This window comes from Gadus chalcogrammus, chromosome 13 (assembly GCF_026213295.1).
Source record: "Gadus chalcogrammus isolate NIFS_2021 chromosome 13, NIFS_Gcha_1.0, whole genome shotgun sequence".
In the NCBI taxonomy this organism is placed as follows: Eukaryota; Metazoa; Chordata; class Actinopteri; order Gadiformes; family Gadidae; genus Gadus; species Gadus chalcogrammus.
The window spans coordinates 23,781,902-23,906,877 of NC_079424.1; the positions used below are offsets into that span (position 1 = coordinate 23,781,902).

The 124,976-nt window shown below is 43.6% G+C and overlaps 3 protein-coding genes, 1 long non-coding RNA gene and 1 pseudogene across 4 annotated transcripts in view; 4 read left to right on the top strand and 1 right to left on the bottom strand.

Annotated features, from left to right (window-relative positions):
- Positions 1–29,094, bottom strand: part of cadpsa (Ca2+-dependent activator protein for secretion a) — a 176,601-nt gene extending 147,507 nt beyond the window's left edge. Inside the window, exons 1-3 of the mRNA XM_056605376.1 lie at positions 28,969–29,094; positions 28,492–28,843; positions 57–170 (exon numbers count right to left, since the gene is read on the bottom strand). Coding sequence (XP_056461351.1) covers positions 57–170; positions 28,492–28,836 — 459 coding nt within the window. The 5' untranslated portion in view covers positions 28,837–28,843; positions 28,969–29,094. The remainder of the gene's footprint in view (positions 1–56; positions 171–28,491; positions 28,844–28,968) is intronic.
- A 15,979-nt stretch (positions 29,095–45,073) lies between these two features.
- LOC130402249 (THAP domain-containing protein 6-like) lies at positions 45,074–48,329 on the top strand. The gene is made up of 6 exons (XM_056606391.1): positions 45,074–45,324; positions 45,954–46,146; positions 46,345–46,452; positions 46,544–46,754; positions 47,708–47,861; positions 47,972–48,329. The coding sequence occupies exons 1-6, from the start codon at positions 45,245–45,247 to the stop codon at positions 48,114–48,116; spliced, it is 891 nt and encodes a 296-aa protein (XP_056462366.1). The 5' UTR covers positions 45,074–45,244; the 3' UTR covers positions 48,117–48,329.
- A 578-nt stretch (positions 48,330–48,907) lies between these two features.
- LOC130402524 (uncharacterized) lies at positions 48,908–49,977 on the top strand. Its single transcript, XR_008903934.1, has 3 exons — positions 48,908–49,060; positions 49,242–49,387; positions 49,498–49,977. It is a non-coding gene; the product is annotated as an uncharacterized LOC130402524 (long non-coding RNA).
- A 6,064-nt stretch (positions 49,978–56,041) lies between these two features.
- nampt2 (nicotinamide phosphoribosyltransferase 2) lies at positions 56,042–78,471 on the top strand. Its single transcript, XM_056605497.1, has 11 exons — positions 56,042–56,322; positions 58,625–58,760; positions 59,526–59,629; positions 59,947–60,075; positions 65,029–65,187; positions 65,681–65,811; positions 66,339–66,564; positions 69,997–70,116; positions 73,970–74,110; positions 75,905–76,030; positions 77,343–78,471. The coding sequence occupies exons 1-11, from the start codon at positions 56,275–56,277 to the stop codon at positions 77,511–77,513; spliced, it is 1,491 nt and encodes a 496-aa protein (XP_056461472.1). The 5' UTR covers positions 56,042–56,274; the 3' UTR covers positions 77,514–78,471.
- A 1,834-nt stretch (positions 78,472–80,305) lies between these two features.
- LOC130401903 (calcium/calmodulin-dependent protein kinase type 1D-like) lies at positions 80,306–121,632 on the top strand (annotated as a pseudogene).
- The last annotated feature ends 3,344 nt before the right edge of the window (positions 121,633–124,976 follow it).

The following is a 124,976-nucleotide window of genomic DNA, read 5'->3' on the forward strand; positions in this document are numbered from 1 at the left end:
ATTAAAACAGCCATCTCTGTATAATATAACTCTGTGTTGTTCTGTGTACCACTCACATCGTAGTAGCTCTGGACCGCGTTGATGAAGGCCTCGTCTGCAACGATCTGCGTGTCTCCGCTGAGGAAGGCCTGGAATCGCTCCTTCACCGTCTGCAGATGCTGCTTGCTGATCTGAGGAAGGGGAAGGTTTGGATGTAAACTTGATTTACCAAGATAAAGGATAAAACAACAATAGATGATCAAATTACTTTAATTTTTCTGATCAAACGTCCATTGAAAGCATTTTAAATATTGGTGCCACTTCATGGAGCCTATCTTTCTACTCCTATATGTGCTTTAACAGCCTGTTTTCTCCAGGCTGACTACTATTCTGTGTAATGCACGTTGGCTTTCCTTAATGATGTGTGGCCTGTGTTACCATGTTTATTGACCCAATACATTGAAATACACACAATGCCATGGTAGTTGGGAAACGCGCACACACACGCGCGCGCACACACACACACACACACACACACACACACACACACACACACACACACACACACACACACACACACACACACACACACACACACACACACACACACACCTTCACCTCCATTTTCGCCAGAGCATTTTATTTATTGTTGGGATTTCAAGAGAATTCAAACAAATATGACAAAAGTGCATCTAAGATAAATTTCCTACCCTAGCTTTAAATAAACAAAGTTCACTTTGAATCTAATAAGTGACTTACGAAACATGGCAACATTATACAGTGCTGTGTACTTAAAAACTCTTTTAGTAAAAGATTATGCAAAGTACTGTGCAATTAAACACAAATTTATGTTAGGTACCATAATAATTTAAGTCAGTGCAAATAAGCAGCAGCATAACCCTGATATTACTAATTGCTCAGCAACCGCTCCTGTCCGCCTTAAAGGCACCCAGTGCAACTTTATGTAAACATTCAATGAAAAATAAACATTCAATTTCTAGTCTTTTTTACACGTAGTAAGTTTAAATAACTCCATACCATTACATATCGACATTCAAGGAGCAAAGATGAGACGTCGTTGTGTGGTGAGAACTGATAGAAAATCGTAAACAACAACAATCGCCGGTGGGGAGAAGCCATTTTTCCATTGACTGGAAGCCTGCTTTATTTATTGTAGGTTACAAAAAATAAAGAAAATGGCGGCATTGTTGTTGTTATCGATTTTGTATCAGTTCTCACCACACAACCGACGTCTCATCTTTGCTGCTTAAATGTCGGTATGTAATGGTATGGAGTTATTGAAACTTACTACGTGTAAAAAAGACTAGAAATGTAATGTTTATTTTTAAGCCTCGAAAGTTGCACTGGGTGCCTTTAAGGTTCAGAGCCCATGTTCAATTAAATCAATTTGTCTAACAGCCTAGTGATCCTTGTTCAGGGTTAACTGTACCGTAAAGTGTTTCCACCACTATCTGGCAGAGAAACCTAGCATGGCTTTGGCCACTCTGCTAAAATGTATTTTCCTGAATTTCTTCCAATTTTCTTTGACTAAAATGATTGCATGGGTTCTCAGCAAATAGGAAAGAGAAAAAGTAACTTCTTGAGGTTTGTCTTTTAACCTGACATTTGCAAACATTTACGGACAAAATCAATTGATTTGTCCATAAATCATTTTTGAGTGGTAATGTGTTGCCCTGTTTGTAAATGCCAGATAGTGAGCAGCTATCTGTCATTGGCTGGGGGCCGCAGGTGCTCATCTCGGACCCCGGCGGAGAGTATAAGTTTCACATCGTGTGTGTTTAGTTTTCACTCTCAGCTTTGTTGTGGTTGTCCTTGCAAAATAATCTATCCACAAATCAAGAACCGAAACTCCCCCTCGCCTCAGCTAGCAACTCAAATAACACATCTATCTTTGCCAATAAACCGATAAAATACTATATTCTGTAGTTCTCTCAAAGAAGAGCATGGAGGCCAGTTCAGGTCCATCCCTGTAGATAACCACTGTTTGGGGGGCTTGGGGGTTGAGTGGCAGACACAGCTAGGAGAGAGGAGCCCAACATCACCCAGGATATGAAGGGTTATGGTTGTGCTCCCTCTTACAGTAAGACAAGCCCAGAGTCAAGGAGTCTGGCCTGGCTCCTGGGAGGAGAACTACTGACGACCTGACTGCAGGCATTAGACTAGTTTGTGTTTACTGTTTAGAGCCCGGGTTGGATTTCAGTCAAGGATAGTCACTGAAGACTGTTTGCTCTTTATGTATGTTCCTTCCCCAGCCTGGATCCTAGCAGACACCTGCTACAGGGAGAGTATGACTTGAGAAGGCCTGCATCTCGTCCATCATGCACGTCATTCGAGTGATTTAACATGGGCCAAGTTGTGAGCCCACATTATCCACGCCTGACAACAGAGTCAACAGATTAGTCACGTGACCTTCTCACTATTTAATGTACAATGAATTATTCATCAAATTCGAATAAAAACTTAATTCACATTTGGCTAATTTTCTATGGATTTAAGGATTCTTTCTTTATTTGATAGGACAATCATGGCTGTGCATAAAAATAACATGTGGGTATGAATAAATGGTGGTCATAATATGTAACATGTCCTCATTTCAACACGCATGTGTTTCCCATGGTAATTATTTTTCCTACATCTCTATCTTTCTACCTGGCCCTCAGATAAATATAAGCTAATGGGATCACAGCTGGTCCTATTGAGACACACGTTACCACTTCATCTCAAACAATGTGGGGACATACTGGAAAGAAGCTACCAATACAACCCCGCCACCAATATAATCCAATCATTGTAACTGTCTGATTATGGATTCAGTTCTGATCAAATAACATGTATTCCAAATCAGGTACACCGTAATTACATACAGACGTGTATGCGCCGCTAAGGAGTCTGTCATGTACAAGATGAAGTGTCTTACACATTCATGTACAGGTTAAATGACCATATGTGAAGGAGGAGTTCTTCCTCATTGGCCAATGGCCTTCCTCCTCTGTCCTTGGTTACTGTTACCGTGGCCACCGCATGCAGGCTAGAAAACCCTATTAGATTATAGCTTCCTTGATTGGGATCAAAGTTCACAGATCAGCTCAACTCCGACCCAGTTATGGACTGTTTATTAATCCAAAATCTACACAGCCCACGCCGTGCCTACAAAAGGAAATGAACAGTAGATAAAGGCGGGAGGATAAAACACATAATTTCAGTAGTGTGTTGATAGTGCTTCTAGCCCAATTGTGTTGGGCTTGAAGCAAGCCACGTAGAACAAAGAAAAAGTCATGTCATTGTAACCTTAATGAGAAAAAGGAATGTCAATACTCTTGTTTTACCCTGCCTACTAATTGGTCTGAGTGTGCACAATCGTCTTTAAAGTATGATATTAGCAAATACATCCAAAATATATCATATGTTATTATAATACGTCAGCCATCATACCGCATGAAGGCCGGCTCTTCATGTATTCTCCAGACCTCTGTTACAAAGAGGGGGAGTGTGCTTGATTTGATATGTCATACGTGTATTTGATACATTTGCACAGTCAAACCAGCAACTAACAAAGCAGAAGAATATATTTTCCATATTTCTAACCCAATGCTACCTCACCTATAAAAAGCAATATTGATCGGATAAAACCCATAGGCCTACAGACGAGTTGCCTCTCTCTCAGCCAGCAACGGAAAACTGTTGATCATGCATCTGAATGGATCCATATTGTACGGATGTCAAAGACCTTGTATTGATGAGCATCAGTAGCAAGCTTGTTGTTACCTTGCATGTTGGCCATTAGTTTGTGTCTGTGCGTGTCTGATTCTTGTGTGTGTTGAATCAGCATTAAATTGATTTATAGTTATCCTAAATCTATTCCATATATACTTCCATAAATCCAGTCCCAGAGCAGCATAGACAGCAGCACAGCTCTTCCATTAATCTTAATGTGTGTTAAAGGACAAATCCGGTGTAAAGTAGATTTAGAATACGTTTGGCATGATATCGAGTTGGAACGTTAGTTTTGGAGCAAAAAAGCGTACATAGACGCATTCTTCAGTTGGCTGTTTTTAGCCGATTCTATCTTGTTTTTAAGACTCTTTTGACGAACACAGAGTTTGTGACATCCGTCAACAACACGCAAGCTCTGTGTTCGCCAATCTACTTATCGAGTCTTAAAAACAAGATGGCGTAGACGGGTGAACTACTGATGGTATTGTGTGTATAAAATGTCCTTTTTAATAAACAATCTGTACACTTACAAAGTTATCAATGCCTCGTTTTATATGTTAAGACCCTTATATACTACCAAAGAAGTGTCGGGCTACTTCTAGCCTTTTAAGTGTTTAAAATAGCGATTTAGTTTTTACCATAACAAATGCCCCCATCGTTCATCGTGTAACGTTTTGGTAGAATCTGCTAAAAACAGCCAACTTAAGAATGCGTCAATACGCGCTTTTCATGCTCCCAAACGAACATTCCAACTCGTTATCATACTCAACATATCCCAGATATATTTTACACCGGATTTAACACAGGGTCCATCCTCCATGGACAACAGGCATCAGAGTTGAACGCCTTCACTTCAAAACCAAACAGGCAGGTATAAGAAGACTCAACCGTCTGCATTACACTTGCCACCCACAGTCCAATGCATCGAACAGAGATGGAACAATTGACAGAAAAGGCGTATGAATTAATAAGCATAATTATCACACACCGAAGGATGTACTCGATGAGCGAACCAAATGGAAAAAATTGGTACCAGCAATACATCCTAGTACAGAAATAGCCGACAAAAGACAGGTGTCTGAAAGCAGTGAGTCACTCGTCATGTAGCAGGGCTGTAATGACCCACTGCATCGCCTCTGGAGCTCTGTTCTGCGTGTGTGTCACCCTCCACAAGTGATGCCTCACTCCCGACTAAAAGCAGCTCCATGCTTGGTCCTGCCAGGACATCTCTGACTGTCTTAAACCACGCTTGTTCCTACCAGGACCTCTCTGACTGCCTTAAACCATGCTCGCTCCTACCAGGACCTCTCTGACTGTCTTAAACCATGCTCGGTCCTACCAGGACCTCTCTGGCTGTCTTAAACCATGCTCGGTCCTACCAGGACCTCTCTGGCTGTCTTAAACCATGCTCGGTCCTACCAGGACCTCTCTGGCTGTCTTAAACCATGCTCGGTCCTACCAGGACCTCTCTGGCTGTCTTAAACCATGCTCGGTCCTACCAGGACCTCTCTGGCTGGCTTAAACCATGCTTGGACCAGGTTGGTAGGCTGGCTGGTCTGGGCACATGGTGGACAGCATTTACTACTGAACAGAAATAAATTGAGGGCAGGCTTTGTGTGTGACCCGCAGCCCAGCAGAGAGTGTCCATCTGTCTGAATCTCTTCAGGTGTCACATTTACCATCTCTGGAACAGTAGCATCTGTATCTGCCATACACACTAAAACCTAGGATCTCAGTTGATATATATCTGCACTCATATGTTGTTACGACAAATTGCCGATGCCTACCGGTTCGTTAATACAGGCTCTCTCTCTCTCTCTCTCTCTCTCTCTCTCTCTCTCTCTCTCTCTCTCTCTCTCTCTCTCTCTCTCTCTCTCTCTCTCTCTCTCTCTCTCTCTCTCTCTCTCAGTCAAGACCTCTTAAAATGCAGATCTGTGTCTGTCAGTTTGATGCAGTGGTGTGTAGCTACACAACACAATGTAACACTGATGGTTAAGGGCCTTCAGCAAAAGATTACATCAGACATACGAGTGCTATCCTCTGCCAGGCCTTAGCAATAACCTAATCCAAGTAATCTCTTAGCCCAGCCATATCTATCCGTATCCCATTGGCCAAGTGTAGATGGCCGATGCATGTACGCACGTTAAAAAGGCTGATGCATGTACGCACGTTAAAAAGGCAGGTCCATGTGTAATATTGAGTCATCTGTTATTGAAACCGCAGAACAAGTTTGGTGTTTTTAGTTGGTTAAGGTTAACATGACTAATGTGGGATCCTGTGTACCAGAAAGGTGTTGATGGTGATGTGAGAAAATACACACAACCACCTCTGACATCGCTGAAGGAGCTTGTTAAACACACTACGGGCCCCTTCCCTTGATCGGAATGATCCAATGAAGTAGAGAAACGATGTGAGATATTACTCAGCTCTTATGTTTCAGCGCAACCAACAAAGTAATGATATAATTATATAATAATGCAGGTGTTCTCCCTTTTCATCCATCACCAGGAACATGGGAGACTGGATGAATGTTTGGTTTGCTGATTAGGTTAGGCCTGTTTCTGACACGTTTGAATAGTACATGTTCCAAGTAATAAATAATGTAACTAAGGGCACTCGTTCACACTTAAAGTGGCCCATATGTCTTTGCTCTTACTGTGAACAGTGTGAACAACTTAAATTACATGGAATCTGAAAATATACATAAATAAATATTTATGTTCATAAGTAATAGAAATATGCATAGATTTTGGCAAAATAAGATGTGGAGTGTATGTGGTAAATCATGGCTGAAGCAGCCTTACCTGGCCCGAGTCAGACTGATTGGACTCTTGGGCTGGGTGAGGCTGCACACCTGTTGTGCATTGACTAATCAATGCAGGTCAAACCAGCCTCCATCAGAGATCTCCTGCATGGCAGCATTGATTACCATCTTCAAGTAGTCTGCAAACTACAATAAACCAGCTTTTAACATCACCAACCTGCTTCTGTCTGGAGGACCGATGATGCTTACTGCTGTACCTGATCGGTACCGAAGTTCTTCTGGTGGGTGAGAGACTATGCTTCAGTATACGTTAGAGCGAGGGAGCGAGTTCAAGTGGTTGGTGCCAACTTTGGTCCTACCCATTTCCGAACTGGCCGCAGACATCGAAGAAGACAACGCTCGCTGCCACAGTTGGAAGTTCAAGGTTCAGATTCTACGCATGCGTAGAATCTTCCTTCTTCTCTTATCCGTGCCGCAAAAACCAAAAAGATCCCTCTCTGTTCAGTAATTCTATCTGTACATATCCTGTACATTTCGTGGAAAGACTCCTGCACGCTTGTTAGAGCTGCCAGAGCAGCTTGAAGGTCCGACGCATGGCAATAATCAATAATAATGTTTGTTTATTTCCTTGTACTGGCACATGTATGTGATGTAAACGCGTACGTGACGTGAGCAGATCTGAGCAGTGTTTTGCGTCTTGGCAGTGTAGACGGAAACGCTAGGGCGGAGCGTATTCAACTTTTCCACTCGGGAGGGTGGTTTCAGATTTATGCGTTTTCATGCCCCAAAAACGCTGTCACCGTCTAAACGAAAGGCACCTCCAATCAAATATTTTGTCGTTTTTACCCGCAAGCGTCCTCGTGTAAAGGGGACCTAGGATACTTCAGACCAACCCTTTTTAGATATGCGCCGGGCGCAAGAGTAATTTTTCGCGCCGGGAAACTAGCGACATCGCCGTAGAACCGCCCACAAAAGCTACTTGCGCTTGGCGCTTCTCACTTGCTTTTCAGACCGTTAAAGGAGCATTTCACCGGTGGAGGCATGAATATGTATTGAAATTTGGTCCTATATGTAGTCGAATAATAAAATAAAATTCTAATTTGGTGCCGTCTTGACCGAGAAAAGGCAGAAAGTGACTTTTTGGCGCTTGTGGATTGAAGACAATAACTCCCACCAAGCACCACGATGCAAAGCTTCGCTGGCCACTCCCGCTGATCTAGATCTCCGCCTATCGGACACCTCGCTGTTCCATCTACCAAGCTGATACCGCAAGACTGCTTGAAAATCATTTCACACAACATTTCTAGTGAAGAGTATTAGTTGGTGAAAACAATCCGATTTCGTTTTATGCGGTTCAAGGATATCTCCGTAAAGACAGAGTTTTCGAAACTGCATCGAGCTGTAGAAACGCCGTACTAAATATTCAAGGCGCTGGATCTCCACAGAAAAAAGTGGAGCGCATCAAGCCTGCGCGCTGTATACAAACATTCAGTCACGAGGAGATTCAACATTTTAAATTGAGCAGAAATTATTTTTAATGTACAGTTAGTAATTACATTTATCAAGGGGCTTTATTTAAAGCTACAAAAAGAATACAAATAGAATAATAAATAAAAAATTCAACGCAACTCTGACGTCCCCCAGCTGGTGGGGGGCTAATGACGCCATCGTTTCAGACGTTCACACGAATCCTAACAGGAAACTGCATAGGTCCGGATAGATTTGAAACCACCTCCGAGGGTGTTTTCAGAAATGTGCGGTTTCGGGCACCGGATTCGCCGGCTCCGTCTGAACGGTCGGCTGAACGGACAAGACTTATGCGGTTTCACCAAAAAATCTGCTTCGTGTGGACGGGGCCTAAAGGTACGGCCACACCAACCGCGTTGCTCGCGTTAGGGGCGTTGAAAATCGGCATTTTTGCATAGGGAACCATTGGTCTAGGCGCGGTACACGCGTTGAAGCGTTGAAGCGTTGCGTTGGGGGCGTTAGGCGCGGCAGTTGCACGTAATTACGCACGTAAACGCAGTAACGCGCCCAACGCACCAACGCCCGGAGTTCAGAAAATTGAACTTTCAACGCTCCAACGCGTGACGCTTAGCCGCGGTAGCCAATCAGCGTGGAGCTTGACCCGACGTCACTGGCAGAGAGTAGTGAGCTTGCACAGAAGCATACGGCCGACATCTTTCTTTTTTCTTCTGGGTGGAAATAGTAACATAGTTACGCCATTAAATGCGTTTATGGAAACATTTCTAGCGAGAAATGTGCATTTTACTTTCATAATGTTCGCTCGGTGAATGTGAAGGATGTTTGGTTTGATAGTTATGACGAAGAGGGAACGCTCCGTTCACTTGCATGGACATGGACTAATCTAGCTGCGTTGGCGCGTTGACGCGTTGGAAGCGTTGAACCACCACACACTGGTCAAGCGTCAGGTTAGGCGCGGTACTCGCGTTGTCCAACGCGAGTAATGGTGCGGCCACACCAACCGCGTTACTCGCGTTGGATAACGCGAGTAACGCGCCTAACCTGACGCTTGTCTGATCATTCCTTTTACTTAACATGAATGACGTTGATGGTTTTTAGTCACTGTGGTGACTTTTTATCACTAAAAGTGTTTTATTGATAAAGGGATTTTTTAGACTGGTTCAGCTGCTCCTCAATGACTAACGTTCCTCTGCTTGCGATCATTGCGATTCACCATGTATTGATCCATTTATTCAAAAGATCCAAAGACAAAGAACGGGTGCATTACGGTATAATTTTCATAATATTGTTAATAGCCCAATAAACATTTCAGTTGCGTTAGTATTTAATTTTTCCTTTGCTTGTTTAGCTGTGTGACAGTTAACAATGTTGGTGTATTACAAATATGTATGTGGGTAGGCTACTCCAACCTCGTTGCTGATCGATATGTAACCATTTATTTGTATGTAAATTATTGATTGCATTTTTTATAAATAGTTGGAAGGAATCTTTTTCTTAAGCAAAAACATTGAACTGTATTTTTTTCTAGGCCTACATACATTAACTATGTTGTTGGTGTTATATGGAGCAATCTTTCGTATTCATGAAGTAAACTTATAGGCCTACTTCCATGGTCGGTAAACAATGCGACTGCGATCGCTCAGACCTCTCGCTCATGATGCTACAATGCTAACAATGCTAGAAAACAATTAATATTTCTGCATTCGGTACGTCATGAACTCGGACGTGCCTAGGCCCCCATGATGCGGAAGCAAATCTGTCCTTGATGTTGCCCTGCGACATTGAGCAGTTTTCATAGGAATGAATGGGCGCCATTTTGGAATCCGCTGTCCATACTATAATATGTCCATGGTCTTGAGCCTGCACATTGTGAAGGTTTCTGGAGAAGCACTGGGGACAGAGTGGCTATCCTGTCCACTTAGTGACATCACAAGGAAATGTATTAAGCACACCCTCCGGGTATCCCGATGTTGCGATTTGCAACTTCAAAGCAACATCAACCAATCGCAATTTTAACCAACCACCGCAACTTTCCCACAAATTTGACAGTGGCGTCGTCTTGAACTGACGTCGACAAACTACCTTCCACCTTACTTTCGTGTTTACTACTTCAAGCGATTCAAGCATTCATGCAGCATGTGCACGTCTAACGTTTCACACTTGCCGAGCAAAATAACTGTGAATCATCGCAGAAAGGGGTCGGCTTAGCTCAGGAGGTACAGCAGTTGTCTTGTAACCGAAAGGTTGCTAGTTCACAAGACATCTAACCCTAACTGCTCCTGACGAGCTGGCTGTCACCTTGCATGGTTGATTCTGCCGTCGGTGTGTCATGTGTGTATTCAACTATTTGGATAAAAGCGTCTGCTAAATGGCCTAATTGTAAAAGCAATATCCTGGTATTCTACATGAAAGCGGGGGAAAATTATTTTGCACTGCATGCAATATTGTGGTGGAACATAAGCGGAAATCTTCCATTGATAAGCATTTTGCCACTGCGAAACATAACTACAGAATTGCAGGCAGGACGTCAGACAACGAGGCAGATCACTATGACACAGGCTGTTGCATCCAAGTCAATTGCCAGCGTGGAAATAATCAAGGATCAATTATTCATAGGACCATTTCTCAGTGTTTTTGTTCTTTTAATTAATGTTTTATTCGGTAATAACTTAATATTTAACAAATTACTCAGGGAAAATTGCAGTAATAACTAATAACTTAATATTTAACATCAGGAAAATCACAACTTTTATCGCAACTTTCACTTCCTCTTGCACTGTAATCGCAACAAAAACATTAAAATCAACGCAACTTTCAGCGCAACTTTTTGGAAAAGCTCACGCAACATCAGGCATTCTAGGCTGCAACAATCTCAAAAAAGGCCCGCGAAATCCTGGAGGGACTGATTAAGGGAAACTTTCCTTCCCGAAGGCATTTCGGGCCTTGACGCCTACCTTATTATTGTCATTGATATCAGAGATTTTGGCTAGACAATATGTGCTCATCACCAAATCACTCTTAGTGATGGACAGAGGCCAATGAATGGTTTGAAAGGGTACACTCAGTCTGATGTAAAAAAGCGTAAGAAAAGGTTCACTCACTCGCTCGCGCGTCTGCCTGGACTCACAAGCGTTCCAATCACACAGATTAATTTAGGCTTTAACTCCTTCAACGTCTCTCTCTATGGGGGAGGGGCTAGCACAGGCTTTATGGTGATTACATAATATAAAATGGATGTGTAATCCCAGATTACACACATTCAACGCACAAAAGATTGAGAAAGCACTTATCAGTCCAAGAGAATGTGTTCACACATGCGCGCACAAGCAGACACACTCATGTAATACTGTACACACAAAGTGTGTATAAAGATATAGTATCTTTGATCATACATTTACACACGCATGCATTCACGAAAAACATGGTCACAACAGAGGTATACCTGAAATGTATTATTAAATATCAAATATTAAAGGATAGGAAATTGTCTTTCCTTGACATGTACTCACAGTTTCTTGTGTGACGCCATCTAAATGGATTTCCTTACACTGTCACGTGAAATTATTCATCCAAATCCTTTAACCCCTAACTCCTAGTTGCGCAGTGTGGTGGCAGCGCTGATCCCATCTGCTGATGGTTCAATGTATATCCATTGGGGAACTCTTCAAATGCGAGTCTCGCTTTATTCCACTTGGAAGCCCCGTTTCCTCTCTGCAGGTATCCAATCTGAAACAATGGGGCCCCACGGCAACCGGCTCTTTAGTCCCCCGCATCGGAGCGCTGTAGTTCTATCCTTAAAAATCGGACTATGCAAAACATTTCACAATACTTCTTCAAATTAAGATGTTTGCAATGAATCATTTTTTGAAATGTTTTAAATTGTATTTAAATTCACATGCCCACAGCTGCCCTAAATGACATTCTCAGTTTTGATATCTTGGCATTTCTGTGGGCATTCATGATTGTAAAACGTGCCCAACAGGTTACCTCCAGCTACACAGGCCAGCAGGTTAACTTTGTGCTAAACCAAACTATTTCAGTTTCAACAAGAATGAAACCTGGGAGACTTTAACAACAGTGAAACCACATGCTTAGCATTACAGAAAATGTGTCAACCGGACTATCGGGCACCTTAGTCGGCTAAAAACCTGTGTTGGCAACACATTGTTCTCCATCACCTACAGTACAGGTGCCGAAGAAGGTACAACTCCTGAGAATCTGCCCAAATACTGTCTGCTCGGTTTATAGCACATTAGCACATTTTGTTTCATCAGTATTATGTTGGAGGGTTACTTTGATGCTCTAGTTCACTAATCTACTCCCATCAAATCATGGATTAGGCCAAGGAGTGATCAGTAAATGGAGGGCTGGACTGCAGGGAATCTGTTTATTTATCGTCACTATTGTAGTTTGTCCCCAGAACCTGAAGAAGAATTATCGTTATCATTATCGAGTACAAAGGTCAGTGGTTTAGTGACAAGCACAAACATTAATAAAATATTAAACATATATTAAACAAGGATAAATATTAAATATTAAATAAAGGGTGGTCGATGCTTTTAGATGACCCCAACACAGAGGTGGGTAGTAACGCATTACATTTACTCTGTTACAAATACTTGAGTAACTTTTATGGATAAATTGTAATTTTAGGAGTAGGTTTATTGCAACATACTTTTACTTTTGCTTGAGTATATATTTGAAGAAAGAATGGTACTTTTACGCCGTTCCATTTGGCTAGGTGACGGTCGTTACTTTCTTCTGATCTCTCTGTAACTGATCCTTTCTTGTCTGACCACTTTTGTGTTTTCTTTAACATATCTTTTATTTCCGACCTACAGACAAAATCAATTACTGTCAAAAAACGGTATATCAATAAAGATTCTAATGTACTTTTTAAAAAGGCCATCTCCTTGCTACCACCTCTCAACCCATGTTCTGCTGATGATCTTGTAGAAAACTTTGACAATTTGACAATTTTGAAAGTCATAGATGTCATTGCACCTTATAAGGTTAAAACGATTTCTGGAAAGCAAAAGGCACCCTGGAGAAAAGCTGCTTCTGTAACAACACAGAAAAAAGAAGCCAGAATTCTAGGGGTTATCATGGATTCAGATTTATATTTCGACAGTCATATCAAATCAGTTACAAAATCGGCATATTATCACCTTAAAAATGTAGCAAGACTTAGAGGGCTCATGTCCACCGAAGACTTACAAAAACTTGTACATGCCTTTATCACTAGTAAGCTTGATTACTGCAATGGTCTCCTTACAGGTCTCCCAAAACAAACTCTGAGGAAGCTTCAGCTTGTTCAGAATGCTGCTGCTAGAGTTCTAACAAAGACCAAAAAATGTGAACATATTACACCAATTCTGAAATCGTTGCATTGGCTTCCTGTAGGTCAGAGAATTGATTTGAAATCATGTTGCTAACCTATAAATCCCTACATGGTTTAGGCACAAAATATTTAACTGATATGCTTCCACTACATAAGCCTTCTAGACCACTAAGATCCTCTGTTAATTATCCCCAGAGTAAACACGAAACATGGGAAAACAGGATTTAGTTACTATGCAACAAATAGCTGGAATAAACACCCAGAGGATTTAAGACTTGCCCCAACTCTGAGCACCTTTAAAACAAGACTGAAGACTTTTATGTTTGCTTTAGCTTTCTGCTAAATCTTAAATGCATTGCACTTTCTAAAAAGCTTTTTTAATTTTGCCTTTATTTTGTATTGCAATACTATAATGCCTTTTTAACTTTCTATTTTACCCATTTCTTTGCATATGTTTTCTTTTACTTATCTATTTTATTTTATTGTATGACAATGTTTATATGTGAGCACTTTGAGTCTGCCTTGTGTATGAAAAGTGCTATATAAATAAAGTTGCCTTGCTTTGCCTTGCCTTGCCTTTTTTTTTCGTTTTTTTTATTAGATGCAAGATCTATTTCCCTCAGCTCCCTACAGTAAGGTTAAAGTCTAGTTTCATCCAAACTTTACTTTTTACATTGTTCTATCTGTTGTTGTTAATACGTCTTTATCCATCATTACTCTCAATGCCAGGGGGATAAGGGATATTTTTTAAGCGCAAAGCGTTATTTTCGTTTGTCAAGCAGCACAAATCTGATTTCTGTTTCATTCGAGAGTCACACTCAGTTCCGGATGATGGTAGATTATGGAGATCCCAGTGGGGAAATGATCTGTGGCAGGCTCATGGGTCTGAACATACTGCTGGTGTTGAACTCTAAAATATAATTTTCCAGGGACTATTCTCTTATCTGTCAGTGATACATCAGGTTATTTTATCTTTCAAGTGTTAACCATTGAAAACTTTACTTTGATAATTATTAACATATATGGCTATAATTCTAACCATGAGAACGACATAGTGCTTGAAACATTAGAGAAGCATACACAAAATACCCTTAATAGCTTTCCAAATTCAGGTATAGTATTAGGGGGAGATTTCAAAATGATATTAGATCACAGTTGGCCTCCACATGTTTCCTCTGCAGCAAATGTAAACTTACAATTATTTATGCAAAAATGAAACTTGATTGATGTATGGAGGTTTAACAATCCCAACATAACATACGATACTGTAAGTGATAAGCCGAAAGAGCATAGCTGTTTTCTGTTCATACTTTCTTGAACCCTCTTATCGTCACACCAATCTCTCAAGATGATAGGAAATTTTGCGATGACCCTATAATCTTGCGGGAAATCACATTTACAATTGAACATTGTAAAACTAACAAATCTCCTGGAGTTCATACATGGGCGCTCTGCAGTTTTTTCAGGCTTTTACACAAGATTTAGCTCCCTTTCTACTTGAAGTAATATTAGTGTTGAAAAAGGTTCTTCACCTCCTTCACTGACCCAAGGCTTAATTACTTTAATCCCCAAACCCAAAAAGGATCCACTGTGTATTGATAATTGGCTACCTATTTCATTACTAAACACTGACTAACAAATTTTTTCCTCAATAATTGCAATACAATTAAAAAATGTTTTAGGCCCTATTATTGATGTCCAATCAGGATTCATGAGAAAAATACCTATCTCAAACAATATTCAGCTTGTCTTAGATATAATTGATTATTCATTTTTATGTCCTGATGATAGCTTTATCTTTTTCTTGGACTTCTATAAAGCTTTTGACACAGTAGAACATAATTGTATATTTCAAACTATTGAGAAATTTGATTTTGGCGATTTCTTTCTGTAAAGCTGTTGGAACAATGTACTCCAAAGGCAATAGCTCTATCAGCTTAAAAAATAGGACTTTGCCAAGATTTGAGCTGCAAAGAGGCATCCGGCAGGGCTGCCCTGCCTCTCCCTACCTATTCATTTTATACACAACTTCTTTCCAACCATATTAAAAATAGTCCTTTAAATTGCAAAAAGAGAAGTGATCCTCACCCAACTAGCAGATGATACTACATTATTTCTAAAAAATACCAGCCAAGTGCCAATTGCTATTAAAACAATAGAATTGTTTTCCGCAGCTTCTCGACTGCTTAAATCTGAAGAAGTGTGAACTTCTTTTCCTTGAAGAAAGCGACAGCTCCCAGGTTTGTAACATACCAATCAAAGATAAGATTACTTATCTAGGGATTCATATAATGAAAAATGAGGAGAGATGCTGCGTAAACTTTAATTTGATTGGTGATAAGACAAAGAAAAAGCTTAATCAATGGCTGCAGAGAGATTTATCCTTGAAAGGACGAGTTTTGTTGACAAAGGCAGAAAGTTTATCTCATCTTACATATGCAGCTATCCCCTTGTTTGTCAACAAAAAACTCTGTAACTCAATTGAACTCTGTAACTCAACCTGCAGCACAGCTACGTCCGATCTAAATATTTACCCCACCTCCGCCGCAAACAAGAGGAATTTGAATGCGAGTCCGCAGCCAAGACTGGTGGGAGAGAGTGGTCTCTATAAGTTAAGAAGTATTTTAACGTTCAGCCTGCAAAAGTACTAGTAGTAGCCTACTCATTTACAGTTATCTCGGACGCGCGCGGACACTACGATACGCGAACACGTCATTAATAAACACCCATGTCCCGTCACTTAGCAACCAGACACGCTTACCGGACTACTTACGAACAAAGACGTGAATCAGGCAATAAATCCACTTTCCTTGACAGCGGTCAAGTTCGGTGTGCATAAAAGTACAGACGGAGCTCAGTGGACCAATTGCGAACTACTGCAGCTGCTCTAAGTTAAACCCCAATCTATTCGGAATAAGTGTATACATGTCGATTAAAACGGACTACACCACCTCTTCTATTCGGCATATAATTCTATGCCGAACAGATAATTGTATTCCGAATGAGGCGTAGGCCTATATATGATCATTTTCCGCATAGAAATCTATGCGGATCAGATGTGTCCATGTAAACGCGGCTAGTAAGTGGACTGCTTCTTTGTGTAGCATTGACTACATACGGTCCAACAAGGACAATCAAATAACGAACACCCTCTGATGAGAATCTGTATCTCTCATAAAGAATATCGTCAGACAATGCCAAGGGATCGGTTCTGTCCCGAAAAATCCTCTGTCTCATGAGAGACGCCTGTACGATAAGTGCGCCGAGGTCCACGGGAACACCCACAAATGGTGACTCCATTGTCGGAGGAGGGGCTAGGAAGCTGCGCACGCCGATATAAGTAGCTGATCTCCGGGTAGACTTATGCTGCGTTTTAATATCCATCCGTCTCGGAGGTCCGAGGACGTTGCCTAGCGACACTCACAAACACGCCCCTTTTCCTCAGACGGCGAACTCGCCATCTCGGTTGAACTCAGTGGTGACCGAGCAAAATTCCGAGACAGAATTCAAGATGGCTGCGCCCATTGTGACTTGACGTATGAACTGTTTTCATTGTGCTTGGACCACTTTGGTGGTTTAAATGGCAATTTCAATCACTCGTATTACTGCAATACCTTACTGCGTCCGTATCTCTGCCTATGCTACCGCGACAACAGCTTTCCGGGTGGCGTCCATGTTTTTTCTCCAACGACCGAGCGAAATAATAAAACGCTTGAAGTGTGGGCGTGGCATCAGATCTGAGATCCGAGTCGGTTCGCAGGGAATACTCGAACGCAGCATTAGGCGCCGTCCACACGAAGCCGATTTCATGGCGAAACCGCAAAGGTCTTGTACGGTTCGGCCTTCCGTCCACACGAAGCCGGCGAATCCGCTGACCTAAACCGTAAACTTCTGAAACCACCCTTGGAGGTGGTTTCAAATCTACCCGGTTTCGTTTTGGATTCGTGTGGACGCCTGAAACCGACTGATACCGTAAACCATGACGTCATCGCCCCACCCCTCGACCCTCTAGCCAATGACTGTTAAGTCCGCGGAGTCTCAGAAATCACAACAACAAAGATGATGGCGGACTACAGGCTTGTAATCTTTCTGCAGCAGATCATGTCCCTTGTTGGGTTGCTAAGCCATTATTTATTGAGACTGTTGACTGACTCTTTGTTTGTGTTGTTAGTGGTTCGGGGGGCAGCCTTTATGCGCATGCTCGCCTCTTCTTCTTATTAAATTTTCTTCTGGATTTCTGTAGCAGAAGCAGTGCCCCTTATGGGCCTGGCATGTGTACTACAGCGTTTCTACAGATCTACCCGGTTTCGCCTGACTCCGTCTTTACGGAGATACTCCGAAACCGGATAGATCGAAACCGGAACGGTTTCACCCGTTTCGGCTTCGTTTGGACGGGGCCTAAGCTGAAAAGCTGCTCCCGATCAGGTTTGGTTGCGAGCATAAGTCACCATGGTGATACAGCAATGCTTAAAGAGATCGACATTCGTGGTACAGCTAACCCAGGCTTTCAGCTCAACATACCTCGCTAACCCTCTGATCGAGCTTCGTAGTAAAGGCCCCTGGTATTTTAACTCTCTTGAGAGGGACTGGAAAACCAGACTGTTTACCAGCTTTGGACCCTAAGTTGATCTCAGTTGGTAATGTAGGCCTATGTTTCACTACCACAATGAGGAATAATAATCGTAACATTCGCTCTTTATTCCAGAGAGATCTCACCAGTACCCCTAATGTTGTTCCCTATTGGTCTAATTTTGTTGACAACTTGAATTGGGGAATACCTCCTTACGAATAAAGTAAGAGAAGTCTCTTTCAAAATCATGCATAGGTATTATCCTGCTACGCAATATCTCCTTAGGTTTAAGCGTGACATATGTGTTAACTGTTCTTTATGTGTAATATGTGCACCTGTTCTGCCAATGTCCCTACACCACCACTTTCTGGAAAGATCTATCCCGATACATTACTGATAAACTTGTTTCTGATTTGTCTTTGTTGTGGGAAGATGTACTGTTTGGTTTCCATGACAACAAAAGTAAAAAACAAAGAAATATACCTGATTAATTTGTTGATCATTTTAGGGAAATATCATATTCACAAAGCCAAATTAAGTAACTCTAAACCTTCTTTTATTGATTTTGGTAGGGAAACAGAGCAGTAGATCAAAACCATCTATGGTTCAAAAAATAAGAAAGCTGCTAAATCCATTCGGTTATGCTCTATTTTTAAAGTATTTATTTGAAACTCCCCCTGGCTTTGCTCTTGATCAATGTATTTTCTGCATTACTGACTGTTTGCTTGTTCTTGTTTGTATCGTAAAGATTTAATAAAGATTTATAAAAAATAAATAATAATAATAAATAAATTCTCTCTCTGAGGGACGTCTTCTGCCAACATTTCTATCACGTGACTATTTTAACCAATAAAAACCTGACAAAATTATCTTGCCAATCAAATGCAGCCACTTGAGTCACATGACAAGTGTTGCATGTGGCTCAACAGTGTCACACACTTTTTTAATGGCCCCTGTTCTGAGCTAATGTTGTGGCCGTGGCCATACCGTGCTATATTCACAGGAGCAGAACACGCAGATTTTAGCTACTATCCGAGCCACCACAGCCTCAGCGCTGCCCGCTGCCCTCTTCCGAGAGCTTCTGGAGGTGCACACAGCCTTTGGCCGTGATAATATATATTATATCATAAAAATATCTATGTATAATATGATATTATTTAGATATAGAGCTCCAGGACTCTTCTAGAATATTTACATAACACGGCCAAAAGCTGTGTGCGCCTCGCCATTGCGATACATCCACTGTAAACACTGTAAAGGTGCGAACACACCAAGCGCGTACCTCGCGTATAGACGCGTATAAAATCGGCAATTTTTCCATAGGGAACCATTGGTTTACGCGCGTATGAGGTGCGTACACGCTAGGGATGCAAATTATCGAGTAATTCATTAATCAATAGTTGTTTCATCTTATCGATCGATGATCGATTAATTGATAAGCGGCAATTCTTCTGAGAAGCTGAATTTCCTTCTGAATGTGACACATTTAGGTGGTAATTCAACAAAGTCGTTTAGTTGTTGTACTTTAAAATACTTCCACATATTGTGCATTTGGCGTCTTTGTCGTCATTAACCAACTTAAAGTGGCTCCATACTGCACTCCGTTTTGCCCTCTTCATCGTGTCAGTGTCCCGCTTTTCGTTTGTCTTGTCCTGCCGTGTTCCAATACCCGTACTTACTAGCCAAAATTTGAGTACGCAGTACTCCAATTCAGATCCGGCGAAAAGAAGTATACTTCAAGGACCCGGATGCCGTACTCAAAACGGGCTAATTGTGAAGTGTGGATCGAAGGACACTCCCCGTACTCAACGGCAGCCTTCTTAGCTACGTAGCAGAAGAGGCGGAGCCAGGCTGAGCCAAAGTCGGCGCATTTTCCACATAGCCTGCATTAATAGTCATTTTGTAGTTTTTATAGTTTTTATAGCTTTTTATAGCTGCTAGGCGTAAAGAGTTCACCGTTCAAAGCGGGATGTTTATTGCGGGGGAGGAGCCACGGCGGCAGTCGTGATCGTAATTTCCGGTTAGTGCACCACGGAGTAGCCTACTCGATTTGGAACAGCACTCACATCTGAAAAATTAACGTAGTAGCCAGTGCGGATAGTATACTTCCTTTAAGTATACTCATGGAAGTACGGGTATTGGAACACGGCCCTGCTTTGCTTGTGTTCCCGCTTGTGTTCCCGCGTGTGCGTCAAGTACGTCTGGCGTCAAGTGCGCCCTCACGTGGACGGTTGGGGAATTACGGGTTAAAATGCGATTAATTGCAAGTAATTTATTTTAATCGAGTAATCTCTTATCGACAATTAATCGATAATCGATTAATTGTTTGCATCCCTAGTACACGCGTATCATGCGTACCAAGCAACATTTTACTCGCGTATGAGGCGCGTACATATACGCGCGTACATATACGCGCGTACATATACGCGCGTACGCGAGGAGTTAAAAAAATTGAACTTTTTACGCTCATACGCGTGATACTTACCCGCAATAGCCAATCAGCGTGGAGCTTGACCCGACGTCACTGGCAGAGAGTAGTGACCCTTGCACAGAAGCATACGGCCGACATCTTTCTTTATTCTGGGTGGAAATAGTAACATAGTTACGCCATTAAATGCGTTCATGGAAACATTTTTAGCGAGAAATGTGCATTTTACTTTCATAATGTTCACTCGGTGAATGTGAAGGATGTTTGGTTTGATAGTTATGACGAAGAGTGAACGCTCCGTTCACTTGCATGGACAGAGTCTCTGGTTGCTAAGCAACCTCAACGTCTTGGCGGACTATTTCTCTGCCGATCAACACCACGAATGCTGGAAACACACCAGACACACCATGTGAAGTTATTTAACCCGATTATTGTTATTTATATCCGAGATTTATTTAATCTAACCCGATCCAAGCTCTATCATGCACCCAAACACGGGGGCGTTTGGGTTTCCTTCCTCGGACTCCTAAATCCAGCGCAGCCACAGGCGCGTAGCTGCGTACGTAGGACCATTTTTGACACAAAATGGTCAAGCAACATTTTAGCTGCGTATCGCGCGTACATGGTACGCGAAGTACGTGCTTGGTGTGTTCGCACCTTAATTCTGTAATTCTGCACCACGGCTGAATTTCTTGAACGTCTTAAAATGTATTAAGGGCCCACTAGCACCTATATATAAGCATCCATAGAGTAGCAAACCATGGGACCTTTAAGATGCATATCTTTTGTCTTGTGCTTTTTCTAGTGTGTAAATTCAGCTTCAATTCAGTTTCAATTCAGTTAAATCCACTCAAACTCATAGCTTTAACCAATTGATGCACCCTGTTGCATTAAATAAAAAAGGGATTGGGTGAGTTACCAAACCAAGTGAACCACATTTGGTGTGGCTGGCCCATTATAACTAAACATTTCATGTAGGAATAATTCATAATACATTTCCTGACCCATCACTCATCCTACCACCCTCTTTGATAAAAAAAAATGTAATAGCAATCATGGGGGAAATACGGCCTATTAGCATAATGGCACTGCTTACGTTCGCACAATGTCTGTGTTAGTTACGTGCAGACTGCCTAGCCACCCAACAGTTCTAGCGAATTGTCTTGAAAGCATTCAGCCTTCCACGCTAATTACTGGAGTCCTGCTGAGAAACAATGATGGGGATTTTATTCGAATTTGATCAGTGACGAGTCTATACCAGGACTGAAAAGCTCCACCTAATTAGTTTCAAAGTTCATGTTGTACCTATAGCCTGACATTGCTAGGTCTATACAACATTGACTGATTCTCAAATGCGTATTAGTCCGGTACCGCTAACTGATTTTCAAGGGCAACTATCAACGGGCAAATGAAACAACAGGACTTCCAAAACAAAATCTTGTTTTAGGGTAAATGATAGTGAACGTTGGTTAAAGCATTTGGGAAAGAAGAGCTGTTAAATTATTTGTGAAAGAAGAGCTGATACACCTTCAGTGTTTGCAGATACATTAAATCAATGCATCTGCAAACAGCGTACCTCAAACACATATTTTCTTGATACCGACCTCGTGTACAAGCCCATAACTTTTAGGATTGATGAGTATTAGATCGTGAGAAAACATAGTTTTACCGTGAGTGAATTAATTGAATGAATGACTGCGGGTGAAGCTTGGCGCCGATTTGTCCAGTCATCTGTTTAAACACACGCAAACTAAACAAGTCACGCATAATACAGTCAATGGCAATGTATATTACCAGGATACACATGCATATAATGAACACAAGTCGATAACGAAAGGGAATACTATACTGGTAACAAACAATGTTTGTTAATGGAACGCCGCATATCATTTAATAGACCCAACGTTCTCTTTGCCGAGATTGACATGACGACTCAGTGTTTCTGAAGTTGTAGAACAAACGCTAATCCATGTGTGAATTAGGCCATATTATTTGGCCATAACCTGAGCCATTTGAAGTTTGAAATTCATGTGGTCATGCATCTGTCTCATCGGAAACGCCGCGCCGTCAAAATATCAACTCGTCATGTTCAAATGCGCCCATGGCTCTCAAAGGGGATGGGAGATGGCACTCTCATTGGTTTATTGCATGTTACGCCCAAAACACACCTAAGGGAATTCAGACCAACCCGTGATTTTGAGACCTCTCTTTCTGACTGATTTCCTCCCATTGGGATAGTCTGCCATGAGGCTGCTGTCTCCTCCTCAGTACATGCTTTAACTTAATGACTGCCACAGTAGCTAAGCAAGCAGATGTAACAGGGTGTGTTATATCCTTTAAATTATAATTACACAATTGCCTTTGTTTTTCTGTATTACCTGAAGTTTAGCTTTCCATGCCGCCTTAAGCTCTATTTTATTTATTTATTTGATTTGGCTCCACCTCCTTCTATACTCCCGCCCACATTCCAGAGAACCCCATAAGTTTCCCGCGCCCCCTGCCCTCTTCCCTTTGTTGCGATACCCTTGGGAAGAGGTGTGTACATTTATATTGTAATCAAATCTTTGACCATCTTATAATTTATCATTATTTATATTAGTTATTTTGATTATATATTGTTTAATTGGAAGTCCGGGGTTTATAATCTATCCATAGTTATTAGATAGATTTCTGTGTTATGGGGAACTTTGTGTTTTGTTGCGATGTACTAGCATATAACTGACCCTCGTGTAGTCATGCTAGTTCCCCTTCCCCCCCTGTGTGTTTCGTAGAGTTGGAGCAAGGGCACAAGGGCTAAGGAAGCTATTTGTATATGTGTGTATTCAGGTATGTCTTTTATTCCTTTTATTTCAATCATTTCTGTTGTAATATTGTATGTAGTGCCCTTTGTTGCGATACCCTTGGGAAGAGAGTTGGAGTAAGGGCACAAGGGCTAAGGAAGCTATTTGTATATGTGTGTATTCAGATTCAGATCGAATAAATGGACGTCGGAGTGCCCGAGTCCAGACACATCGTGGGTCACGTCATTCATTGCTAGAAAGAAACACAACGCAGAACGAACCGGTCACACAGACACAGGATCAGATTTGCAGATGGATTTGTAATCGTTAGCCTTCTAGAAGGGGATGAGTAGAACTAGAGATGTTCCGATATCATTTTTTGCTTCCCAAACCCATTTCCGAGATTGGGTTAGGCTTTTCAACAAAGTACCACAAAGTTGCATTTGGTCGTAACCATGGGATAATGCCTTCCTTCTTAGAACTATGAGCCCAAAACACATTTTCATAAATCATTTTCCTAGGGTTTAAATTACAGCTGAAACAGGGGGTTCACATACACTTTAAATGTGGTTCAAGCCAAAGACGGTAAACAATTTTAGAAAGAGGTCTCCTCCTAATCCTGTCATCACCGCTGTCAAAGGTGCTGACATTGAGCTGTTGGAATGCTACAAATATCTGGGTATAATTTTTGATAAAAAATGATTGGGAATTTATTATATCCATAAAGGTCCAACGTCTTTTTTTTCTTGAGGAAAATGTGCTCTTTTTACATTAAATTTAATCAGTTTGAACTTTTTGCATTGTGGCTTTGTTTGGTAACACGCCAACAAGAACAGATTTGGAAGGCTAGGAAGGTGGCAAGCAAAATATAGGGTGGGCGTCAGTAGTAGCCTTGATAAAAGCTACTACTATTCTTAATGATACTATACTAAATGAGTTGGAGCTGTTCCCGCAGGTCGTAGTTTGAAGGCACCTGCTTGAGCAAGCGTTAGGTGCTTCCCTTTGTCTCCACTGCCATCGGCTTATTGGACTGTAAACAACGCTAATCTGCTTCTGCCACATTGTTATCCAGTCTGTTTCATCTACCTTTGTCTTTCATTGTCGTTTTATTTTTGTTGTTGTGTTCTATATTTTGACCCTGCCGATAAAACTGTGACAATAAAGAACTTCATTACCAGAACAGATGAACCTATAGCTCACATATGTGTATATGTATGGTCTTTCACTGGTTCCTTCTGGTTTTCATTAGAATGGGAGCTCTGTCTGTAGGGAGACAGGATGGGACCTAATAGGAGACCAACACTGAGCACCAACAGGGTATGAGGAGTGGGGGCAGTTTGGCTCCTTTCATCTGAGCCCTCAAAAAGCTGCGATAAAGAGCAGACAGACGGCCTGTGACTGTGTCCATGGTCTCACCTGGGCCCACTCACCCCCTCAGGCCCGATTAGAAGAATACTACAAGGTAAATAAATGTCCAAACAGAGAGACAAACATGAACACAGTTTGTCCCTGCATCTTAAGTCGTATTGTAAGCTGGACTTCACTCTAGGTCACATATCTCTTTTTGACCCGAGGGTAACACTGGACACTGTAACATTTATATCTGGGCACCAAACTGAAAATGACTTCTCACAAAAAAGATTGACCATGTTTGGCATGAGGAGATTAGGACCAATATCAACAACTTCTTGAATCTCCCCCACAGAGAATAAAATGGACAGTTCTGTTGTGAGATCACCTAGAAAGCTCTGCTTACCTTTGTAAGAATCTGACAAACAAGATGAAACATTCTTATAAATCAATTACTGAAGTAACTTAAGCCTCATTCCCACAAAGTTCCCAGTCAATTACTGTGATAACCTTTCCGGACCACTGGTGATTTCAAATATTGTGTCTTGCACCCTTTCAGACAGGGCAGACAAAGTTACTGCTTTCATTCGCAACACAGCCATAGGCAGAGATCCGGAAACGTTAATAGGTCTTGAGCAGGCCAATTGGTGATGCAGATTCCCAAGGATTTCAATCCCTGTTTCCCGTCTACACTTTTATAGTGTACATATGAAACGGCTTTTGAAACGGCTTGTAATGGCTAATCACACTCACAACTGGTGCTAAAATAGGGGTACACTAAATAATAATTACATTTCTCAACCTAAGAAAATAATACAGGTGTTGGTTGCCGATCATCCAGTAGCAAGCAGTCCACCAAGAGCCTGCAGTAAAGAGTAAAGAGTCTACTCATAAACATTTCACAAAATATAAACTGTTGACCCACAAGTTAAAAAAAAAAAAAAGCATTATAAAGAGCATAAATCAGAATATGTACCGTATTCAACGCCGATTAGACCGTTTTATTTATCCTGTTTGGAATGTGCCAGGAATAAAACGGGATAAATCAAGTAGCAAGTAGCAAGTCAAGAAAGCTGCAGTAAGTGGTTAAGTATAAGACCATAATAATATTTAATTAGAAAGACAGTGCAACATTGGTGAAGCCTTTGTTATCTTGATGAAGTCACACCAGAACCTTGCTCATCCTTTCGCAGCAGATAAAAGGAAAGGCAAGTTGCAGGATAAAACACATCCAGTAAGACACGTGTTGGTGCAGGTGACTGTTAAAGAGGAGCGATGTAGTGTGTGCAGTGTGTAATGTTTATTTACTGTTCTGCGACATCCTTGACTTCAAATTATCTTTTAATTATAAAAACATCATCTACGTAATTCATGGCAAAATTCAAACTAGAAATTAAAATTATTGACTACGGTAGGTATTTATCTGAAGTTAGCTTACAAGGGTACAGCAGAAGGGCAAGGACGCAGGCTCTCTTATGAAGTCTGAATGTTCACGTATGCATCACCAGATGAGACATGTTGCCGATTTGACCACTTAGCTGATAATACGCATTGTACATTGAAACATCATTAAAGTTATGGGACAGGCCGGAAGTAGGACACAAGTAGAATAGAAAGGGGACCGGAATCACTTTCAAATACCGATTTGTTATTGGTGCAGCGTGAAAGTGGATGTATATAAAATAATAAAATTGGAATATGTTAATATTGTTTGATAACTTAATGTCTGTCCGGCATGAAGACATAGGATTTTGGAAAGGTTTCCAAAGGAGACCAAGATAGAAATAGATCTGACTCTCTTATGTTCAACAGGTGAAAGATTGTCTGGATTATTTGCACCACTCATCCGTTATCTGAACACATAAGAAAATATGTGCAAAGGATGGGTTTGAACGTTGGCAGGCCACATGCTCCGTCTTACAGGGCAGCACACCCACTGCCAAGTGGCAGATGTTTGACGACACATATTAACCTGATTCCAACTAATGTGTTACACTTGCATTAGATGCCTTCTTCTATGTATCTTCATTCCTTTACTTTCTCTCAACTACACAAACTGCCCTCTGGCTCTTTCTAAGCCTTAATATGGGTCTCACTAGCGTGTTTGCACCTCAGTCTCAGTTGCATCACATGTGGAAACTGCACCTCAATGACTCTAGGTCTGACTGGTAGGGGTTGGAACTAAACAAAGAAATGTAATCTTTCAAACATTATGCTTTCAACAGCTCACTCACTTACTACAAATGGGATTAACCTGTACTTTTTAACATATACAATCTGAATTCACATATAAATTAATTGATTTCAAATGTAGATTCTGGTGTGACTTTATTCGATGCATTAGTTTTAAGCATTTAAAATCGAAATGTAGACACTCCCATCCTCAGGGACACCAGTTTACTGTATGGTGGTTTTCATCACCGAGCCTCTCCAGGGCAATCATAAAGCCCCTTGGAGCTCAGAGGTACACATAACAATAAAAAACATTTTTTGTATTGTATTATTTCCATATAGTCCACAATCAGGCATCAACATTAAAAATAAAAATAATAATTGCAACATGGGCTTACAAATTATAATTACATATGTCCAATCTTAAAACACCACTCATTCAAAAACATATTTGCACTGTGAGAAATGTATAAAACAAAAATGAGAATGTTGCAACCATCCACATCAATATCTTTGAGACATGTGAAGGCGATGCATACAGGCCACTTGCAACAATATTTTCAAGTTGTCAATGGATTATATCTAAACCCCTATTTTAGCACCAGTTGTGAGTGTGATTTGCATTGGGAGCAAATGCCAAAAACAGAATAAAGTGCAAAAAAAATCGGTAGTAATGATTATGCTGCCGCATTGTGCGTCAAAATATATATATATATATATTGGCTGGGTTGCCCACCCCTGAGATAGAGTAAGGTCTGAAGATCATTCAATATCTTTGAGTTTGATATCCAAAAGAGAGCAACGGTCTCTCTTTCCGATCAGTCCACTGCCTGCGTTTTTGAAATATTTTTTCCTGGAATATCAGTCATATCATATAGGTTAGCTTTAAAAAACTTGCCTTCACATACAATGCATATCAACTACCAATATAAGTAAGCTGTAAATAGAAACAAGGGAGCAATGTTATCAAACTTGGAGCAAAGCCTCTCCAACTTTTCTTCTCGCAGACAAAATGGCCACCAAATATGATGATGGATATATAAATAAAGTAACCCATCTGGGCTGGCCAATTTATTAAGCCAGAGGTAGATTGAAATCTCCAATGTTTGTTCACCTTCATCTGTCAACAGTAGCATCTAGATCAAGATGACGTCTCAGACTGAGACTTGAACAAGGACAACCATGTCATTAACATTTGGCATACAGATGTATTGTCAGTTATAACATATATATTTTTTATTATATCATTGATATAATGATGTAATCAATAAACCAATGGGCCATTTATTGCCGTTTAAGGTGTTTCTGTGTGTGTGTGTGTGTGTGTGTGTGTGTGTGTGTGTGTGTGTGTGTGTGTGTGTGTGTGTGTGTGTGTGTGTGTGTGTGTGTGTGTGTGTGTGTGTGTGTGTGTTAGATGTTGTGTAGGCACGTTTCAAACAGGTTGGATAGAAATGCATAGAAATGGGACAGATGCTTTATGCCCAAATCACCCCTCTCTCTCCCTCTCTCTCTCTCTCTCTCTCTCTCTCTCTCTCTCTCTCTCTCTCTCTCTCTCTCTCTCTCTCTCTCTCTCTCTCTCTCTCTCTCTCTCTCTCTCTCTCTTTTATTTGGTCAAATGACGAGCGCGTGTATTCCACAATGACGCATCCTTATACCAATTGTGATTCAAACAAGCCTATGACTTGTTTGTGTTACTACAGTGTATACTTCTAAGATACTTCCGGGTTCGTTAAGGAATAATAACGACTTTGCAACTTCCCCATGTTGTATTTTACTACAGTTTTGTCAGTTCTGAAACAGATAAATTGATTTAATAGTATTATTCAGAGCTTCCTGAGCCCTGCAGCCTCCCCGTGCAGCCGGCTGTGGTCTGCTTCACATTATTACCTTCTGCTGCCTCCTGGCCATGTCGGTCGGCTGCTTGGCGTTGAATGGATAAGCGATGCAGCGCATAACGAATACGTAGAGCTGGAGTCTCTTCTTCCTTTCCTCCTCCTCCCTCTGCATCTTCTCCTGCAGGTCCTCCTTCTCTTTGTCGCCGCTGGAAGGGCTGGGGCTGGAGGGGCGGCCGCCGCTGCCCCCTCGACCCGGAGGCTGCAGCCCGGCGCAGGGCTCGGGGGCTCGGCTGGGAGATGGCCGGGGCGCCGCTCCGTTCTTCGGGGCTGTCACTTCTTTGTGATCCACTTCCACCACCTCGTCCCCTTCCTCTTCGCTAGAAGACGGGTCCAACATGTTGCTGCTGGAGGATACAATACGTTATAAAGGAAGAGAACACAACGAACTCGCTGTGTTGCTTGTTGCTCTGGCAACGACTGCAAAGAATAAAAGTAAAACAAAAAATATCGAACAATACACGGCGCCAACCTGTCGATGCGACGGGACCCGTCAGAATATGAAATATGAAATCTAAACTCGTGCGCGCGGAGGATGGACGCGCTGCGGGGGGATGCTGAGGCTACAGTTGGTTCCACGAACCCTCGAGCCCGACGCGCTCACTCCCCGGTGGTGGGGATCTGCTGCCCAGAGGTCTGAGGGGGAGGGGTGTATCCAGCACGGACCCAATGGCTGTTCGTTCTCCTGGAAATCCTCCTCCTCAGCGGATGTTGTCAATGGATGTTGAAAAAGAAAAACTCAGTGAAAAATAGCCGATGGCAGAGGGGTGGTCTCCGAGCCGCTCCGGGAGCTGGCCGTGGTTCTGATGGAGGAGGTTCTGAGAGAAAGAGGACTCTGAGGGAGGAAGATTCTGAGAGGAGGAGGACTCTGAGAGGAGGACTCTGAGGGAGCAAGACTCTGAGAGGTGGAGGACTCTGAGAAGAGGACTCTGAGAGGAGGAGGACTCTAAGGGGAGGAGGACTCTGAGAGGAGGAGGACTCTGAGAGGAGGAGAACTCTGAGAGGAGGACTCCGAGAGGAGGAGGCCTCTGAGAGGAGGAGGACTCTGAGAGGAGGAGGACTCTGAGAGGAGGAGGACTCTGAGAGGAGGAGGACTCTGAGAGGAGGAGGACTCTGAGAGGAGGACTGAGAGGAGGACTGAGAGAGGAGGAGGACTCTGAGAAGAGGAGGACTCTGAGAGGAGGACTGAGAGGAGGACTCTGAGAGGAGGAGGACTCTGAGAGGAGGACTGAGAGAGGAGGAGGACTCTGAGAGGAGGAAGACTCTCAGAGGAGGAGGACTCTGAGAGGAGGAGGACGGAGGGGCGCAGCAACAATGGACGCGGCGGCGGCGACCGGAGATGCGCGCCCACTTGATGATCCCAGACCCTGGGATCCTTTATCCCGCCACTCTGTACTATCTGTCACATGATTGGATGTTTTTCATGTCTAACCTTTTCACAAGTAAAGTCGTATTTGATGGTGGTATTTTATTAATGTATAATTATGGGCTCCAAGTGCAGCCTATATAACACATTTAGATAACCTACAGGTAAATTAATAGTGTGATAATAAAGCTGTGCAACCATTCTGTAGTAAACAGCTAATGGTGTCTAGTTATATACAGACCTTAAAGAGACTTGCTGTTTGGAAGATTATAAGAATAACAATATGTCATCATAGGATATGTCTGGTCAAAGAAAATTGTATTTCTCCTGTGCTTTCGTGCCACAACGGTAGTAAGTAGTCTTATTGACTCGAAAGGTCTTTTAGAGCCCATAAGAAGAGGGAGACCAAATAATCTGTTTACATTACTTCTGTAGAACACAGATGGTAAGTAGTTCTATACATGTTTAAAAAGATTAGGGGTTTTGAGGATAAGAAGCACACATTTTGACACTATAGAATAAGTCAGGTCAAAGATCATTGCCCTTCTCCTGAGTCTTCAGTGCAGCTTTAGTAGCGTTAAAGTATTTTTCAAATAATGTAATGTACATTAGTATTACTGCGTTGCGTTGTAACCCAGCAATAGAGGGAGAGCCCAATCATCTGGACCCATTCTGAACCTTCCTAAGGGGATCTTAGATATCTGGGCCTGGGTTAATATAACACTACTTTGTTCCTAATAAAATATCTCTATCTATCTAGTGTTGTTACGCCTCCTTCTGATTGGAAGAATCAGTGAGCCTTTTTTCTGATGTTCTATTTTCAATTCATTTAAGATATCAGGCCTGTATGATTGTCTCATTTGAGCTTCTAGATCTTTCCTACAACCGTAATCTCTGAGAAATGATTGATGAATAAATTGATAGCATGACTAAATGTAATGTGATACTGAGTTTTGGCAATTTTCCAATTAGGCTATCAGAGCAGGCAGAATAATGTGTCCATGAACAACTGCAGGCCAGGCATTAGTTGAAGATTGGCCCACTGGACCTCCTGACCCAATGTTATCAGGATTTCAATCAAACTAAAGAAGTGTGGACCAATAGTAGAGTAAGTGATGATCATTTGGGCTGAGGATACAACGTGAGTTTCATGTTACACATACAAACCATAGCAGGGATACCAGAGGGATTCTGCACTTCATTGAGAACAATGAGGAGGAGGAAGGAAGGCCGACAAACATCTCCTATGGAAATGTTCCAGGACATCATGGATAGAATAAGATGCTATAGCTCATTCTATCCTTTGAATTTGTGGTTCTTCTAAAGAGAACCCTCTCTTTTATGAGTTACAATTAGGTTTCATCAACATTAAAATATTCATGCTTGTTTTTCATTAATTGTTCTTTTAAGATAAACATAGCGCTTATATTTCACACTCAAGGACACCTTTCAAAGACAGATTAATATCAGACCAAAATAAATGGACGTACACGCACAATATACAAACAGGCTGCACACAGACAGCTGAGCAGAGTGAGGTCTAGAAGTCATGTTTACTAAAGGCTGTTAGATGTGTGGGCCTACTAATGTGACAGATGGCAGATCACACACTGGTGAACCTGCTTTGATTAGAAGACCTACAATAATCCATGTCCCTTAAGTATGGCCTAAACATAACTACTGATTTGAATGTGTCACATTAAAATAAGGTGCTGTCAGTCTTTCACTTCATATCTGTTTCAGCCAATCATGTTGCTGGAGGAGGCATTTGAAGGACGTATTTACAGCCAGCAGACCAGGCAAGAGCTGGTACTTTTTTCTTGGTGGGAAATCCGGCTAAACATCCTGTCTCAGACACCATGTTGTTACAAAAAACCTTTACAGACAAAGCGTCTGTAAAGGTTTCAGATCTACATGGTGGGGACTGTCCACTTTAAAAATACATTAATTAAAATCTCCTTCTGAAAGCTTCCTTCTTCCCAAGCTGTTTCCAGATATGCCCTGTGACCTGGTGACATTCCAAGTGGGAATGTCACGGTCTCCCCAGCCTACCGGTCTCCTCAGCCTACCAGGGCTCGGCCTACCGGGCTCCTCAGCCTACCAGGGCTCGGCAGCGTTCTTAAAAAATATTGCATAAAACATTGCTTGAAATCCTTCTAGTAGGCCTAAACATTTATGTTTGTTGACTTTGCGCACCGCCCAGGTATTATAAGGCGGGTGTTTGTTTGTCAGGTGAAAACTAAATGTCAAGGGAAAGAGGTGGTGGTTGAAAAAAGTATTTTGACCGCTCGTTGCGGTCAGTTCACTCGTTGCTTATAATGGTTTATTTGTTTCCCAGTATCATTTCCTTCATTTAGAAGGCAATTCTTTCATATTTGAATTGTAAAATAAATACAATAATTTTTGAAATTATTGGAGGCGAGCCGAGCTGACCACGCCTGCTGTACCCACGGTCAAAAATAAAGAACAGCAGAGACAACATCCTTAATTCGAAACATACCGTTTCATTTGGCCTAAATTGGCTACGGATGCAAACTTGGAATTAACTATTTAAAGGTCCCATGACATGAAAATCTCACTTTGTGAGGTTTTCTAACATAAATATGAGTTCCCCTAGCCTGCCTATGGTCACCCAGTGGCTAAAACTTGCGTTTGGTGTAAAACTAGCACTAGCTGTTCTGCTCGCCTTTGAAAAAACGGAGGCTCAAGCGCGCTGATTTGGAATGTCTGTATTCATGACGTCATCAGGAATCTCAGCTCCTCCCCTTACTCTGCCTGGCCCGCCCAGAGACGTTGGCCCGCCAATGAGACTCGACCGTGCGAGCGCCACATGTGTGTGTGTGAATACACACACTGTAACGCAAGTGTTTCTTGTCGGTTCTTTGACGTGTCTTGTATTTCCACAACAAGACTGTCGTGGGGGTTATCTGAGCCATGTTTGAGAAGGAATTGGGGGAAAGGAACTTTGGTTTGACTCGCTGAAGCACATGAACTGCGACATGCCGCCGGTTGCCGCGAGGCACCATCGCCCGGCAGCGGGCAGCCGGCAGCAGGCAGCGCGCGGTTCAGTCGACCTCAGGTTGATGTGAAAGTGGAAGAACCAGAGACGTCGCAGAACCCGACAAAGTCGTTTGTGATTCATAATATCGTCTGGAGGCGCACACAATATGTTATATGATATAGATATCTATGTATTATATGATATTATTTAGATATAGAGCTCCAGGACTGTAACGCAAGTGTTGTAAACTTCCTTGTTATTTGGATAACCGTTCTGCTGTTGGTGTGATGGCGCATAACACGTCGGACTCTCGTCTCTGATATTTCTACAACGAGACTCGTATTGGGGGTTATCTCAGCCAAGGTTGAGAATGAATTGGGGGGAAGGAACTTTGGCTTTGACTCCCTCAAGAACATGAACCACGACAAGGTGGAGAAAGGGATCTTTGCCGGGCAGCGCTTATGCACCTCCGCCTCCGGCGGTGGTCCCTCAGCGGGGCTCAAGCGGGAGACATTCGCCGCCAACAATCCCTTTCTCCTCCATGTCGTGGTTCATGTTCTTGAGGGAGTCAAAGCCAAAGTTCCTTCCCCCCAATTCATTCTCAACCTTGGCTGAGATAACCCCCAATACGAATCTCGTTGTAGAAATACCAGAGACGAGAGTCCGACGTGTTATGCGCCATCACACCAACAGCAGAACGGTTATCCAAATAACAAGGAAGTGTACAACACTTGCGTTACAGTCCTGGAGCTCTATATCTAAATAATATCAAATAATACATAGATATCTATATCATATAACATATTGTGTGCGCCTCCAGACGATATTATGAATCACAAACGACTTTGTCGGGTTCTGCGACAAGTCGACTGAACCGCGCGATGCCTGCTGCCGGCTGCCCGCTGCCGGGCGATGGTGCCTTGCGGCAACCGGCGGCATGTCGCAGTTCATGTACTTCAGCGAGTCAAACCAAAGTTCCTTTCCCCCAATTCCTTCTCAACCATGGCTCAGATAACCCCCACGACAGTCTCGTTGTGGAAATACAAGACACGTCAAAGAACCGACAAGAAACACTTGCGTTACAGTGTGTGTATTCACATTGATGTGGACGTTGAAGAACCAGGAACGTCGGAGAACCCAACGCGGTCGTTTGAGATTCATAATATCGGCTCACACAGCTTTTGGCTGTGATAATATATATTATATGATATAGATATCTGTGTAGGCTATATGATAATATTTAGATATAGAGCTCCAGGACTCCTGTGTGTTCTAGAATATTTACAGAACACGGCTAAAGGCTGTGTGCGCCTCGCCATTGCGATAGATCCACTGTAAACAGAGCGCATGGTACCGTGGCTGCAAGCTGCTCAGGGCCACACCCCCACCCTCCTCCTTGACACGCCCACCGAAACAGCGCATTTGGGGGAAGCTCAATGTGCGAATGGCTCGGAGTGGCTGTAACTCTGCACCACGGCTGAACTTCGGGAACGTCTTTGAATACTGTGTTAGTTGCCCACTAATACCTATATTAAAGAATACATAAAATAGCATGTCATGGGACCTTTAACAACTTGGCCTATCCTGCTATCCTAGCCTACCAGGAGGCTCAGCCTACCGGTCTCCTCAGCCTACTTGTCTCCTCAGCCTACCGGCCTCCTCAGCCTACCGGGCTCCTCATTCTACGGGGCTCGGCCTACTGGGCTCCTCAGTCTACAGTGCTTGATCTACCGGGCTTCTCATTCTACCGGGCTCGGTCTACCGGGCTCCTCAGTCTACTGGACTCCTCAATCTACAGGGCGTGACCTACCGGGCTCTATATGTGTGTGTGTGTGTGTGTGTGTGTGTGTGTGTGTGTGTGTGTGTGTGTGTGTGTGTGTGTGTGTGTGTGTGTGTGTGTGTGTGTGTGTTTTAATGTTTGTGTTCATCACCACACACATCCATCATTTCCATGTACCACCTGTGCACTCTGACGGTGATGTGACAGCAGGGAAGACAGGTGTGGAGGTGGGGCGGCGTCTGGCCTGCAGGGGGAGTATGGAGCATCGGGTCTGCTGGGGTGATGGGGTCTGATTGCGGACAGGTGTCTGCAATCTGACCCAATCAGGAAGTGTGTATTTATGTGCCTGCTTGTCTTTCAGTCAGGGGTTGAGAGAGAAAGGAGGAAGACGCTCTCTGCGAGCCAGAGAGAGCGTCGTAAGACCAGGAGACGGACGGATTGAACATTGAAACGTTGTCCTTTTGTTCGTGTGTCTTTGAGTTTGTGTAATCGAAGTCTAAATAAACGGGAGTTCGCTCCATTTCCACAAAGAACTGTGTCCTGACTCCTTGAACCCGTTACAACAGGACATTATTTTTTATTTAAAAAATATATATATATTTATCCTTTATTGAACCAGGCAAAGTCCCATTGAGATGTTAAAATCTCTTTTACAAGGGAGCCCTGGAGCAACAAGTATACAAGTTACACAGAAACATTGATGACATGACAGACTAATAAGGACAAAATAACATGGAAGACATGATGACAAGACAGGCCAACAGAAAAAAAGTGACACAAGCGAGCAACACAACAGAACAAAACAGATTTACATATAATACATGTTAAAACTATTAAAAAATGAAGGGGGTCATTGGAAACATTCTCTTCAGATTTGGATTGTTTAAGCAATTGTTTAAAATGTCAAAGAGGGATAAAAACAGAAAACTTAAACTCTTTGGAGCCGATTCCAACACCAAGGAGCAGCATAACTAAAAGCAGTCTTACCAAATTCAGTTGTTGTACGTGGAATATTTAGAGCCAGAGTGTGAGATTGTATATGGAGTGATTCCAGGTCAATAGATTAGCGAGGTAGCTAGGTAGATTACCGTTAATAGCTTTATGAATAAAAATATGCCAGTGAAGCCATCTACGCAGACCTAAAGAGCTAGATACAGTCGTCTCATAAAGACGACAGTGATGAGTGCATGACTTGGCGTTAGTAATGAACCATAGTGCACCATGGTATACTGTATCCAGTGTGTGCAGCGTGGTAGAGGCAGCATGCATATAAATAACATCACCATAGTCCAGGACTGGCAGAAAAGTGTCACTGATCAGTTTCCTCCTAGCCTGGAGAGTAAAACAGGATTTATTTCTAAAATAAAGGCCAAGCTTTACTCTCAGCTTTCACACCAATTTATCTATCTGAAATTTCATCAATCCACAGACCAAGATATTTATAGGATGAAACATTGTCAATACAAACAAGAAATAGCTAGGGCGGTTGATGCAGGTACTGTGCGAGACTTGTGAACTGCACCACCTTAGTTTTCCCAGCATTTAATACCAGTCTGAGTTTAATAAAGGTGGCCTGTAATAAGTTAAAAGACTGTTGTAAAGATTGATATGCTTGAGCTAGGGTGAGGGCGGAGCAATATAAAACTGTGTCATCTGCATATAGATGTATTTTCCCATTTTCTACAACAGAGGCAATGGTGTTTATGTAAATTGTAAATAGAACAGGACCAAGGATAGACCCTTGTGGGACACCTCTCTTGACCCCCAATGGGGCAGAACTATGGCCATCGACGACAACAGCTTGAGTTCTGTTGGCAAGATAGTTTCTAAACCAATCAACTGCCTTAGCGCCCAAGCCAATGTCCCGGAGCCTCTTAAGCAGAATACAGTGATCAACTGTGTCAAAGGCCTTTGACAAGTCGATGAACAGGGCAGCACAGCTCATCTTCCTGTCAAGGTCACAGATTATGTCATTGAGCACCTTAGTAGCTGCAGTTATGATGCTTAGCCCTAAAGCCTGACTGTGCCGGGCAAAGTATGTTATGATTTTGCAGAAAGCACTTAAGTTGGGTATTTACTAAAGACTCTAAGATCTACAGACAATTTAGAGATTGGACGGTAATTCTCGAGAGTGAAGGGGTCCCCCCCTTTCAACAGGGGCAGCACATGGGCTGATTTCCAAACATCTGGTATGTCATTTGAAGACGAGGACAAGTAAAAAATGTATGCAATAGGTTCCACTATGAGGTGTGCTGATAGTTTCAGGAATGCAGGGTCTAGGCCTTTAAGGCCAGCTGATTTCCTAGTGTCAATTTCCTTAAGAGCCTTAAGCACTGCAGATGGGGGAATGGATTCAAAGTCGAATCCCTCACTGACCAGAGAGGCAGATGAATTGTGTTGGAGGGGTGAGGAGACATGACGTGAGGCCTCTTCAGGATATGATTGTTCGAATAAGTTCCCTGTCTTAATGAAATGATCATTGAATGCATTAACAATATCATTCTTGTTTGAGATCTGTTGGGTACCTTTAACTATATGCTTGGGGAGAGCAGAGTCAGTAAGAGGGTGTTCAAGGGATTTCATTGTCTTCCAAAATGTAAATGTATAAGGTAAGTGCACTTGTTCCTAAGACACCTACAATTGGTCCAGTCAGATTGGAGGTTTGTGGTCCTTGCTAAGGCCCAGGCAGCATTTCTCTCATGGATCAGAGAAGCCAGTTCATTGGAAAACCAGAGGTTGTCACGCCGTTTAATTCTAGAGCATGTTAGGGGGGCATGTTTATTAGTAATAGAGAGAAAAAGGGAGTGAAAGTAGTTTCATGCCACATACATATCAGGTATAAAACTAATTCTAGAGAAATTACAGATGTTTAAATCATGCAAAAATGCATTTTCTAAAAACCTTTTAAAATGTATTTTAATGAGGATGCGAGGCTTGCATTTAGGGAGCTTGGTGTCCCTAACACATGCTACAGTGCAATGGTCACTGATGTCGTTAGAGAATACCCCTATATCGTTATACCGCGAGAAGGGACACCATGTTGGTGATAAACCATCTCTCCTTCCTGGGTTTTGCCATCAACTGGGAGAAGAGCTCCCCGCTCCCCAGCCGGCAGACAGTCTACTTGGGGCTTTGCCTAGACTCAGCCACCATGAATGCAATGCTTTCGCCTCCTCGGCGAGACGCCATCCTGTCGGCGCTCTCCCGTTTTCGCGTTCGCAGAAATGTGACCGCACTGTCCACCACGCGCCTGTTAGGGCTGATGGCAGCTGCCCACCCCGTGGTCCCCCTGGGTCTGCTTTTTATGCGCAGACTCCAGCGGTGGATTGCTCGCCAACAGTTGGACCCCAGGTGACACAAGCTCAGGGTGCTCCTCGTTCCCCGTTCGGTGTCGCCAGACCTGGAATATTGGAAAAGACCCTCCGCCCTTCTCAGGGGTGTTCCCCTGGGCAGGGTGGCGTCTTACGTAGTGGTCTTCACGGACGCCTCGTTGACGGGTAGGGGAGGAACTTGCCTCTCTCACTCGGTCGGAGACGAGTGGCGCAAGCCCCCTGCAGCACGCATAAATGTGTTGGAGCTTGACGCTTTGAGTAAAGTGCTGTTGCATTTCTTTCACCTGGTGCTCGGCCGCCACGTTCTGATCAGGACAGACAGCGTGTCGGCGGCGGCGTAAATCAACAGACAGGGGGGAGTCCGCTCCCCTGCTCTCCACCGAAAGGTGGTCGAGCTCTGGCTTTAGGCTCATCAGTATCTCCTCAGTCTGAAGGCCCTGCATATTGCGGGCGCCCAGAACGTTGGGGCGGACCTCATGTCTCAAGGCGGTCCCCGCCGAGACGAGTGGCGGTTACATCCCGACATTGTCAGACTGATCTGGCAGAGGTTCGGGACGGCGCAGGTGGACCTCTATCTCCCTCCGTTGGGGGTAGATGTGTTGGCACACACACCTTGGCCGCGGGCTCTCTTGTATGGGTTTCCCCCGCTCCAGCTGATCCTTCCTCTTCTGGAACGGGTCAGACAGGAGAAACTGTCCCTGATATTAGTGGCCCCGGAGAACCGTTCAGCTCTGTGGTTTCCAGAGCTGACCGCGCTCTCGCGGTCGGCGCCGTGGCCGGTACCGTTCAGGCCGGATGCGCTTTCACAGGCCCACGGGACGGTGCACCACCCGCCCGATGTCTCGGGACGGCTGTTGGTTTGGCTCCTGAGAGGTTGATCCTGCAGGGCAAAGGTTTGCCTGAGACGGTTATCAACACTATTCAGAGTGCTCGTGCGCCTTCTACTTCTTCCCTCTATGCGGCGAAGTGGTGCGCCTTCTCTAATTGGTGTGAGAGGAACCACGCTGTCCCATCTCAATGCGAGGTGGGAAGCGTGCTTTCGTTTCTGCAAAACTTATTGGAGAAAGGTTTGGCCATCTCCACTATCAAGGTCTATGCGGCAGCCGTTTCGGCTGGCCATGCAGGCTGTGATGGTGGACCGATCTTCAGCCATCCACTGGTCAAGAGATTCTTGCATGGGGCTAGACGGGTAAGGCCTGTTTCATGTGTGCTTACACCACGCTGGGATTTCCACACCGTGTTGCGCGGATTGTCCAGGGATCCTTTCGAGCCTTTTTCTCAGGCCCCTTTGGATGCCCTGTCCTTTAAGACGGCGCTCTTGTTGGCCTTGGTTTCTGCCAAGCGGGCCGTTGAGCTAACCGCTCTGTCTGTCAGCCCGAGTTGCTTGTTGCTAAACGAGGACAGCTCCTTCGCGTTGCTCAGACCTAATCCTGCGTTCCTCCCGAAGAACATTAATAGTTGTTTTCGGTCGAGGGATATTGTGCTTAAGGCTTTTCACCCCCCGCCTCATTCTAGTGAGGCGGAGTTGCATCTCCTGTGCCCGGTACGGGCATTGGCTATGTACGTGAATCGCTCTGCCGTGTTCCGCTCCACACAACAGTTGTTTGTGTGTTATAGCGACGCTAGCAGGGGCCGCGCTCTCTCTAAGCAGCGGTTTTCTCTCGATGTAAACACAAGTAATTAAGGGCTTGTTACATTCATCATAGATAAAGAGAGACAGAGAAACCCAATGTCGGAGGAACAGAAGAAGAGAAAAGGGAGACTGACCGACAGAGAGGCCAGACACGAGTAAACGTTGGGCAAGCTTTTCAGGAATAGCGTGAACTGAAAGAAAAAGAAGACTGCAAATCAGACGCCGACTTGGCCGTGTTGCTTTTGAAATTGAAAGTACCCTTTGGTGAACTTTGTCTTCGTGGTATTCTTGATGTTAATAGTCTCTGTACAAATGTGTTTGCTCAACCATTTTGTTGTGAGCCCTGTAAAAATGGATTTTCTCGACCGTTTTGTTGTGAGCCCTGTATGTTTCCTTTCCTTTGTTTCCATGGGTGTTTTGCTGTTCGTCTGTCTCGTCCCCCAGATACAGGCTGAATCCCCGAATCCAGGTTCTTGTTTAATTAGATTATTATGTTGGCCAACACTCTTACACTGATTGTTCTGTTCAACCTAAAATAAAACAATTATAATCTAGGATATAAACCCTAACCCTAACCCTTACCCTTCGCGTGTTTTTTAGAGCCATGTAAGGATTAGAGGGGCTGGTCGATAGCAACCACCATAGCAACCATGACGGTCAAGTGACTGGATGCAACCCCGTTGAAAAAAATAGAATACCACCCTACACACTGAGGAGAATAATGATATTTAAATTATTATGACCATGAAGTCTTTATTTGCATGGGTTTACATTTCGTTCTGTGTAGCATGGAAAAATCGGAGAAACACTCCCATTCAGAATGCATTGGTTTACATTTCGTTCTTTGGAGCACAGTTATTTTTATTTATTTTCAGTTTTTGTGGAGGTGCTTCAAAGATACTAATTTTTCTGCAAAAATCCAAAATTCAATGGAAAAACCTGTTGGCTTTTTGTCAAGGGAAACCCAGGTCGACGCTCACTTCCGGGTTGGCCAACATACGTCAACCCTCCACCACTCTATACTGTAAAAACACATGTTCAAGTTGAATGATAATGCATGAATCTATTCATGCTATTCATGACAATTATTTTGGCCATGGTGGATCCAGATCTGCTCGGGAGCATTTCTGCACCTCGGGCAACAGCGCAGGGTTGCCAGGTCCTGCCTGCAAAAAACGTCCTGCCCACATACCGTTCAAAATCCACCCAAAATGTCCTAGAAGCAGCCCAAGTTGTTTTAGCAGCGAAATGCATTGTGTGTGCGTGCGTGCGTGCGCGCATGCGTGTGTTAGCGTGCGTGCGTGTGTGTGTGTATGTGTGCTTAGCATTAAACGTGTTTCTAATGACATTTCTCGCTAGAAATGTCATTAGAAACACGTTTAATGGTGTATCTGTCCTAAAATATTGCATTTCCCGTTCAGATAATAACGATTAATATGGCTACGTAACAATTTCACCAAATGCTAGGAGTATCGCTGTTGGTGCTATTCCCCCATTCATTTCGAATGGAGAAGGACGCGTGTTCAGGGTGACGCTTTGGTCAGGCAAAGCGTCACCCTGAACACGCCTTGCGATGTGGACAGACGTATCTATTTTACGCCTTGGCGTGATACCGGGTATGTAATGTAAGTATAATAAAGTGTATGGGCGTTGTCCTTATACCGGGTTGTATCCTTATATCCTTATAGCCTACTCATCAAATTAATAGATTTAGCAAAAAATGTCAGTTATTTTTTCCAACCGTTGATTTGAGTTTTGATCTTAAATCATTTACACCTGAATAAAATGGCTAAAACCCTAAATGCACAGAGCAAAAACATATATGTGGCATACATACCTCCCGCGACCTGTAGAGGCGCTCGTTTTTGATACGCTCCAGTGGGTCGTAATCCGTGGCAGTACAAACGACCTATACGGTCGTAAAATTTTGCGGACTTGTTGAGTTTTTATATATTCGTCCACATCCAAGGCAGGTGTCAATGGTGTACATGGTGCAGAAAGCTTTTTTTGTACATTGCAGAAAACCTACTCCATGTAGCAACACCTGTGTAACAAAATTGTGAGTCAAAAGAGCACATTTCCATAGAGATATTCAATACACCACGGTACTTAAGTATTGTATACCACTGCTATTAAAGGTTGCGTAGGTGATTCGCTTTTTTGGCCATTTTTGCAAAATTACTTGAAATCCTTATCATAACCCGCTTACAGCCACTGAGTTAGAAGTACTGACATGAAAATTAAACTTGTCAATCATCTGTGGAACGGGCAGGGCTCGAAAAACTCCAGCCAATCATTTCCATTGCCACCGAGTTTCATTGGACAGTAAGTACGTCAATCAAACGGTCGTACTGCACTCCCCCTCCCCCCCTCCCCCGCGCCCCGCGCGCGACCCCTTCGTGCAGTACTCGTGACCCAGAGCTCGTGACCCAGAGCAAGCTCCTGTTTGTTGTTATCCTGCGGTATCTACTGGAACTAGTTAATCCACATTTGGACCTAGCAGTCGAAGACAATTTCCATGGCAGACAAGACGCCACCATCCCCACCACCACCACCACCACCACCAGCAAAGAGAAGGAAAACTCTTTTTCAGAGAGTAATTGATAATAAAAACGCTGAAAGAGAAAAACTGAAATCAAGAATAATCCTAGGCGCTGCTTTTGAACGTTTGCGGCAACTGAAGGACGAGAAGGGTCTAAAAACCGATGCTTGTGTGGCGGTTGACCTAGTTTCAAAGTTTATACCGTTTATACTCGGTAATACCGGTGTTGAGACGAGTGTATTACTCGGTGTGAAAATGTCCACACCGCGGCAACCCTAGTGAAAACCAGGACTTCCAATACAATTATATGAAACAAACATACATTTTCTAAAAATAGTAATGATTTATGTGACCGTTTAATGTTTATAACATCTGGTGCAACCGTAGCCGCGAGAACGTATTCTCAGCAGGGGGTGCTGGGAAAAAAAACCCGGCCTGCACTAGACTCGCAACTCGTCACATTGATAAAAAAAAGATATATAGCAGCGCAGCTCAATTACACCAGTGCATGCGCGCACAGTTGAAAATCGATCGTTGTGTTCACTTCCTTCACACCATGGTTCACATCCAGCTGCTCACAGAACAAGTTTAGCGCACCACCGCTCCCCTCACACTTTTTCATATAACCTTTTTTCAGCACTAGGACATATGAGCATTAAATAAATGCTGCGTCTCAACATGCCTTGGACAGCAGCGAGGATGACTCGCTTTGCCACGGGCCGAAACAGTTCGGAGCGACCACAGCCAGAGCGAACACAGCGGGGCAGAGGAGTGTCAGGAATAGTCTTTGGTGTACACATCAGTACGGCCTATTTGCACTACTGTTTAGTGGCAATGCAGTGTTTTATTCTATGCCTTTTTATTTTCGTATATTATTTCAATGAATACAATTTATTTATTCATGAAATCAAGATCTGGTCTTCAAATCTTTTTTCCAAATATAGGTCGTATTACAATGGGGTTTGTGTTTATATTCGGACCAATACGGTACAGCGGACGCTCACATGACGTTAAGCATTTCCTGGTGCATAATGTGACGCTTCAGAACCTAAAATCCCGTTTCTCCCCATTGATACGACAACACATAACCGGCGTTTTCAGAAATCTCCACTTTGGCCGGAGTTTTTAGAAATGATCGTTTTCTGTGATAAGACAGGGCCTCGGACAGGGGGTGTTGCAGCACCCCCAAAACCCCTACTTCCCGCGGTACTGGGTGCAATTTACAGCTGAATGTAGTGCCATGTTGTTAAACGAAAACCTACGCTAGCCTGGCTCGCTCTCGCGCATCTCTGTTCGCGCTCGTGCATGATTGCGCGTCCAGGTACTTGGAATGGGTGGAGTCAGAGTCAGCGTTGAAGGAGAGGGGGTAGGACCATTTGAGTTGTGTATTTTCAAAATCTGCTGGCGTTTCGCAAATCGCGTACCCAACCTTTAAATAACTTACTGTCAAGCCACTGAAAATGTGCCCGTCTTCTCAAATAATTGGTGGACACAATGTCTCTGAATGTGGTACACACCAGAGCCAATGTCAGGTAGACATTATCTCCTTCCTGGAGCACCACCTCTGAGGATTTCATCAAGCATAGATGTTGGCATCTGTAAAATATAGGTCATATAGGTCATAGCTTATTAACACATTCCCCTGATGTTTAGGTGTACAGGTTCTAGTTTAAAAAAAAAAGAAAGATTACCTCCAATATGAAGCACCTGTCGGCCTTTTCAAACTGAACCTTTGAGGGAAAATTATTTATGTATCAATATAGACATGTAAGAATAAGAAACCTGAATTGCATTAATGAGTCTATAACAAAAAGGAGCATGACACTGGGTGTCCTCGGCCATCAACATCATGCTCACCTCATGATCCCTTTTTCTGGTCTTCGGGATCCTGTAGATCGGCTGCAGTGATCCTTGGAGCAATGCTGTGGCCTCATTTGTCCAGTATGCAAACCTCTGTCCGTGGCTTTCGAGTGACAGTGACAAAAAAAAAAAGGTTAACTAATGTATAACTAATGTTGTGTAGGAAGTTACATTTAAAGTTGTCTTACCCATCAATCTGGAACCGTTCCATCAAATTAATTAACATTTCCTTCAGTACTAATAACACTCACCCATTTTTTTACATCCTCCCTCAGTGTTTTCCAATGGTAGGACGCCAATACTTTTTCTGTTGTTCGGCGTCTCCCTGGATGACCCCCACTGCCAAGATTGTCATGGCACTCCTTTAAGGCATTACAGACTTGCTCCTGGTTACAGACCACCAAGTGAGGTTTTCCCTGGAAGCTGTAATACAACTGCTCGTCGGATGCAGCAGGAAAATACAACATTCATTTAGTGTTTTTTGGGGGTGTAAATCTCTGGTTTCATCACGATACGATATTATATCGATTCATTGGACAACGATACGATATTTGCAGATATCAAAAGTCTGCCGCGATACGATTTTGATTCAGGGGTATGCGATCGATATGAATAAACCTATGTTGTGAGTAGTAGAGAAGAAAATATTTAAAATACTGTTGCAAGTGGCCTGTATACATCCCTTTCACATGGTTTTGCAAAGCTGTACATTAAACATATTGATGTGGATGGTTCCAACATTCTCATATATTCTCGTTTCTTACCATTCTCACAGTGCAAACATGTTTTTGAATGAGTTTCTGAAAATGGTGTTTTAAGATGGGACTTATGCAATTATAATTTGTAAGCCCATGTTGCAAATATAACAACCAAAAAAACATTTAAAATGTTGATGCATGATTGTGGAATATATGGAAATAGTACAATTCCAGGTCTTCTGGAAAAAAAATTGAATTCATAATTCAGCTTAATTTTTAATATATTGTTGCTTAAGGCACATTCATTAACGCGAAAAATGTCAAACTGGCGCTGCATGTTGAAAAGGTTGCTGACCCCTGGTTTATATACTATCTACGGGCAAACTCAAATCGCCGGCAGAATGGGCGGGGCTACCCAGTCCTTACAGGCCCCCAGGACCATAGACATCATATAGGTAGACGCCCCCTTCGGCCTTGGACGGCATAAATCGTCTGCGCCATCTTGGTACGGGAGTTATTTCATCTTCGGAGTGAAGATGCCTACTTCATGCGCCGCTTGGGGCTGCACCACCGTCAGGACGATTCAAACTAGATCGCAAGGAATTACCTTTCACAAGTAAGACTAAACAATTGTTTCTATTTGTAATTTTAAAATTCAGTCATGTCACGTAGATCATGTGTTATGTTGAGAGCTAAGAGCTGTTGAGACAGCTAAGTTGCCGCCAGAATCAGACTATAGCTAGTCTAACGTGAAATGGCCATGGTTAGCAAAGCCTTATTCTATCGTTCGTTAACAGGAGATAATATTGTCAAGAAATATAGGATATACAGTATATATATATATATATAATCTACCACTACTTGCTTGTGAGTAATTACAATGTATGTATAATGTAATTATATAGCATTTATGGTCGCGACGGAAAGCTGCGTTTCGGCTGAGCAACTGGCCTTAATTTCTCTCTGTGATGTATTTAAAAAAGAGACTAGATTAAAACAAAAAAAGGCTCAAAACATGCCACTGTATATGTAATGGTTCTACAATATATGAAGGTGTCACGTAATGAATGAAACTACGGAAAAAATGTCACGATACTCTACATGCACCTGTGAGATGCACCTGCAGTCGCCGGCCGAAATTGACGTTTTAAACGTTATTTCTATTTAAATGTTTTTCTTTTTTAAAGATACATCTGTATTATGAATCCGACTGACTGGCCAGCTAACCTTTCTCGCAATTTTAAGGTTTCCCAAAGAGAAGCAGTTGAGGAGACAGTGGGAAGTGGCTGTGAAAAGGGAAGACTTTTCTGCCAATGAGAGGTCAATGCTCTGTAGCCAGCACTTTCAGCCGGAGGATTTTGACCGGACAGGCCAAATTGTCAGGCTCAGGGATGGAACTAAACCATCTGTGTTCAGTTTCCCAACACATCTCAAAAGAGTAAGTGCATCACTACGCTTGTTGAAAATGGTTTTATTGTGTGTGTGTGTGTGTGTGTGTGTGTGTGTGTGTGTGTGTGTGTGTGTGTGTGTGTGTGTGTGTGTGTGTGTGTGTGTGTGTGTGTGTGTGTGTGTGTGTTCATTTGGAATGATTGAGAATGAGATACACCTGTTCAAGTATTTTGTTCTTCGGTTTTAGAAAGTGCCAGCCAGGTCTACACAAGCCTCAAGGAAGGCTGAAGCGAGCCTTGTAATTGACTGTTCTTTACAATCATTACAAGTCACTGAACCTTCACCTACCTACCTTGTGAGTATTTACACTAGCTATGCCCCAAAACAGCAGTGAGCATCATGGCATCATAAACATTACTCACTACTGTTTTGTCCTTTTTTACTAGGAACACCCTTATGCATTGCCTCCATCTCCCACTCTTCTCAAGACTAGACTCAGTGAAGCCCTGGCTAGGGTGGAGAGTCTTGAGAAAGAGATGAGGAACTCAAAGGCCCGAGAGTGGAGGGCGAAGAAAACAGTGCGTTGTCTTCTGGAGGACCTCAGGGGGAAGAACCTCATAAATGAAGAGCTGCACAAGAGGCTTGACTTATACTCAGGTAACATTGAAATTAAACTTTGAATGTCAATTATATCTTAGGGCTGTAACCAAAGAAATACAACTGCAATAATGTGTTCAAATTAGAGCTGTCAAGCGATTAAAATATTTAATCGTGATTAATCGCATTAATGTCATAGTTAACTATGATTAATCGCGATTAATCACAAATTATTTTCTATGCTATATATCCCTTGATTTTTTTGTCCCATAATTCTTCTCATTTTAATTCTCTTAGCAACATGGTGAAGTGCATCGGCTTGCCTTGGGCAAATGATTTTTTATTGATAACAACATTGGCATATACTGATCAAAACAGGACGATACAAAAAAAAGAGCCATTAAACGACTGCTTTGAACAAATGTCATTTGAACATAGCAGTCAGGCTACTGCTTCTTTGTTTTGAGCCAAAGAAAAAAAAATATATATTTTTATTTTTTTAAAATAATTGCGTTAATCGCGCGATAAAAAAATTAACGCTGTTAAATTTGGTTTGCGTTAACGGCGTTAATAACGCGTTTAACTGACAGCTCTAGTTCAAATGCTTGGCTTGTCTGAATTTCATATATCAGACTTAAACTCCAAATACCTGACAGTGACGTCTGTAATATGCCCCCATTCATAGTTTGAATAGCATCTGGCACAGACAAAAGCCAACAATCATAGTCTGATAGCTCTAGCTTCAAGACACACAATAGCCAGGTACCTTTGTTGGCAGGTGTTTATGGGCACCTGTTTAGAGCAATCAGTCATGGTTCCTGGCTTTTGTGCATCTTTAAGCTAGAGCTATTAAGTCAATGATTGTTGGCTTTGGTCTACAGCCACGACAAGATTACATTTTTCATTCATATGGCCTTGCCTGGAAATAAACACATTAGCCTATTGGTGTTTTCATAATGACATTCATACTCTTTCAGTCACTTACTAATTACTCTGTGCTATCGGCATTTCAGATCTTCCATTAGGCCTCCTGTCCAAACAGGGCCACGAGTACACTAAAGAGCAGAGGGAGTTTGCCCTCTCTCTCCACCTGCACGGGCCCAAAGCCTACTCTTACCTGAGAGAGTCTCTCCACCTCCACCTACCACATCCACATACATTGCAAAGGTATTTGCCATTACATTTAATTGCACTTTATTGATAGGAAATTACTGGTTCAAATACATTTGTATTATATTATTGCTACTTAATAATAACTACTTTTTCAATTGATAAAGGTGGATGAGCTCTGTGGATTCCAAGCCTGGACTCAACACCATGATGCTGGACATGTTGAGAAGAAAAAGAGAGGAAGATCCAGTGAAGTATGGACGTGTGGCGCTCATGCTGGATGGCATGGCCATCAGGAAACATGTCCAGTAAAGTCCACATTCCCAGAAAATGACCGGATTTGTGGACATGGGGGATGGCCTAAACGAGACAGATATTGCCACTGAGGCTCTGGTTTTTATGGTGGTTGGCCTACAAGGCCATTGGAAGGCTCCAATTGCCTACTACCTGACCAAGTCTCTGACGCCCGACACACAGAAGGTCCTGCTGGTACATGCGCTGGAGGCCCTGCATGAGCGTGGCATCCGGGTCATGTCCCTCACAAGGGATGGGCATGCATCAAACATAAGCATGTGCAACCAGCTGGGGTGCCAGCTAAAGGCCAACCCTTGTGAGCCTTTGAAAACATTTTTCCCCCATCCTAGGACTGGCGAGAGGGTGTTTGTCATGATGGACGCTTGCCACATGTTGAAGCTGGCAAGAAACATGCTGCAAGCGTACAGCCCAATCTGTAGCAGAACTGGCCTCATCAACTGGGACTACGTTGTTTGTTTGAACGATATTCAAACAAAGAATGGACTGCATGCTGCCAACAGGGTCACTGAAAAGCACATTCAGTTTGACTCACAGAAGATGAAGGTGTCCCTGGCTGCACAGACGCTGAGTCGCTCTGTGGCAGTAGCGCTCCGAACGCTGAGGGACCTGGGGTATCCACGCTTCACCCTCTCTCTAGCGACAGCCAAATTCATTGAGGTAAGACTACATTCAAACATTGTTTTCTTATCAAAGGGTCCTGGCCATCTTCTTCATCTTCATCTTCATCTCCATCTTCTTCCTTTCCATTTCCTAATCAATTTATTTTGGATGATTGACAGGCTGTTTGACATTATGAACAGCCGCAATCCCCGTGCCAAAGGATTCAAAGCCCCCCTGGGATCTTTGAATTGGACAAGGAGTGTGGAACTCTTGTCCAGAGGCCGGGAGTACTTAATCAGTTTGGTGATGAAGGATGGAACTCCCCTTCATCGTTCAAAGAGGTATTTTAAATAGTGACTCTTCCATATGTGCATGCTCTGCTTATGCATGCATATGATGCTCTGTTCTCTTGTTCCGATCTTTTTGCTGTCTGCGGTTTTTCAGTTCATACAGGTGAATGTGGAAATGTCCATGAAATGTCCATCTACAACTTTCAAACTGACAAAACATTTTCTTTTTAAGGTACCTGTCTGTCATGGGGTTTGTCATCAACATTGACACCCTAATGCTGATGTGTCCTGAGCTGCTTCAGAGTCAGCAATATATCTGAACCTACCGGTTCAGCCAGGATCATTTGGAGCTCCTTTTCAACTCCATCAGGGCATCAGGTAAGGATCTCAGAAGTTTCTAAATTAATTAAATTGTCTTTCCAAAAAAGTCTTTGACGTCTGAAAAGAGTAAATATCGGTATTAAGTGTTGTGTGTTTTTGGTTTTTAGGGGGCTGGAACAACAATCCCTCCGCAGGCCAGTTCCAGGGCATCTTCCGCCGGCTCATGGTCCGATGTGGTGTCACACCGAGCACTTCAGGGAATGTGGCACCACAGGATGAGACCGTGTCCCTGTCGGCTGTAGAGATGTCCTCTCCCTCTGAAACGGAAGAGCTTGAGGTGCCCTTCGTGAATGTGTCTGCGTTGATTGGGGACCACAGCTACTTGCCAACCCGCTTTGGTGGCCTAGTGGAAAACGCACTGGTCTACATTGCAGGGTTTGTGGTGCGGCAGGTTTTGAGAAAGCTGTCCTGTGGTGAGTGCCGTGCTAGCCTGGTGACAGATGCTGCACGCGCATCTTTCGACGAGAGCTACCACCTGCTGACTCTGAAGAACAAAGGAGGGCTGATGATTCCTTCAGAGGGGACAGTGAAGGTGGTCAGGTCAGCAGAGCGGTTCATTCGCCAGCGTGCATCAGGGCAAGCTGTCAGTGTGTCTGTGATCAAGCAGTTTGTCCGGGCTGACATCTGGACAGATGATGCGTTTCTTCTCAAGGAGCACATTCAGGACACACAATTTGGCATTGAAAACCACCACTTTGCACTGTTGTCCTTGGTTGTGTCTGTATTTCACAAGATCAGGCTGCACCACATTGCAAAACTGAGCACGCTGCAATTACAGACTGGCAACAGTTGAAAAAAGCTCAGCAAGACAATACTTTTTAAAGGGTTCTAGCCTAGATTCAATTATTATATTATATCATATTGTGGCGACTCCTACCCCTGGGGAGTCTGGGTAATGGGGTATTCATAACGTTGTTTGGGGAAAAGGGGGTTTATTGTCTTTATATAAGTTGTTTATGTTATTAGGTTAAGTGGGGTTAACGGGTTTGGGGTCTCTATTGTTTGTGTGTTTATTGTGTGTAGTGTTGTCGGCAACCGTTACCCGGAGTCGTATGTCCGTCGGTCAGGTGTGCCGTGTTTTCTGTTATGTGTGTGTGTTTGAATAAAGGCAGCTCTCGGGGTCGTGCGGTGTATTGAGGCACGAGAGTTGCGCCGCCATTTAAACCTGGGCTCCCGTCTCGTCCTTCCCGCGCTGCTCGCCACAATATATTGTGTGAAATTATATATTGTGTCAATTGCACTGCATAGATGTGAAAATGTTATGAGCATGATTGTATATTATGTCAAATTGTACAAATGTACAAATATATATATATATATATAATATGAACATATACCTATACTTAAAATATATTATATTGTTTCACATATTATATATATCATATATATGTTATTCCATTGCACATTATACTGAGTCATTATATTATATTGTATTATATATATGCTGTTATTTATATTACAGTTCAACTATTGAGATGTGTATGTATATATTGAGATGTGTATATTTTTACTGCTATAGAATATATATATTCTCTTATAATATATATAATATATTTCTCTTAATGATGGTCAATACGTAGTAACTAAAGAAGCACTATTTCGATAGTTTATAGATCTTCTCAATATTTTCAAAGTGCACGGGCTGTGCAAGAAAAGTGAGCGTTTATCATAGACCCATGCACATGTATGATATGACTTAAAGTGCGTATTGGAACTTAATGTTTTTTTTAAAAATATTTATACATAACATTCTCTGAAAATTGCTCTTTGAAATTAAAATGCAGGATTTTATCAGTTTAAAAAAGTATATCGGCAAAAAATCCAGTTTTAAAGTGACTATTTTGAGCAAGGCTTCAAAAACCGTTGTTTTTTTATGTGATACGTCAAACGCGTCATATTACGTAGGAATTGGTAGACGCGGTCGCTGTTGCTGCCTCAGCTCTATGCGTAGTTGTGAGTAGTTACCGCGGTGAGGGGTCTTGTATTCCCCCCCCTGTGGTTTTTGGGTTTTTCTAATCGACGAGATGAGGTTTTGTATCTGTGGGGGTTGTTCCAACTCCGACCTCCTGTCCGACCATCTCCGATTTCACAGTTTCCCCGATCGGAGAAAGGATGGAGCAGGCTTTCGAGCCTGCAAACCCTCACGTTAGTTGTACTCACTCGTTCTCCAGTAGGGGCATACACACGACCTCTTTGACGCCAGGGTTGTTGGCCTTTTCACTGGAGCAGCGCTGAAGGTCCCAGGTGGCCAGGCGCACCGCGGCCCCCGCCGTTGGTATTGGTGGACGGAGTTCTTGAGCGCTCCACAAACACCTGGAAACGGATCTTGTCCAGTAGGGAGCAGTTTATGTGATCGACCCGAACCAGGTCCTCGATGCTCTTGAACGGACCGTGTTGGGTCCGATAGGCGACAATGTCCGGGCGATTTTCTCCGTGATGCCGCGGATGCTCATGAGCTGCGGCGGGGTGGCGGTGTTGATGTTCATGCCGCTGCAGGAGGACATATGCTCCGGGTCTCTCCACAGGGAGGACGGGGAGTGCTGCGACGAACTGGTCCTACTCGACACGCAGATCTCCACTTTAATAATCTCCAGTTTGGTGGCGCCTATCCCACTCACCAGCGCTAGGTCCTCCACCTTCTTGAAGCCCCCGATGCAGTCCCGGTACTCCACGATGCTCCGCGCCACGGGGCGGTTGACACCGGGCAGGGTCATGAGCTCTTCCTCCGTGGCCGTGTTGATGTTCAGCCGCTCCTGGTTCACCATAATTCTCCTGACACCACAACTCTATCTTCCTCCTATTGCCATGGTGTCTCCCCCTTTTAGGTGGTTGCTGTTCTCCCTCACGGCTAGCTGGCTCAAAATTGTACGGAAGTGGTCCGAAACTGTTATCCATTGTTGTTATGTTGCCTATGTAGTCTATGATGATTAGAACGTCCGTCTACCAATTCCTACGTCACGCTCGAAAACAAGCGTTTGAGATGCGGAAGTAAAATTGTATCACAAAAACGGCTCAAGATGCCACTTGTAGTGTAGATTTATTAATAAAAACTAAATAATCGTGTATTCGAATTTTTTTCCTATATGATTCTTCACTGCAGTATCTAACTTCCAATACGCACTTTAACTAGCGAGATTCAAAGTAACATAGAGGCTAATCTTTTTCACACACTTCACGTAGAGCATAAACCCTTGAATACTCCATGAAATTGGTTGCGAAATGTAAAAGGTTATCGTGATTTTTATCCAGATAAACCGCAGCTCCTGGCAACTTGCGCTTGTTTGACACGTCTGACAGACCTCTGGCTTCAGAGAGCTCCCGTACCAATATGGCGGCGCCGCGTTTCGCCGAGGCAACGGGCTGAAGCAGTGGAGGCGGCGTCTATATGATGTCTATGCCCAGGACCGGCGCATACTTCCGCAATCCACCAGTGCTCAGAGACCAAGCCTGGTATTGCAGCTGTTTAAGCTGGCTGTCGACGGGGGTCCGTCATTTCATGTTGCCCAGAAGTAGATATCGCCGTCCACTCCAATACAAGTGGGGAACAGGATTGTGTCTCCGCCAAAAATGTCTGGATATCAATCAAAGGCTCATAATTACCTTCATGCCATGTCCTAAAAAAATGTAAGTTTTTTCTTTCCAAAACGCCACCTCAAGCGTTTTATTAGCCGTTATCTCGGTGGGGAAGAGGGGTGTGCAGCTGAAAGGAATCGTAGTGAAACAAATGGCATCCGAGAGGGCCTAGTTCAGTGCTCCGTTAACGTGTCCGATTTTTGGACTGGTTCATCTGCTGCTCGATAACTCTCACGGTCCTCTGCTTGCGATCATTGTGATTCATCATGTATTGATCCATTTATTCAAAAGATCCAAAGACAAAGAAGCGGTGCATTACGGTATCAGTTCTATATTTCTGCATCCGGTACGTCACGGACTAGGCCACGTGTCTTGGCTCCATAACGCGGAAGCAAATTGCTCCTGTATGTTACCCTGCGCCACTGAGCAGTTTGTATAGGAATGAATGGGCGGCCATTTTCCAGTCTGTTGTCCATCCTTTATCATGTCCATAGCTGTGTTCGAAATCGTTCCCTATCATGGATGTAGTGCACTAAATAGGGTGCACGCCATTTTCTAGGGTGTTCGAATTCTCAGTGGTCCACTATATAGGGCACTATATAGTGGACTTAAAATAGGGTGCATACGATGTTCCCTACATGTTACTCCCGTATACCAGAATGCAATGCGGTTGTATTTTTCCAGGGGAGAAGAAGAAGCCGAATAACCGCGATAACGAATACATTTAATGATGGAGTCTCTGGCTTTCGTTTAGAAATGTCAACAATTTATTTGGGATTTAACATAGAATATTTAACATTCAAAATTAATTAAACAAGGAAATGTAACATTCAACATCAATACAACCTCCAGCTTTCGTCGTGAGTGCCCGGTTTGTTTACTTGATGTGGGCGCATCTGTCTGCGTCACACAAATACCCGGCGCATTTACTGACGCAAATGACGTTTAGAAATGTTCAGCGTAGTGTCCGAATTCTCGTTCCCTATTCCCTATATAGTGCACTATATCATGTACACTATATAGGGAATAGGGAACGAGTGTATAGGGAACGATTTCGAACACAGCTGGCTCTGCCACTATGCAACTTCTGGCATTTATTCGCTGTTTTCTTGGTTTTGGCACGCACATTTCTACACAGCGCCCCCTACAGCTTCGTACTAGATATTTTACAACACTGTCGTAACAACTCGTTGACGACCCTTCCCCACGCACTTCTACGCGAGCCATGTGCATTTGTTTTCAAAGAAGCCGGCGAATGCGTGGAACCATGTCCGAAGTAGATGTTCATAAAGTGTAGGCAAGGTTATACATTTTTAAAATGGTGTATTTGTATTGCAATAAACATAAATCCATCCTTTTTTATAGTTGACGGGGAGAATTTATATCCTAGATTATAATTGTTTTATCTTAGGTTGAACAGAACAATCAGTATAAGAGTGTTGGCCAACATAATAATCTAAATAAAGAAGAACCTGGATTCGGGGATTCAGTCTGTATCTGGGGGACGAGACAGATGAACAGCAAAACACCCATGGAAACAAAGGTGTATATGGTTGCAAGCTAGAAACATACAGGGCTCACAACAAAACGGTCGTCGAGAAAACCATTTTTACAGGGCTCACAAAAAATGGTTGAGCAAACACATTTGTACAGAGACTATCAACATCAAGAATACCACGAAGACAAAGTTCACCCAAGGGTACTTTCAATTTCAAAAGCAACACGGCCAAGTCGGCGTCTGATGTGCAGTCTTCTTTTTCTTTCAGTTCACGGCGCGCTATTCATGAAAAGCTTGCCCAACGTTTACTCGTGTCTGGCCTCTCTGTCGGTCAGTCTCCCTTTTCTCTTCTTCTGTTCCCCCGACATTGGGTTTCTCTGTCTCTTTTTAGTCGGCTGATCTATGATGAATGTAACAATCCCTTAGTTACTTGTGTTTATATCGAGCCGGTTCCGTGTTTGGCGGTCTGTACCGTAAAGCAATTCGTTACTTCGCGAGACCCGAGATTCCCGCGAGAGTAGGCGGCGGGTCGCTGGCAGAAACATTCATTTTCTCCGCCAAGATGCGCAAGGGGGAGTCGAAACAACGAACAAAAATGTATATTAGAACCATCGCAATGACTCTTGGCCTGTTATATTAAGGTAAATCAAGCCAAAAAAAGTTGCATAGGTCCCCTTTCACTCGTGTCTGATCTCTTTTCTGGTCCATTCTTCTTTTGTTCCACCGACAGTCGCCTCTTGGGTCCCTTATCAGTCGATTGATCCATGATGAATGCAACAATTGCCTCGCAACTGGCTGTTTATATCTAGCCGGTGCCATGTTTGGGTGTGTGTCTGTGCCGTAAAGCATTTTCGAAACTACAATCTGACTACATTTTCGAGGAGCGATTGGATACTTCCGCTGCGTCACATCCGGATTGTGTCGGTCCGAACAGAGCAAGTTGCATATTCGCTTTTTCCTTGGAGAGGTGACATGGGGCAATGACACACCCACCAAACGACCCATAAATGGTTGCAGAACCATCAGAATAACTCTCAAACAGCATAATTAATGTAATTGTGGCTAAAAAAGTTGCATAGTGGGCCTTTAATTAAGGGCTTTTACAATAATCACTACCTTGGATGTGCTGATTGTTGGACCGAGCAAAATCCTTGTTGTATGTGTGATTAATAAAACATGTACAAGTACATATGTCCACTTGTCGGGAGTACAACGCAGGTCGGATGACTTCTGATTTATTTTGACATTAATGCCATTGCGCCGCCGTACGCAGGGTTTTATTAAAGCAAAGTGGCGTGTTTTCACGGGACTGGGAGGGAGTGAGAATATAAACAGTTTCTAAGACCATTCATGCGTAGGGGGGGCATAGGTGATTGCGGGTACTACGTGTAGGCCTGTTTCAATTATCAGACAAAGCATTGCGCGTTGGGCCAGATGCTCCTAAATAGGCCTATATATTTAAAAATACATGGAATTTACACTAATCAGCCGCTAAACACGAGTAGGCTATATCAGAATAAAGCCTCTGCTGCTGTGTTTTCTGCCCTTCTTTCTCTGGCTCTGGGGCCCCGTGACGCACGGGGGGCGGTGCCTAATGACGCGCTGCTTTACGAACGGCGCACCGCCCCTTTACAACCCTGCTCTTCTGGAAACAATGTCCACACACGACTTTCGTTTGTAGACTAAAAAAACCCATCAAGTTAGGCTACTTGACGTTTGCCAGTGGTGGAACTAGTCGAATATAATCCGGGGTCCGATTTGGTGATATCGAGTAAAAGGGGCCAATAGGAAATCAAACTCATTCATAATAACAATGGCAGCACATGATTTTAATCTCTTACTAGCGACAGATTCATACAAGGTGAGTGACCCTTCTCTTACCGATGACTGACAGGGCTGTTCCTCTGGGTGTAGTAGGGTCTTGGTTGTGAGGAGGTTTCTTGTGGATGATGTGACGAAGCTTAAAGACAATATGATAAACATGACTGGTTTGGATGATAAGCCACGGTGTTCTGAACTTGGTTTAATGGGACCAAACCACAGGCACTTGATCTCAATGAAAAAGGTCGAAATGCATCTGTATGTGGCGGGTCTTAATAATATCTGTTTCTAAACATATAGAGTTATGGAGTTTGTAGGAGAAAGGGTGAACCTTTGGGAGTATTGTTCTCTGAGGAGAATGACCTTAGCGATTCACGGAAAACGAAACACACAGGCATGTTATGTTTCGTTTTCACTTTGGTTCGTCACAAAATGAAGGCTTCGCCGACCTCCATTAACTCGCTTCATATCTTCTGATGGCTGGTCCCGTGCCCCATGTGGGACCGTCCCACCGCCGGCATCGGTCACCTAAATGTCGGATGTCACGGCAACGTAAGCTCCTTCTCCGGTTTCCTGAAACCAAGTGGGCCCGATGCCTACTGGCTGACCTTTCAGCTCCACTGAACCCAGGGGTCCAGTCCTGAGAGGGGGACTGGTCCTTTGTGGGGTACTCTTCCTCAGAAGGGAACTGGTCCTGAGAGGGGACCTGTCCTGGGCGGGGAACTGGTCCTGAGAGGGGACCTGCTCCTGAGAGGGAACTGGTTCTGAGAGCGGGACCGGTCCTGGGTGGGGAATTGGTCATGAGAAAGGGGGGCCATGACCTGAGAGGGCGAGACCAGGACCTGAGCAGGGACCAGGATCTTAGAGGGGTAGAGGACCGTTTGAATATCAGGACAGAGTGATAATGATGGAGCTGCTGATTGGACATTGTGGAGAGCTCAGCTTCAGACCCGCCGGGCTGCCAGGGTTATGATCATTTCATTAACATATCACAATCTGATGCCATTCTCATTAGTTTAAACCTAAATGGTATTTGAAAGCTTGTTTGTTGGGCTAGATGTATAGAAGGTAGCCATATAGTTTATATTAGCCATCTTTGATGAACTAAGGTCTTAGTGTCCCAGTGTACTGCTGTTACCTGTGTAATGACGCTTGTATAATTGTAGCGTCATTCTGAGGTGTGGTCAAGGCCATTTAAATTTAATGACCTTTATCTAATCACAAAACCAGTTGGCAAATTACCCTCCAAATCGATGTACATAATGAAGCCTCTAAATGTACAACAACATGTCAGATTGAAGCTATGAGCATTACATGATGTGAAGGTGATTGATCCATTTGTAGAAATGTAATTGATTGATGAGTGTTGGTGTAGTTTGGTCTTCAGGGTTGATTTACCCAAGGTAGTTTACCTCAACTGAAATGGAAACTTGTTTTCTAGGGACATTTTGTGAACCCAGCCACCCGTTCAGAACTAGATGGAACGATGTAAACGGATGAACTCCTGCTAACAGAGCTATGTTAAAGAGTTAGGACCACAGTAGATCACTTGTTGGTTTCCCCTCACGTTTGCATCATGGGACCTAGCAGGTTAATTTCATTAGGCCTTGTGCTGATTATCCTGCCACTCTGCATCCCATGATCTCAGGGCCTCTAACAGAAGCACCATGACAGCAGCAAAAGCTTTGGGGCCAAAGTGTTCAGGGTTTAGATGAGACTGAATTTGGACTCCGGTTCACATTCCCACATGTTCCTGGAAGGGAACAAATGGAAACCTAATTCATACGAGTTTGGATACCGTACGGATGTTTGTGTGTTGAAGGTCCCGTTTTGTGTGGATTCCATTCCAGTTTTGTATTGGTCAACAACACTGTTGTTATCGACCCAACCATGTTGTCTCAGATCACTAGGTTAGGAACCACGGTTCTGTTTACCGTATTAAAGAGCAAACAGTGGCTCTCTGAGCTACCAACAGCAAGAGTCAGGCCAGCACTCTAATCATTAAAGTAATTAATTATAATACATGGTCTTATTCTGCACAGAGAAAATAAAAAAGAGCCCTCAAACCCTATATGTTTAGCATGCAATAACATGGTTCATTACTTCTCGGATTTTGTGGAACGTTGTTTCAGAAATTTTGGGGCAAATAAAAGTTTCCTAAAGAGATGTGTGATCATTAGTTTTCTTATCCAGAGAAATGTCTGGGAATGACAATATTACACACTGCAACATCTCAATCAATCCATTACCATTTGTAAAGCAAATTTCATACCAAACAAAATGCGATCTCAATGTCTTCCCTGGAAACCCTTGCCATCTTCTCTCTTCCCGTTCTCTCCTAGATCACGCACTACAAGCAATACCCTCCCAACGTCAGCAAGATCTATTCCTACTTTGAATGCCGGTGCAAGAAGGGTTCCCCGTTCAACGAGGTGGTATTCTTTGGGCTCCAGTACCTGCTGAAGAAGTACCTCACAGGTACCTTTTCATAGCAATTATTCAGACATTTTCAATGGCATGTATTGCAACATTTTTCAATAGTAAAAAAGACGGCACAGAGCACACTAATATACAATATAAACTAATATACAACATAATAGTTGGAGATAATGTCTGGTACTCTTGCTGCCCCTTCTCACCCTTCAGTAAGTAGAATCCAGATCTTTATTTCACCAGATGACGCTGTTGATTTTAGTCCTAAGGTAATATTTAACAGAAATAAAGCAAAGAAAACAAGCACACCTGACTGATAGCAACCCAAGTACTGTTTGGGGTCACTTCTGTTTTCACGTACCAGTGGTTAGCCCACTATGGGGGGGGGGGGGGGTTGAGGAAAGGCATAAGAAACTATCGTTACAATAGACCTTTATTTTACACACACACACACACACTAATTATCGCTGTCTTGTGCGCTCTGAAGATAAATATTGGCAATATTTATTGAAGCAACCATATTTTGTGGCTGCAGGACAGGTTGAGAGAGAGAAGGTTCAGCAGTGAGCCTGCCATGGAGTTTGGCAATATATTACTCGTATTCAAAGAAATTACTAACCCTAACCCAAATAGAGTTGGGCAATAACCCTAACCCTAACTTACAGGATGCTTTCACATTTGACGGTAGACTAATAAAATGAACAATGATCCCTTGGTCATCCTCTATATTATTAGTCAAATATTCTGGTTCTGCACTGGTTGTTCTTGGCTCTGTGTTCCTCACAGCACCGTCTGTATGTGTTCCCTCAGGTGCTGTGGTCACGGAGGAGAAGATCCAGCAGGCCAAGGTCTTCTACCAGATGCACTTCCGCCAGACGGTGTTCGATGAAGACGGCTGGAGGAAGATACTGGAGGTATGAAAGGCGAGCCTTTCTCTCTACGCTCTAAGACAGATCTTAGCCTCCATTTAGTCTTGTAACAGTTACAGTATGTGTAGTTCAGCTGTATTTCTCAATCTTCGATGATGTCAGTCCTAATAAATAATTATTACATTAATTTTAAGAACCATAGGGATACCTTTATGATCATCTTCAACAAAGACAGCATATGCTGTGGTAGCTAGCCTAAGAGTTGGTTGATGCTGAGAGGTTAGGGAGGGGCTGTGAGTGAGCCTGAGGACAGACGGTATCACTGCTCGTTCACTAAGTGTGCGAGCATCCTCTTTCCTCAGAAATACGACGGCCGGCTCCCCATACGGATCAAAGCCGTTCCTGAGGGCCGCGTCGTACCGCGGGGAAACGTGCTCTTCACCGTGGAGAACACGGACCCAGAGTTCTTCTGGCTCACCAACTACGTAGAGGTACGGTCACCATGAGGGCTGTGTCAGAGGTGGGACACTGTGGAGTAGTTAAATACACATATTGTGGTGAGCTATGGGTACGCAGCCTTTCATGAAGACATCAAAAGTTGGTCCTTTAACAACATGCTCTGTGCAGCATCATCATCATCATCATCATCCTCAGGGGAGTCGGGCAGTCTTTGAGTTTGTAGCGGGTATGTCTGGACTGAGTTCAGGTTTGAACACTAGTACTGGCACCACTGAATAACCTAAGACCAGCAGAAGCATTTGTGTTGAGGGACACCAGTGGGCCACTAGATGGTGTAGTATAGTGTGGGGCACTACACTAGATGGTGTTGTGTGGTGCACTACACTAGATGGCGTAGTGTGATGCAGCACACTATGTGGTGTACAATACAACTTTATCAATCCCACTATGGGCAATTTGTTTGAGTGTAATGAGTGTAGTGTGGTTTACACTAGATGGTATTGTGTGGTGCACTGCACTAGATGGTGTTGTGTGGTGTACTACACTAGATGGTGTATGGTGGTTCACTACTGCAGGACCGCTGACAGCCTAGATGGGCTCCCTACACTGGTCATATGCTGGTCATTTACCAGTATAATTCAACTCCAATTGCACATTATTTACAACTTCAAGTAAAGACAAGTTATCCTATTTTTGTTCTTCTGTCTTGTAATGTTGTGGTCATTGTAACACTGTACTGCATTATAATTACATTTGAACCATTCGGTCTAGTCTTTTTTCCAAAGCGAATTACAATAAGTGGCCTTCATTTGTCGACTGAACAGAGAATGCCCGCTTAAATAGCAGCCTAAATGTATTGCGTGTTATGCATATGTTGGCTTTAAGTAAAGCACCTCAACATGTTACTACTCTCATGAAAAGGTTGTAGTGTTTGCTTTGGTTTATTGTCAAGTAGAAACCAACCACTCCTACCCTGTGGACGTCAGAACACCGAGGCCATATTAGTCCGTTGTCCATGGTGATGAATGAATCGATAGTGGGGGACAAAGTCTTAAGAGTTGCATCATATGCCATGTCGCCATCATCCTTTCGCAATAAGCTACGGCTAGCTACTCCATTCGTTGAATCTTAACGTGTTATTGGTGTGTGTGTGAGGTTTTGGTTTGGCGTCTTTCACTACTTAATCTTGAGAAAGGTGTGAGCGTGTTAATGGGTGACCCTTTGTTCTTTTCACTAATCCAATAGTTGTGAATACATGCTCCAAATACCTTTTTGAATTCAATAATGTATTTTAGTATTTGGTATAATGCATGAGCCTGACTATATTTTCGTTTTAGGTGCATTTGTAAAGATAACGTTTTATTGAAGTTCTGTGATGGCCTAGTGTTGCGGTTATTGTTACATCTACATGCATTATATTTACATCCTAACCATTTTTTTCTACATGAAGCAAGTCCGTTGATACGCTCCAACTAGGTGACGCACCCTGCGTCACCTATGTGGTTTAATCTGGTTTGTTGATCTGGTTTATTGCAGAAGATACTGAACATGGCAAGGGTGCTCCGCTGCCATCCAGGACAGGGTGTGTGTGTGGTGACGGCTGGTTTAACCTGTTGCACACTGATTACTCAATGCGCAACAGGTACAGGCTTCAACCATTCATTCTCCACACACTCCCACACAATAATTGTATCAAAAGTGACAATGCAAAAGTTCTGTTAACAAACCTTAGTTAAAGTAAAACGGCAATATATCCCAGTCTAAAATGCCTGCTTGAATAGAAGTAGCATAGTTAAGCTATAGTTTATCTAAGTGGACTGACAATATGAAGACGAAGCTGGAACTATGAATAACTCAAAGTCAATGTAGTGTTAGTTTTTAAATAAAAGGCCTACTATACACTTTATTTATTTTTAAATGTGTTGATTTTCTTTAAAGGGACACTATGTAATATTTTGAGTAATTTATTACCTCAAATCAACATATTCATTCATAAATAAGTCCTCATTGGTGTAAAATTATCTCTGCCAAAAATCTCACTTATCCTCCTGAGCGAAGAATAATTAATATTAATATCAATATGGTTACATAGGACGGGTAAGCTTCATGGAGGCTTCCATTTTCTTCCGGTCTATGAGCTGCCGAGAGGGTCAAAAAGCACTACGTCGTACAGGAATTGCAAACGCGTTTTCACTCTGAGCCAGCGTGACGGTGGAACAGAGCTTAGTTTAGCGAGACGAGTTTTACCGGCAAATTTGAACATGCACCACATTTGTTTGAAAGACCATAGTTATGCCACGCCACAGGAGAAGGAATCATCGTCGCCAAAAAAACGACGATGTGTAAGCATGTATAACATGGTTTTCCATGGCAACGAGATGGGCGCTCCTATGTTTGAGCGACTCGTCATTGAAAGGCTACTTTATTACATATTTAATTTACTTTTTCACATTTCTGTCTAGTTTAAATCGTGACAATATTCTTATGACTTATGGATACTGTCAAATGCGTTGGAGGAATTCAAAAGCCATTCTTCATCAAGTTATGGAGGTTTATTCTCTGCTGGGGTCACCACGTATCCAAATCCACCAAGACGCACTTACGCTAGAGCGGACCTTCTGGAGCTTCAACTCGCTTGCCAGACAGTTGATTTATCACCCGAACAACTGGATTTCATACCAACAACTCTGATAAAGAAGACAATACGGAGGAAAAGAAGATCAAGAGGAGGAATTAGGAACAGGATAGGAGACGAGGAAGTAAACTCGTTGCCAGGGCGTCTAACTGGCGGCGCGTACAGTCGCAGCGGCCCCTCTTGAGATCTGTGAGATTGAGATTGAATGTTTGAGTGTGAGACGTCCTACGAACGTAGTTTATGACAGGGAAACAATATTAAACATTAGGACATTGAGAGCGAGTAACATCACTGGCATTCGCTGGCATCTGGACATACTACGCAAACACAGAATACTAACGGACACTGTGACACCGTGCCCGCAACTGCCCGGAGGAGGAAGCAGCAGAGACGGGGTGGACGTAAACAAACTGAACAGCTTCTTTCAGCTCCTACCCTCGATGACAAAATGACAATAAATTTGATTTGATTTCGATTTGATTCCGTTTGTTACAATGTAAATTGTTGGTATTTAGAATACTATTACATTGTTGAAATCAACGGATTACAATGCGTTGATTAGGATGCGTGCTCAGCCGCACGCATTATGGGAATTATTGTTTTGATTATCGGTAACTCCAAGACTACCAAAGGCTATGTCAACTTTTATGTTATCTGACATTTTATGCAATCTGACATTAAATGACCTACTGTTATTTATCATCTGTATAGTTATTTGTCATGTTGGAAAGTCCACAACTGCTGGAGTCAAGTTCCTTGTCTGTAAGAATGCTTGGTCAATAAACCTGATCTGATTTGTCCATCTAATTTGTCCAGTTGTCCACGAACCTCATCATCACTCGAATGACTCGATGAGGTAGCCTAGTAGGTGTCATGTCACAGCTTCTTGGCACATACTGCCCACCGTAGTTTTTGGACAAGCGAGCACTATTAGTTTGAATGCAATATACAATTGTACCACCAGATGGGAGTAATTTTTACACAGTGTCCCTTTAAGCTTCTCCTCCTGTGTGGGATGGGGGAGGGGGTTGAAAAGGCCAAAGAATACAAGAGGCACTTCCACTTACTAGTCTCGCACATCTTTCTCAAGACAAAGTTATGAAAGAGGGCCGAGACAAATACATGCCCCGATATATAAGGTAGTTCGCTGTAAAGAAAACTCAGAGTTAATATGACAGTTGAAGAATGTCTGTTCCTTACAAAAACACGGTAGCTTCGGTTTTTTCCAACTAACTCAACAAGTTTTGAATTAAATTGTGGATGGGCTCTGATGTTGATACCAAATATATGCTGGATGCCTTATTTAGGAAACATGTTACGGTCTGGCTGGAAAACAGATAGCTGACAGAAGGAACCTTTTTTAGGAAAAGGTCAAAACGTCACAACTGATTGATCAATCAAACTGAAACCCTGATGTTATGTCACCAGCTGTGAGTGAGTTTAGCCATTACAAACCTTTTGAAAATCTCCCTTTGCCTCTCTTTTAGTGACAACACAAGTGGTCTGTCCTTCCCAGATGTATACTGGTTAGATCCGTCGACCAGCCTACCCAGTGAACTTTAGCAAATGATACTTTTCTATCCATCATACATCTAGGTGAACACGGCCACTTGTGATGTCACTTGGGTGCACTCACACTAGGCCATCTGGCCGTGGCCGTGGCCGTTTTCACACCTAACCGTGCTCAAATCTGCCAGTGTGAGTGTGGCCAGTCTGGCCAGGCCAGGCCAATTTGGCCACTTGGGAGAGGTGTGCTGCTACGGTACGGGCCGCTACGGTACAGATGCTAATGAGCCGACACGCGCACACGCACGGGTATGCAACCTGAGCTAGATGACGTAAGTCCATGCGACGACCACGGACATAATAAAGGCGACGAGCCTTCTTACCCAGTAAACGGTAAACATATGGCCTAGTGTGAGTGCAGGCCAGAGAACAATGGGGCCATTTGAGCACGGTTAGGTGTGAAAACGGCCAACGGCCACGGCCAGATGGCCTAGTGTGAGTGCACCACACAGGAAAAGGCAGATTTTACAATGGTCTGTAATGGCTAGACCAACTCCCAACATGTGACGTTATATCATCCCTTTAATACACTCACGCGTAACAAGAGAACGCTCATTGATTTGCTCTATGGGAGATGTATACAGGGGACCGAGAGAGGATGGTGAAGACAGGCCTGTTGGGTGGCTGTTGAGTTACGACATAAAATTGATTATTTTAACAATGTTTCATGATTAAGCCAGCGTTTGGAGAATAACTATCTTCACTCCTATCTTCACTCCTATCTTCACTCCTATCTTCACTCCTATCTTCACTCCCTCTCGTACCCTCTCTCTCCACTGGCCAGACCATGCTGGTCCAGATGTGGTACCCTATAACGGTTGCCACGGTGTCTAGGGAGTTCAAGAAGATCCTGGCCAAGCACCTGCGGGCCAGCAGTGGGAGCACCGAGGGCCTGGATACTCGGCTGCACGACTTCGGCTATCGCGGCGTCTCCTCCCAGGAGGTGGGTTCCAGGACAGCTGTCTGATGAGGTTTATGTGAATGGTGTTTACATCAATGCCTTGTTTGTTGAAATGGAGGTCAATATTAAAAAAAAAGTCAACAAATAACTATAATATATGTAACATAACTTAATGTATGCACTTATTGTATGTCGTCGGCCTGGCACAAAGAAAAATCCTTATCCTAGCTAAGTTTGTTGTATAAAGGGAATTTTTAGTGCTTCGCACTTGGTTATTTGAACATCCTTACTATACCGACAGCGATATATTGTTTCTTTCTTCTGACAAATGTACTTGTTCTAAGTCACTTTGCATAACAGCATCTGCTAATTGCCCCAAATGTAAATGTAACACAATAAAAAAGTAAATATGGTACTGCAATGAGCTGTGGCCGCCACTTTCAGCTTGTGCTGTGTAAAGGTCCTCGGGCCCTGACCCCAGACCTGTGGCGCGTTGACTCACCGTAACGCAATCCCCTCTCCTGCTGCTCCCCAGTCAGCAGCTCTGGGAGGAGCCGCTCACCTGGTCAACTTCTGCAGCACAGACACGGTGGCAGGACTGCTGATGGCGCAGCGCTACTACAGCTGTCCTATGGCCGGCTTTTCCATCCCGGCAGCGGAACACAGGTATGTGTTGGAGCCGTGGCATCAAGCGGTGGTACGTGGTTCTGTGTCACCGCTAAAGTGCAGCCCTCTGCTGCAGTCAAGGAGGGACATATGGAGCTTTGTTTAAGCTAGCTAAACACCGTAGCTAGCTCACTTTAGTTTCTCAGACGCAGAGACCTACGGAACTGTGCAATGGAATTAGACGTCATATATTAACCAATCAGAAGGCTTGATTTGAGCTTCCCGTTTCATAAATACATATATATTATTCACACAGACAGCGATAGTATGCACTTTCACCCTCCTTATCTCTAAAGGTACAAAACCTTTGCAGTATTGTAATAGACACCTGTATGTTGTTTGCAGAAAATGAAATGTTTTTGTGTTATGGTAAGTAGATAACAGCATCAATAGCAGCCGATAACAACACACACTAATAACTCTGTGAAGCCATTGGAAGATCAAATGTATGCATAATGCTTCCTGGCCGAAATGTTGTGAATTGAAGGTCACATGGCGTCTCATTCTTCTTGGTCTTTTCTGAAAAGCACCATCATCTCCTGGGGGCGAAGCAGAGAGAAGGAGGCCTTTGAGCAGATGCTAGAGCAGTTCCCCACCAGCCCGGTGTCCGTGGTCAGCGACAGCTACGACATCTTCAAGGCCTGCAAGCACATCTGGGGGGACAAGCTGAAGGACCGCGTGATGGAGCGCTCCGAGGACTCCTGTCTGGTGATCCGGCCCGACTCCGGGGACCCCACCGAGACCCTGCTCCAGGTACAGACCTTACCGCCTCGATCTGCCGCTGGAGCTCAGGGGAGAGGAGCGTACTGCATTGTGGGAGGGAAACAAGATAAGATACCATGGTCATGAAGTAATCCCAGATGGAAAACACAGAGGGTATCACAGCAGGAAGTCCTTGCCTGATCATCATCCTCAATTTGTATTTTGTTCCACTCTCAGAATCAATTCACAATACACGCTGAATACATACGTTGCATTATGTTATAATCATAATGACTTCGGTTGAACTCTGGTTCAAATATATACGTTGTGGCAACCCGCCACGTTGAGCGAACCAACTCCTCCCAAACAGGACACCATTTCGTTGGGAAAAGCCAAAAAAAGGCATGTTTATTCCAGAACATTAAAGTCTCTCAAAACACAAATAACGTAAACCTTGGGAGGAATCAACGGTCCCCTCCTTCGTGGGTGGAATCCCGTCACCCACGAGGACCGGTCTCTCCGTGCAGGAGCTCCAGGGCTGGGAGAGCCCCGAATGAGTGGAGAAGCGGGCTATTTAAGCCCTGCTTCTCCACTTGTTCCTCAGGTGCTCTGAATATCCTTAATTGGCCTGGGCCGGGTTGCCACACTCCTCCACCCTTTGCTGAAGCCTCGGGTGGCCTTTCGGAGGGGCGGCGGCCCGGCGCGCAGCATGGCTGCTTCTGCTGCCGGCGTGGCTCGTTCCGCGACCTCGTCTCCCGCGGCCTCGTCTCCCGCGGCCTCGTCTCGGGCTGCGTCGTCTCTGGCGGCGTCGTCTCTGGCGGCATCGTCTCTGGCGGCATCGTCTCTGCTGCGTCGGCTCCGGCTGCGTGATGGTCTGGTTTGGGGGTGGCTTGAGGTGGGCGTTCCCACCCAAAATGGCCCGTAGCTCGTCGAGTTGCCCGCATCCTCCACCATATGTGGCAACCCGCCACGTTGAGCGAACCAACTCCTCCCAATCAGGACACCATTTCGTTGGGAAAAGCCAAAAAAAGGCATGTTTATTCCAGAACATAAAAGTCTCTCAAAACACAAATAACGTAAACCTTGGGAGGAATCAACGGTCCCCTCCTTCGTGGGTGGAATCCCGTCACCCACGAGGACCGGTCTCTCCGTGCAGGAGCTCCAGGGCTGGGAGAGCCCCGAATGAGTGGAGAAGCGGGCTATTTAAGCCCTGCTTCTCCACTTGTTCCTCAGGTCCTCTGAATATCCTTAATTGGCCTGGGCCGGGTTGCCACAACGTATGGAAGACAAGCTGAACACCAGTGTCTGCAAATGTTTCAAATCCACCCCATGTCGTCCGGCCCCTGTAGAACTACGCTTAACTTTAAAATAGTAGAAAAGAGTTGATTTTTACTTAAAGGGGACATATTATGAAAACAACACTTTTCTTGAGATTTGGGGTTTTGTTTTGGGTCTCTGGGGCCGGTTGCACCAACTGGGCGTAAGCCTGGTCGTAACTACGCCTGGTCGTAACTTGGCGTTCTAAGTCCAACCTAACCGTTACGCCGGTTGCACCAACTGGGCTTAGCGTTCTTTTCACTAAGACCAGGCGTAAATACTACGCCTGGTCAGGGGCAGGCGTAGAGTTGAAATTCCAGGCTGTTTCTATAGCAATTACATCCAATCCAATGCAACTGCTCAGTACGCTTCACTAAACTGCATTTCAAAGCACAGCCGGCGATATGATCAGTGTTCCCAGATCGACTGCCTGTCGGGAAGATATCGCTGGCCGATTAGTCCGTTCTCAACTTATAATCAGTTGCGAATGTTGTTTTAACTATGTTTATATGTTTTATATAGGCCGACAAATTAAGCAAATCTCTCCTACAGTCTCAAAACAATTCAGTTTAGCTCCTTGACATTTGATGATGTTCAATGCATTGCTTCTGTCAAAAAGAACCATTCCCGTCTAAATGCCTGCTCGTCGTAAACCAGACATTACAAATACATATTTTAATTATATTCATTTGCAGTGTTTTATTGTTAGGCATTAACACAATTGATGAATGACAATGAGTGAACGAATGAATTATTTATTTCGGTGTCCAACAGCATGTCAAGTAAAATAGTAAACAGCTGTTGTCACAAGGTATCCTAGCAACGCGGTGATATGCGCATTACATGGAACATTCACATGGCCGCGCATGGCTAAGACCGGGCGTAGTTGAGACCAGTCGTAAGTCCCGTTGGTGCAACCGGCGTTAGTTCCATTCTAACGCCAGGTCGTAACTAAGACCTACTTAGCAGTTACGACCAGGCTTAGTTACGCCCAGTTGGTGCAACCGGCCCCTGGTGCTCCAACACGCATACAAAATTTGAAAAAAGTCTGTATGTGATTTTTTTGAGTGAGATATGCATTTCTGAAAGTACCGCCTACAGTTACCAAACTAGCGAGTCAGTTTCGGCACACCCTCCTACGTAGGAAGGAAGCACAGTTGAATATTACCTCCCAGCTCAGCTCCCGGAGTACAATCCCTTTCTCCTCCATTTCGCGGTTCATGGACTTCAGAGAGTCGAGGCTAAAGTTTCTTTCCCCCAATTCTTCTCAACAATGGCCGAGATATCCCCGACTATGAGTCTTTACTTGGAAGTACCAGAGACGTCAGACGCAGTCTTTATGATTCATAATATCATCCGAGGCGCACATAGCTTTTGGCCGTGATATTAGATATAATATTATATAAATACCCATACATAATAATATTATTATTATATTATATTATATAGATATAGAGCTCCAGGAGTCCGCAAACAGCAACAATCCCTTCTCCTCCATGCTGTGGTTCAGCCTGACAGCTCATTGGTCAATGGGCAGCAGCTAATTTGCATTAAAGCTACACACCAGAAACAGCACATTCTGAAGCAATTGAAACATAGGGGAATAGCATAGTGAGATTTTTTTCCCTACATTTTTTTTTCCTAGCTATTTCCAGCAAAATATTTCAAAAACATGTTTTCTGGAACTCAAATACTATGTTTACTTGTTATGTTATTAAAACACCATAATATGTCTCCTTTAACAAAGCTACAAAGGGTGCACAGTCCATGTTTTAGTTTCCGGGCCTTGTACCGCCATGGATTCTAATAGGACTGTTGGCCCTGAGCTAAATGGTAAATGGTAAATGTACTGCATTTAAATAGCTCTTTTCTAACCAGTAGCCACTCAAAGCGCTTTACAATATTGCCTCACATTCACCCATTCATGCACACATTCATACACCCCCGGCGGTGTCAACCATGCAAGGCGACATCCAGCTCATCAGGAGCGGTCCGGGTGAGCTGTCTTGCTCAGGGACACCTTGACACCAGGGATCAAACCAGCAACCTTCCGGTTACCAGCCAACCCGCTCTACCTCCTGAGCCGCATGCCGCCCCGTGCTCTAGTGGCCTACAGCATGGCCTTTAGTGACCCTTCATGTCACTAAAGGCCTTGTGTTGTCTCAGGTGATCCAGATCCTGGAGGAGTGCTTCGGAAGCTCGGTGAACTCCATGGGCTACAAGCTGCTGCCGTCGTACCTGCGGATCATCCAGGGGGACGGCATTGACCTGGGCTCCATCGAACAGGTCACTGCAAACGCTTTTCTCTGTGCCCAGCATCTCTTAAAGGCATACTATTAAACTTCCCAGCACCTCTAGGTATCTTAAAGGCATAGTATTAAAGTGGAAAGGAAGCAATCAAATAAAACAGATGTCTATAGCACTAGTTAAATATTTCAATATACCATAAATACAAATAAAGTCGGAAATATGACCCATTATTCAGAATAAAGCACAAACAAGTTGCATAAATTATAATGTTTTCAGCCTGTGTGCCGCCATCTCTGTTTTCAGAATACGATGACGTCACGAGAATGGTTGGTAACATTCTATGTTGTTTACATAGCGGCTCATAGCCTCTCTGGTAGCTTACTGCATCAACAAAATGGATATATATGGCACATTATATATATTTATACAACGGGGGACCTAAATCCAGCGATCTGATTGGTTCCCAACTGTTGTATAATGAGCGTATACATAACTGCTATGACGCCCGATCATTTTGTGAAAGTTTGCATATCACTCCGCGCCTGGAAGTAGAAACAGTTACAAAGTAAAACATATGTTGGATGATGGAGAGGATGTAAATGTTGTTACTCCGGGAGTGAGCAAGGCGATGGAGAGACTAACGAAAGCTTAGGCACACGGCGAGTGAACTGCTCCATAGGATAAATTGCCGGCGAACCGCTCTATCGGAGCCTTCTCTCGGAGGGACGCTAAAGTGTGTTGCATAGCGACCGTCGATGCATAGCGGCAGCCAGGAGGGACTACTTTTTAGTTTTCTTTAATAAAACGGCTACTTGGTTTCTTTTTAAATGTAGTGTGTCTATGACTTTCGTTTCGCCATAACAGTAACCGTTGTATAAAAGCAATAGATCACTTCAGTCAGTGGCATGTGCTCATTATACCACTGTGAGGGGGTCGCCGGCCCTCCGCTGTGCGTCGGGGCCGGACAACGCCCCTTAACAGTGGTATAATGAGCACATACCACAGCCTGGCGTGATCTATTGCTTAAATATATATATATATATACAACGGGGGGCCTAAATCCAGCGATCGGATTGACTTTCGTTTTGACATAATAGTAACCGTTGCATAAAAGCAATAGATCACAATAGAAACAAGGCTAATCTCACTACGACGCGCACGTCATAGACACACTACATTTAAAAAGAAACCAAGAAAGTCAAAGTAGTCGTTTTATTAAAGAATACAAAAAGGTAGTCCCTCCTGGCTGCCTTCAAAATGCACGACGGTCGCTATGCAACACACTTTAGCGTCCCTCCGAGAGAAGGCTCGGCTAGAGCAGTTCGCCGGCAATTTATCCTATGGGAGCAGTTCACTCACCGTGTGCCTAAGCTTTCGTTAGTCTCTCCATCGCCTTGCTCACTCCCGGAGTAACAACATTTACACCCTCTCCATCATTCAACATATTTTTAGGCTTCAGTGAACTGTGCTATTGCTTTTATACAACTACTTTTATACTTTGTATTATAACCGTTTCTACTTCCAGGCGCGGAGTGATATGCAAACTTTCACAAAATGATTGGGCGTCATAGCAGTTATGTATACGCTCACTATACAACAGTTAGAAACCAATCAGATCACTGGATTTAGGCCCCCCGTTGTATAATATATATATATATATTTTTTTTATATATATGGAGGAGATAATGTGGAGGAGATAATAACTGACATCTCCCGGCTCTGCCCGTCAACAGGATGTTGTTTACAGCTATGAAAAGTAGTACACGTGTGCAGCAGCTGGGCTACCACGCTGCCTTACAGTTCGTTCATTTCATGATACATGTAATTGTCGTGCCATTTGGGTGTGCACATGAATATGCGAAAATAGTGCAACCGACAGTGTTTGCAAATGGATTATTTCCGAAATCAATGGATTATTTTGGCGATGGATTCGAAATTATCAAGAGCATGGAGCGAGCTAGTCTGCAAACAAGACAATCTTCAAACAGTGAGTGTACTCATTTCTCTGTTTCTCTAGTACTAGAAGCTAAGTTTACCTCTCGTTCCTCTGCCTGGCAAGTACGTTTCTGCGCTCTTTCTCTGCGCATAAGAGCAGCGCCCGGGTCCGATTTGACAGGTCTGTCCGTATCTCCAGCACTATAGCCACTAAAATTAAAAATTGTTGGCACAGCATCTGGCTTCAGGCGATTGGTGGGACAGCAAAAGCTCCCTCTTCAATGTAATCAGCCTCTATAAAGTGGTCGCTACATACTCTCTGCCCTGATCCCATTCGGGGGCTGTGGCGTTTCAATGCAGCTAACCATCTACGGAGCAGTTTAGGCTTCTTGACAGGAATGACATGGAAATAACTATTTTACCACTCTCTTTTACCCGATAATATTTGTTTGAACAGCCAGGGGCAATACAAAATGACCCCCCTGTTCTTCTTCCAAGATTTGACATGTTTATTTGAAAGCGCTAACCATTCTGATGACGTAGCGCCTGCATTTTTAAAACATGGCCGCGCCCTAGTTGCGAAAGTCGTTATCAACATGTCATTTTCCAGTGAAACTACTTGAATTTCAGGTTTAATGAAAATCCATGTATTTTCAAAAATGAAAAAGCAACCAAATAATGGTCACAGTTCTCATTGCTTCATTTCCACTTTAAACTACCCAGTACCTCTTAAAGAAATAGTATTAAACAATCAAGCATCTCTTTAAAGCAGGGGTCTTCAACGTTTTCCAGGCCATGGACCCCCAAACTGATGGAGAGATGGAGCGGGGACCCCCTACTTATATATTGTGTAAAATTATGTTTTATATAAAACTGTTCCTATAGTGCCATGATTAAATGTACCTTGTTATTTAGCATTCAATACTAAGATATTCAAATAATACAAAGGTTCATTTATTAATGTTTTTATTTTAAACATGTGCAAGGTACAGTGAGTAGGGTGGCCATGCCACTGCCATTCATAAACATAACATAACATAATAAACTGATACCTGCCAAGATCACTAATGTCTGTCAATTGCATGTAATCATGCATAAAAGCTATACTAATGGACATTTTTAAAATATAAATGTGGAAACGAAAGTTAGTGAAGTTTGTTAGTGTCTTTCTTATCACTCCGCAAGTAGTCGGTTGCTGAGCGACGTCAACATCTTTGAAGGACTATTTCTCTGCTGATCGCTTATTTTCCCTATAATGACCGGCGTTCTCTACATTATCCCTTACATAACAGAACTCTCTCTCTCTCCCAACAGTCTTGGCTGCGCACTCTCATCCAAATACGTATTGTTTGCGACGGAGGAGGGGGTAGATATAAAGACCGGACGAGAAACTGACCTTGCTGTGCTGTCCTTCTTTCTAATTGAAGGAGCAGGTAGAGAAAAGCTCTCTCCTGCTGGGCTTTCATTAAAATCAAATACATAAAAATGTCGCAGCCGGTCCAGATGTGTCAGGTGTGCGGGAGAGACATACGAACGTACGCTTACCACTTTTGTAAATGCCATATATATAGTACATTCGGATCGCATGATAGGAATAGATCTATTCCGATTAGAAATCGGATCAAAAGTGTCCATGTAAACGCGGCTAGAGGGTTGGATTCATGTTAATGTGTATTTAAAGCAATTTCGATTTGTGGAAAAAATTGTGGGGGGAATATAAAAAAAACTTTCGTGACCCCCCCTACAGTACCTCCGCGGACCCCTGTTGAAGACCTCTGCTTTAAAGGCATAGTATTAAACTACCCAGCATCTCTTGGTGTCTTGAAGGCATAGCATTAAACTACCCAGCGTCTCTTAAAGGCATAGTATTAAACTACCCGGCATCTCTTAAAGGCATAGTATTAAACTACCCAGTCTGCGTTCCCTCTGACCCTGGTGTGTACCCCCTCTGCAGATCCTGCAGAAGCTGAGGGATGAGGGCTGGAGTTCGGAGAATGTGTTCTTCGGCTGCGGCAGCGCCCTGCTGCAGAAGATCAACCGAGACACGCTGAACTGCGCCTTCAAATGCAGCTACGTGGAGAGCAACGGCCAGGGGGTAGGTCCAGGCCGGGGCGCTTGAGGGCTTCTCTCAGAGATGGAGCTGCCTCCTTGACTGTGTGTGATGAAGAAAAACTTATTTTTAGGACAAAATATTTGATTTAATATAAGAGCATGATCATGGGAAAGTGCAGGCAGCTAAGTTGCCAAGGATACATTCAGTAAGACAATGGGTGACCAAGATTCTTATAGGGGAACTTTTGCATTGTGGGTAGTAAATACAAAGGTAACAAAGAGTGGGAGTGTCAATCATTGAAAGTTTAGAATTTGTCATGGTTGAGGTGTCATGGAGAGGCCAGGTTAAAGGAGACATATTATGGTGTTTTCCCAACAAGTAAACATAGTATATGAGTTCCTGAAAACATGTTTTTGAAGCTGTTTGCTGGAAATAGCTTTTTGTAAAGAAAATCTCACTACCGCTATTCCCCTCTGTTTCAGTCCCTTCAGAATGCGCTGTTTCTGGTGTCTGTAGCTTTAATGCAAATTAGCTGCTGCCCATTGACCAATGAGCTGTCAGAGTGAACCACAGCATGAAGAAGTGATTGTTGCAGTTTGCAGACTCTATATCTATATAATATAATATAATAATTATAATAATAATAACAATAATAATAATAATATTATTATATAATATATAGGTATTTATATAATATTATATCTCATATCACGGCCAAAAGCTATGTGCGCCTCGGATGATATTATGAATCATAAAGACTCGTAGTGGGGGTTATCTTGGCCATGGTTGAGAAGAATTGGGGGGAAAGGAACTTTGGCCTTGACTCTGTGAAGTCCATATTGAACTGCAACATGGAGGAGAAAGGGATTGTACTCCCGGAGCTGCTGGACTGCCGCCGAAGCTTCGGCGGCAGTCCGGGAGCTCAACTCCGGGAGTACAAACCCTTTCTCCTCCATGTCTCATCCTCCGGACTGCCGCCGAAGCTTCGGCGGCAGTCCGGCAGCTACGGCGGGGGGAGCTCGGCGGCAGTCCGGCAGCTCCGGCGGAGAAAGGGATTTTACTCTCGGAGCTGAGGTGCCGGGCTGCCGCTGAGCTCCCCCCCGCCGGAGCTGCTTCTGAAATGTCTGCTTCCGAAAACATCTCCGCCCAGCGCTCGTCCGCTGGTCCACAAAATCCTAGCTATGCTCTGATTGGAGGGGGGTGGGGAAGTGGGAGGTAATATTAAAATCTGCCCCCTTCCTGTGTAGGAGGGGGCACCGAAACAGACTCGCTCGTTTGGTAATTGTAACCGGGGTACTTTCAGAAATGCATATCTCACTCAAAAAGACATGTACAGACTTTTTTCAAAGTTTATATGCGTGGGAGCACCAGAGACCCAAAACAACATCCCAAATCTCAGGAAAAGTGGTGTTTTCATAATATGTCCCCTTTAAACTGCAATACACTATGGGGGAAGTGGGTATGTCTGCAAGTATGCGAGGGTGGGGCTGCACGACAGTTAAAGTAATCTAGTCAACAAAGATATCAGTCGATGGGCATGGCCTTAGTATCAGACTTCGTTGCTACAGTAGCAATACAAATGTAAACTATCTTAACACCTCTCAGTCAGAGGGAGGAAGGGAGGTAACTGTAGGACCAATGACCAATGTATAAAATACATTTTAAAGTGACTAGTATTTATATATATAAACAAGGCTAATCAAATATTTTTATAATTATAGTTATGATTAATACTTCCACGACAGTGTGGCTCTCTCTGAGACGGAGCGGTCCCCTGACTCTGTGTGGCTCTCTCTGAGACGGAGCGGGCTCCTGACTCTGTGGTTCTTATGCTAGATGGACGTGTACAAGCTGCCCATGACTGACCCCTCCAAGGGCTCCAAGAGGGGCCAGCTGACCCTGAGTAGGAACTCTGACGGCCTGCTGGAGACGCTGGAGAAAGGGGTGGGCAAGCCTGAGGAGGTGGGTCTCGTTCACTTTCTATTCCCTTCCTTGTCACTGAAATAAGAACCAATGTCTGGGCTGGGAGCTCTACCAAGGAGGGGGAGAAGTTATCTCCAGGGGAGGAATTATCTCCATGCTGACAACCCCTGGCAGCTGTGGGATGTGTGTGTTGTGCTGCATGTAGTCTGGTTTGGGTCTGAGTCCTGAGCGGTGTGGTAGGATCAAGGGCGCGTCACATCGTAGCGTTGTGCTACATAGCGCCAGAGACGCTCCACCCTCCCGGAGCAGCCAGCGTCAACCGCTCCCTGACATCCACCCTTTAGCGTAGCCTCACGGTGTCAACACTACAGGAGAATAGGAAGTGAGGTCAGAGCAGGGTGGTTCAGATAACAGGTTTGTGGAGACGAAACATAAACAGAGGTTTACGCTATTATTTTAATTACAGTGAGAAAATTAACAGATGTTTGAGATCATTGAAGACAGACTAATTAGTTGAAACCAAAATGGTTCCAGGTTACCCTTAAGGTTTGATGCAGGCTGAAGTTTACCAGATTGACTGACCTACCTTCTCCGCCACCTCCTTGTAAATCCCTCTATATCCTTTAGATGGCAGCAAAGTTACATCATCAGCCTAGTGAGGAGTTACTTCCTACTCTGTGACTTTTATGTTTTTTTGTATCTTTTTCATAATTGAATATATCTTGAACCCGATCGTGTGTGTGGGTGGGTGGCCTTGGAGCACCACTACAGGTGATGGCCCACATAATTTCTTTACACCTTTCAGAATGCATGATATTAGTACGTTTTACTCTCGGCCCCCATTAGAGCATGTTCATAAAAGTTATGATGGGAAATATTCTGTGAAATTGTAAGCTACAATTTTGAACTTAAGTTAAAATCGTAATATCTTTTAAATATAATAAGGGTATTTGGGTTGGACTGGTAAAATCCCTTTGACTATTTGTAGGGTTGTCCCGTGTTGTTTGCACACAGTGCTCTTTTTGTGTACCGCTAACACCATGTTGAGGTCAATCCCAGGGCAGAGTGGCCGCAGCGTCCTGGACGGTGCATTTTGGGAACACTCCGAAACGAACTGGAAAAGACGCTGAGCTATTAAAGTGCTTTACCTTGTTATTAAACAGCCATCCCTACACTGCCCAAATCAGCTGCTCATTGGCTTCTCTTCTCCCAACGTCAAGATTATTGTAACTTTGATACATGATTAGAAAGGAGAAGGTGATCTGATCGTCTTTACTGACCTCCTGGTTACTGTTTGAAAGGGGTTCCTCTCTGATGCATCCTCTTTACTGTCTCTTCTCCTCCTCCTCAGGACCTCCTGGTGAAGGTGTTTGAGAACGGCTCCCTGCTGCAGGACTTCTCTCTGGAGGAGATCCGCAGGAAGGCCCAACTGAAGGAGGAGGACGAGGTGGCCCCACCCCGGCACAACGGGGAGCATAAGGGGTCCGGGGGGGGGCTCCACATCCTCAACGGACAGCACTGACGGGTGGCTGCATCTCACTAGATGTTCAGTGTGTGCACAGGATGTACCCAACACCACCATTCCCCTGTGATAATCAATAAGACATTGTTGTTCCACCATGACCGCAATAATCCAAACTCAGGGTAGATTTTTGAATCTATTTCGTTCTTCCATTCGTTTCTTTCTTTCATTCTGTTTTTCCTGTTATTTAAAACGATGACGACAGTAGTGTTATGTACTGGTGGTTTCCCGCAGTATCCATGTATCAGATGTTTAATGGAGCCAAGACCAAGATGTGCTTTGCTAGGCTGCGATGCCTTCTAATGTTTGCTTTGGTGCAAAATGTTGGAGAAAAAAGAAAAAATGATGGGAGTCAACCTAGATCTGATGTGCGTTTAGCGTTGCCCTGGACGGACGCTTTCTCTGTTCAGCCTCACAAACCACAGTGCCCTGCTTTGGTATGAAAGCGAAAAGGCTTACTGACTTTACTGGAATTGAATAATTTTAAATCTGTATTTTTGTATGATTACATGATATTTTGTCTGATTTTAGTATTCATCATCCTTCCTTAAGAAACTTTGTCCTATGACATTTATATTCAAATGTGTGGAAACTGAGTAATTGTACTAAAGACTCGCTCTGTCTCAGCATTTCTTTAAAGAAGCGGCTGTTCTTTAAAGCAGGAATATGATGTAATGTGCGATGAAGCCCATCGCCACGCAGTCCTGCAACAGGAGGACTGGACAGGAGGATGAGAACTGGTGTCTGCAACAGGAGAACTGGTGTGAACATGTGTGCAGGGGCTCACTGGGAAATCCGAAGAGCACCTACCCTTTCAGAGGATTTGGATTACAAAGTGCCTGGTTACTCGTTTATTCATTTTAAAGCACAAACAAATAGGTAAAATGCCTAAATTAACAATAATGAATACTAATTAAAACATTAAAATAAAATTCTACTTTCAGTTATAATGTGTCTTTTTTTCAAAGTGAAATAGTCAAGCTTGGACCGATGGAAGACCTTCATCCATACCAGATAACGTATTAAGCTGTGATCAAACTAAAAACATCCCAAGCTTCAGCTATATCCAAATAGGTTAACAAGAAATCAAAAAAGCACTATTTGTTGTTACACTACTGTTAATGCATCCACAATGATCTTGAGTTTTTGTGATAAATCTTCCTGCTACTCCAATAGATACACAAGCTAAACTCGCTAAAACAGTCATTGGTGGACCACAATGGCCATCCATTGATGTGCTGTGCAACCAGTGGTGGGCAGAGTAGCTAAAAAATGTACTCAAGTAAAAGTACTGTTACTTTAAGATTATAATTACTCAAGTAGAAGTAAAAGTACTGAGTTTCTCCGATTTATTTTTTAAATAGACAGAGCAACACAAACGGTAAATAGACACCAACAAAATATAAAACAGCAATGTTCAAATAAAGATAATGTAAATAACATCCTTTTAAATAAAATAAATAAGGTCTTTAAAAATAAAATGTATAACCCTTGAACTAAAACAATAACAAATTAAATCTTTGCAAAATAGTAGCCGCATAGCCTGGGTGCTTTAAGCATGGAATTCCCTGTGGCCCGTTAACGTTTCGGGGGGCGCCGGGTCAACGTCGCAACCAATTCGGTTTTGTCTAGAGGGGAGTAACTGCACCCCCTCCCGAAGTGGTACAGCCCAGGTCGGCCTTGAACTGCGATTGGTCGGAAAGACGTTACAGCTAATGACAACATTGAACTCTCATGCAGGCTCGAACAGAGTGACACACACACACACAACACACACACCACACACACACAACCCACACACACACACACCACACACACACACACACCACACACAACACACACACACACACACACACACACACACACCACACACACGCACCTTTTCACCCACTCCGTATCCAGCTTATTTTCCCAACTCTCCCGAATTACCACTCTGCGTTGTGCGTGCATCTCGTGCCTGTGCAGGCGTTATTCAATTGCCTCTCGGCCGCTTGTACCCGCGATCTCGTCCTTTCGGCCATCAGCCAACCCTCATGACCATAGGGTGAGGATAGGAACGAAGATCGACCGGTAGGTCGAGAGCTTTGCCTTGCGATCTCAGCTCTCTTTCGTAACAACGGTGCGGTAAAGCGAACGCAATACCGCCCCCGCTGCTCCGATTCTCCGGCCAATCTCACGCTCCATAGTACCCTCACTCGCGAACTAAGACCCCGAGGTACTTGAACCTCCTTCACTTGGGCTAAGGAATATTCACGTGATAGAAATAGATCTTCGCATGTAATAAACAGAAAGATCCTAAAAAAACAAAGTATACGACCGTCACGTAGCCAAATGTGAACGGCGTAAAAGTACCCGCTTCTTCTTTTTTCAAATATTTACTCAAGTAAAAGTTAAAAGTATGTTGCAATAAACTACTACTCCTAAAATTAACCATTTATCCAAAAAGTTACTCTCAAGTATTTGTAACGGAGTAAATGTAGCGCGTTCCTACCCACCTCTGTGTGCAACGCAAACATATCTAGTCCAAAAAGGTACCATGCATACATCCTGGTATGGCATGAACCTGCAGTAACTGATGTTACACTGAGGTTACAGGTTTTAATGATATTATATATAAACAAGTTTGTATTCGAAGAGTACAGATACAGAATAATACACAAAGTGATATATACATCATGTCAGATGACTCTTGGGCTATCTAGTTTTTAATAAATGCAAAGACGTCTTTGCTTTTCCTTATACTCCTTCTAATCTGCCTCATCGACCTAATATAGACTAAAGCCCGACATAATCAAAACATTCAACCCACCATATTCTTAATTAACACATCAAGCCCCGCCCACGGCCAGCGCACAGGAGACTCGCGGCGTCCTGAGCGTCCAGACGCTCCTCAGACGCGTCCCGATCCCCAGCGAGCGCCAGGCCGTCCGCCGCCGAGGTAAAGAGCTTCTCTGGTTGTTATTCACCTGTACCGTGTGTCCATGTGTGTTGAAGTTTCATTGCGAGCTAAGGCTTCATAAAGGGACTAATTAACGAGTAGGCCTTCGAACTAAGGTAGGAATTCCCTACAGTGGTTTTATTGTAATGTTTGCCTTCTTCCACTCTGTAGCAAATCATTTTATTTTTTCTTTGGAATAACATATATATAGTATAGAAAATAGCACCGAATTATTGAATACAGGCATCGGTGAAGGAGAGGTAAAGATCAGTGACATTAAATAACGGAAAAATTGATCACATTTCTTAATTGATCACCGTTGCTGGTTGTTTTTCTTCACATTTAAGTCTGAAGGACTACTGTAGTCTATATATCTTTATAAGAATGTCACTATCACAATTTATGACTCAATGGCCTTTGAATGTTATTGACAATGGAAGGACGGCTTGGTATTCATGTCACATTTAAAAGTAGGAAAGGCTGTGTGTGATTGAAGAGGTTATGACCTTTCTCAGTATTACGGGCAGGATCTGTTGAGGGTGTCCCAGTGGTTATTTAATGCAAGGGATTCTACTTGGAGTCTAATCTTCCCTTTTTAAAATTCATCACAAGAGGGTAGGGAGGGAGTGAGGGAATCACACGGTCTGCTGCTGCCTCACGCCTGATAATCTGCTCCCCTTTTGGACCTTCTATAACCATAGGCCCAGGAAGGATTTGAACCTCCAGGACTGTTGGCACAGGGTGAAGCCCATGTTTTTTTTTTGGGGCGGGGCACATTTTCTGCTCATGTAAGGTCTAAGCTGTGAGAAAGCTCTTCAAAACATTTGAAATGAAAAACCCTTACATCACGTGTTTCCAATTCTTGCTCAAGGGAAACCGATAACTATTAGTACACAGAGATCACTTTTCCCTAGTCAGTCTGTCTTTTTGTCTGTCTGTGTGTATACGGCTGATTATGGTTTAGATTTTTGCTTTCTATGCATATATGCATAGTCAGTAGCAGTTAAGGGATGTTTAAAGAGATGGCCTGTGTATGTTAAGGTCATGTTAAGGGGTGTTTGGAGATGGCCTGTGTATGTTAATATTTCATGTTAATATTTCCATGGTAAGGGCTGTTTAAAGGGATGGTCTGTGTATCTTAATATGTCATGTTAAGGCCTGTTTAAAGGGATGACCTGTATTTGTTAATATGTCATTTTAAGGGGTGTTTAAAAAGAGGGCCTGTGTATATTAATCTGTCATTTTAAGGGGTGTTTGGATATGACCTGTGTATGTTACTATGTCATGTTGAGGGGTGTTTGGAGATGACCTGTGTATGTTAATATGTCATGTTAATGTGACTATGTTAAGGGGTGTCGGAGGAACACCAGCGCCACCATGGGGCGTAAAGAGATCTCCTGCAGCTGGAAGAAGAGCACCAACAACATCAAGGAGGTGTTTGACTTCAAGGGCAAAATGGGAGCGTAAGTCCTGCACTGTGATGGAATGGTTGTGATTGATCCAGGAGTAATGCTATTGTGCTGGTCTTCTTGCCTCCTCGAAAGGTTGTACTCTGGGACTTATGGTGTGTTCGAGATGCAGCATACACCAGCCGCACGAGTTGAAAAGTGGTAAATCTCCCAGCTTTCTTGCAGCATTTCACAGAGGCACGCCCCCTTTTGGTCGGTCCCACTCATGGAAATATTATAGAATGGACAGTGACACCGGATTCCAAAATGGCGCCCATTCATTCCTATGTAAACTGCTCAATGGCGCAGGGCAAGTGGGCAACATCAAGGAGAGATATGCTTCCGAATCATGGGAGCCTAACCCTATGACGCTCATGACGTACCGGATGCAGAAATACTCTTGTTTGTTAGCATTGTAAGCATTGTAGCATCATAAGCGAGAGGTCTGGGGCCTGTACTACGAAGGTCGATTAGAGGGTTAGCGAGGTATGTTGAGCTGAAAGCCTGGGTTAGCTGTACCACGAAAGTCGATCTCTTTAAGCGTCACTGTATCAACATGGTGACTTATGCTCGCAACCAAACCTGGTCGGGAGCAGCTTTTCAGCTTGCTGCGTTCGAGTATTCTCTGCGAACCGACTCGGATCTCGGATCTGACGCCATGCCCACACAATAATAAAACGCCAAGCGTTTTATTATTTCGCTCGGTCGTTGGAGGAAAACATGGACGCCGCCTGGAAAGCTGTTGTCGCGGTAGCATTGGCAGAGGACCAGGCGCTCCAAAATAAGTAGGCTATAGGCCATAGGCAGAGATACGGACGCAGTAAGGTATTGCAGTAATACGAGTGATTGAAAGTGGTCCAAGCACAACGAAAACAGTTCATACTTCAAGTCACACCGGGCGCAGCCATCTTGAATTCTGTCTCGGAATTTTGCTCGGTCACCACTGAGTTCAACCGAGATGGCGAGTTCGCCGTCCGAGGAAAAGGGGCGTGTTTGTGTGTGTCACTAGGCAACGTCCTCGGACCTCCGAGACTGATAGATAATAAAACGTATCCTGATCGGCTACTTAAATCGGCGTGCGCAGCTTCCTAGCCCCTCCTCCGACAATAGCGTCACCATTTGTGGGTGTTCCCGTGGACCTCGGCGCACTTATCGTACAGGCGTCTCTCCGGAGACAGAGGGTTTTTCGGGACAGAACCGACCCCTTGGCATTGTCTGACGATATTCTTTATGAGAGATACAGATTCTCCTCAGAGGGTATTCGTTATTTGATCGTCCTTGTTGGACTGTATGTAGGCAATGCTGCACAAAGAAGCCGTGCACTTACTGTTGCGCAGTGTGTCTGTGTTTCAAGTTCGAAGGTGGCCCCGCACGTTCAACGTACATTAACCTATAGTCAAGTGCCTTGTTGTCCATTATCCCTTATATAACCGCTATGTCAGTGACACAATTAGGCCTAGGCATCTTTTATTCTACAAATTCATATTGTAGCTGTGAGAATTATTAAGAAAAATTACCTCCATAGTCGGAAAACTAAATCATAGGCTAGATTCACCTGAAATTATTCAAATGGATGCTTACAACTTACCACATTGAATAATATTTTTATATTTATTTTTGACCTGGCCCCATGTTCGTAGGAGCGTGCTGGCACCACATCTATGGGGGTAAAAGGCATGATGATACATAATATTTTTTAGACAATATGCAGAATCTTTCCACTTACGAATTAACACGCTATTTTTTGCCAGCACGCCACCCTAGCCATATTATGGGCAACCGTGTGCCCCTTGGCTGTGATTTGAACTTTGAATTCCTTGTAGGAGTTCATAATAATACACTGCTCGCCTTGGATGAAATACATCGCCTTCGCTCGATTTATTTTGCATATGGGTGAGTCAAATGACCAGATAAACGCCCCTTTTATGTGAACGCGCATTGAACCTAAAGCGGAAAACCTGGTTCAACTAATTGAATCTAAAGTGAGCGTCGTGGTACCATTTAACTCTGATTGCGAGTTGCGGCTCTGTCGAGCCAGGTTTTCCCAAGAAAGCCTGGGTATGTTCAGCGAGGTTCGTGATATACCCCCCTGAGCGATCGCAGTCGCATTGTTTACCGACCATGACAGTATAAGTTAACATCATAAATATGAAAGATTGCTCCATATAACATATAATACCAACAACATAGTAAATGTATGTTGGCCTAGAAAACAAAACATTTCAATGTTATTGCTTAAGAAACAGATTCCATCCAACTATTTATGAAAAATGCTATCAATAATTTATATGCAAATAAATGGTTACATATCAATCAGCAACGAGGTTGGAGTAGCCTACCGACATAAATATTTGTAATAGGCCTATCTTTTGAATAAATGGGTGAATAAACGGTGAATCGCAATGATCGCAAGCAGAGGAACGTGAGAGTCATTGAGCAGAAGCTGAACCAGTCTAAAAATCCCTTTATCACTAAAACACTTTTGGTGATAAAAAGTCACCACAGCACCTAAAAACCATCAACGAAATTCATTGTTAAGTAAAAGGAAAAACCTCGGACACGAGAAGTTAACGGAGCAGTGCACTAGGCCCTCTCGAATGCCGGGCCGAACAACATTTGTTTCACTACGACTCCTTTCAGCTGCCCACCCCTCCTTCTCCAGCAAAAGATAATAACATAAAACGGCTAATAAAACGCTTGAGGTGGCGTTTTGAAAAGAGGAAACTTAATTTTTTTAGTACATGGCATAAAGATAATTATGAGCCTTGGATTGATGTCCAGTCATTTTTTGCGGAGACACATTCCTGTTACCCACTTGTATTGGAATGGAATGTGTCTCCGCAAAAAATGACTGGATATCAATCAATTGTTTGTTTTCGAGCTGGTTTGCTAAAGAGGCTAATGTAGATAACAATAATAATGAATAGCCAATGACTGTTCTGCCCCAACTCGTCGTGTAGCGATGCCAACATTGACAAACGGGAACGCTATAAGCGCTACAAGCCAGGAAATTACGTCACAAGAGCAACTTGTGCCGGTGGTGTACGATGCATCTCGAACACACCAGCCTTGGAACCGCTTTCTCATGTGGTGGGGACATGACTTGTTGTCCCAGTGGACAGGCTCACGTTGGGCTGCCATGGTAATCCCTTTCAGCATCTCACTGAGATCGGGATTACAGGCGAGCCAATTAGCAACGCTTTGACCTTAACAAGCTAACCTTTTACACTTTTCCTCTTCAACCTCCTACTTGAATTAATTGTCTTCTGCTTAGGGTTCCTTAGTGAAATGGACAGGTTTACTGACATATTGGGAGGTTTTGGTGCGATATCGAAAGTCTTTTTTGACATTTATATATAGCTTTTCAGAATGTTTTTTTTTTTTGCCAAAGTGTTAAAAAAATGCTCCAAAATATTGCACAGTAAACAGTAGGTGCGTTTCCATCCCCCTAATTTAATACGAACTTTGAAGTATCGAATCAGTAAACGGTGATGGAAACACCAAAATTCGCATCAAAATCCTCTGATTCGCAAAAAGGTTTATCCGCTCGCTTGAGGTGGTTTTTGAGATATGCGAAAGAGAGTAAATTTGCAAAATGGGAGATGGAAACACATTTTGCGCATCAGCTGTGACGTAGCGAACTTTGAACACACAGGACTGACAGTCTTTCCGATTTCCGCATAACGACCGGCCATAGCAACCCTGCCAACATCAACGTATAACTTCATCACCCTATTCCGCACCAACCACTTGATGGAAACGCACCTAATTCAAATTACTTTTTTGAGAACTTTCTAAAGATTTGCATCACCTTTTAGATGGAAACGCAGCTAGTAACGTTGTACAGTTCTAGTGAATTGAATGGTTCCAGTGGCGGACTCAGACTGTTGGAAGGGCAGCGGGCGAAAAAATAAAAAGGCCACATTCTGCACAACATGGGGCGCAACCAGCGTGAAAAAAGCTATGATGCATTATGTATGGCACTTTCTCTCGTATTCACCACTAGAGGGCACTTTTTCAACCATGGAGGCACTGTAGGGGCATTATGAGGGCACTCATTGAGGCACGATATCAGATTTTCTTGTTCTAGAGTGCTCATCATCATAATATATTGTATGAAGGGGCACCCGAGGGCACACAATAATTATTTTCACATGTAAAGGGAAGCCAATAAGGCACTTTCTTGAGGGCACTTTTTCCACCGTGGAGGCACGAGGGGGGGTGTATGTGTGTGTGTGTATGGTGTGTGATGTGTGTTTGTGTGGGCTGTCTGTGTGTGTGTTCACTGTAAGGACTGTGCATTGACGTCATAGAGCAAGGCAGGGACAGCATTAACCTCAGTCAATTATTGGATTTACAGTCTGGGCGAGGGTCCACAAAGTGGTGTGTTGTGCATTTGTGTCTGTGTTCCTTGTTTTCAATGAAGTGCATTCAGGGTTAACCCTAACTCTAACCCTATATATATATATATAATTATACATAAAAATATATATAATTATGTAACTATCTATAACTATATATAATTACATAACTATATTAATATAACTATAAATATATACATAGAACAACAGGCGTTCAGCTGTGAAAGCCAACTTCTAGATTAGTCCATGCCCATGTTGCCATGGCCACCTTTTTCTGCGGATGTCCAGGAGAATGGTGTGCCAGGCTGACCCCTGCTGGCTCCAGAAGGCCATAGCCTCCCTGCCTTTGTAAACAGTCACTTCAGGTCTGCCAAGCCTCGACACGACACCATACATCAAAAACATTAATTATCTGCTATAGAAGGGAAAGTGTAGTAATTTGGGTCTCTACCATGACCAAAACATTTAAAGATCAGCCAAAACAGTCGGATAAACAAAACAAACCCTAACCATTTGGTAAATTCAAACAAAAGTTAGAAAACAGGTTTCTATTTTCTGTTTGAGTGACTTGATTGATTGAGACTCTTACCCTGGATATTCTGAAGCTCGGTACTCTCTGTCAAACTGATATTCTCAGTTCTGAGGATTGTCAACTTTCGCATTCATACCGTTGCTAAAGTTACCGTTGCTACCGTAAACAATATAATAAAAGGAGAAAAAAAAAAAGCTAAATAATCTCCCCTCTTGATACTTTGCAGTTTTATTATTTGGGCCTCTTTTATATTATTCACCGTAGCCGGTAATCGACTTGTGGACTTCCTGGAAACATGGACCTACCAGCAAGGCACAGACTTGGAAAGCAGTCTTTTTTAATAAACTCCTGGTACTCTAACTAAGTTGTTGATGCTTTGTTTTAGGTGTATATTGACCCAGCCATGCTGCTCCAGAGGTTTGGTGCTATTTTTTAGCAACATGACTGGTTAAAAAAATTCAATTTGGAAGTGTTCACACCACCCCAAGCCAAAGTAATGGAAGCCATTTGGGCTGTTACATTGCTCCGGGCATTCGTTGGCAAGCTATATACTCGTTAATCAACGAAAAAAAGTTTCTGGAGGCCTTATATTATGTGTCTTCAATGCCAAAAAAGACCCTGGGATCAATTTTCACCGGAATTACACTTTAAGGGTAAAAAGTATATTTAGTTGCACTTTGATCCTATTTATCTATGAGTAGGGGTTGTTATGTTCCTGTTTTCTTCAATGGCTGCCCTCAGCTCATTGCTTATGTAAAGAGATTGAGGCTAATCCACCTGCCTGATAGCTGGTTAAACCGTCCTGCAACCTCCCTCACCTCCAGACCTCTAGTGTGTGTGTGCATGCGTGCGTGCGTGCATGTGTATGTGTGTGTGTGGATGGGTTGTTGGGTGTGTGGATGTTTCCTAGTTGAGATATTGTTTATTGCATTAAAAAGACCCTTAGTGCTGCTTTAACCTTTTTAGTTGTCCTCCTCACTTATTTTCTATTGTTGAATATATTGTTCTCTCTCTCTCTCTCTCTCTCTCTCTCTCTCTCTCTCTCTCTCTCTCTCTCTCTCTCTCTCTCTCTCTCTCTCTATCCCTTTGTCTCTCTACGCCTTTGTCTCTCTCTCTCTCTCTCTCTCTCTCCTCTCCTCCTCCTCCCCTCTCCCTCTCCTCTCTCTCTCTCCCTCTCACTCTCCTCTCTCTCCCTCCCTCTCGCTCCTCTCTCTCTCCCTCTCTCTCCCTCCCTCTCTCTCCCTCTCTCTCCTCTCCCCTCCTCCTCTCTCCTCCCTCTCCCCTCCTCTCCCTCTCTCTCCTCCTCTCTCTCCTCCGCGCTCTCTCCCTCTCTTCTCTCTCCTCTCCTCTCTCCCTCCTCTCCCTCTCTCCTCCCCTCTCTCCTCTCCTCTCTCCCTTCTCTCCTCCCCCTCTCTCTCCCTCTCCCTCTCTCCTCCGCTCCCTCCCTCTCCCTCTCCTCCTCTCCTCTCCTCCCTCCCTCTCTCCTTCTCTCTCTCTCTCACCTCCTCTCTCTCTCCCTCTCCTCCTCCTCCCGCCCCTCTCTCTCTCCTCCTCTCCTCTCTCTCTCCCCTCTCTCCACCCCTCTCTCTCTCCTCTCATCTCTCTCTCCTCTCTCTCCCTCTCCCTCTCTCCCCCATCCTCTCGTCCTCTCCTCCCTCTTTCTCTCCCTCTCTCTCTCTCTCTCTCTCTCTCTCTCCCCCTCCTCCTCTCTCCTCCTCTCTCTCTCTCCCTCTCCCCGCCTCTCGTCTCTCCTCCTCCCCTCTCTCTCCCCCTCCTCCTCTCCTCTCTCTCTCTCCCTCTCTCCTCTCTCTCCTCTCCTCTCCTCTCATCTTCTCGCTCTCTCCCCCCCCTCCTCCTCTCTCTCTCTCCTCCCTCTCTCTCCTCCTCCTCTCCCCTCATCTCTCCTCTCTCTCTCTCTCTCTCTCTCTCTCTCTCTCTCTCTCTCTCGCCCACTGTCTCTCTCTCAGAGGCTCCTTCTCTGAGGTGTTCATGGTGCGGGAGAAGAAGACGGGGAACCTGTACGCCCTGAAATGCCTGAAGAAAATTCCTGGCAAACACAACCTTTGAGAACTGAGATCAAACGTGTTTTGAGAAAGTAAACAAGACTGGCCACAATCACACACACACACACACACACACCAACCCACACACACACACACACACACAAACACACACACCCACACACACCAAAAACTCAGGGCATGCTTACAAAGTAAGTACACTGACCAAGCACAAGGTTGGTGGAGTAACCCGTTTCCTCTCCTCCCTGCAGGATCAAGCACGAGAACGTGGTGAGCCTGGAGGACTTCTACGAGAGCCGTACCCACTACTACCTGGTCATGGAGCTGTGAGTTTCGCCCACACCTGCAACCTAGAACCCCCCTAACCTTGACCCCTAGGGACCCCCCTGGCAACCTCGACCTCTAGGAACCCTCTGGGGACCCCTGCACCTTGACCTATACACCCCCAGGGACCCCTAGCACCGGGTGTCCCTCTAGGGAACCCCTCTGGGGATGATGTAAACACATGTATATGGTTGATACATCTCAATAAGGGAAACACACGCTTCTTCATCTTTAACTCATTGAACATGAAATGCACCATAGGAACAAAGAGTCGTTACAGTTACAGATGTTTTATGTAACATGGTTTAACGTGTGCGTGTGTGTGTGTGTGTGTCAGGTTAGTCCGAGGGGAGCTGTTCGAACCTGAATTCCCTGATAAGTGGCATGACAGAGAGGACGCCAGCCTGGTGTGCGGAGCAGGGGCTGGAGGGGCTTCGCTATCTCCATGACAACAACATTGGGCACCGAGACCCAAGTTGGGGGGCCCGCAAACGCCAGCCATCAGATACAAACCCAAACACTACGCCTCACAGACTCGTCCTCGCAATGATACCAACACACCACACACAGTACACACACACAGTACACACACACACAAACATACACAGACAAACATTCTCACAAAGACACACACACACTCACACAAATGCATGCACAAACACAGACACACACACAAACACACTCACAAAGACGCACGCAAACACACACACACACACACACACCAACACAACACACACACACAACAACACACACACCAAACACACAACAAAACACACACACCAGTGGCTTTAAAGTGAGGGGGAAGGAACCCGCGAACGCCCATTGGTTTCCATTGCCTGCTTGCACTGTTGGTGTATGGTGGCATAAGAATGTGAGACTCAAGTTGTTTCAGGGTGTTTTGTCGAACTAAAAAATAGCAGGGAGGGATAGTTATGTGAATGAATCTGATACAAAGTCACCAGTGGCATCACTGTAATTTGAAAGCTGGTGGGCGGCATGTCTTTGAAATGGACTACAAGGGCAGAGGGAAAGGATGGAATTGTAAAAGTAAATAAAAAAATCTGGGCCTCTTGCCCTCAATGACTGAAGTTATTGGTTGTAATTTAGCTATGTTTATTTTCAGGTACAATTGTTTTAAGAAAATACTGACCAAAAGTGATGCCATTTAAAACCCTAACCCTATCATGCTCTGAATCATTCACCCTTTCCACAATATCAAACAGAACGGTCAGAGTAGCAAACTAGTAAACGAGAACATTATTCTAGATATAACCTTATCTATAGGCATGGTGCCTAGCAAGGAAAGTCGCATAGCGGCACCAACGTGAACTTGACACTAGTCGTGGCATTTGGTTGCCCTATCAATATTTTTCACATCAGGGAAACCATAAACAGCCCACGTTGGAGATTTGCCATTATTCATTAGCAAACAGGGCCAGCAATTACAGTCGATTGCTTGTAATGCTACCCAGTAAGCCATGAGTACCTAGCAACCATTGTAGCACCCACAACACTGACGTTGCCATTACTTTTGGTGATCTCGATTTTGCGAAGTGGTCTACCTTTTTCTTTGGTCGCTAACTTAGCACTCAAGACGGGGAAGGATAACGAGGTTGCTGTTTGCCAGGAATTTCTTCTTCAGGCATTTCAGGGCGTTCCCCGTCTTGACACTCAATAAATGGAATGCTTTGTGTAATTAAACATGAACAATGTCCTCTGTTTCCATTGTACACTTTATTCGCAAATGTTAGAATTTCGTTATCCTTCAGATGATTGCACCTGCTTTGCGTCTCTTAGACTGAGCGGCAATGCATTATGCAGGCAGAGCGGGTTTGTTTGTTATCGACAGCGTTGCCAGATTGGGTAAATTTCCCGACCGATGATAATTTTCCGAGTACTCCGTGGTGCATTAACCGGAAATTACAATCACGACTGCCGCCGTGGCTCCTCCCCCGCAATAAACATCCCGCTTTGAACGGTGAACTCTTTACGCCTAGCAGCTATAAAAACGATAAAAACTACAAAATGACGAATTTGGCTCAGCCTGGCTCCGCCTTTTCCGCTATGTAGCTAAGATGGCTGCCGTTAAGTACGGAAAGTGTCCTTCGATTCACACTTCACGATTAGCCCGTTTTGAGTACGACATCCGGGTCCTTGAAGTATACATGGGTATCATGTGACGTCACAGCTTCTTTTCGCCGGATCTGAATTGGAACGTACTACGTACTCAAAATGTGGCTAGTAAGTACGGATAGTACGGCCCCCTGGAACACTGCATACTTCCGCAATCCACCAGTGCTCAGTTGCCAAGCCTGGTATTGCAGCTGTTTAAGCGGGCTGTGGACGGGTCCCTCAAATCATGGGACCCAGAAGTAGATATATCCGTTCACTCCAATACAAGTGGGGAACAGGAATGTGTCTCCGCAAAAAATGTCTGGATATCAGTCAAAGGCTCATAATTACCTTCATGCCATGTCCTAAAAAAATTTAAGTTTTTCTTCTCAAAACGGCACCTCAAGCATTTTATTAGCCGTTATCTCGCTGGGGAAGAGGGGTGTGCAGCTGAAAGGAGTCGTAGTGAAACAAATGGCATCCGAGAGGGCCTAGTTCAGTGCTCCGTTAATGTGTCCGATTTTTGGACTGGTTCATCTGCTGCTCAATAACTCTCACGGTCCTCTGCTTGCGATCATTGTGATTCATCATGTATAGATCCATTTATTCAAAAGATCCAAAGAAAAAGAACAGGGGCATTACGGTATAATTTTATATTGTTGTTGGACCGGAGTGGGGGGATGGGCACGCATGCGTTCTATATTTCTGCATCCGGTACGTCACAGACTAGGCCACGTGTCTTGGCCCCATAACGCGGAAGCAAATCGCTCCTGTATGTTACCCTGCGCCACTGAGCAGTTTGTATAGGATGGAATGGGCGGCCATTTTCCAGTCCGTGGTCCATCCTTTATTATGTCCATGATTGGAACACGGCAATGGACCTGATTCGAAAATGCCGCCTATTCATTCCTATGTAAACTGCTCAATGGCGCAGGGCAACATCAAGGAGCGATATGCTTCCGCATCATGGGTCTATGGCTACGCCCTATTTCATGACGTACCGGATGCAGAAATATAGAACGCATGCGTGCCCATCCCCCCACTCCGGTCCAACAACAATATAAAATGATACCGTAATGCACCTGTTTGTCTTTGGATCTTTTGAATAAATGGATCAATACATGATGAATCACAATGATCGCAAGCAGAGGACCGTGAGAGTTATTGAGCAGCAGATGAACCAGTCCAAAAATCGGACACGTTAACGGAGCACTGAACTAGGCCCTCTCGGATGCCATTTGTTTCACTACGACTCCTTTCAGCTGCACACCCCTCTTCCCCAGCGAGATAACGGCTAATAAAACGCTTGAGGAGGCGTTTTGAGAAGAAAAAACTTACATTTTTTTAGGACATGGCATGAAGGTAATTATGAGCCTTTGACTGATATCCAGACATTTTTTGCGGAGACACATTCCTGTTCCCAACTTGTATTAGAGTGAACGGAGATATCTACTTCTGGGTCCCATGATTTGAGGGACCCGTCCACAGCCCGCTTAAACAGCTGCAATACCAGGCTTGGCCGCTGAGCACTGGTGGATTGCGGAAGTATGCAGTGTTCCTGGGGGCTTGATTGAAACCAGAGAATGTCTAATATGAGGAGAATGGGCACTCGCGGGTTAGTTCCGGTTTTCTGGACTGGTTGCAGTAATAATCTCTGACCACGTGGGGCGCTCGTAGGCGAGTCCAGAATGAATGGGAGCCAACAGGGTTTTATCCTCAGAATCCACTTTTCTCACAATGTAATTTTTTGTCAAGTAATTTGAAAGTTGCTATCAAAAGGTAGGGCTAAGATAATAAACTCAGCTGAATATTGCATTTTTTATGGTCACGTATCTGTTCTAAAAAGGCATTAAAAACATGCGATGACGTCACACATTGTCATACTGTCAGAGGTACTGCTTTACGGCAGTTTCTAAAGCACTTCCCTTTTCCCGCAACGATAACACCAGCTGTTGGAGGTAAGGCTTTTTTTTGCTTAATACCCTAGTTACAGAGTATTTTGAAAAAAATGTAAAAAAAAGAAATGCGCGAATGTTTTACATATGTATGTTACTTGCAGAGAGTGTTTTTTCTAATCCTCACTAGTGCCGATGATAAAGCTTTTTTTTTTTGTAACGATTATGAGCCATTTCTTTTCTCCTAAAATAGAAACCTGGATTAGAATCATAATTTTAAGACTGCATCAATTTAGTTTACATCAGTAAACAATCTGCTAGAGAGCAGTGTTCTGTTGTACTCCTCCTCATGCCTCTTCCTTTCTTGATCTCTACAGTTGGACCTTGATGCTGTGACAACGGACAAGTCTTCTTCCTCTGTCCTTTTCCCCTGCCTCTGTTCAGTATGTTCAGTGTTGTTAAATCATTTCTCTTTTTTTTTATTAGTTACTGTTCTTATTGTGTTCTTGTTAGTGTGATGTTTGAATAAACTCGCCTGTTGCAATGTTGGTATAATGTTTTTATAATTACTGTTATACAACTGTTACTGTTTCAATGTGAACCAGACCATATTTCTCATTTAACAAACATGTGTAGTTTATAATGTGTTGCAGGGCAGAGCAATTATATTCAATGGCTTAAAACAAACCCATCTGTAAAGATCAGTGACTGCATAGAAAAATCAATGACAAGTGGTGTAGATGGTTTTCCCTCTGTGCAAGGTCATTAGCCCAAGTCCTACAAAAAAATAACGACTGTAAAAGCAGATGTTGAAGTTGTTAAATCGTTATCTAACCATTTGCATGGAACAATCGGTTAAGGTAAGTTAAGTGCTTGAGTCTCGATACTTTAGAGAATGTCTAGCGCGCAACTTTTTTCCTTACCAGATGAAGCCTCAGGTAGCCTAGGACCATTCATACAGGAGCAAGCAAGAACGTTTCCTTTTTCTGTCCTTGGGAAACGAAAAGACGGAGAATCCGTTTCCACTGTTAGTGCAGTTTATCATTGCACATTTACGAGGCATTTCTTTTTTAAACTATCTTTATTTTCGAAAAATAGACAATGACAGATGAAATGATATTGAGCGGGACATTGACTGTATTATTTAAGGTGGTCATACCGTACCTACCATGTAGGCCTATATAACACATTGAACATTGAACACAAGAAATGGAAGAAATTCCATTTATGCCCATGTACTTTCACCATACATACTATCTAAAAAATAAAAGGGCCTGCAGGAAAATATAAATACAGTACGCAAAAATTTAGTTCGACGGAAAGTCGAAGTTAACACGTTTCTGATTGCGCTTCAGCTTCAGATGCCGTCAAGAGGGGTCTCTGGTCGTAATCAGTCGCAAGTCCGTCCCTGACCAATCAGCATTCATTAGCAGAATGCTAGCGTGTATGTCCAACAACGGCCCAAACTGTAAGAAATTGAAAGGACATAAGTACTCACTCATTTGACTTTTGAACCATAATCTATATTGAACTTGCGGAATCTACAATAAAATTTGCGATATTTCAACGACAAGCAGGTGAAAGAGGCATAATTAGCCGTCTAGCCCCATAGACTCCCATTCAATCTGGACTCGCCCTCGATCACCCCCAGTGGATGTCTCATGGAACTACAACCAAGATCGGTACAATGGGGCGTATAGGAAGTGCCCAGGCTCTTCGTAGACGGGCTCTGTTGAAACCCATGTTATTCACCGGCCGCCAGTACTTTCTGGGAAATGAATGGGAGTCAACGGAGGACCTTCCTCCCTGAAGTAATTGTCAAAAGGCGATAGGGGGTGCTAATGTCCCTTTACCCAGGGAAACAAACATTATATATTCAAATGCATTAAAGTAGTCATATTTAAGGGCATTAATTCATTACAGTAGTCGTATTCCCAACCAAACATGTAATGCTTATTCTCCATCAAAACAGTCGGAGTTATCAGAGTATTCATTATTTATTTTTGCAATCGTTCAAAACACATTTTCCTTACAAAAATAAATATGCGTCTCACAATTTAAATCATGTCGAACCAAGGCCTGTAACAGTTTAAAAAAAAAAAAAAACGAAACAAGTAGCCTAACCAATGCAAATAATTTAAATCTGCAAATAAAACGGCAGCAAATGGACTATGGAAATACTCTGCGTTTTGATCTTCTCTACACGGCCGGGATTAAAGCTGGGTCTTGCGGCGGTGAAAACACTAGGTTGCTGCGGGTCTGCTTTCCCGAATTCACTGTGTTTCAGGAGCATATGTTGCCGCATAGTACTTTCTAGTAGCTCGATTTCGCTTGGCATATTTTAAATTTCACCTTATGATCTCCTATTTCTTTAAAGTATTTCAATTCTTCGCTGCGCTTTACTTTAACCGCCATCTCTTAACTTTTGGAATTCTGTCGTGCCTGCACACGGCACGGAACGCGCCACACAGAAATGGATACATTTCATTTGCTTTGTGCCCACGGCTTGCGTTAGTGGCGCCGACAGAAAATTGATACATTTGCTTCAGAAAACTTAGTTTGTGTATGTATATGCAAACTCGAGTTTGCCTGTCCACCAACCAAGTTCATTTGTAACGAGGAGTACTCGAGTAATCGATTCCTCACGCCCATCCCTAATACATACATACCAGTGGAGGCTTCTCCATTGAGGAGAGGGAGGAAGATCCTCCTTAACATTGTTCGGAATAAAAAATGTAGATTGCCCAGACTACTGTAATGAATTAATGCCCTTAAATATGACTACTTTAATGCCTTTGAATAATGTTAGTTTCCCTGGGTAAAGGGACATTAGCACCCCCTATCGCCTATTGACAATTACTTCTGGGAGGAAGGTCCTCCCTCAGCCTCCGTTGACTCCCATTCATTTCCCCAAAAGTACTGGCGGCCGGTGAACAACATGGGTTTCAATGGGACTGAGTGGGTGTGACCTTAAAGTGTAATTCTGGCGCAAATTGAACCCAGGATCTTTGTTTTGGCATGAAAACCCATCAAATAAGCCTTCCAGATACCTTTTTAATTGAAAATAGAATATCATAGTTTCCCGGGCGCAATGTTTGGCGTCCATGTTGTTGGCTTGGGGCATTGAGTTTCGCTTCTAAATCTGCATTTTTGAACCACTAATATTGGTCAAAATAGCACCAAACCTCTACAGTAGCATGACTAGGGTCCCTACCAGAGATGGAAATTAACTTTTTTGCCCACCAGCCACTGTGGCAGGTAGATTTAAAAATCTACCAGCCATTCATCTTTTTTACCAGCCACTTTTTATACGCTATATATTTTTTTAATATATGCGTACATTTTAAACAATATAATGGTAACAATAGATAAGAAAAGTGTTTTTCATACACATCAGTTGGTGTTACAATGACAAGTTTGGGGATAATTCATCTATCCAAAGTATTTTCATTAAAAAACAAATTGACATATTAACAATAAAACAACATGCATGGCTACACCATCATAAGTCGGAAGGATCATTCGTTTTTTTATAATGTGACTGCATACAAATGTGTCCACAGACATGGTAACTAACGTATGATAGTAAGCATAATTGGCCCTTAAAGGTTGCGTAGGTGATTCGCTTTTTTGGCCATTTTTGCAAAATTACTTGAAATCCTTATCATAACCCGCTTACAGCCACTGAGTTAGAAGTACTGACATGAAAATTAAACTTGTCAATCATCTGTGGAACGGGCAGGGCTCGAAAAACTCCAGCCAATCATTTCCATTGCCACCGAGTTTCATTGGACAGTAAGTACGTCAATCAAACGGTCGTACTGCACTCCCCCTCCCCCGCGCCCCGCGCGCGACCCCTTCGTGCAGTACTCGTGACCCAGAGCTCGTGACCCAGAGCAAGCTCCTGTTTGTTGTTATCCTGCGGTATCTACTGGAACTAGTTAATCCACATTTGGACCTAGCAGTCGAAGACAATTTCCATGGCAGACAAGACGCCACCATCCCCACCACCACCACCACCACCAGCAAAGAGAAGGAAAACTCTTTTTCAGAGAGTAATTGATAATAAAAACGCTGAAAGAGAAAAACAAATCAAGAATAATCCTAGGCGCTGCTTTTGAACGTTTGCGGCAACTGAAGGACGAGAAGGGTCTAAAAACCGATGCTTGTGTGGCGGTTGACCTAGTTTCAAAGTTTATACCGTTTATACTCGGTAATACCGGTGTTGAGACGAGTGTATTACTCGGTGTGAAAATGTCCACACCGCGGCAACCCTAGTGAAAACCAGGACTTCCAATACAATTATATGAAACAAACATACATTTTCTAAAAATAGTAATGATTTATGTGACCGTTTAATGTTTATAACATCTGGTGCAACCGTAGCCGCGAGAACGTATTCTCAGCAGGGGGTGCTGGGAAAAAAAACCCGGCCTGCACTAGACTCGCAACTCGTCACATTGATAAAAAAAGATATATAGCAGCGCAGCTCAATTACACCAGTGCATGCGCGCACAGTTGAAAATCGATCGTTGTGTTCACTTCCTTCACACCATGGTTCACATCCAGCTGCTCACAGAACAAGTTTAGCGCACCACCGCTCCCCTCACACTTTTTCATATAACCTTTTTTCAGCACTAGGACATATGAGCATTAAATAAATGCTGCGTCTCAACATGCCTTGGACAGCAGCGAGGATGACTCGCTTTGCCACGGGCCGAAACAGTTCGGAGCGACCACAGCCAGAGCGAACACAGCGGGGCAGAGGAGTGTCAGGAATAGTCTTTGGTGTACACATCAGTACGGCCTATTTGCACTACTGTTTAGTGGCAATGCAGTGTTTTATTCTATGCCTTTTTATTTTCGTATATTATTTCAATGAATACAATTTATTTATTCATGAAATCAAGATCTGGTCTTCAAATCTTTTTTCCAAATATAGGTCGTATTACAATGGGGTTTGTGTTTATATTCGGACCAATACGGTACAGCGGACGCTCACATGACGTTAAGCATTTCCTGGTGCATAATGTGACGCTTCAGAACCTAAAATCCCGTTTCTCCCCATTGATACGACAACACATAACCGGCGTTTTCAGAAATCTCCACTTTGGCCGGAGTTTTTAGAAATGATCGTTTTCTGTGATAAGACAGGGCCTCGGACAGGGGGTGTTGCAGCACCCCCAAAACCCCTACTTCCCGCGGTACTGGGTGCAATTTACAGCTGAATGTAGTGCCATGTTGTTAAACGAAAACCTACGCTAGCCTGGCTCGCTCTCGCGCATCTCTGTTCGCGCTCGTGCATGATTGCGCGTCCAGGTACTTGGAATGGGTGGAGTCAGAGTCAGCGTTGAAGGAGAGGGGGTAGGACCATTTGAGTTGTGTATTTTCAAAATCTGCTGGCGTTTCGCAAATCGCGTACCCAACCTTTAACACTAATATTCAGAAAAAAATACTGCCTCAAAAGGCTATTGGCTTAAGCAATACAAGTAGAGGCATATACTTGAACTTTATACTCTGAACTTTTAAACGTTGCAAACGTGCAAACTATATTTATGTGGCATTCAGTCCAATGCTGAAAATATATCTGTGGCATTCAGTAGGCCAATGCTGTGGTAAAGTGTGTAAAGTATGACCAAGTGTTTCTTTCTGTTCAATAGATAGAACTTTATCAATCCCCTCTAGGAGAAATTTGTTAATGTTTGTCCCTATAAAACAATAATGGTAAAATAATAAATACAAAACACGACGGTAACTGTGTAAGTCAAGCCGTCCAATCCGAAGGCTCTACCTAACTACTCCCCCTACTCACTTCCACCAATGCAAAGCAAACAGAACTGAGTAGGGGAGGGCGTAGCCTAACTAGTTTGTGAATGACCCAGAGAAACGCAACGCAAATTCAATTCAACATGTATGAGGCTTTAATAAAATCCCGGACGATTTTGAAATTCCGCCACACATTTTTTTTAAAGTGTCTCAAAAAGAGGGCATGTCCGGGCAAAAGAGGACGTCTGGTTACCCTACGTATGGGAAACCGATTTGATCCCTACCTGTAACACTGTTAAATAGCGGCCCAAATTGGTAATTTCTCTGCTTGAGAAATGCGAAGTGTGGCGTGTGCATGGGTTGAATTTTGTGTGTCTCACGCCGAATGCGTGAGACTTGAGATCCCTGTTACCGATACATTATCCCGGATTCTGACAGTCGCAATTCAGCAAAAGAGGCGTAGAAGAAGAGGGGGCGGGATGTTGACGGTAATGGTTGTGGAACTGTGCAGCGCCATATAACGAATGTATTAAATATGCAAATTTGATCAGACCTGATTGGAAAGTCTACCCGACACAGTGGCGGGTGAAGTGACACAATGTTAATTTCCATCCCTGGTCCCTACACATAAAACAAAGCACAGAAAACTTAGTTTGCAAACCCGGAGTTTATTTAAAAAGACAGTTTAACAAGCATTACCGGTAGGTCTGTGTTTACAGGAAGTCCACACAAGTCGATTGCCGAATGCGCCGGAGTTCAGTTCAAGGAAGAAAGTTTTGAAATTTATAATTTATATAATTTATAATAATAAATAATATATAGCAAGTGTTGACACGTAAATTAAAGTAATTGCATATGTAAGTTACAGTTACAAAATAATTGTTCACTACAATCAAGCATGGCACGTTGTTGACGGAAGACGCACTGCGCACGTGATTGACGCATAGAGTGAAGGACAGCTCAATCACTGGAGAAGACGACTGTTCTACAGCTTGAAGTCAAGAGAGAGATGGTTCGTGTTTGTGTTTTCCCCGGCTGTGAAAAAAAATTTAAAGTTACACTCCAGAAACTTTCCATATACTAGGGTGACCAGATTTGAGTTTGTGAAAAAGAGGACACTTCGTCGCGGGGGGGGGGGGGGGGGGGGCGAAAACATGGGTATTTTTTCTTTAGTTCGTCCGTGAACTTACATTTACGTTTAGGCATGGCTGCAGATGTAATGTGCCGTTGTAAACAGAGTGGAAGCGGCAAGGTGCTCAATGTTGCCAGATTGGAAATGGCAAAGTAACGTACCAAAGGCTCAAAATGGTCGTATTTGGAGGATAATTATCGTGGCTCTGGCAACCCTCAGATCGGTCGCCCAATGACAGACTCTCTCTACAGTCAGCTCGCGCAAGAAGGTGGAACGTAAGGGAGATACCATTTCCAGAACTTGGAAGGCCGTAATAACCATAGACATATACAATGGTAATAACTAGTAGGTTATGTGAAAGACCCAGAAACACAAATATGCGACGAGGCAAAAACAAATATGCGACGAGATAATGTCCGAAAACCGGACATTATCATCAATTAATAAAACCCCCCCGGACGGGACGTAAAAAGTGGACATGTCCGGGGAAAAGAGGACGTTTGGTCAGCCTACCATATACTGTCATTGCGGTACAATGACCGATCTCTGGTAGACCAGTGGCTTATTGTTCTGAATATGGACATTGAGACGCCAATCAAGACGCTAATGCAAAAAATGACTGGATATCAATCAAGGGCTGATAATTATCTCTGGACCCCTTGAATCGAGGGACCCATCCACAGCCCACTTAAACAGCCGCAATACCAGGCTTGGCCGCTGAGCACTGGTGGATTGCGGAAGTATGCACTGTTCCTGGGGAATTGTATATTAAACGTGTTACCCTGCGACATTGAGCAGTTTTTATAGGAATGAATGGGCGCCATTTTGGAATCCGCTGTCCATTCTATAATAGCTCCATGGTCCAGACTCTCTGTACAAATGAAATGAAGTACGAGAGTCTGGTAGGACCAGGCTACGTCATAAGTAGTTATTTCGAAACAAAATTGAAAGGATAAAATATAGATTTCAATATCATGGGTATATGTGTCTACACAAACAAAAATAGGTAGCCTAATAATTAATCAAAAAATTATAAAAAAATATGTAAAATTGTATATACGCTATCTCCTACCTCCTATATTCTATCACTTTACTGACACAGTAAAGTGATAGGATCAATCCATAGACCAAAGGACTTAGGAGGATAGTCATTGCACAGCTGTAACCAAGTATTCTCATTATAGCCTAGTTATATCCTAGTTTTGCATATTTATACATTGTATCCTATTTTCATATTTCATGTGGCATCTGTAATTTTATGTAGGCTACAGCATCTGAATTTTAAATTGAGCTTATATCTTCTTTTTACATTTTACCTTTTGCTGAGGTGGTCGCTGTATTACTGTATAGGCTGTCTGTATTTGAGTAACAGTTATTTGTATTGTGTAACCTGCTGGATTATGAAAGTTAGTTTGGGGTCAATAAAGTGTCTGTCTGTCTGTCTGTCTGTCTGGGGGGAAATGCCGTGAAAAATGTACGCACGGTGCATTCAGGATTAGGACTGATATAGCATATGTCGGCCTAGGCCTAGTTGATCGTTTTTTATTATTTGAAGCATTCATATTAGTCCATTATTTTCTTAGGCGACTCTGCTGTTGGCCTTGATGGGGAGATATTTTTTTGCTGCCATGCACAAATAGTTGAATCCAACAACATTCCTGCGTCTCCCCCTCCTACAGAGCCCATTTAAGCACCGTGTCAGTAGAAAGTTACAAGCCTATGAACGTTGTTAGAGCAGTGCACGTGTGTTCATGTTAAGAGGAGTTTTGGGAAAAACTGACATTTTTTACGAAGGTTCGAAAGAATGATGGGCTGATGGGCCTCTTAAGCCTATCAGTTAGGCTACTTGGCTCCCCAGTTCATCAATGTCTCTCTCTATGGCTCCCTCTCATTCCTTTCCACTGTGTATTCATATAGATTGAACAAGAGAGGATGTAACGATAACTCCACGAAAATAAAGGCTCCATGGCTATAATAATTTAAATATAATTAACTTATAAAACGTGTAACAAGACACCGAGATGATCTGGCTGGCTGACTAAAAAGGCACTGAATTTCGAACTTATAACACTGACTAAATTGCGATCATAAAAGGTGACCATCTGACAAAAGCACAAATCTGACAATAGATGGATTTGATCCGACAACCTCTTCCCTTCAGAGCAAGCGTCTCTATCGATCAGGCCACACTGACCGCACGGTTTATTTTGGATTCTCTGATATATATCTATATGACGCTATAACTAATAACAAATGAGAGGAGAAATCGTCACAAGCAGATCTGTGCTGAACTTATTTGGTCTGCTTGTCTTGTTCAGCGATTGGGCGCAAACACTTCAAATGCATTGGCTGAGAGAAAAGAAGGGCGGAGTTTATTAGCATACTAGAGAGACGCCGTATGTTACGCGCGTTGTGATGTGCACAAACGCCCGTATTTTACCCGCGCTTCGATGCTCAAAACAGCGTTTTTTACGCACGCTCTTGAAAGGCTTCATTGCGGCGTAAAAAGCGGCGCAATGAAGCCCAACAGCTTTTCGCAGTTTTTCTGCATTTTACTGCGTTTTTTACGGCATAATGAAGGTGATACGTGACTGAATGAGGGCGTTTTCTGTCGGGGATGGCTTGCCATCGATACGCGGTAAAGTTGTTTAGAACGCGTGCTGATACGCGTAAAATAACGTTGAATTGAGTCCCCCTGGGCTTGCCATACGTTAAGGTACGGCCACACTTTCAACGCGTTAGAGGCGTTGAAAATTGGCATTTGTGCATAGGGAACCATTGGTGTAGGCACGTAGACGCGTTACTAGCGTTAAAGCGGCACGTTAGGGGCTTTAGACGCGGCATACGCACGTAATGACGCACGTAAACGCAGCAACGCGCCCAATGCGCAAAGTTCAAATTTTTTAACTTTTGAAGCGCCTACTCGTGGCGCTTAGCCGCGATAGCCAATCAGCGTGGAGCTTGGCCCGAGTCACTGGCAGAGAGTAACGAGTGACGCTTGCACAGAAGCATATGGCGGACATCTTTCTTTATTCTGGGTGGAAATAGTTACATAGTTACGCCATTAAAAGCGTTTATGCAAACATTTTTAGCGAGAAATGTGCATTTTACTTTCATAATGTTCGCTCGGTGAATGTGAAGGATGTTTGGTTTGATAGTTATGACGAAGAGGGAACGCTCCATTCACTTGCATGGGCAGCGTCTTTGGTTGCTAAGCAACCTCAATGTCATTGGCGGACTATTTCTCTGCTGATCAACACTACGAATGCTGGAAACACACCAGACACATCATGTGAAGTTATTTAACCCGATTATTGTTATTTATATCCGAGATTATTTATTCCAACCCGATCGAAGCTCTATCATGCACCCAAACACGGCGGCGTTTGGGTTTCTTACCTCGTACTCCTAAATCCAGCGCAGCAAACGTGGGTGCGTAGGCGCGTTGAACCATTTTTGTGACACACAATGATCAAGCATCAGGTTAGGCGCGTTACTCGCGTAATTTAACGCGAGTAACGCGTGCAGTCTGGCCGTACCTTAAAGGCTAATTCCGGTGTAAAATGGATTTGCGATATGTTTTGTATGATGACGAGTTGAAACGTTAATTTTGCAGCACAAAAACCACATATAGACGCTTTCTTCAGTTGGCTGTTTTTAGCTGATTCTATCAAAACGATATCAACTTGGAACGAAGGGGGCAGGGGTTATGGTAAAAACTAAATCGCTATTTTAAACCACTTAAAAGGCTAGAAGTAGCCCGACACTTCTTTGGTAGTATAATAAGGGTCTTAACACGAGGCATTGAGAACTTTGTAAGTGTACCGATTGTTTATTAAAAATGACATTTTATACACACATTACCATCAGTAGATCACCCGTCGACGCCATTTTGTTTTCAAGACTCGATAGATAGATTGACGAACACAGAGATTTTGACAACCGTCAGCAACACGCAAGCTCTGTGTTCGCCAATCTACTTATCGAGTCTTAAAAACAAAATGGCGTCGACGGGTTATCTACTGATGGTATTGTGTGTATAAAATGTCCTTTTTAATAAACAATCACACTTACAAAGTTCTCAATGCCTCGTTTTATATGTTAAGACCCTTATTATACTATCAAAGAAGTGTCAGGCAACTTTTAGCCTTTTAAGTGGTTTAAAATAGCAATTTAGTTTTTACCATAACCACTGCCCCCATTGTTCCAAGTTTATAGCGTTTTGACAGAATCGGCTAAAAACAGACAACTGAAGAAAGCGTCTATATGCGGTTTTTGTGCTCCAAAACATTGTTTCAACTCGTTATCATACAAAACATATCCCAAATCAATTTTACACCGGAATTACCCTTTAAGAGACGCAAAGCAGGTGAAATCATCTGAAGGTTAACGAGATTCTAACATTTGCGAATAAAGTGTACAATGGAAACATTGGAAACAGGACATTGTTCATGTTTAATTACACAAAGAATTCCATTCATTGAGTTACAGTGCTAAGTTAGCGACCAAAGAAAAAGGTAGACCACTTCGCAAAATCGAGATCACCAAAAGTAATGGCAACGTTAGTGTTGTGGGTGCTACATGGTTTGCTAGGTACTCATGGCTTACTTGCAATCGACTGTATTGCTGGCCCTGTTTGCTAATGAATAATGGCAAATCTCCAACGTGGGCTGTTCATGGTTTCAAAATCTTGATAGGGCAACCAAACGCCACGACAAGTTTCAAGTTCACGTTGGTGTTGCTATGCGACTTTCCTTGCTAGGCACCATGCCTATAGATCAGGTTGTTTGAAATAATGTTCTCGTTCTTTTACTAGTTTGTTACTCTGACCGTTCTGTTTGATATTGTGGAGAGGGTGTGGAAAGGGTTAATGATTCAGAGCATGATGCATTTTAAATGGCATCACTTTTGGTCTTGTGTCTTTTCTTAAAGCAATTGTTACTGAAAATATCATAGCTAAATTACAACCAATAACTTCGGTCATTGAGGGCAAAAATAGGCCCAGATTTTTTTATTTACTTTTACAAATCAAGAGTAGGCCTGATTTGACTAATGGGCTTTGCATCCTTTCCTTCTGCCCTTGTAGTCCATTTCAAAGACATGCTGCCCACCAGCTTTCAAATTACAGTGATGCCACTGGTGGCTTTGTATCAATTTAATTCACATAACTATCCCTCCCTACTATTTTGTAGTTCACCAAAACACCCTGAAACAACTTGAGTCTCACATTCTCATGCCACCATACACCAACAGTGCAAGCAGGCCAATGGCAACCAAGTGCGCAGTCCTTCCTCTCACTTTAAAAACCACCAGCCGCCACTGATACATACATACATACATACATACATACATACATACATACATACATACAAACAACCACACACACACACACACACACATAGGATGCTCCTCATTCTCTCTGAATGTGTCCTGTGTGCAGCCTGAGAACCTTCTGTACCACAACATGGACGCCAACTCCAAGATCATGATCAGTGACTTCGGCCTTTCAAAGATGTCTGAGCACGGGGTCATGTTCACGGCCTGCGGAACCCCCGGATACGTGGGTGAGTGAGAGGGTTGGACGGGTCGTGGTACCCTCCCACACTGTAACCAACCAATGGGAGAATACATCACATCACCCATTACTTTGATTGGAGTAATTTGTTAAATATTAAGTTATTACTGAAAGACATTGATTAAAAGAACAAAAACACTGGGAAATGGCCCTTTGAATAATTGATTCTTGATTCTTTCCGCGCTGACAATTGACTTGGATGCCAAAGCCTGTGTCATAGTGATCTGCCTCGTCGTCTGACGTCCTGCCTGCAGTTCTGCAGTTCTGTAGTTATGTTTTGCGGTGGCACAATGCTTATCAATGGAAGATTTCCACTTATGTTCCACAACAATGTTGCATGCAGTGCAAAATAATTTTCCCCCACTTTCATGTAGAATACCAGGATACTGCTTTTCGCGATCTTTCGCAATTATGTTGGTCGGCAAGTGGGAAACGTTGGATGCGCACATACCCCTTGAATTTGCGGTGACTGGTTGATGTGGCGTTGAAGTTGCAAATCGCAACATCGCGAAATCCTGGAGGGTCTGGTTAGGAGAGACCCCTGTGTTTGTCCTAAAATGACATACTGTTTGATTCTGGTGTGTCTGGTTTCTAAATGTCTGGTTGTTTCTACTACTTTAGAAACCTTTTCTTCCTCGTTTAACTCTGTCTTGTGTTGTCCAACAGCCCCTGAGGTCCTGGCCCAGAAACCCTACAGCAAAGCAGTGGACTGCTGGTCCGTAGGGGTCATCTCCTACATCCTGTAAGGAGGCCTCTCCCACCTGCACCGCTCCATACACACTCAGGACTCATGCAGGCCGCCAATCAGAGTCTAAATAGATTCAGACTCCAGCTCCCATTTCTTTATTTTCCATCACGATTGAAAGAAAATCGTCTTTACACAGGCTTTAAAACATTATGCCCCTTTCACCTCATATTTGTAGCGGAACCCTAAAAGTTATATAACAAATGTTTTAATAGAAGCACGGCACGACGCAGAGCCTGAATGTAGCGGGATGTCAGTCCTCTCTTTGTAAAGAAGTTTTTGGATGACAATTCAAAACATTGTTTTGGGTCTCAGCTGTTGTGAGCTTTGGGCTTCAACATTGAAAACACGCTGACAGAAAGAGACTTTGAGAGCAGCTTGAGCCCCTCAGTGAAGCTGTTGTCTCTCTCCTCCCCAGGCTGTGTGGCTACCCGCCGTTCTTCGAGGAGAACGAGAAGAGTCTGTACGCCAAGATCATGCGGGCGGACTACAGCTTCCACAAACCCTTCTGGGACGACATCTCAGAATCAGGTGAGACCAGGTTCAGGTACAGCATAATACTCATACTGATCAGGTGATAGAGGTCCAGGTCAAACTACTCCTACTGATCAGGCTGTTCCTGCTTGGTTAATTGTTATTATTATTTGTGTCCTTTGGACGTGTTTGATTAGAAATCTCAACCCGGTATCACGCGATTTCGTGCTCATGCGCACAAACGTTAATCTATTGAATCGTGTTCCAGAGCACGATAGTCAGACTTTTTTCGTGCTACACAGAACGAAAGTAAACCAATGCATTCTGAATGGGAGTGTTCTCAGACAATTAACGTGCTCCACAAAACGCTACGAGAGAGAGAGAGAGAGAAAGAGAGAGAGGGAGGGACAGAGAGAGAGAGGGAGGGACAGAGAGAGAGAGGCTTCAGAAAGGGTGTACGCAGATAGTACAGTGCACCCTAGTTATGTTTATGCCAAAACCACAAATGCTATATATATATTGCCTAATTATATATATTGCCTATATATATATATATATATATATATATATATATATATATATATATATAGGCTATATATATAATTAGGCTATAATTATATTATTTAGCGTGTAATGAGACAATCTATGGCCAAATTGTCGAAGATGCTCGAGAATCTCCGGAAATATCAGCATAGGAAATCGGCGCATCAGACCCATAAACCTATCCAGAAAGACGTAATCTCAAGCGGGAGAGAACGTTGGCGGTGCTGGTTTGTGTCACGTAAGTACAGGGCTCTCAAGTCTCATGCATTCGGCGTGAGACACACACAATTCAACCCCCGCACACGCTCGAACCTGGTCTCACAAAAATACGTGACACTGTCACGTTATTTAATCTATTGAAACGTGATCAGGGACACGTATTTTCTAAATTTTGTATTTCAATTGGAAGTATTTGTCGTGTCACTAAGCACGACTTCCAAACGAAGGTTCTGCCCGGGAGCGTTCTCCCTAATGTCCCTTAAGGAGCTCTGTACAGATCATTCATTGTTGAAAATTGTCTGTGATAACTAACAAATGACAGCTTTTGGCAACCCGTTTCTACTTAAAATTGTCTGTGATAACTAACAATATGACAGCTTTTGGCCAAACACTTTCACCTTTGATTCACCTTTGATTCTGAGAAATGGTGACAATTTCACGGATATATTAAATGGAGGTGCGCTGCTCTGTAGGCAAACCGCGAAGGAAAAAAGGGTAGCTGCTTCATCTGTTCTTTTTAGAATTGTATGTCTTGATGTTTATTTTGGGTGCACTCACACTAGACCACCTGGCCGTGGCCGTTTTAGCACCTAACCTTGCTCAAATCTGCCAGTGTGAGTGTGGCGATTCTGGCCAGGCCGGGCCAATTTGGCCATTTGGGAGAGGTGTGCTGCTACGGCACGGGCCGCTACGGTACGCTAATGAGCCGACACGCGCACACGCACGGCTACGCAACCTGAGCTGGATGACGTATAGTCCATGCGACGACCACGGACATAATAAAGGCGACGAGCCTTCTTTTCCATTAAACGGTAAACATATATCCAAATAAGGAACAGACTCAGCAAAGTGCGAACTGTGTTCTGTGTGTTGTTGTCCATTGTTGTTAGAACTCTGACTGGCGGCAGACTTTATTATGGTCCATGCAGCCATGACGTGTTACTTACGACGTGATGACATCTGTACAAGAGCCTACCATGGCCAGGCCACAGTTGCGACGCCCAACGGCCACGGCCAGATGGCCTAGTGTGAGTGCAGGCCCGAGAACAATGGGGCCATTTGAGCACGTTTAGGTGTGAAAACGGCCAACGGCCACGGCCAGATGGCCTAGTGTGAGTGCACCCTTCATCTAGCCATCTATTGTCTTGTTTTTGGCTATGTGAATGAAAGTCCGCGTCGATGCCTCGCAAGTCCAGTGTCGCGAGCGGACGTTGCCATGACATCTAGAAATCATACCGTATTTAATGGGTTATCATTAATATTGATGTGTAGGGGTTGATTATAACTCGTGAATAATATTGTTTATACCACGGTCTGGGGGAATACTCGTATTCTGATTGGCTGCAGGGCGTGCATTAACTCCTGATATAGGCCTACAGACACCTGCTAAGTAGTTCCAGTCAGTGTTTAGATTCTCTGCCCGAGCCCGACGCGGGCCGGTCGGTCCGATATTTCCCACCACTATCCTTGGTCCGGGCCTTTGATCAAGCTTTTTTATTTTTATTTTATCATTGGTTTACTGGCCTAATCTGAGGAGAAATCTATGCCTGATGAAGAGAAAGTTCTCTCACGGACACGTCGGACAGCGAAATATTTGATTTAATCTTAAAGCATGATCATGGGAAAAGTAGTGGCAGCAAAAGTTACCAAGAACACATTCGATGAAACAATAGGTGAACAACATTCTTATAGGGAACGTTTCCATTGTGGGTAGGGAGTGGGAATGACCTAAGGCCAAGTTAATTTGCAATACAACGGGTGGTTATTGGACATGTCTGCAGGTTTGCAAGACATGGTGGCTGTAAATAGTTTACACAACAAAGAAGTCAGTCGATTGGCCTGGTCACAAAACCAGACTTACTGGTTCCAGTGGGAACTTGAATACGAATTAACTTAACCTCTCTCAGTTTTAAGAGAGGAAGGGATTTGTTTTAAGTTACAGGGAGAATGTATACAGTTTCTTCTAATGTAATAATTATATAAACAAGGTTAATATAATTTGTATGTGATTGTATATTTATAGTTATGATTGATATTTCCACGACAGTTCCTCCCTTTTTGATCATAAGATCAACACTTATTACAGGTAGTATATTATGGCACAGGATTACAAATGATGGTGAAACAAGTTAAAATACAGAATAATAGGAACAAAATTCAAAGAAATTAGTAAAAATCAATCATTAATAAAGTAATCAATATGTACATTTGTAAAATTTTGCAAATTCAAAGAAATTAGTAAAAGTAAATGATCAATATGTACATTAGTAAAATTTATGTCGAGCTGTTAGGTCACTCATTTTTCATTTGGTAACTCTTCATTGGAGTAAGTGGCCCATTCTTGGTGGTGTTGAAGTGGGTTTGAGCTGCAGCAAGTGGGCTTGCAAACTGGTTGTGTGATGATGTGGTTTGCTGGGGTTCCGCTATAGTTGGGAGTCGGTCGTTGTTGCTGGTGGTTGCGTTGCATTGGTCTGCTGGGCTCATCAGGAGTATTATGCAGATCGCGGTAGAGGTGGTCCATTCGAGGTGTTGGTGTTTTCCTCTTCTGGAGGTGCTGGGCGGCATCGGCTTGCATGGATCCATTCTGGTTTTCCTTGGAGTTTGACTGCAGCCCTCGTGGTCAGTTACACCTGGATTGGTCCTTGCCATCTGGGGAGGAGAACATTTGGGTTAAGTGACTTTAACATGATCATATCACTAGGATAAAAACCATGGGTAGGGCTGTCAGATGGTATTGGAATGGAGAAAAACGCTGAGCACAGATCAATTACTGTGTAATGTGTGGAATCTGAAGGGATTGATGACAGTATTGTATGTGTGTCTGGTACTATGGGTGTGATAGGAACAACGCAATTGTGGACTGCTCTCAAATCTTGTACAAATCTCTATTCATCTGGTCTCCCTGGCTTCGGGAGGGGCAATATGGGTGTGTTACAAGGACTAGTAGTTGTTTCCTTTAGAATACCTTGAGATAAAAGAGAAGTTATTACCGGCTGAATTCTATCTAATGCTTCAGGGGACAAACGATATTGTCGAGTACAAGTCAAAGTAGCATCTGACTTTAATGTAACTTTAAGAGATGGTGAAGAGGTTACAAATCCTGCATGATTTTTATGCATGGCCCATAATTTAGATGGTACCTGCGATAAACTCTGGGGTGAACTGTAACAGGAGAGGTGGGAGAGATTAAAAACTTCTGTTCCAATGTGACATGTGATACAATAGTGGGAACCGGCTTTGATATTGTTTCACTCGCAATGCCAGCAACACCAACCGTTTTCAATGTTTGGTTACTTTCTTGTAAAATACCAGTTTTGTTAATAGTTGATACTGTAGCACCAGAATCGACAAGAAATTCAAAATGGTTTTGTCCTACCTGCACGGAGCATTTTGGATTTTCGGTGGGGGTGGAAGACAGTTGAAGAAGCGTTGCCTGGATCCTTGTTTCCTTCTCCAAGGGGTCCTAGTAATGATTATACTCACCTGGGCGTTGTAGCGGGTTCTTCATGGTGTGGGGGGCGCTGACTGGTTCCATGGGCGGGGCCGACGGTTTGGCCTCGTCTCTGTGTTTCTTTCTGCAATATTTCTCCCGATGACCTATCTTTTTTCAGTAAAAACATCTGGAGGGTTCTTTAACGAGTTGACGTTGGCTCCATACACAAAGTGTAGCGAGGGCGGTTTTGTCTTTTATGTTGTTTTGGGCTGTTTTAATAGCGTCTACTTCTGCGGCTGTTAACTCTATTTCAGTCATTAATTTATCAACATGTTCTGCATTACTAGTTGCTGTTTTGTTCAACAGAGTTGTTCTATACACTTCTGTCCAATCTGGGTTGATTTGCATCGTTATTTTGAAAATGTTAGACGCGATTTCTGGAGTTACTTCTTGTTTAACTGGTTTCGGTATTGGGTGTCGTTTTGCCGTGCGAATCCATGCATCTAAACAATTCTGTGTGTAATTAAAATCCCAATTCGGATCTGGTCCAGACGTTATTGTTTCTTTTAATTCTTGTAGTTTGCAAGAATCAAAAGAACCACCTATTGGCCAACAGCCATCTGTCCATTCGTAGGCCTACACATCATAAGTAAATGGAAAGACCGAGTATATGCCTTCTTCTCTCAAGACTATATCTGCGGGGGATCTTGGTGGCACTATAGGATCGTTTTTTTTTATTGTTTTTTTTACCATAGCTGGTTCTTACCACGTCCGCTCTTTTTTTTAATTTGCTTAGATACCGTTATTGTCACCTTAGCGTCCCGTTTTGATGAATGGGCGCTCATTTTACTCTTTATGACTGTGGGAGTCAGACGTTCTTTTGGAAAGAAAACACAAACAAATTAATACGAATAAAGGAATACACACACAGCTGATACAACAGATAGGGATATACGAAACAAAATACAATCACTTTTGTTATAGTTTTACGTCATGAATTCTTTAATGCTAAAAGTAGGCTATGTTAATGTTATTTAATAATTTTAAAACATGTGGAACTCAACGTAAATGGAGACCACAGATCTGTTTGATAAAGAAACAAAGAAATGTTATCTAACTGAATGATATTAATATATTTTGTACAAATTTGTAAATCAGAGTAAAGTCAATGTCTCAAAGGAGCCCGATTTTTTTATTTCTATGTTAGTTTCAGGGTACTCACTCGTGGTTTATCAATCAAACCTGTTTGAAGAATAAACTTTTGTGGAGTTGAATTGTCCTCTGGCTCTCGATCAGTGTCCTGAACTGCTACGTTTTTCGGGTATTCGTTCCTTGGGCATTGCTATTTATCTGAAAAAAATCTATACGATCTCTCAGATCATATTAATACAACTCAGCAGTAAATCTATTACAATCGCATTCAAATACATTTCGAATTTCGGGACGGCGTAAAACTGCTTCTCCAGCGCTGTGGAAAGAAGAAGGGTCTACAAGAGGTTGTAGACAACATGAAAGCAAAGCATGGAAAGAAAGGATAGAAATACGGCGCGAAAAATACATAACATAACAATTGGGATGAGACACAACGATGTTCTTTATATATTTTTTCTTTTCACAACCGAGGGGGGCCTATTCCCTCAGTTGTTTCAGTGCCATACTTACCTGCTGGCACTGTTTGCGTCCGTAAAGGCCGGACGTTATTTTTCTATTATATTTAGTTTTACCACTCGTCCACTTTTCTGAAAAAAAAATAAGTTTAGTAACATGACAAGAAAAGTTGAACAGTGGTTAAATCAAATTTTTCGCCGTCGTTGGTGTCTTTAGGTTGGGAGGCTCCTCTATTTTATGTACATTTCATTCAGGTTCAAACAACATGAGGCCACTCAATTCATCCTACTTGGTTTTCCTGCGGGTGCAATCATCAGCCCTATTTGAAATAGATCTCTGTCTATTCATCATACCTTTGAACCGTTTCTGTCAGTGCAGAAACGGTGCAAAGGTCCGGGTCAAAATTAAATAACTTCTTCCCGTGGGTGCAATTATCAGCCCTATTTGAAATAGATCTCTATCTATTCATCATACCAGTGAAAGGTCTGTCAGTACAGAAACGTTCAAAGGTCCGAGGTCAGAATTGCATAACTTCCGAGGGACGTACATTACCCATTCATGTGAGGTCCAAGCAAATGCATTCACTGGTTGGCCGTATGTGGGGTCCCAAACTGTTTTATTACTGGGCTTACTGAATGGGTTCTACTTGGGATGCACATTCATTTGTAACACACCAACGTAACTCTTGTAATGTACGTAGTTCTTTGGAGGGTTGCTACCCTTACTGAGAGTAATCAAAACGTTCTCCGCCAACATTCCTGCATTCGTCACATAACAAGAGTTAATCTGCAGAGCGAAATCTTGCTAACGATTCGCACGGCACAAGCTTTCCATTCGTAGTAACAGTCTACTACTGGCCGATCATTGATGCCTATGTAGTACGGATTATCAATTCGTAGGGATTCCTAATTCTTGGATATTTTAGCAAAAAATATCAGACAGAGCCTCCGCCTAAATAAGAATTTAAATGAAACCTCATGCTAGATCGATTTTCCCGTGGGTGCAATCATCAGCCCTATTTGAAATAGATCTCTGTCTATTCATCATACCTTTGAACCGTTTCTGTCAGTGCAGAAACGGTGCAAAGGTCCGGGTCAAAATTAAATAACTTCTTCCCGTGGGTGCAATTATCAGCCCTATTTGAAATAGATCTCTATCTATTCATCATACCAAAGGCAGGCAACTATGTCCACTTATCCACTCTTTAGCTGAATAGTTGTTTTAGTGCTAATCGCCTCCAAAGGTCCAGGTCAGATCCTAATCACATGTGTTTATCTATTTTCCAAATTCCGGATCCCGTCAGAGGGTCAGAATGGCAAGATAGTCATTCAAAAGAAACATAACTTACCAGTCTGATGATCTCATATTGGGATCCTGCCGACAACGCCATTTGATGAAGAGAAAGTTCTCTCACGGACACGTCGGACAGCGAAATATTTGATTTAATCTTAAAGCATGATCATGGGAAAAGTAGTGGCAGCAAAAGTTACCAAGAACACATTCGATGAAACAATAGGTGAACAACATTCTTATAGGGAACGTTTCCATTGTGGGTAGGGAGTGGGAGTGACCTAAGGCCAAGTTAATTTGCAATACAACGGGTGGTTATTGGACATGTCTGCAGGTTTGCAAGACATGGTGGCTGTAAATAGTTTACACAACAAAGAAGTCAGTCGATTGGCCTGGTCACAAAACCAGACTTACTGGTTCCAGTGGGAACTTGAATACGAATTAACTTAACCTCTCTCAGTTTTAAGAGAGGAAGGGATTTGTTTTAAGTTACAGGGAGAATGTATACAGTTTCTTCTAATGTAATAATTATATAAACAAGGTTAATATAATTTGTATGTGATTGTATATTTATAGTTATGATTGATATTTCCACGACAATGCCATAAACAAAAATATTATAGGCCTTTATTACACGGGTCTTCTCAATGCCGTGGAACGCTCCGTACACTTGCATGGGTAGTAGTCCCGTGACTTGTCAACCCCAGCGTCTTCCGTTGCTAAGCAACGTCACCGTCTTTGCGGACTTATTATTTCTCTGCTGATCAACACTACGAATGGCCAAAAGACTTGTATGCCCCCCCCCCCCCCCTAAAATAAATACTATGGCAGAATTATTATTCTCATTCAACTTGAACACGTGTTTTTACAGTAGAGTGGTGGAGGGATGACGTATGTTGGCCAACCCGGAAGTGAGCGTCGCCCTGGGTTCCCTTGACTAAAAGCCAACGGGTTTTTCCATTGGATTTTGGATTATTGCAGAAACATTTGCATGTTTGAAGCACCTCCTCAAAAACTGAAAATAAATAAATAAATAAAAATAACCGTGCTACAAAAAACGAAATGTAAACCAATGCATTCTGAATGGGAGTGTTTCTCCAATTTTTCCATGCTACACAGAACGAAATGTAAACCCATGCAAATAAAGACTTCATGGTCATAATAATTGAAATATCATAAATCTCCTGAGTATGTAGGGTGGTATTCTATTTTTTTCAACGGGGCTGCATCCAGTCACTTGACCGTCATGGTTGCTATGGTGGTTGCTATCGACCGCCCCCCTCTAATCCTTACATGGCTCTAAAAACCACGCGGCAAAGGAGCTGCCGTCAATTGTCTTGCTTTTGTCGTAAACTAGGGTCCGATGGTTAAGACAGATATTCCAAGGAATCCTTAAAAGGCAGCTTGGATATTTGTATTTTCTGCAGTTTAGACTTCTTCCATAACCGATTTTTGAAAGCAAAACACCAAGCTCATTGATTTAACGAGGCAGGGTTATTTGAAACAATTTATTAAATAAATATTTGTGAGAGGTCATTCCTTCTCCTGAGTTTGTTTCCTATTTATGTCTAGTGTACACCCCTACCGTCCACAAGAATCCCCCCCCTCCCCATATGGATTTGGAGAATTGTTGCCACGTTCCGGTGGTGGAGGTATCATATATATTAAAGAGGGCATTCAATTATACTACAATGATCAATTAGGAGGCCGAAGCCCTAAAGGAAGTGATGCAATAGGTGACTGAGTCGAGAACCTTTAAGTAAGCTGTACCTTGGGGTCTCTTATATATCAAAGGGGGTCTCAAAGGATGCATACGCTTCAACCTGTGGCTCCAGCCCTACAGGAAATGACTCAGCAAGTGCTCCATCTCGTTGCACCTCACCCAGCGGCTCGCTTGCAAGATTTTGGCCTGAAGTTCTTCCCAGACCTACACCCTAGCCATCCAACATGCATATCTGAGAATCAGGCCTCTTTTTAATAAAGACAAAAAGTTATGAGAGAAATACAAATGAACTTTTTGTTATCTCATAAGTGGCGTGGTGCCGGCTCCTTTTGACCTTTTGACCCCAGACTTCAAAAACGTGGCCACAGGCCAGCTGTGTCTACACCCCTTAAGCCACACATGTACACCTCCATCCCACAAAAAATGGGGACTAGAAACTAACCTCTGTCTTATGTACATTTACTGTACTGTTGGAGGTCACGCCCCTTTTCCGGACTTTTCGAGATAGCTAGGGATGCTAAAATGTTTACACATATTTCCCGGGGCCCCGAGAACGACATATCCGATATTTGGAGTTCTAGCCCTTAGAGAAATAAAGTTTTCCCAAATTGACTGTCATTTGGACTAAGCCCCTCAGAATTGTTGCCTGCAAGACCTTATGTTTCAGAATGTGGTGGAAATACAGTTTTTGAGAAAGGAAGGTCCTACCGCCCTGAAATTTGAATACCTTATTCTAGGGCCTAACTGGGGCCCCCGCACAGAAACTTGGCCCGGTCGGACCCCGAGGGCAGGGGGGGGGGGCCCTTCCTGCCCAAAACTTGGCCCGGTCAGACCCCGAGGGCAGGCCCCCCCTTCAAAAACAAGAGAATAGATGGCTAGGTAAAATAAACATCAAGACATACAATTCTAACAGATGAAGCAGCTACCCTTTTTTCCTTCGAGGTTTGCCTACAGAGCAGCGCACCTGCATTTAATATATCCGTGAATTCTCACAATTTCTCAGAATCAAATGTGAAAGTAGAAACGGTTGGCCAAAAGCTGTCATATTGTTAGTTATCACAGACAATTTTAAGTAGAAACGGGTTACCAAAAGCTGTCATTTGTTAGTTATCACAGACAATTTTCAACAATGAATGATCTGTACGGAGCTCCTTAAGGGACATTAGGGAGAACGCTCCCGGGCAGAACCTTAGTTTGGAAGTCGTGCTTAGTGACACGACAAATACTTCCAATTGAAATACAAAATTTAGAAAATACGTGTCCCTGATCACGTTTCAATAGATTAAATAACGTGACAGTGTCACGTATTTTCGTGAGACCAGGTTTGAGCGTGTGCATGGGTTGAATTGCGTGTGTCTCACGCCGAATGCATGAGACTTGAGAGCCCTGTACTTACGTGACACAAACCAGCACCGCAAACGTTCTCTCCCGCTTGAGATGACGTCTTTCTGTATAGGTTTATGGGTCTGATGCGCCGATTTCCCATGCTGATATTTCCGGAGATTCTCGGGCATCTTCGACAATTGGGCTATAGTCTCATTACACGCTAAATAATATAATTATAGCCTAATTATATATATTGCCTATATATATATATATAGGCAATATATATAACTAGGCAATATATATATATATATATATATATAGCATTTGTGGTTTTGGCATAAACATAACTAGGGTGCACTGTACTATCTGCGCACACCCTTTCTGAAGCCTCTCTCTCGCTCTCTCTCTCTGTCCCTCCCTCTCTCTCTTTCTCTCTCTCTCTCTTTCGTAGCGTTTTGTGGAGCACGTTAATTGTCTGAGAACACTCCCATTCAGAATGCATTGGTTTACTTTCGTTCTGTGTAGCACGAAAAAGTCGGACTATCGTGCTCTGGAACACGATTCAATAGATTAACGTTTGTGCGCATGAGCACGAAATCGCGTGATACCGGGTTGGAAATCTAAATCCATATTACTTTCTTACTTTGACCAATCACCTTACTATTTTTCTGTGAAGTAATAATATAGATAATAAATACAATTTAATCAAAATGTGAAACTAATGAACAACTTAGTTAGGGTCAGAGTTAGAGTAAAGTATTTTTCTTGTCAATTTAGCATCAAATCTTTTATTCACCAAATCAGCCATGTTATCCACTCACAATTGACACCAAAGAGAAGAGGAAAGTTGAGTGTGGAGAAGTATTCGTTGATGTATAGACTTTTTACAGGAGAGGGCCCATGAACCATTAGAAAACGCATCTGTTCCTCATCTAAGGTCTGGGGACAGGCAATCAAGAACTGTGAACACCATTGTCTGATTGTGGTTGTTAATGGTTCACATATTTGGATTAGAAAGTAAGTATTTTCAGAGACTTACATACAATTCTAATACAGATCGAGAAAGGAATTAACTGGTCAAAACAAGCTCAAGAAAAAAAGGAGATTACATCAGTTTTCCCCTCTCTTGCTGCTTCCACAGCTAAAGACTTCATCAGGAACATGATGGAAAAAAACCCAAAGAACCGCTTCACCACTGAGCAGGCGCTGAGGCATCCCTGGTGAGTCCTCACTAACTATCCTCACTGCTCACTACTCGTACACCAACATCACTAAGAGCAGCAGGCCTCCCTTGTGAGTCCTCTATAACTATCCTCACTACTGTTATAACAACATCACTAAGAGCACTAATGTGTCACATATGTGTCACAACGGGTTACTTTAATGTGTTACTAATTTGTAATTGAGTAACGTGATGCTAATGTGATGATAACTGCTTGGCAGGATTTACGGAGACACAGCGAGCGACCAGGACATTTACCAGTCCTTCTGCGAGCAGGTCCAGAGAAACTTTGCCAAATCCAAATGGAGGGTACGTAGGCTCATGACCACCAAACTCTAGACCTAGAGCCTCGGTCGGTAGAGCCCACGACCTACACCAACTCTAGACCGAGAGAGTTAGTCAGTCAAGCCCACGACCTACACCGAACTCTAGACTTGGTGCGTTTGTCTGTGAAACCTCAGAGATGAAACCGAACATACTCAAGTTTGCGGCATCACGTGACACACCACCATACTCCCCACGTGTTTTAATACCCCCTGTGAGGAGACCTGAGACCTGACCCTTGATGAGACTGTGTGATGAGATCTATGTGTGTCCCCCGACCGTGCGTCCCCCCTGACCCTTCTTCTCCCCCCTGACCATGTGGGTGTCCCCCCTGACCGTTTGTCCCCCCTGACCGTGTGCGTCCCCCCTAAACAGCAAGCCTTCAACGCGACCACCGCCATCAACCACATGTGTAAGCTGCAGCAGTCTCGCGGCGAGCTCCCTGGCCCCGGCATGGCCCTGCCCGACTGGTGTGAGGAAGAGGGCCCCTGTCTGGACCCAGACCCCAACCCCCCAAGTGCCGCTGAGCGCACGGCTGCCACCCAGTCCGAGGTGGCCCCGCCCACCCAGCCCCTGATCGCCTCCCCGGGTGCCGCCGTGTTCCACTCAGAGAGCAGCGCCATCCACAGGCCGCCCCTCAGGTACGGCCCTGCTCCCGCCTCCATGAGGGGGGGGGGGGGTTTGGCCTGATGCCTGCAGGGATGTACAGTAGTGTGTGTGTTGGCACGTACCTACTCATTGCACGTCCTGGCAGTAAAAAATAAATTAAAATAATAATAACTTAGTTGTGTAGCATCTTATCCTAGCTATCTTTGTTGTATATGGGTAATGGGTTAACCTAACAATTGTTATTGTAAATTGCTTTGCACTTGGTTCAATGAACATCATTACTGTACTGACAGCGAAGTATTGTTTCTCCTTCTTCTGACAAATGCTCTTACTTTAATTCTCTTTGGATAAAAGCGTCTGCTAAATGGCCTAAATGTAAATATAATGAAGTGTATATGTGTCAAATGTTAATATGTACAGTATAAGTGTCTCTATTCCGATATAGAGCATTGGCATTCTGGATGTAACTCCAGTAGGTAGGTACAGATGTGTTCTTGGTATGATGAGCATGTTGAGCTGCCCTTCATGGTGTCCTCCTCTCTGGTGTTTCAGCGCTGATACTGTGGAGAGAGGGAGGAACCAGAGGGGACAGACGCTGCAGACAGGGGTGTGTTCTGTCATGTGATTGGCCGGACCATTCACATCCTAGGTCACCCAGGTAAGCGTTTTATGGATAGGTGTGCCTAGCCCCGCCTTTTAAATGGCAATGTTGTGATGACCATGAGCGCTAAGAAATATACCAGAACAGACGTCCCTGAAAGCAAAGGTCCCATTTTTGAGTCCAACATCTACATTTACATTTAGGGGATTTTGCTAATGCTTTCATCCAAAGCGACTTACAACCATTCATTTACACATTCACACACCGACGGCGGAGTCAACCACGCAGGGTGACAACCATATGGCCGGATGCAGTAAGGGTGAGGCGTCTTGGTCAGGGACACCTCGACACTCAGCTAGGAGGTTCCGGGGATCAAACTAGCAACCTTCTGGTTACTAGTCAACCCGCTTTACCTCCTGAGCTACCATCGCCCGGTACATCTAAATTTCCTGAATGGCACAGGCCAGAGGGGACATTGCCTGTGTTTCAGTGTAAGAGAAAAAATGCCAGGACTTTTACTTTCTCAGCTTTTCTAGAATGTTCCTCATGGCAAATCACAAAAACATTCTTTCTTCAAAGTTCTTCTTGTTCTCCACAGTTTTCTCACGCTGTTTTCAACCAGTGAAGTCCTTCACTGCTCTATGAAGACATCCAACGCTTTCCTGAAGTCTGTTCCTGTCTGCTACTGTCCTTAATACAGCATGTGGTTCCAGATATACTGTTATGGTAGAAGACCTTCAGAATTTCACGTTTTACCATAGCCCGGCCATTCGCTCTGAGGGAGATGTTGACTGACGTTACGTATGGTGTGTTGTCTTCATCCTGCCACAGGAAAGAAAACAGCTGTGTGGAGCTTAATGTTGAACCAAACACACATACACATACACACACACACACACACACACACACACACACACACACACACACACACACACACACACACACACACACACACACACACACACACCTGTACAGGCGCACAATGTTGTTAAACACACGCAGACACACACACCTATACAGACGCATGCTGTTGTTAATCTTATATATCTTTATGGTGTTGTTTTTACTGAACTGGATTTCAATATTATCAAATGGGTCTTTTGAGTTTACCTTTACATGCTCTGTAATGTCACATTTCTGTGACATATATACATATATTTATATAGTCAACGTCACAGTTGTACTCAGCATTCAGATTCTGGTTAACACATGACTCAGGTTATTTGACACGCTTCGAATGTAATTTTTATGTCAGGTATCCCGTTTGCAGGTACATAAAGAGACTTAAGTCAGGCTCTGCACCTTGTGCGAGGTCCTGCATTGTGTATCAGGGGGTCGACCTTTCGGAGGTCTCTCTGGTTTATTTGTTTTATTTCAACCTTTGCAACCTGTATAGCTCTGCTCAGGAAGGAGCCAACCATTTCTCTGGGAGTGGGTTTTATATGTGCCACATTTCAAGCCATAATCCAGTGCATCGATGCAGTGCACTATAGTCGTTAAAGCGGCAATCTCGAAGATCTTTAAAGATTTTCATTTAAATAAATGTCAGTTAAGTCACTATTAATCGCCGCATGAGGTGACACCATACTGATGGAGCCTCTGGCCCGTGGGTTAAAGCCCTTGCATTTGCAGTTTTATGATTGTTAGGATCTGGTTGTCATGGCGACATTACCGCCTTACATTCAAATCCCAAGAGTCACGGTGAGCGGTGCGTTTCTGCTCCCAAGCAGTGGTGGTTCCGAGAGGGGAGGGGGGCAGGACGGCCTCGCTCTTCAACCCACCTACCGGAGCAGGGCGCACGTTTGATTCCCGCCATGGGTGTAAGTCCTCTGGTACATATGTTATGTTGTAATGCCATGCTCATGGGTTCTTTGCTTATTTTCTCAATAAACATTTAAAATCACTGCGAAGTGTCTGTCTCTACCATTTCCACAAACTTATTCCAAACTGTGTTCAGGTAAGTCTGAGAGAAGGTTGTACATCATATCGTATGTCTGGTCTGCCCTACCCCAATGTCCATTCAGTTTCTTACTATGAGAAGATAAGAACAACAAAGACAAGGAAAATAAAGTTTTTTGATATTCATTTTGAAAAGCAATATCCGAAAGGTAACTTCTTCTCTTCTTAACTCATTACTTTTGACTTTCTATTGCTCAGCCACTTTACACTGAATTATAATTTTCTATGACATGTTTATAAAAGGTTTTATTTTTAACAGTTTCATATTTATGCTCATATATCAACTTGTCTTTGCTATTAGTTTTGGAATAGGCCTATTGAAGACCAAATGTGAGACATGATACCCTTTAGATCACTGTAGGCAGAGGCGGAGTGGGGCACTACAGTGGGGCAGGGCCGGACAGTGGGGCACTGTCTGTCTGTGAGCACTTGCATCCCCCTCCAGCATCCGCTTCTTCTTTATTCTGTCCTTTTCAGCCCCTCCTTTCTCCTTTCTCTTCTTGCCTTTCATGAGTGCCACAACAAGCAAGCAACCAAGAACTTGCTCGCCTTCTCTGTCTGACGCATCTTTAGGATCATCCCATCAGACCGGCCGCTCATATATCCACCTACATTTCCGAAAATGGACTTGACCTGCAAGCTGTTTATTGGATAAACGCAATTCCCATTCTACGTCAATTCAAGCACAAAGAAATTAAAGTGTAGTTCGTATTTTTTTATTTATGGCCATGAAAGTTCTGTAATGCCTGAATAATGAAAAATGAAATGAAGTAAAAAAAAAAGGAGAATAAATTATGCTCAGGGCCGCTCACAATAATTGTGGGCCGGTCCAACTGACTTTGCATTCCACTCACAACAATTGTGGGCCAGTCCACCTGACCTCGCTGGCCGGGAAAACTCCCGATCGTCCCGACGGCCACCCCGCCCCTGACTGTAGGGGTCAGGGGTCAGTGTCCGCAGTGCAGGTCTAACCTTGAGCAGAGGGGGTGGCTCTGGTGAATGAGATGTCAATCAGCATCACACTGCCAGGAGCGGATTACATTTGAGTGGGGCCCACAAGGGATCCAGAACCCCCCCGGACCCCCTTTGGCAGCTCCCTGCCTCTCAGGGCGTCCCACACCACACTGACCTCAAGCACTGCGTATAGAATAGAATAGAAGCCTTATTTGTTATTGGGTTAAATACAGTGTATTTACACAACAAAATTAAGGTGCTTAAAATAAATAACAAAATATAGAATACAGTACAAAATATTAATAAATATATAACAACAATAACCCCTTACCCTGCCTTCCACTTAAGGCACATTTAACACCCTCCCCTCCTGTGCACATGCTCCTACCGGGGGGTCACAGGGAGACCATCCGGTTCATGGTTCTGCCTACCCCCAGCCAACCTGTCATCTTGGGTCACTCCTTGCTTTGTAGGCACAACCCCAATATTGACTGGTCTACCTGTTCCATCCGGGAGTGGGGAGTGACCTGTCTGCATTCCTGCCTGAAGACGCAATCACCGTCGCCTTCCGTCCTCGCTCCTGCCCCATCCTCAGACATCCACGGGATCCCTGCAGTCTACCATGACCTGAGGGACGTCTTCAATAAGGCTAAGGCCTCCTCACCATCCCTATGATTGCGCCATTGATCTCCTTCCGGGGACTTCACCCCCCAAGGGACGTTTGTACTCCCTCTCTGCCCCCGAGCGACAAGCCATGGAGGAGTACATCCGGTCTTCCTTAGCAGCGGGGATCATCCGACCCTCTTCGTTACCCGCTGGGGCAGGTTTCTTCTTTGTGGGCAAGAAGGACAAGTCCCTACGGCCCTGCATCGATTTCCGAGGCCTGAACGACATCACAGTAAAGAACCGTTACCCCCTTCCACTACTCTCCTCCGCCTTCGAGATGCTCCAGGGGGCAACGGTGTTCTCCAAGCTCGATCTTAGGAATGCTTACCATCTGGTTCTCATCTGAGACGGAGACGAGTGGAAGACGGCCTTCAACACCCCTACAGGTCATTAAGAGTACCTGGTGATGCCCTTTGGTTTGACTGACGCCCCGGCAGTCTTCCAAGCGCTCGTTAATGACCTTCTGCGGGACATGTTAAATACGTTTATTTTCATCTATCTGGACGACCTTCTCCCGCAACCTAGAGGAACACGTCACCCACGTCCGGTCGGTTCTCCGCCGCCTCCTAGACAACTCCCTGTACGTCAAGGCGGAGAAGTGCGAGTTCCATGCACCCTCTGTCTCCTTCCTGGGATACATTATAGCAAGGGACAACCTGCGGATGGATCCTGCCAAGGTCTCTGCTGTCACCTCCTGGGCCCCCCCAGAAACAAGCAGCGTTTCTTGGGGTTCGCCAACTTCTTCAGAGGCTTCAGCTCCATCGCGTCCCCCCTCACGGCCCTCACCTCGCCCAAGGTCCCCTTCCGTTGGTCTAACGAGGCACAATTCTCCTTCGAGACCCTCAAGACCCACTTCACCACCGCCCCCATCCTTCAGATCCCCGAGCCCGACCGGCAGTTCATTGTGGAGGTGGACGCATCCGGTGTGGGAGTAGGGGCGATCCTCTCTCAGCGTTCTTCCACCAACCAGAAAATCCACCCCTGCGCCTTTTTCTCTCGCCGTCGAACCCCCTCGGAGAGAAACTATGATATCGGCAACAGGGAGCTTCTCGCGGTGAAGCTGGCCTTGGAGGAGTGGAGGCACTGGCTTGAAGGAACCAAGGTTCTGTTTTTGGTCTGGACCGATCACCGGAACCTAGAGTATATCCGGTCCGCCAAGAGGTTGAACTCCAGACAGGCCCGCTGGTCACTGTTCTTCGACCGGTTCAACTTCACCTTGTCCTATCGACCCGCTTCTCGTAACTTAAAACCTGATGCTCTCTCCCGACAGTTCCATGAGTGTCCCGATGAGACGGTCAAGCCTTCCACCATCGTCCCAGCTTCCTGCCTCATCGCTTCCGTCACCTGGGAGATAGAGGAGAGAGTACGAACCGCCACTGTGGACCAGCCAGCTCCGAGTTCCTGTCCCCCTGACCGCCTGTTTGTCCCGTCACACCTCCGTTCCGACGTACTCCAGTGGGGCCATGCTTCCCGGCTCACCTGCCATCCCGGCATCCAGCGGACCCGGGACTAAGTACACGGTATGAGGTATAAGTTTGACTAAATCAATACCAGCGAAATTATTTAGGCTAAAAGCCCACTGTAAACACAGTAAACAACACAGATAGGCCCACACACAGCTACTACTACAGCTACTTAGCCTACATCGTCTTTTATTTTTGGT

Coding starts and splice junctions, on each gene's coding strand:
- LOC130402249 (XM_056606391.1), top strand. CDS start 45,245: ATGCCTACTTCATGCGCCGCTTGGGGCTGCACCACCGTCAGGACGATT. Junction 45,325..45,953: donor CAAGGAATTACCTTTCACAA/GTAAGACTAAAC, acceptor CGCAATTTTAAG/GTTTCCCAAAGAGAAGCAGT. Junction 46,147..46,344: donor TCCCAACACATCTCAAAAGA/GTAAGTGCATCA, acceptor CTTCGGTTTTAG/AAAGTGCCAGCCAGGTCTAC.
- nampt2 (XM_056605497.1), top strand. CDS start 56,275: ATGGCAGCACATGATTTTAATCTCTTACTAGCGACAGATTCATACAAG. Junction 70,117..73,969: donor ACCTGGGCTCCATCGAACAG/GTCACTGCAAAC, acceptor CCCCCTCTGCAG/ATCCTGCAGAAGCTGAGGGA. Junction 76,031..77,342: donor GGGTGGGCAAGCCTGAGGAG/GTGGGTCTCGTT, acceptor CCTCCTCCTCAG/GACCTCCTGGTGAAGGTGTT.